At 47.4% G+C, this 144,179-nt stretch overlaps 1 protein-coding gene across 2 annotated transcripts; it reads right to left on the bottom strand.

Moving 5' to 3' along the window:
* Window positions 1–43,888: 43,888 nt before the first annotated feature.
* Window positions 43,889–95,145, bottom strand: SNX19 (sorting nexin 19). 2 transcript variants are annotated; one of them, XM_005303910.5, is made up of 11 exons: window positions 92,780–95,145; window positions 91,409–91,547; window positions 90,022–90,122; window positions 89,348–89,467; window positions 86,443–86,573; window positions 82,540–82,636; window positions 81,538–81,688; window positions 77,439–77,568; window positions 50,153–50,337; window positions 48,762–48,849; window positions 43,889–47,695 (listed from the first exon to the last, which is right to left on the bottom strand). In XM_005303910.5, the coding sequence occupies exons 1-11, from the start codon at window positions 94,430–94,432 to the stop codon at window positions 47,560–47,562; spliced, it is 2,931 nt and encodes a 976-aa protein (XP_005303967.2). In that variant the 5' UTR covers window positions 94,433–95,145; the 3' UTR covers window positions 43,889–47,559. The 2 variants fall into 2 exon arrangements, with proteins under 2 accessions (XP_005303967.2, XP_065426510.1); XM_065570438.1 differs by having other exon boundaries at window positions 82,507–82,636; window positions 92,780–95,137.
* Between the last annotated feature and the right edge of the window lie 49,034 nt (window positions 95,146–144,179).

Genomic DNA, 144,179 nt, shown 5'->3' on the forward strand with positions numbered 1-144,179 from the left:
ACACATAAAAATGTACAGTAGATGCTCAGATGCCATGCTTCTGCTATGAGAACTAGAATAGACTAGAACCCTGTATTGATGAACTATATGGTTCTATAGTAACAGTACATCCCAGTGCTAACAGCATGGTGCACACACAGCATATCCAGTGTGAAGCCCTTGAAATCTTGCCCCAAAACTTAAAACCCCCCACCAAACACAGAAACAAGACAGAGCTAAATGTTGCAGTCAGTTTTATTGGCAGATATGAAGCAATGGGCTATCAACAACCATGCTTGCTTTTAAACACTTTTGGATCACATAAAGAACTTACTTCATGCCCAGTCACATCTAACCCCCCCCCCCCATCTAAGGCCAAATGGCAGACTCAGCCATTCCCCCTCCAAGCCCTCCTGAAAGGTCAGCCATGGTGCAATGCCAATAAAGGGCAAGTTCCATAACACCTGAGCTGAAAGATTTTTGCCACAACCCTGTCATCTTCCCCTGGATTTATGGCTGTTATTGGTGACTGCTTGCCAGCTCCAGGTGGGGCAGTCTAAGGGAACAGAGTCAGGTGGGAAGAACCATTATTCATCATAAAACCATTCGAGTATGTCATGAACAGAGCTCTGATTTCACCCCTGCCCCGCCGAACAGCTGGGCTTCCCCGGGCATCTCCAGGATGGATGGATGGAGAGTCTGTGCTGAGTTTCACAATTCCCTTGGCAGGCATGGCCAGCCCCACATGACTTCATCTCTGTTAATGTTATTTTTCTAGAGTCAGGAATAACATGGACTTTCCATATCTTGTGGTTTTCTGGAGGGTGTGAGAAAATTCCCCTGCTATGACTTACTTACGTATCTGCAAAACCAAGCCAGCAGTGAAGACATTGAGCAATTCTGGAGAAAGAAGACCTGCTCTGGGGATGTGACATATTGAGATTCATCAGTGTGATGCAACCAAAGGAGCACCAAACCAGCAGAAGGCATTCCTGGAACTCACTAGGTTGACCAGAGCAACACACACACACACACATCAGCCAAGTCTCATTTTTGTAGAGGACATACACTCAGAGTGAGTGTAAACATGGGGCAGAGGCACCATTAATTGTCCATATCTTCCCCCCCCCCAAGAGTTATTTGCACCCCAGATGGCACCTATAGCAATTGTTGAAGAAATGGGATCAGCCAGAATATGCAGATTTCAAGGGAAGAGGAGGAAAATACCAGCGAATGCTAGAGTGTATTCCAGCCAGGGATTAGCATGCACAGCACCTGCTGACTGCACTTTACTTTTAGCTCACCTAGATGAACTATAAAAGTTTGGGAAAGGGCCCCGATGTTACCATGGCCCGGGTTTAAGTGTGTAATAAGGGTGGTGAGTGAAGCTCAGTTTGAGGGTTAGGAGGCATCTAAAGAATCAGATTTTTCTCTGAGCCACCTGAAACTAGCAAATCTGGCAAGAATAGTGTTTTGGGTGGCATTTCAGCTCTTTGAGTATCATTCCCTGAAAGGCAGAATTGGCAGGGGACAAGGAGGGTGGAAGGATGGTGTTATGGTTAAGGCACTAGCCTAGAGCTCAAAATAGCTAGGTTTGATTCTCAGCTTTGCCATAGAGTCCTGTTACACCTCCATGACCTACCTCCTCTGGCTTCAGGCTAGCTGCTGACTCAGTTTCTCCTTCCTCAGCCTGGCTCTCCCAGGCTGGTTTGATTGCTGCAGTGCCTAGGCCCTCTAGCTAAGTCCAAAACAAAACCATCCACCCCAGTCTCCTGAGGGTCTGTCTTCTTTTCTCAGCTCCTTTGAGTCTCTATCAAACAACAGCTCCCAGGGATGCCTCCCTTTACGATACCACAGGCTTCTGTCTTCTTATCTCCACCCCAGAAGGCCTAGTTTAGCCACATGACCTGACTGCCATGTGATTTTGCTAATATTCTCCACCTGGGGAGGCAAGTTAAGTATGCCACCGGCACCAGTAAAGCTGGACCCACCTGCTCTTCATGGGCCAGTCAGACTGTGACAGTGATCTTGGGCAAGTCATTTAATCTTCCTGTGTCTCAGTTTTCCATCTGTAAAACTGAGATAATGATCCTTCTTTTGCCTGTCTGGTCTACTTCAACTGTAACTTCTTTAGCACAGAGTTCATCTCTTGCTGTGCATTTGTAGAGCACCTAACAGACATGCCAAACCCGTGAAAAAAACGCAGAAATTGGGCTTGGTTTTGGCTTAATTGGCTTGTGAGTTGCTTGTTGGCTAGTTTTTGGCTTGTAGTTTATTGCTTTTTTGGCTTGTAGCTTATTGCTTCTTTTTTTTGATTGGCTCCCGGCAAGCAGGGACAAGGGGGGACAAGCAGGGGTAAGGGACAAGCAGGGGCAAGGGGCGGGGAAAAGTCATGGGTGCACAGTGGGCCCACCACAGTTCCAGACTGCACGCCGGGGGAATCTAGTCATATAGAGCATTGGGGTTCTTAGGGATTGGCTTGATTTTTGGCTTAATGTGAAAGTCGGGGTACTTATTTACCACATGAAAGTTGGCAATTGTGGCACCTAGTACAATGCAGTCCTCTAGGTGACACTGTAAAATAAGTAATAAAAAAATGATTTAATGTTTTCAAATCTCCAGGGTTTAATTAACAGAGTGTTAGCTCATGAAATGAGTGTGGGTTTGGGATTGTTTGAAATTTTGGGCAAAGGTTTAGTTCTTATCTCATTGAAACATTTTCATCCATTGTTGCTTAGTAGCAGTACCTATTGGAAGGCCGTAGGCTCTAAGCTTGCCAGCTCTGCCTGTTACAACTCAGGCAGCTTCAGCTAACTCCAACAAAATTAAGTATGAAATTGTTTTCCCCTTCGAGGCCACATAACTCCAAAATAAACACAGCAGCTGAGCCGCGTTTCTTAGATTGTTACTGCCCCATTTCCTTTCCTGCTCTGACATCAGCCACTCTCTCATCACCACCTCTCAGCATCCCTGTTCAGAGAAGTCAGGGCTGTGCATTCACCAGCCATAATCTCATGGAACTATCTCTTGCGAAGGAAGGGGAGCCAGCAGGTTCTAGGCACCAGTAGTCCTCAGACACAGGCGATGGCAGTCAGCAGTATGGGTGGGCTGCCCCTAACCTCACTGCCTTTGGAAAGAGCAGGGAGGTGGCATAGACCATGTTATTCTTGGTCCGCTTTGCAGGATCCCAGAATGCCTGTCTTAATGGAGAAGAAGGATGGTCTCACGGTGAAGCACAGGAGTTGTGGGTTCCATTTGTGACTCTGCCGCTGAGTTGCAATATGTGAGCTAACTTTTCAGTGTCCATCTGTAAAATGGGGACGTTAACTCTCTGCTCCACGGGCAGCTATTGTGGCTTAATTCGTTCATGCTCTTTGGTGGAAGGTGCTATGGCATGCAAAATAGTGTAAATTAGAACTGGAATAACAGCACTGAGGCCAAAGGTCCTGGGAGTATACAAGGGACAGGCAGCTCAAATCAGTTGTCATGCAAACACCAGTGAAAAGAGACTGTGAGCAGTATTTTAGTTAGGGACAGAGGTGACCAAGTCAGATTCTTTGCCCAAAATTCAAATCCAGTTGTGAAAGACTCATTTTTCCCCTTTAGACTTTTTAAAATTTGCTTCATACCAGGAGCAAATTTTTAAAAAAAACATAAGAGAAACTGGATTTCATATTTCCTGCCCACTCAGAAGCAGGAAGTCCTGGGAAACTCCCTGGAGAAAGAGCTCTGTTCTCATGTCACCTTACTTTATAATTTGCAAAATCATAAGCTTCAGACCATCCTGGGATACATCTGAGCTTCTTCGCCAAACTCCACCAAATATTTGGAGGTTCGCCCATTGCAATGCAGTGATCCTGCTTCACATTTGGTTCGAGACCTAATGTGCTAATGCCACTCAAATGGACCTAAGCGGAGCTGATTGGAAAACTGCAAATCAAAACTGCAAGAATTCGCAATAAAATCCAAAAAATATTGTTTCCTTTTCTTCAATTGAAATTTCGTTTTTGTCCAAATGTTGCTAAAAGTTAAACATGTGCTTAACTGCCTCCCTGATTAAACGATAAAAGTGCTCAAAACCCAGTGCTATATATTGTCCCAGGTGTATTTAGCTAACCAGAAGGCTTGCAAACCTCAGTGTATGGATTGTTAGTGACCCTGACCTGCAGTTTGGTTTTGGCTTCAGGTTTCATTCAGCCTATCATGGACTCACTCTTGATTTTGGATGTAAAGGTATGTTGACACTGCTGTTGGAGGTGTGATTAGAGCACAGGTAGACATATCCTTGCTAGTTTTGAGCTAATCCCTAGTTTGTGGCCTAGAATCCTGAGTACACATTCAACTGGCTTCACTGGTATTGTTACTCAAGATAGATAATAGCTAGCTTGGGTATGTCTAGACATGCTGCAGTCACACCTCTGATTGCAAATGTAGACAGTCCCTTAGTTACACAACAGTTTGCAAATCTCTAATTCTGATATTTCCAGACCCACATGGTTTGAACAGACACTGTGGATAAGAACCCCGAAATCTGAGTGCTTCTCAGAATCAAAGTTGATCTCCGAATCTGTTAGGGTAGGCTCATCCCTATCCTTAAACAACTCCTACCCTGCCTTTCTCACCAAGGGGTCCAGAAGATTGCCTTTGGTTTCATGGCTCACTTGACAAACGGTTTGTTCTAAGCCCCATTGAAATCAGTGGAAAGCCTCCAGTGGACTTTGGATCAGGCCCAAAAGCAGCAGCCACCTACAGGAACAAGTGTATGAAAAATGGGACAGGGGGCGGAGAGACCTGATTTAAGATTATACAAGGGGAAATTGCAAAAAAATTACCTAAACCTTTAGGAACATATCTATATTTTGATTTCATGTAATATTACTTCCTGGTTTCCAGCACATATTCCCTGGGCGTCCCCTATCAAATATCAGGCAGTATTAAATCACTGATCCCTGATCCCTGCAGCTCTCAGAAAAACATCTGTACTAATTTGTTGGTTTTCCTTCACATAAGGGCCAGATGAACTCCTCCAGGGCTCGGCTGAGTGAGATCGCTGACAGATGCAGAATAGAAGTGCAAGGATTTTTCCTTTATTAAAAATAAGGTTCCATTCTCCAAGTCCTTAGTTTGTAATTTGCCGTGGTGGTGAAATGACACATGGCAACCTTGATCCAACACTGTTGTGGATACAGAAACAGTATCCTTATCTAATGCTACTTCACCAACGTTTACTGACAACGTTTTCCAGATTGGAATGGGACAGAATGGCTGGGAGGTTTGGTGATGGGATACCACGTTTTTTGCCTGGGGGTCACTGAGTTGAAGCAATAGTCCAGTGGTCCCCAACCTTTTTCGTCTGGCAGGCGCCAGACGACGAGCCACGGAGGACTGTGGCAGCGGACGAGCATCTGCCAAAATGCCGCCAACAAGCGGCAACATCAATAGGCGTCGCTGCCGAAATGCCGCGGACAAGCAGCGTCATTGATGACGATGGATGACGCTGCTTGTCGGCAGCATTTCAGCAGATGCTCATCCGCCGGCCAGTACATGGGCGCAGTTAGATGTCCCGGCGGGCGCCATGGCACCCATGGGCACCGCGTTGGGGACCCCTGCAATAGTCTATAGTGGTTGAAGTTCATGGATGTGTGAGGACTGACTACATGGTCCCATAAGTGATAGGAATGGGTGTCAATCCCTTTCCTTCTGGGTCCACCTTGCCAAAGTACTCGCAAAATGTTGCTTCTAGTGTCATGGTCAAATTCACTCCTGGTGTAATGAGCTCCACTAGGGTCAATGGACTGAGTTTGTCCAGTCTTTGCAGAGAAACTAAGGACAACATGTATCATAGGTATGGAACTCCTTTAGTGTTTGTACATATGACTTTTGCCTGTGGTGATACTTAGGGTGGCAATGGCACGAAGTAAGCTCACACTGTCATTTCTTCTGGAACTGAGAAGAAAGGTACCCTTTATTACCAGTTCTTGTTGGCGCTGTTGTGCTAGGGACATTATTGACTATGAACTGGACCGAGGCTTCATGTTCACATGAGCTACTGAACAGCTTTTTAATTGGTAACAACTTGTTCAGCTAATAACTTAGGCCAGATTCAAGCCAATGGCTGTGGGATAAAATGCAACATCATCTATTCCCAATTCCCCGAGCCATGCAGCCCTCTCAGGTACTAAATATACATTACATTAAAAAAAAAAAAACTATGTCAAAAGAAAGTTAATTAGGTTGCAAAGTCAAGCATTCAAAAATTAGGAAGTGCCATATTTACAGTTGCCCAGGCAACCTTAATTCTGCTTCCCCCCCCCCCCCCCCCCCGTGTGTCCAAACTGAATGAGGGAGGGACTCTATGGAAAAAAACAATATGTGATCACGATTAATGACATACGCACAAGGGGGAAGAATGAAGATTCCCTAGAAAACCATAAATGTGACATTTCCTTATATATGAACATTTGATTTTGCAACCTAAGCAACATTTTTAAACATATATTTTTTTAAATGTAACTTCAACTTCCTAGATTTCTTTCTTTTTTTTTTTTAAAGGAAAAAGATAAAAACATTCGGTTAATACATATAGCTGTAACTTTCAGCTTTCATTGAAAACAAAAGGCAAAGTTTTAGCTCTTATGACTGTAGAGTAAACCTTTGAAACCTGAATCAAGTGTAACCAATGCAGTCATGTCTGCAGAGAGCCTGGAACAACAGCTCTGAGAGTTCTGAATGCCCCACTCACCTCAATGAGGTGTTAACACCGGTGCTTAGTAATTATAATTTAGATGTCAACATTTAACTATTTCACTTCTTATTTAAGCCTGGAAGAAAGGAGAGGGATGACCATAATACGAAGATCCACACAATCCCACCCTTCTGTATGGGTGGGGCTTATTTTTGGGCGGACATTTGAAAAGCATCATTTCCTCCTCCTCAATTTGACCCCTAATACCATGCTGTGGTACAAAGACTCAGTGGGAGAAGCACCCACACATCACAGCAGTCCCCTAAGATTTCCTCTGAAAACTCTCTTCCAATCACTGACTTGTTCAGCTTGTGATAGCTACATACCTACAAAGCCGAGTTTTCTCTGTCTTGGCAAAGGGGGGTAGGTGCTTTCAGCAGAGATGAATAATCCCCCAACCAACTCACTAGAAGCAATGATCAATTTTCATTGGAAAAAAACCCCTCCTGAGTTGAGTAAACTTGCAGAGGAAGGTGCCTTCCGCACACAAACAGCTCTTTAAACATCTGACGTACCCTGAAAACATTAAAAACAGAGAGATTTTTAAAAAATGTTTGGCTATTGAAAGATGGTGATGGCTGCTAAGGCAGACCATTAAAAACAACCCCACAAAACCTTTCCCCAGCCTGTAACATCTGAGGACTGTTGGCTGATGTCATCTTGAGTTTACCATAGCAACATGAGTTCTGACGGTGTTCTTCTTATGTCACCTCGGCGCTGAGCCCCTTGCAGCCTGCAGCAGGACTGGGCGCTGCTTGTGCACGCACCTATGTAAACAGCCTCCTGCATGTGCATAAACTTCCTTCTGTTTGCTCAGATTACTGCTGATGAGGAATTGGGTGAGCGGCAAAGAAAACATGTTAGATGCCTTGAAAGTATTCATGAGTATTATGGGCTCAGTCATCTCATGAACTAATGGGTGGCATCTTCCCAGTTGCAATTAGTGCTTATCAGGGCTAAGCTTCGTCACCTAAAGCTGTAGCAGTGCTCCTTTTAGAGCACTGGTATTTGCCATATCAGGTTAGGATACCTCTACATGGTGCAAAAAATAAAATAAAAAACCAAACCACAACAACAACAAAAAAGCCACGGCAGTGAGATTCAAAGCTCAGATAGGATTCATACTATGGGGCTAAAAACAGCAGTGCAGACATTCCCACTCGGGCTGGAGCTAGGGCTCTGAAATCTGGTGAGAGGGTTGGGTCTCAGAACCCAAGCAGGAACATCAGCTGAGCCGGACTCTGAGACTCACTGTCATGGGCTTTTTTTTTTTTTTTTTTGCAATGTAGATGTACCCTTAGACCACTGCTAGCCTGTTTTTTTGACAGTGGCCAATACCACATGTTTGAATCCATATAAGGGACAATTAGGGGAAAAACCTGCCCAAGGAGATTCCAATCTGTCCAAATTACTTAGATGCCTCCCCATTACTAAAGTATCTGAGAACCTCACAATGCGCAAAGTAGGAAAATGCTATTATTCATGGGGCCTGGAGAGACTTGCTTGATGTCACAGAGGAAGTTCATGGCAGAACAGGTCTCTTTAGTCCCAATCTAGTGACCTATTCATGGACCATCCATCTCACCCTCAGACTGAACTGGTTTATGCCGTCAAGCAGGGGTCTCTTTCCCTGACGAATTTTTTTTGTCTTATCTGTTGTAACTGTGGATTTTCTCGTTATCCATAGATATGCCTATTCTATACTAATGCTCCTATTTTAGGTCTTCACCCTGCAAAGATTTACACATGAATTTAACTTCCAGCATGTGCAAAGTCCCATTTACAGCTGTGTGAACAACAAATTTTCCAGTTCACTGGCAATTCAAAAAAACTGGGGGGAAAAATTCATTTGGGGCTGAACCAAAAATGAACATTTTTCAACATTTGGGGGCCAACTGAAAAGTTAAAATAAAATAAAAATAAAAATTACATCAGGTCAAACAAAACATATTTTGAAGCAAAACAAAATATACTGAAAGTCATTTTGAAGTGAAAGAAATCAAAATGTTTCCTTTAGAAAATGTCAAAATGAAACATTTAGGGGCATGGAGTTTTGGTGGGTTTTCTTAGGGGTTTTTTTTTGGCTGAAACAATTCGGCAAAATTGACTTGAATTTGCAAAACATTTTTCATGTCACCAACTCTGCATTTTTTGCACACAAAAAAAAGTTTCTTTCAAAAATATTATCTAGAGTTAGTCCCACTGAACTCACTATAAAACTCAGTGGCACTACTCATATACTTAACATTAAGCATGTGTGTAAGTCTTTGAGGGATTGGGGCTTTAGATAGATTTTCACATGACTTAAGTGGAAGTTAAAGTGTGCACAGGCCTTGTATTGACTCTCTGCACAGGGGTCAATATCACCCAATGGGCACAACTGTCCAAATTGCATGTGAAAATAATGTGGGAACAGGATACCTAATAGTGCTAATTTTGTTGGTTGAACTTAGACACTGCCCTTTGACACTCTTCCCCATGATGACACAAATAATAACAGTGTAGAAAAGTACCAGAAAAACAGATTACCTGGAACACTGAGGTTGCATTCCAACCTGTGGCATTGGTCGAGCCAGTGGCATGCAGTATCTGTTTTCAATAAACTCAACTTTTATAGTTGGTTAATGAGCTGAATCCTGAGCAATAAAACGTGTCATAAAATGAAAACAGAAGAGTCTTGCAGTGTGTGTGTCATTCTTTGGTCAAGGACAGCTGGGAGGAACAATTTGGGGGCCAAGGGTGTGAAATTTATTTGAAAAATCAATGTTTTAAGTATAATGGGTATTTTCTCAGTCTCATGCTGGGGAGGGCAGCCATCTTGAAAAGTGACTTCATTTAGAAAACTGGCCCAAATCCCAGCAGCTGCATGTGCAAAATGGGAAATTGTAAGAGAGAAAACTAGTTGCTAGTCTGCTCCAGTTCTGGTTAAATCATCCTAAATAGGACTTTCTTTAGAGCTAACAAAAGGGAATTTAGTGTTAGGTCGATGCCTGAGAGATATAGCACAAGCAGTGAAAGTCATTGGGGTTGATGGTGCTAGGTTATGTTTTCACTGCTAAAAGAGGTATGGTTCAATATCGAGATACAGGTCTGTCGCATCTTACGCGCATTGCTCGATTTTAGCTTTACGCGGTCAGCAAAAACAAAAATAAAGAGAAAAATAACAATTTTAATACTGTACCTGTAGTGCGGGCGATTCTGCCTGCCATTGAACTCAATGTAATTTTGACTATACGCGGTTTTCACTTTATGCGCTGACTGCGGAACGTAACCCCACCGTAAGATGAGACAGACCTGTAACCATCACGAGTTAGCTATCTCAGTGTAAAAACCTAGTGGAGACAAGGCACCAGTAGCTTTTACTTCAATGTAGCTAATCAAAGTCATAACTATATCTCCACCTGGGGTCTATCTTCACTAGTTACATCAAATTTTGTAGACATTCAGATCTAAATGCCTGAACTCAAATCCCTCCTGCTTTTGACAGAGCCTTCCTATGTGACCTTGAGCAACTCAGCTAGAATATGTCTACACAGCAACAAAAGACCCGTGGCAGCGAGTCTTAGGCCTGGTCTACACTGGAGGTGGGGAGGGGGTGGAATTGACCTAAGACACGCAACTTCAGCTACGAGAATAGCATAGCTGAAGTCAATGTATCTTAGTTCGACTTACTTCGCGTCCTCATGATGCGGGGTCGATTGCCGCGGCTCCCCCATCAACTTTGCTTCTGCCTCTCGCCGAGCTGGAGTTCAGCAGTCGACGGGAGAGCGATCAGGGATCGATTTATTGCATCTACACTACTCGCAATAAATCGATCCCCAAAAGATCGATCGCTACCTGCTGATCCAGCAGGTAGTGTAGACATACCCTTAGAGTCCAGAAGCCCAGGCTCTGAAATCCGGCAAGGTCTGAGGGCCTTGGAGCCCAAGTTCCAGCCTGAGCCCAAACATCTGCACTACTATTTTTAGTCCCACACTGCCATGGTTTTTTGTTTTGGGGTGGGTTGTTTTTTTTTTTTTTTTTTTTTTTGCCATGCCAGACATAACCTTAGTCTTTCAGTTCCCCATCTGTAAAATGGGGAGAATGGCATTTTCTTACCTCACACTGGTGTTGTGAGAATAAATACATTAATAATTGTGAGGTTTTCAATAGGGGCCATATAGGTACCTGAAATAAATATGACCCAAATCTCAATAGAACTAGTAGCTGTTCACGTGAAATTTCAGCCTAAGATGGTAGAAGTTTGTGCTGATGGAGAGTTTATGTCATCTTGCCAGTTTGCCACCATTTGGAGCTGAACTTTCATAGAACAGCTCTTAAATTCCAGGACTGTGTCATCTGAAGCTAAACGCTCACCCACAAACATGCAGCTGGGACTGGCTAGGAGGAATTCTTCCTCTAACTTTCTTTTCATTTAAAATTAGCTGGTCTGTCAGTCACCTCAGAGAAATGGTTCTCCAGGGGTTAAGGTGCTAGCCTGAGATTTGGGAGACCTGGGCTCAAGTCCCTGTGCTGTCACAGATATCCTGTGTTGATACCAGAGAAAGTCCATTTTGAAATCCCCAGACTCCATTTTGTATCCCTAGCTTCCATTTTGAATAAGCAAGAGTCACTCCACCATTAAATGGAAGCTGCAAGCCACATACCACTAAATATAGAATTGGCGGGAAAACTAAATTGGCGGGAAAAAGGTGTCAAACAATAATGATTCAGCAGAGCATAACACTGAGGTAAATAACGGTCACAAGTCTAAAAAATAAAACTGGCAGTTGGCAAAAAGAAGATAAACAAGCAGGATGATTTTGTCATGTGACTAAAAATAGAACTGAAAAACGGTAAAAAGGTCAGTGTGTCGGTTGAGGGGACAGAGCTGAGGAAACGGGAGAGGAAAGAAGATTCCGAGAGAGCGTGCAGGAGAGTCAGTGCTGCGAAGTCACCAGAGCAAGTCTGTCAGACAAAGTTATAGCTATAGTATAGTATAGTGCTAGTGTGTATAGGCGAGTGGGGGTTAATAAAGATGAGTGTGTGTGTTGTGTTGAGTGTGAGAGGAATTTATATATAAGACCTAAAGAACATCTAAGACTGGCCATCTGAAGTGAGGCGCATCACTTCAAACTGTAAGGCAATACGGTTTGAGGTGCTCTTTAACTTCTTATAACAGATTTGTGTTTTAGATTGTTGTTGTTTGCACCAATAAAAGGGTGCCTTGTTTTGGAAAGAACACTGCTTGTGTCAGTCATTTATCGGAAGGCTGTATCCATGTCCTCCAGGTATTTCTTTAGCCACCCTGGAGACCCACACCCTAGGAGCACAGATTGGTTATAACAGGTTGGCACCATCTAAGTACTTTAGATAGATAGGCCATGCTAAGGACCTAAGATAGATAGAGTTTGGCACAACTAGAGCATGACTCTAAATCAAGATTTAGGCACGGCGCATGAGGGTGCGTGTAAACAGCAAGGGGAGGATTTCCTGCATATATGACTCAAACAGCTGTTAGCTCTAGGCAGCTGCTCCCCTCCAGAGCACATTGACTGATGGAGCCTCTCACTGAGATGTCAGCTTTTGCTAGTGTTTTAGGAAAGATAAGTCACTAATGACCACAGTTGAAATGGGTTTTGGCAGGAAGATAACACCAAGGTCCTTTATAAAAAGTTGCTCTTTATCTGTCGGAGTAGCAGAGCCAGTTGTTAATTTTTGTTTTCATCCTATACTTTGTCTCATGGGTAGGTTTGGGGAACTATTTTCCAAGCATGAATAGATCCTGCAGCTTCAGGGGCTGACACATGTTGGACTGCCAGCTGGAGGCACTTATGCATTGACGGCCATCAACTCACATGCAAAACCCCATCTTTCCCATCATGCTGGTGCGCCTCAAGTCCTGACTTAGAGGGACCCCTTTGGTCTCCATGACCTCTCTGCCCATACTGTCGACTTGCAAGCAGTCAGTACGATGTACTTTGAGATATGGCCAGACTGAGATCCTGGACTCATTTCACACAAGCTACCAAATTATAACTACCATGAGTGATCACCGTGGCAGGATTTGAACTGGTTGACCTGGAAGTGAAGGAATTTATTGCCTGCTCCATCGCTACATCAGAAAGTGCGTATTGGCTAGATTATAGGCTGTGGTGGGATGGGCCAAATGACAGGCTATCAAAGTTAGAAGCAAAAGCCCTGTGTTCTGTTCCTGGGTCTGTGGTGTGACCTCAGGCAAGTAATTCACTTCTGTTTGCCATCTCATCTTGCCTACATAGACTGTAAACCTCTTCAGTGCAGGGATTGTCTCTTATTATGAGTTTTTACAGGGCCTAGCACAACAGGGGAACAATTTTGTGCTACTGTCATACAAAAAACAATCCTGCAAAAAGGTAGCACCCTGAGTGGTCTGCCTCTGTGAGTGATTTGAGACTGATTAGATTGATAAAGGTGTCATAATGAAGACAGTGTAATGTAGCATGATTGGAGCAGGGAAATCTCTTCCAGCGATTTGCTGTGTGATCTTGGATAAGTCACTACATTCTGTGCCTCAGTTTCTCCATCTGTAAAAAGGGGATGGAGATACTATCCTAGCAGAGTGGTGAGAAATAACTAGTGTTATAAAGTGCATTGAGAGACGCGGTTGACAGGTGCTGTATAAATGCGAAGTATATTACATTATTATATCATTCCCCCAGCTTTTTTGCCAAAATATGCCTTGGACAGAAAAGATCCAGACACCAAATGGGCTATTAAGTGGGGATGTTTAACAGTAGTTCAGCTACGTAGAGACATTAAATAATAAATAATGATAAAAATAAAGTAACAATACTTAGCATTTAAATGATGCTGTGCATCTTCAAAGCACTTTATAAACATTAATTACACTGAAAAAAAAATCAACAACAGCTGCACATAGGACAGAATCATGATTCATTTAGAAATAATATAAGAGGAAAACACAAAAGATATAGACAGGATTACAAGAATATTCATCCTGGCTCATACCATCTAATGTAATATCCTGTCTCCTACCATGGTCAGATACTTGAGAAGAAGAATAAATAACAATACGTAGTATTTATACAGTGCTTTTCCTCCATGGATCTCAAAGCACGTTGCAAATCTGAGCATCATGTCCCCCAGTTTACAGATGGGGAAACTGAGGCACAGACAGGTGAAGTGACTTGCCTGTGGTCACACAGCAAGTTAATTGCAGAGTCAAGAACCAAGATTCTGAGTCCAGTGTTCTAACTTTAAGGTTCATAATGCTTAAGAATTGTTATTTTAGCTGGTACAAATGCAGATAATATTCTTATTACTCATATTATTGTTTAGTATTTCTAGTGCAGTGCTGTCTTTGAGCCTCAGTGTTAGGTGCTGCATGAACACACATCTATTAATCCTTTTCGAACCCTCCTATCATATCTGCCTTGGTAATACCTTATAGCAATGAGTTCCCTAAATAATCATGTGGCATGTAAGAAAAGGTATTTCCTTTTTTCAGTTTTAAACGTGCTGCCTTTTAATTTCACTGGACATCCTGCTTGTCTTGTGGAGAGGAAGGCTAGGTAGCAGCACCCCTCTGACCTTCTCTACACTTTTTGTTACATTATAGATCTATTTCATTTCCCTTCAGAGCAACACGAACCATATGTGGTCCAGGTGTGATAACAAGTGACAAACAAGCCTCCCGCCTCGGCTAAACAGAGAACATGTCCAGGAACATCCCAGGGAAAAGGTATTGTTTCCACAATCTGAATATTGACTGACTTCTCATCACTGTAGCTTGTTCCTGGACTTATTCTTGATGGAACGTGACATCTACCTGGGCAGCCGTCTGGAAAGATGTGAGTGGGAGCTGGCATCTGTGATAGCTATTAAAGTATACATGGTTGGTTGGTTGGAGAACGGTGAAGCATTTGTTCAAACCACACTGCTTAAGGCTGCCATATCCTGGCATTTGCAGCTAACCCAGTGTGAGGTTTGCCCAAGTTCTCTCTGGCTCCCAGTGGCTGCCCAGTGGGGAGGAGGAGGAGAGACCTCTCAGATGAAAACAAAGAGATGCACAATTCAACCAGCAATATCTCCCCCCACCTCACCCCATTGTATTTCTCTTCTTATGGACAAGGACTTTTTACTTCCCCCTCATTGAGCCTTCAGAACAATGAAGTCTGTTCTCCAACCAAAACAATGAGCGTGTCTTGGCACAGTTTTGTAATCATCGCCCGGGAACGCTATAAACCGGGGGTGCAGTAGATAGGACTGACATGCATCAGTACAGCTGTGGGGAGACGGGCCTGCGAAAGCAGGCAGTGCTGCAGGTCAGGACTGAGGTGTGTTGGCAAGAACTGTATAGGTGGGCAGTGTAAGGTTCCCTCACTCTACACTCCCCATTGCAAACAGTCCTCACATGCTTTTCCATGGCAAGGTCAACACTCTGCTTTATTTACAAAATGCTCGACAAGTGTTTGTTCCTGTGACAGGTTACTCTAGTCGCCACTGGACAGCGCCGCCTCCTGGTGGTTCTGGGGATTTCTCAGTCAGGCTGATGCTCCTTTGTGTAGTTACACCCCATCATTTTCTCCTCTGCCACCACTCTCTCGCTCTCAGGAGTCACAGCTGTCCTCTTTGTGACTCAGCCCTCTGGCCAGGTCATTATTGTGATTTCCCCTTCTGGGCAGGGAATGTGTCAAGGTTCCTGCTCTCCAGCCCTCTCAGGCAGTCTACTGCTTCACTGCCTAATAATACCACTCCTGCAGTGGCTAGCAGGGGAACCCGGGCCCATCTGCTCCGGGTTCCAGCACAGGGACCCTCTAGATAGCAGCTAAGGTCCATGACCTGCACCTTGCTGCCTTTCTCTCACCTGTTTTCATACATCCTGGTCTTCCCCACTCCTTTGGGTTTGTCAGTCTCTTCATGGAGGACCGATTCAGCCCTAGGCTGGTCACATTCTGGCTATGGCTACACTACAGTTTAAGTTGACATAAGTTATGTCACTCAGGGGTGTGACTTAGCCACCCCCTGAGCGACATAACTTATGCCGACTTTAGTGTCGGTGTGGTCAGCGTTGTCGGTGGGAGAGCTTCTCTCGCAGATGTAGCTACCGCTGCTCATGGGGACTGGAGTAATTAAGCTGACAGAAGAGATCAGTTTAGAGCGGTGCAGCTGTAAACTCTCTAGTGTAGCAGGTACATTTGAAAATCTGTGTGTGAGGCCTATGTGTGGAACAGCAAGGACTTGCTACAAGTCAACAGTGGCCTCCATTGACAGAGCTGGGGTGGGAGGCGGCTAATGCTGGAATATGAAAGAGTTTCCAGGTCAGGTGTGAGATCTAGTCACAGAAGTCTAGCACCGCAGTAATGGGGAAATTGCTGCTCCAGTCTGAGGTGCGTTGGCACAGCAGTGTGGGAGGTGAGTGCTGCAATGAGAGGGGGGAGCTTTTCCGTGCATCATCAAAACTCGGGTGGGGGCGCGGGAAGCTCTCAAAGCACCTGCTCACACTAGGCCTGGCTCTAGTCAGCACTGTCAGTCTCACACTTAAAAAAAAATAAATAAACTTTATTCCATCCAAGTCTCTCTCACTCTCTCTTCCCCCCCGCCCCTCCTCTGAGCTCATACATGGCTCAGGCTCCCGGACAGCTGCTGGTTGCCAAGTCCCCCCGGCTCCCTCCGCGCCGAAGCACGGAGCAACACGATGGGGATGATAACTGGGCCAGCTGTTAGAAATCATTTCAGGACCGAAAACAATTAAAGTGATGCAGAGGTATAAATAACAGAAAGCCCTTTGCTCCTTTTCCTTGCCTGTCCATTGCGGTTTCCCCATTACAACAGTCCTCCAATTGCCACGCGAACATTGGCAAAAATTGCAGATCAGTAAAAGGAATTTTTGTAAATGGCTCGGGATGGAGACATGGAATTTTTTTTTTTACCCTAGGCTATTTTGAATGTAACTCAGGTTAACAGCAATGACCTTGATCCTGCATGGGATCCCATGGCTTCAGTGATCTCTCTCTGAAGTCCAGGGTACTCTGTGATGGTGAAGGGGGTGCTTGTGAGGGTCCCATTTCAGGATTGCAACGTGGGGTCATGATGGGAGGTTTCTGTGTTTCATTGCAAATGCATGAAAGTGATCCAATTCAGTAAATAACCTGTGAAATTTTGCAAGCTTTTGACTCAAAAGGAGAATCATTTCTAGGTGAAAAAATGCTCATTTTGGACTCAAAAAGTTACTCCCCCCGGCAGCAAAATCCACAAATCCTTAATCTGTAAGCACACCGTTTCATTCAGACAAGGGTACATTTGCACATAGGGTGACCAGATGTCCCAATTTTATAGGGACAGTCCTGATTTTTGGGTCTCTTTTATATAGGCTCCTATTACCCCCCACCCTGTCCCGATTTTTCACACTTGCTGTCTGGTCACCCTATTTGCACACCACACACGACAGTGAATTCTCTGGGTTTCCATGCAAAGCAGGCAGTTTTGCAATAGTCAGGGCTGGCTCTAGGCACCAGCGTTCTCAAGGGGCTGCACTCCAATTTTTATTTATTTATTTTTTGCTTCAGTGGCACTCCGCTTTTTTTTTTTTTTTTTTTTTTGGCTTGGGGTGGCAAAAAACCTGGAGCCGGCCCTGGCAATAGTTTCTTGCGGAACCAAATCTCTCGGGTGCCAAATGGCCCTAAACAAACTCACAAATATTTTAAAGAACGTTCACAAAAAATGTTTTCCCTCCCTTTTTTGCACAGCCCCAGCAGAGACAAAAGGCTGCTGCCAGCTGAAGGTTACTTCTTGACTTATGTGAAATGAGTTGCTGAGTTCTCGGGTCACTTTCCCTGTGGACAAGTTTCTAAGCACACAAACCTCAACTGCATCTGCTACTAACTAGTTATTTGCAACAGAGGGTCCTGTGGCACCTTTAAGATTAACAGAAGTATTGGGAGCATAAGCTTTCGTGGGTAAGAACCTCACTTCTTCAGATGCCACGAACACGGCTACCCCTCTGATACTTGACACCATGCAAGCCACTGCATTTAGCCATATAATAATAAAAAAAAAATAAAAAAATAAAAAAAAGATTAAAAAAACCACGGCTACCCCTCTGATACTTAAGTAGTTATTTAGTCTTGTTACCTTGTTGACTGTCTCTGCAGAAGGGACAAGGGTTGCATGGACCTTGTAGACTGATCTCCACTCACCCCAGCCCTACAAGTGATCCGGTCAGGCATACAGAGTGCAAGTACTGTACATCCTGTACTGGTAAAATTCTGTGGATGAACAGAGGTCTTAATTCTCCAGGGCTGTCAGTTCTGACACCTTTCACCAGAGTTAATTTGACACCAAAATATAAAAAGAAAAAAAAAGAAGTTGATAGTGACTTTTAGACTCTGAGGCACAGGAAAAATATTATTCGGTCAAAGTCAAATGTTAGATTCCCTTTATTTTGAACTCCAATAGCATTGCCTGTCTCAGAGTGCTTCACTAGCTATTTGCAAAGTCTCCCAACTACCTCTCTGCACACACATACACACTCAATGCAGCAGTGTCAGAGACAGGAATAGAACAACAACAACAACAAAACCAACCCTCTTATACTCAGCCCCTTGCTCTAGCCTTATGTTGCAGCCAGTTGGCATGCTAGTGCCAGGCACAGCAAAAGATGGGGGGAAAAATCATGGTAATCAACCACTATCTTTTGAGATTCATGGGCAAATCTGATGGAGGAGGGATAGAATTTCCCCCTTTTCTGTTCTATGCATTGTGATAGGACACAGCAGCCTTCCTTACATTGGTTTCCCTGGGCAGCAGGGATGGTGCCTCTCGCCCCATGTACCAGGCATTCTAGACAGCACCCATGTAGTAATGTTCAGTTCTTTAACCTTCTCCCCCTCCCATCTACAATACGAGCAGCACAATGGCAGTAATTACAGGTGAATCAAAGTCTGAACCATTTATCTAACTCTTTCCCTGACCCTTGGGTCTTTGGGTAAGATGAGACCTGCCTCTGACCCGATCCTTGGTTTCTGTTTTGCAAAACAAAATATCCTAAGAAAGGCTTTGCAAAGCCCACCCCATCCCCACTTGGTTCAGTTGCAGCCTGGATCCCACTGTGCATTGGCAGATGACACGTATCCCCTCAGTCTCCCGTATCCCCTCAAAGCAGCCGTTTGGGGAACCCTGGATCTGGAGAAAGGAATGTTTACACCCTTCCCACTTCTGTGCATTTCAGCCATTGGGATTTGACTCTCAGGGCTCCATTCTCCTCTTGCCCTGCTGTAAATCAGGAGGAATGCCACAGAGGTCAGCAGTTATATCGGTTTAGAAGAAGTGACATAAGTGAGAGGAGACTCAGACCCTTGGTTTGGAGCAGAATACAAGTCCCAGGGGGAGGGCAAAGGCCTGTCCATGTGTATCGTGTTAGGAGTAGGTCCTGAAGGTGCCATAAAAGCTGATGAAAATGGTGTGGGAAGCAGAGGATGGCAGCAGAGCTCGGCAGGGTAAGAAGTTAATTTCTTCTCAGCATATCACCTTTCGGCTGTCTCACACTGTTAGTGCTGGGCCCTCCCATTCTCACAGCCCCTCCATCAGCAGCAGGCTGCCTGAGGCAGAGCTGGGCCTGCAGCTGATTTCAATTTAAACTCATCATTGGGGGGTAGTATTATTGTTCCATTTGCTCGTGCACTCTCTCTCTCTTTATTTCTTTCAATTTTCTTCCTGGCGGTGGTTTCTTGCAAGGCCGGTTTCCTTGGAAACCCTACTCCGCTCCCCCACCCTAAAGTCATGCTGAAAGATCTCAATAGAAACAAACTGGGGGTGTCTAAGGGTGAGTGGGGTGTCCCATCAGGGGTGACAAGTGACATTGTGCCCAACCCCCATTGAACTGCACACCCTGAGCCCGCAGGCCCCTTCCCCACTGCTGAACTGCAGGTCCAGTCCCCACAGACCCATCCTCCACTGGTCTCACAGTCTCCTCAGTCTCTGCTTCTTGACTAGTTTCTCTTTCTTCTCTTCCCTTTGAGAGGTAGCTCAGCTTCTTCCCATGCTGGAAGAGAGAAATGCTTTCCTAAGGCTACCAGTGGCCCATGTCAAGGAGCATGAGGTTTAGTCATTATTGTATTTATTAAACGTAACCAGGAGCCCTCAGTGTGCTTCACCATCTGTGCGCTTTCTTCCTTTGCAACAGAACATCTCGTGTAACAATATTTATGTCAGCCGGCACCAGTGAGGCATAGAAATGAAACCAAATAAAAGCAAATTGATATTAAAACCATCCCACACTACTATACATTTGAACAACCCATAAGTACAGAACAGACGCCTCACCTGGTTGGATCAGACCAGTAGTCCATCCAGTCCAGTATCTTCTCATCAGTTCAGTGACTGTCTCATCTCGTGAAAACATACATCCTGTGACAAGTCTACTGCCCTGCCCCTCTTCCTGGGCTCGCTAGCTGTCCCAATAAAGTGCAGAAAGGCCTCCAGTTATGCAGCACCCATGGCTTTATTTACACACAGTTCTCCCATCACCACTGTTGAGCTATATTCAAGGCATGCAGGGTTAGTTCCCTCTTTTCCTGCAGTCAGCCTGCAGCTAGGAGACTGACCTTTCCCTGGCTGGCTTTTCGGCTGGCTCCCAGCCCTTATGACTGCTGGCTTGTCAGGCCCGCAGGTGAAGCCAATCCACAGGCCAGGCATCAGGTCTATTTCACCAGCCCCAACCTATTTCTCTTGATTGGAGCTGGCTGAGCAGGGGTAATTAGGTGCTTTTGCACCTGCACCCTGCTACACACCTCCCCCTTTAAGCTGGTGCCAGGCCTGGTCTCCCTCGGCCCCGCTTCCCTTGGCCAGGGGCTTTGCTCTGGGATTGGACCCCTGCCCAGCGGGGTAATCCCTAGGCTCTGTCTTGGGGGGTGTCAGCATGCCCCATCCACAAAAGGTGCAGTGGGTAGGGGGTGGGGCACCCCACAGGTCTACATTCACCCAGCGGTCTTCACACCAGTCGCACAGTTTGGCTGGTCGCCCCGGACGCTTCCCTTCACTCTGTCTGTACCCTCTTCTCCGCCTCACTCTGCGGGATCCCCTCCCCTGATGGGTCCTGTCTGGGAAGCTCCGTGCCCTCCATGGTCACTCCCGCAGGAACCCTATCTTGGCTATATTGTCTAGGAGTCTCAGCTTCTTTCCCTGGAGGCTGTGGGAGCTCCGCCCTCCCGGGGTCCATCTTTGTACGGGCCTCGTCCCCTTCCTCCAGGACCCTCTCTCTCCTGTTTTGGGGGTCTCCTCCTCTAGCCCCCTCTCCTCTTTGAGGAAGGGTTCCTATCCACCCCCAGGACCACGGGGTAGGCCAACCCCTCTATTACCCCCACCCGCTTCCAAGCAAACCTTCCCTGCGCCTCCAGGGGTACCTGGGCCACGGGACAATACTCTCTATCCCCGTGGATGCATTAGTATCCTTTCCACAGGGATAAGCCAATGTGGTTTCACTAAGCGCCGCTGTATGAGGGAGCGAGCGGAGGCCGTATCCACTAGACACCTCTGGGGCCTTTTTCTAATGATCTGTGAATGTTCTAATAAGCCATATAAATATCCAGACCTTTTTCTGAGTCTTATTAAACTCTTGGCCTCAATGATACTTTGTGGCATTGAGGTCTACAGTGTAATTATGTATATATTAAAAAGAAACCCGATTGGTTCGTGGATAATTTACAGGTGGAAAAAGAGGTTAAATTCAAAACTCACCCAGAGCTATTTGAGATTCTTAGATAAAAAGTGCTAGGAAAGGCAAAGCATATTTATTATGATCTGACTCAACCTTTCTTCCGTCATTTATTTTGTCCTCTGTCGTACACAACTTGTTGTTTTTTCGGGAAGAGAGGGAGGGAGGCTTAAGAGGAGAGGCAGGATGGTCGAGCGCTTAAGGCACTAGCCGATGGCTTAGGAGACCCTGATTCAAATTCCTGCTCTGACACAGATTTCTTGGGTGACATTGGGCAAGTCTCTTAGGCCCAGATACTCAGATGGATTTAGGCTCCAATTGAAATCAATGGGAGTTAGGAGCCTAAAGGTTCTGGGCCTTAGTCTCTGTGTGTCTCATAACAGCACTTCTCATAACATTTCTGTGAGCAAGGGGATACTTTAAAAGTAGTGCTCAGATACTACAGTAATTAGTGCTCTATAAGTAACATAGAGAAATTGCTTAGGCCCCGGCAAGCTGTCTCCTGGTCCATAAGTGGCCTTGCTGTGTGATCAGAAGGATGCAATAATGTAGAGTGACCCAAACAGCCCTCTATTAATCGAGGCTTCCTCCTTGGTAACTATATTTTCCTATTCTTTCATTCCTTTGTCTTTTCTCCATCTCTACAGTGTATGTGAGAGACTCGGCGCAGGTGTCAAGGCTGGTATAGTACAGCACGCCCCAGCGGACTCTGATTACTGGACAATATAAGGCAGAAGGAAATGGGTGCTGCTCCAGGCTGATGGGGAAGTACAGCTGTGGTGGCTCATTTGATTCAGAAGAATCCTGTCAACACATCTCAGAGTCTGGGTGAATGCATGGGCCCAGCTTGTCTGTGATGGGAAGGAATGCTGAAGGGAGGAAGAGCTGTGCTTTGTCATATAGCCCCTTTGGATCTCCTCAGAAGAGGCTGGTTGTGTCCATGGGGTGACGGAGAGGTGAGCAAGGGAGCAAAAGCCCTTTCCGTCACAAGGTTCTGCACACAGGGGGTCAGATTCAGTGCTGTGCCTTTGGGAGGTGCAGCAGAGCATGAGTGGCCCAGGTGGGGAGCTTTCAGCCCTCTTTGTGCCTCCTAGATTCAGGACTGCTGTGCTCTAATTTATGGCAGCTTACCCAGGGCAGCTCCTCATTCCAGAATCTCCATAGTGCATGCCCCAGGCCCAGCTCCACCTAGCCCCCTGCACCAGGACCTGAAATGGGGGCAGTGTAGGGCTGTTTGCAGCGACTGCTACTTCTGCACTGGGAGAATTCTCCCCCCACCTCTTGTGACATCTTTACAGCTCTGGTACACTGCCAGACTGGCATGTAGGGGCCCAGGAGGGGGAGATTTTTGCATCCTACACCATGAATTTTGCTTTTAGTTTCAGGTTGGAATGAACCCTGAAAATTCAAAGGAGAAGTGTTGAGTTTGGCCAAGTGTTCTCTCAAACCCAGCTCCTTGATACCTAAATTTGCTGCCTTCATGCTAGTCGACATAAGAAGTGCTATCCCTCAAAGATTCTGGTACCTCTGAGCCCATATTGCATCTTATGACCTATTCCAGTGGCTGAAGTCCAAGCAACTTCCTTTTCCGCATATACTCTTTTCCTCTTCTCATCCCCAGAACAGTAAAGTCAGGGGGAAATCGTCCGAGCAGGGCTCCGAGTGTCTTTTGGTTATGTCCTGATGCCTTGAGGCTGACCCTCGTATTGGGACAATCAAAACAACCTTTATTTTTATCTTAAATCAGAGAATCTCATAAAGGTTTAGAACTGACTAAACAAGGATTCTTACTTTCACTCACTCCTATACACCTGGAAACACCAGTAGACACACTTAGAAACATACAGTATACACCTCACAATAGATGCACACAAACTGACAAACACCTACAAATTCAAATACACCACTCACACCCACACTCACGAACACCCATACACACACCCACACAGACAAATCCTCACCCACCCACACACACACCCTTCTGTGGAAATTATCCATCTTCCCTTTGTATTTGGCTTGGCTGAACAGCATGCTCTCTGTGACTCAGCCAATAGATATCTGGACTAAGATAAACACCAGACAGTTGCTGGGAGCCAGAGATATTTTTGTGATTTATAGCTGTGTGGGGCTATGCAACAGAGACCCTACGACCCCCACCCTCAATCCCCCTAGAACAGGCTGTTTCTTTTCAGATGTCTACTTCTTGGGCAAAGACTGGGGGCAAGAAGAGGAGATTCTTTCTAAAAGCCACAGGTGTGACACACGAGTGGAAGAACCAAGCTGCTCAAATCCCTTTCTGCTGAGGGAAAATATGGTGCCTGGCAGCTTCTTGGAGTGCTTATTTTACAACGTTAGGGCCAAGAATGTTAAAATGAGATGACTTTATCTCAAGGTATTTTGGGCCCCCGAAGAAGCAGGAAATATCAGAAATCATACAATAAAGCGTGTTCTCATGGGATTTACAGCTCAACAGGTTTGGATAGTTCAGATAAGGTTCTCATAGGCTTTTGAACTACAGGGTGCTGACCAAACGACTGACCCCTTTGAAGCTCACCTTTAACTATATTTCAGTCTACTGACTTAAGTCCCCGCTGTACTGTATTTTCAGTACTATGGTGTTAGGTATATTACTTAGGAACCATCAGAGATCAGACCCCCATTGTGTTCCACACTGTACAGACACATAGTAAGAGAATATCCCTGTCCCAAAGAGCCTGTTGTCTAAATAGAGAAGCCAGAGAAAGGAAGTATTGTTATTCCCATGGGGATCAGAAGCACAGAGGATGCTATGATTTCATCATGTCAAAGGGGCCTAAGGAAATTAGGGCAAGATTTGTAAAGGTATTTAAGTGCCTAACTGCAATTGAAATCAATGAGTGTTAAGTGCCTAAAAATCTTTTCATACCTGGTCCTTACGAGATCTGGGGTTGACTCCTGAGTCTGACACAGACCTAGGATAAGTTATTTAGGGTGGGATTTTCAAGAAGCCCATGAGAGTTAAGCACCCAACTCCCACTGAAATTCCCTGAGTCCCCATTCAGAACCTTAACCCAGAATATTTTTCCTCTCAGTAATTTTCCTTCTGGAAAATCAGGATATGAGAGACTGGCAGAGCTGTGGATTTTCTAAATCCTTCTTAGATTCCTGCAGTCAGATCTATACACATCTATACACAGCTATCCACCCATAGCTTTGGGTCTAAAGCTGTTTTGACCAAGGAGTGGGGAAAAATAGGAAGTCGCTCACAGTACTATCATAAAAACTAAGTCTTAAGGATTAGTTAATAATCTGTGGCCTGAGAAAACAAACACAGCAACTTCGAAAGGAACTACTTCAAATAAACTTGTGTTGCTGTTGTTGTCGTTAAATTCTGCCAGCTGCAAGTCTGTTTTCCACCGGCCGCAGTGTGAACTTTAGAGGGACCACAGAACAGATTCCAAAGCTTCATTATTGGGGGGGGGGGGAGGGGAGATCTTTGAAAACCAGATGTGGCTCTAAGATTTTGTGACTTGGACCCATCTTTGTGAAAGACTCAATCAATCATATATGGCTGAACATTCTATGCCTCTGTGTGTTATACAGGAGGTCAAATTATGCTGTTGGATTGATCTCTTCTGGCCTTGAGATCGACGAACCTACAAAACTCTGGATAGCCGGCAGTCATATCTTTACGCAAATACCAGGCAAGCGTGTTTAAGGGAGTGGGTGCTGTGCTGGCAGAGATATGCAGCATGGCACATTCCTTCAGTCTCCTTGCTCCCCCTTTCCATCCCTGAAATGTGAAAGGTTAAATGCCAGAGCCTGACGAGCCGTGTTCTGCCACAGCACTAAAGCTGTGTAGGAGCACAGTTCACCCCCACACACGCCGAAGGCTCTGAGCAGGTCACACTTTCAGGCCTAACTTCAGCCCATCAAGGGCTGAACTCTGATAATGAAATGATTGAGGCAGAGGGGAGCTCCCTCTGACAGCTAAACTGATGTCTGTAATTAGAAACTGGTCCACACGGCTGCCAATGAGCCTACAGCACAACATAGGCCCCATTGTGGCATGGCATGAGAGGCCAAGGGCTGGAGTTCACGTAAGGGAAAATGACATGCTTAGGAACACAAAGGCTCACAATATGCAGCGGCAAAGGCCTCAGGAATATATAGGGGCTATATACAATATCTATAACTGATTGGGAGCTCTTTGCCAGTCTGATGGCTTCTTCATGGCCAGGAGGCACAGCATCTCACATGTTCCATTACAGTAATGATGATATCTGAGCTACTGGGGAGGGGGATATGTACAGAGTAAATATACACATGTGCCTGTGTCTGAGAGGATGTATACTCTGTGTGTGTATGTATACAATGTGTGTAGGTAGATGGGCATATGAAAGAGAAGGAGGAGAGTGTTTGCAGGTATGTATGTGACTGTGTACTCTGTGTGTGTGTGTGTGCGTGTGTGTAAGAGTGTGTATGATCTTAGTCTGTGTGTATATATGGAAGATGTGAAGACTTTCCTTTTCTTTTGGAGTCTGCTTTCTCTCCCTGTGTCTCAGAGGGTTAATCTCTGATCTCTGGCAATTTCAAGGGGGCCTGAGAGGTGTTAGGTACTCAGGTCTTACTGGAAATCAGTAGGAATTGGGTGTCTAACTCATTTAGGATCCTTTTAAAAAATCCCATATTTAAATCTTTGCTCTCTTGTCCTGTCCATCCCCTACTCTCCCTCATTTGGCGCATCCTATTTTCCTCTTATCTGATCTTTTTCTCTCTCTCCTGTTTCTAAACACAACCCATGTCTTTGATCATTTCAACCTCTCCTTTCCAAATGGCTCTTTCCAGCCTCTTGTTCCTGGACAATATCTGCTCTTCTCTTCTGGGTGTCATTGTGCCACATCTCCAGATCCACATAGATCTTAGCTTGTGATTGTAAAAAGCAAAGCGATTGAGAGGCAAGTAAAAAAGTTATTGGGCCAAAATCATTTCTGGCATAACTACACTAAAGACATTTATTAGCACTGGGCCCCATTCTTCTCCTCTTATACTGGTATAAATCAGGAGTGACTTCACTTAGGAGAATGGTTTAGAACTGACTTGTGAAAGGGGAGAAGAATCTGACTTGTAGAGCCTTGCACCGGGCAAAAAAGGAGTTACCCCATTGCAGTCAACAGAATTATACTGATATAAGACTGGTGAGGTATGGGGTAGAAGAATCAAACCCATTGTGGCTATTAGCAGTCATAACCTTAATCAAATAACACTTGGGGATACATATAGAAATCTTTTCCAGTGCAGCCTCCCAAGCCAAATAAAGGAGTAAATGGGACTTCTATCAACAATCTTTTCTTTAAAAAAGTCATGTGTACTGGGTTGTAAAAAAACCCTTACTTCTTGGGAAACAGTCAAGACCCATGAGCAGGTACCACTGACGATCAAATCATTGTCCCACCCAGACAACCATTCTGTCTCCTGCAGTGGTTAAAGGATGCATTAAAGGAAAGTGAATCCTCATATGTCAACAAATTGACTCAGTGCTGATGAACCCTCTTGATGCTGGGCATGGCATAGCTGGTTCTGCTCCTCTAGCACCCGCTGCCAATAGTTGCTCAGGCCCTGAAGTGGTCTGCCTCTTCTTGTATCTCAGGTCTCTGGCCAGGTGGTGTTTTAGTGCCACCCCCTCTGCGGTAACACAAAGTCCAACAAATAACGCACTGGAATCTTTCTATCACCCTGAAATCCAATCCCCCAGGTTGTGACCAAAGGGCATGCTATCATAGTCCTTAATCATGATGACTACATCAACAAGGAGAATTGACAACTCTGATACCACCTACTATAAAGAACTCAGAGAAGACCCCATACCACCGCACAGGAATTTAAGGATATCATCAAATCCTTCCCCAAACAACTCAAAGAAAAACTCTTCCACCTCATCTCCCATGTACCCACCCGGGGACCTTCTACATGCTTCCCAGGATTCACAAATAAGGGGAGCCAGGCAGATATATCATTTCTGGCCATGGTACTCTTACTGAAAGAATATCAGGACTCATAGAAACCAACCTTAAGTCACTCACCACACAAAGCACAACTTCCTCCAAGACATTACTGACTCCCTCCAGAAACTTTGCAACATTAACAACCTCCCCCAGAATATCATCCTTACCATCATGGATGTTACCTTCCTATATACCAACATCCTTTGCCACGATGGCATCACTGCCTGACTCAGATACATATAAGATAAAGCATAACATTTGGAAGTCCATCCAAAACACATTGCCAAACTCATCCATTTCACCCTCACCCATGACAACCTCATATTTAACAACAAAACACTTTGTCCAAACCATGGGAACAGCCCCCAATATGCCAGCCTCTTCATGGGCAACCTTGAGTAAGAATTTCTGGAAAAATAGAGCACAAAACCAACTATGTATTTGAGATACATTGATGGTATTTTCATCCTCTGGACAGAAGATCTAAACTCCCTCATAAATTTCCATCACAACTTCAGCACCCACTACCCACCCATCTCTTTAGAATATTCTCACCCCAACATCAATTTCCTGGACACCACAATTAACTTAAACAACGGAACCCTGCAAATGATTATATACAAGAAACCCATGAATCACCACACTTACCTCCAGAGATCTAGCAACCACCCCAGACACACCAAAAAAATCTGTTATCTATAGCCAAGCATTTAGATATAATGGAATTTGCTCCAAAAAGGAAGTCCAGGATACATACCTAAATATACTTAAAACCGACTTCACAAAAAAGGACAGTCCACCAAAGAACTAGATCACATCATGGAACGGGCCACTCAAATACCCCGGGAGAACTGCTTCAATACAGAAAAAACAAACAAAAAAGAACCCCCCCCCCAAAAAAAACAAACGCCAACTGGCCACAGACCCCTAGCTGACATCTACCACCCCACACTGGAACCCAGACAGGATAACATCAAACAATTACAGCCCATATTTGATGAGGACCATATCCTGAAAGAAATCTTTCCCAATAACCCTTTTGTGACCCTCAAACAACCCCCTAACTCAGGGATCGGCAACCTTTCGCACACGGCCCATCAGGGAAATCCGCTGGCAGGCCGGGATGGTTTGTTTACCTGCAGTGTCCGCAGGTTCAGCTGATCTCAGCTCCCACTGCCCGCGGTTCCAGGCCAATGGGGGCTGCCAGCACATCCCTCGGCCCACGCCACTTCCCGCAGCCCCCATTGGCCTGGAACGGCAAACCGCAGCCAGTGGGAGCTGTGATTGGCTGAATCTGTGAATGCTGCAGGTAAACAAACCGTCCCGGCCCGCCAGCAGATTTCCTTGACGGGCTGTGTGTCAAAGGTTGCCAATCCTTTGTGGTGGTGGAATCTCCTTCCTTGGAGGTTTTTAAGGCCCGGCTTGACAAAGCCCTGGCTGGGATGATTTAGTTGGGAATTGGTCCTGCTTTGAGCAGGAGGTTGGACTAGATGACCTCCTGAGGTCCCTTCCAACCCTGATATTCTATGATTCTATGAATCCTTGCCCTAACTTCTTCAAGATCATCATTAGAAGCAAGCTCCCCACAGACCAGGACACACCAACTCAAAGTGGCACTAGACTCTGCCAGAGCAACAGATTAAAAATATGCAGACATATCTCCACTGCTATGATGATCAATACCCCCTACAACACACCTTTCAAGATTCATGAATACCTACACATTCTTATCACAGCATGTGGTGTGCCTCATCCAGTTCTCCACATCTAGTCTGTCAATACTTGTCCTCAAAGGAAACCTGTACAACACCTTAAAAAGGCAAGCCTGGGAACTTAAATTCATAACTCTGCTAGGTACCAGAAACCTTAGACTTAAGAGGGACACTGCTTTTAGGGCTCATTACAACTATTTTTAACACATCACACTGCCTGCTACCCGTAATTGCCTATTTCAAACCCTTTATGCCTACCAGTCTAACCCACAATTGCCCACTTCTTTTCAAGGGACCACCTGCAACATGAGTTACCTCTTCTGCTTAACAATCTGTCCCAACATGCATTTAGCTCAGATCTCTGCTTCCATTTCCAGACCTGAAGAAGAGCTCTGTGTAGCTAGAAAGCATCCATGTTAGTCCAGTTAGAGATATTATCTCACCTACCTTGTATTTCTCATATCCTGGGACCAACACAGCTACAACAACACTGCAAACAACAAACAACAGTCCAACGTCTTTACAAAAGGTCTTAGCCACAAATCTGGGCCTGGTGGTCTCATCCCCTTTTCTCAGGACTGTCATACATTCTTCTCCCCTACTCAGAGGCTCAGGCCACCTTCCCCAGTGGCTAATGGGGGAGCCAGGGCCTCCCACTACTCTGGGTTCCAGTCCAGGGACTCTATAGCCAGCAGCCAAAGCTGATCCATCAGACTTCTTGCTGTTGCCTCCCTGTACTTATTTTTACAACAGCCTGTCAGCAGGCCTCTCCCACGGCCTCCCTAGATTCACCTTTCTTTTAGGACAAGGACTCACAGGGCTCTCCGCTGGAATCCCACAATAAATCTTAAACCAAAAGTATAAACTTAACCCAACTTTTGCCCTCCTCGGGCTTGACCTTTCATGCCTCTTAAGTTTTCCTCACCCTGTTCCTCTGTTAAACACCTCCCAGGACTCTCATCCTTGAAGCCCAGTTTCTGCTCTTTTACCAGGGCTCATCACTGCAGCTTGCTCTACCTCAATGACGGCTCTGTGTCTCTCCTGGCCTTCTGCCAGACTTCTCCACTCAGTATAGGATGCCAGGGCCAACTGTCCATCCAGTCTTTCCACTCTCTAATACCAGAGTTTCTCCCTGCAGTCCCCTCCTGCTCCAGGCTTCTTGCCTTTTATGGCAACCACTCATCTCCTTTCCCAGCTGGGACTCATCTTTAATTGGGGCTGGCCCACCCTCCAGGGGTACCCATCTGAGTTAATTGTGAGGCCCACATTCATCTTTTTAAAGCCAGGATGGGTATATACCCCATCACACCATAGTGCAACTGGCCGACCATGCTATGCTGTAGAGGAAGGAGGAGGATTCTTTCTTGATTTGCTGCCATGGCCACCTGATTCCCTGAATCATGAGAGCTAAGAGGACCCAACTTCTCCCAGAGCAACAGGGATCTAGAGTTATCCATTTCATTCTGTGTGATTGGAAGTATGGAAAAAAACCAACCCTATGGGACTGTTTTTTCCACCGTTCATGTAAAACTACATTGAAAAGAAGAGAAAAGAAATAGACCCCGGGTAATAGAGGTGCACGTAAATAATCGCTGGCCTAATCCACTTTGACAATGAAAGAAATTCAACCAGAACGTTTTCAAGTCTGCAACTCAACCTGTAATTTAAGCATGAGGAAGTAATGTCAAAAAGGACGCAGGTTCCCATAAAAGCCTCTCCATTTTCAGACCCGGGGTCCCCAAGCCAAAAACCCAGAGCAAGCTTCCAGCCATAACATCTGAGAGAACAAGCCTCACAGAGGGACTCACTAACTTCTGGTGGAGAGACAACGGATCAGGAAAATATTCAGAATGAAGGAGGCCGTCAAACCAAAATGAAAAATCTCACCCAGGGGGAATGCACACATTTAATTGGTGAAATCTAATAGCATGTGGAACTGCCTCCCATGGGGATTGGTGGAAGCCCTATCATTGGAGTAATTTAAAACCAGACTGGATAACGCCCTGAAGAAGTCATTGCACCAGAATCTGTTCTCAGCTGTCCCAGTGCAATCCTATTGAAGTCAATGTGCAACAGAAGAATTTTGCTCACTGTAGGGACGGGTAGCCTGGAGCAGAGCAAGATGGATTAATATGTGTTTTCAGTCTCTAATTTGAGCAGCATAGTTGATTCTCATCCACCAAAGATAAACAATGTGTGAGGTCTGGTGCTGAGATCTGAAGTGTGCATCTTGTCCCCAACAGCCTCATTAGACAAGCCAGGGGAACAACCAGTGATCTGCTAACGTTGCCAAAAGCAAGAGGTGACTAGCAGAACCCATGTTTGCACTCCTACCAAAATCAACCCGCATTGCCTGTGAGATGGTGGGCACTGCCTGCTGTGTGCATGTGGGTGAGTGTGCTTGCAGTGCCTGACACAGCTTTAGTGCCCTGGTTGGCAACAATGATTAAATAGGGAAGATAAGCACCAGGCACCAATTCCAGAGGGTTGCACATTGGGGTAAATCCGGACGAAATCTGGCCTCAGGTTTGCAACATTGTAAGTACAGCATCACCTCTGCCAGCCACCATATATGCGCATGCCTAGATGCAGAGGAAAAAAGGAGCAGTCCAAAGATACTTGCTCTTCATGTGAGAGTGGACAACTCCCCCTACATTTGACCCAGATGTAACCCCTCTGCAGCATCCCAGGATCTAGTGGCATCTCACCAATACCCAGTGTCCACAGTGTTTTTCTGGAGTGATGTGTAGCGAACGTACTGGTAAAGTGCAATAACAGGGCTACAGTGGAAAGAGACGGATAGCTGCTCAGCGCTTGATACCTTCATGCCCCTGCTATACAATGCCAGCAGCAAAGACAGCTGTCATCTCTTCAATCAACATTTTATAGTTGTTGCCACATCAATCTTATATCAAATTTTGTAGGTAAAGTGCTTTCAGCCAGATAGATAATATTCCCACGGCCTCAAGACACACTCCCACCAAGCCCCAAGTCAGAGACCATCCTAGCAACAACGTTCTGTGGTACAGAAGAAGGCTCACACGTGAAGGAAACAGCCCATCATGTTAAGGCTACATAAAGAACCACATCAATACTGCAACTCATCAGTCACTGGAGTGTCCATCAACCTCCAACTCGGTGTGCTGCTTCCCCAGAATGTTCCTGTGTTCACCTTGGTGTTCTAGGTCTACTTAAGAAATCTGGCTAGGGACAGTATGAGACATAATGCAGCAGAGGCCAGGATGTGTCCAGTTTGCACCTTGGCCCAGTCCCTATTCTCCCCTGCACAGCTGGCTTGCTTTGCTTTTGCACAAAGGGTAGATGGAGAGATGAGCAGCCAGGAATGAATGTGGAGTTGTGTTTACTCTACCCCTGCTTTACAGCTGCAATGGTTGTATAAACAGGCACCAGATTGGGCCTTTAGGAATATCAAGGGCAGCTCAGTGTCTTACAGGGCGAATCCAGGCTGTAAAGCCAGCATCTTATTACAGGAGATGTTATACTTTGAACTCAAAGGGCAAAACTCCCTCTTTATGGTGGCCCAGGTCTCCTGCAGGGTGCCCTATGTGTGGAAATAAAACTGTGCCCAGGACGAGGCCAAAACCAGATCTGCAATCCGGAGGGCAGGGAGAATTGCTAATCGTTAGAACGATTACAGCTCCATGGCTCCCAGAGCTGTATTATATCTGCATCCGACTTCCTGACCTCTCATCCTGACTCAAGCCACATCTCCTCTCCCCAGCTCGTGACTCTTACCTAGAGCTGTGTCAGACTTCACAGCTTCAGATCTCAGGCCCTGTTACTCTCATCTCTGACTCTTCCACCTCCCAACCGAGCCCTGCTGTGTCTAAAGATATCGTTGCGACCTGTAGCCTGTAACATTTGCAGCCTGCACCCTCTGCCTGTGCTGACTGCAATGACAACTTTGACAATGCTAGGCAATGAGAAGCATTGAGGAGACCGTGGTGAGAGAGTGGGCGAGAAACTCTTCGGATCGAAACTTAGCTAGTACAGTATTCCAGTCTTCACAACTTACGTTCTGGCCAGGACTGATGTTGATTGCACTCAATCTTTCTTTGGCATCAATGAAAGTCTCCATACAAGTGGCATCCTGGGCCAGAAAGGTAACCAATATCACATGGTATTAAATAGCCACCGAGTATAACACTAATTCATTTTTTATTTCACTGGGGATTTTGTGTTCGTTCCCACGCTTTTGGTGCTGCAGAAGACATTGGAGTGCAGGCCTGATGAGCACACACACTGCAGCTGTCACTTCTGCATCCCTTATCATTAGGACCATTCATTCTGGCTCCTGGCCTTCGCAATGGCTAAGACAACAGCACCATCTAGTGCTTTCAGTGGCGGCCTGTTGAAGCCATAAAGAAAAGTCCGAAGGCTCCCTCTTATGGATAACCAGAGGGGGAGAACAGGTGTGAGGAAAGCGGTGTTCAGAATAGTGACATCTCCAACTCCAATGCGAGATACAAGATTCTGTAGCCCAGTGATGTAGCAAGTGCATCACTGCAGATCACAGCAAGGTCTAGTCCAGCTCTGGCATGGCCAATATGGAATGTGCAGCAGGGTCTGTGGGTCTGTCTCATTTCAGGAACTGTGGAGTCATTGACATTTACTTTGTCTCCCCACCTAACCAGGCAGATATCTCTGCCCCCCCCCCCGACTGTAATTGCTGGATGAAAACATCACTCTTTGTTGCAAGAGTTTAAAGGTATTTTCACTCCATATGTGCAGGTAGCATCTAAATGCTCTTATGGGCAAAGTGCCACACCATTTTTAAAAGCTTTCCCCTGAAGTGATCCTTTGCCATGTCACTGGGGCCACTGTAGAAATGGTAAGGTCAGTTCAGGAATATATTTACTACAAACTTCCTCACACAGCTGTGGTGTTCCAGACCTAGGACCCCACAGAAGCTCTGCCGATGCATTCCTGAATTGCAGAGCAGCAGTATTGTCCAGTGGTTAGTGCACTCGCCTAGGACCTGTAGAACTGGGTTCAAGTCTTTTCTCTGGCACAGATTTCCTGTGTGACCTTGAGCAATTCATTTAATCTCTCTGTGCCTCACTTCCCACTGGTAAAATGAGGACAATAGCACTGCCCTACCTCACTGGGGTGTTGTCAGGATAAATACATGAAAGATTGTGAGGTGCTCAGATACTATGGTGATGGGGGCCATGTATGTAGCTTAGATAGAGGGCACCCCTGCTATCCCAGTTCTGTGTTCCCACTTTGCCAATGCACCTCAATCCCAATCTACAACAGATCCTGCTATTCCAGTTCCATTCTTATCCTGCTCTAAGATCTGCCAGTGCAATTCATCCTGGTGTGCACAAATGTCCACTGCACCATACTGGCACTGCCAAAGACAGTTCACAAGTGACCTATACCAGTTTACACATTATAGGTATAAAGTGCACTTAACAGTGACCCTCACCACTCCCAAGCCTATCCATGTTTCTGCATTTTCATATTTATTGAGTATGTTGTTAAATTAGAACATTCTTCATATGGACAAGTCTGCCAGCTCTAAGCCCGTCCATGGCCAAACCCTCTTAGCACTGCATCACCTTCCAGTGCTTATGCCACAGCCCAAAGTCATGCCATGCGCTAAGCAGGACTGAATATCAGCTTTCATCTTAGCTCTTTTCACGTGCAACCAGAGCTAGAGAGCTGTTATAAAGGCAAAGACATTATCTAGATTTTATTTCAATCCTTGCCGTCCAATAAAGACAATGGCAGAACACCTACTCCCTCGTTCTAGGGGTAGACTAGAAATCCTTCCACAAGGGAGCTGAGCTGGGTTCTACCCCATTGCATTCCATCAGGTATTCTCAGACCATGGCAGGGAAGTACTGTTTTCAGTACTACTACTCTCTATCCATCCATCGCTGTTTTCAGTTCTCAACCACTGAGTTGCAAATTCCATTCCAAAACTCCTACTATCGGTCAATATCAACATTCTCAGGTCACTGTGGGGCTGATATAGGTATTTTACTGAGTGTTCTAGCAAGGATCTCACCACACTTAGCTTGTGCAAGTTAGCATTGCTAGTTAAATCCGTCTTTTCACTTACCTCACCACCAAGTTGAGCTTTCCAGGGAATATCACTTCTGATGTCTTGCCAGCCTTGTTGTCACTGTCTGTGAGATAATGTCTCTTCATTCTGGGTCTGTGACATAATAACATTCAACCTTGTTTTGCCGGTGCCCACATTCCAACTTCAGGACAGAAATGACCAGAGAGAAATGTGAGAGGTTCGTGACATTCAATCATCGAGCCCTTCGTGGAAAGGAATGTGATCAGAAAGAGACACCCTTGATGTTTATTTTAAAGTCCCTGATGTGTGATGTACTTTAATACACCCTTGTCTGTTGCAGCTTTCCGGCTTCAGGTGAACCTTGCAGATGGGGCACCAGTAAGTTATTTTTGTTGGTGGAATGTATCATGTTGTGTACAGCCCATAAAAGGATCACAAAGCTTCATGCCTATATATAATCTGCACACAATTTCCCACAAGATAGGATAGTCACCTGATGGTGAGGCTTTGAATCTTCCAGACACAGGTAGTGGGAGGAAGAGACCAAAAGCATTGCCAAAGGTCATTGTAAGAGTTGGTGTCCTTGGAGAGAATGTCCATTCTGTGCACCATTGTGGCTGCATTAAAGATGCACACAAATCAGAGATGGAGATCTTTTCCTGAAATAGGCAATGGTGTATATTTGTGGGTGGAGTTAGTTGCAAGAGATGTACTCATGATAAGAAAGTTTATTAGAGCTCATTTGCAAGAATAAAAAAACCCGTTGCTTGAATGGTCTGGGGCATGTGGAAGATTTGGTCCAAGATCAGACTCATTGGATAAAGCAGAAAGGCCATCTTAAGAGGATATTATCTTTTGGTGTAGAGATGAGCTGGGGAGTTTGGGATGCTTTCACTTGCCAGTCAGACAATGGGAAGCATTGCTCAACTTAGTGTTCAGCATTTGCTGCATGGTAGGCAAAAACTGTCTGTATTATTCAATTGTTCCAAAATCCCCTTCTCTAAATGAGGAATGTTCTCTTTCAAGGCCACATCAACAGAGCCAAAGTAGTGTGAGTTGGTTCAGACACAGCACATGGTGTTTCCATTTCTTCTTGGTGGCCTTGTGTGTGTGCGCGCTTGCACACATGTTCATGGAGGGAGGACTCTACCAACTTTTATTGGCCCCATAAGACAAAAATGCTGGCTCTAAAGATTCAGAGACTCTCTAAAGACTGAGAAGCACACTCTGTTAGCGCAAAGAAATTCTTTAAATAAAGCTTAACTCGTTGTATGAGATACAGCATATAGGCATCTGGGTTGGAGGGGGAAAACCGCTTCTCTAATGGCCATATGCTTGTGAGAATAGATGGCAGATCTACAGTACAATAGCATCAGTAGTGACACTGGCTAGAGGAAAATTACAAGAACTATTGATCTCCATGCTTCATGGCAATAATTGGGCACCAGGTGGGATCAGGGAGAAATTCACACTCAATGTTTTATCGTTTTCTCTGAGGCTTTGTGGCCATTATGAGAGACAGCATACTACACAGGCTGGGCCATTAACCTGACCCTATATATAGCCTTTCATTTATTATTATTTGTGTTGTGGTAGCAGCCAAAGTCTCCCTGCGGGATCAGGTGGGGATTAGGTTCAAGTTCAGGTTCAAGATCAGATCCCCATTGCTTTAAGAACTACACATATCGGCGGGCACACAGTCTAATTTGAGATACGTGAGTGTAACAAAAAACTGGAGGGAAGGCGCTATTTTTAATTCTGTACAATTAATTATTGATATCAACAGCAGCATTCCCATAAGATGTGCAACCCCGCCCATCGTTGTCTGGCTGATTTTTTATTTAATTTATTTTTTGCTAAGTGCAATGGCAGAGGATTAACAGATCCAAAATGCGTAACAGCCTGAAGTAGAAGTGCTTCACAACCACATACAGCACCGGACGCTCACCTGGGGTGGAATGCTGCTAGTGAACAAACATAAATAGCGGGCCCAGCAGATTAGGACAAGAAGTGAAGAAGTGTTATTTATCTAATTGAAAAGGAAATGCAGGCTGGAGAGAAGGAAATTAGTCAAGTCAGAAATTGGCATCTGCTCTTTCAAAAAGTACCAGGGGACATTTAATAGCCAATTGGTCAGTACTTTACATCTCATCTGAAGGACAGCACCTTCAGCAGCAAGGCTGGCTCAGAAGCCCAGTGACTGATCCATGCCCCTTCCTGCAGCACCTACAGTGGCTGCCATCAACAATATGACATGTGATATCTGAGACACCCTAGTGATTCCAGACCAGGCAGCAACTGCAACACTTTGATTCTGTGGTGGGGTAATACTTAGGGCTTGCCTAGACTTGAAAGTTAATTTGGATTAAGGCAGGATGTGAATTTAAAGCGTGAATTTAATTCCAAGTGTGGACGAGCCCTTAGAAAATGTTGGTGCTATGGTGGCAACGACTACTGCTGCCCCGAATGAATATTGACCCAGCCCCCGCCACCTCTTTAGCTCTGTGGGATCTGCTGGTATAGTAGGTAAAGGTGTGGGGGAAATTCCTATGGCTTTGTGTGTGTGTGAGTGAGTGATTCCCAGTAATCAATTACAGCTATTAAATATCAACTACTTCCCATGAAGCTGACATTTCTAATCCCCTCATTGCCTTCTCTTTTCACACACCAGTGACTGAGGCTTTTCCCCACTGGGAGAGGCTTTTTCCAATTTCTCCAGCCTTATTGCTCCCTCCCACTTCAAGTTTAGAATTAGAGACACAATAAAGGACCCTTTAACAGGAGGGGGAGCGTCGGGTAGGGGAAAAAAGCAGGTCCCTTGTTTGAGCCCAGGATTCATCTGCCTCTCCCCGTGGAGATAAAGAGGCCCTTTCACCCCAGCAACCAGAAGGTTCAAGCTGGATATGTGCTTACTAGATAGGCTGTAGCTGGGAGCTGCCAGCCTGGGGCCTGCTTGTGGTGACATTTTTACCTCAGATTAGACAGTACGTCTCCAAATGCATTAGAGCCGAGGCCTAACTGGTTGCTGGGGAGACAGAACCTTCATCAGGTTGCAAGTTTGAAGGAGAGCTGCTGTATCTACGAAACCAGGCCTCAGTTGGCTTCAATGGCTGCTTTTCTTCAGATTAAAGTTAATAACAACCTCCCCCTACCTTCTATGCTGGCAGTAGACTCACAGCGGAGCCCAGACCTGACGGAGGTGGGAGCCTAATGCTTCTAATATCCCTACTGGAGAGCGAGCTCGCTCCTCACCCGCTTTTGTTCTCCACTTTTGCTGAGTGATTTTCATTACAAATATCCTCTTATAGTGTGTGTGTGGGGAGAGGCGAGGAGGGGTGAATGGGCCACACAAAGAGAAGGAAAAGGCCACTCGTTATAGAACCGATAATTACAGGGGCTCTGACTTGCCTTGCAAAGAGCTGAAGGGATTCCTACGAATTGGACATGGCAGTGTTTCACATGCACAGCCCCTCCGAGGGTCAGCGCTTGTTTTTATTTCATTACCGGAGGCTGGGATGCAAGAGCATGTTGGCCCCCAAAACACTGAGCTCCCAAGTGGTTTGGGGGATTTTTTTTTATTTTAACAAAAGCTTGACTAACTTTGATCCCTCCCTCTCCCAACAGCCTCTGTGCTCTCTGCTTCCATGATGGAAGGGCTAAAATACAACAAGACAGGGTATTATTCCTGTAGCCAAGATGGAAGCAGTAAGCATCTGAAAACTCAACAGAGTTCTTGTTCTCTTGCTGGAGGCATTTCCAGCCCATTCTAGAAAACCCAAGAGGTTCCAATAATTGCCAAATGGATGCTGAATCAAACCTCCGTAGCTTGTAAGATCTGCCCAACCCAGCGTATCATCTGCTAAAGCAAATGCGCTGTTCATTATAAGAAGTTTCCACCCGCCCTGCTACCATAACAATTATAATGAATACATAGCTGTATCTGAATTTAATGCCTTGGGCCAAACTTTGAGTGGAAATAGAATGTCACCTCTTAGCTACACCCAGTTGTGTATGCATTGCATGAGTTTCTTCAATCCATCAATTTTAGTACTTACATTGCCCCATTACCATTATAACTGAACACCTCACAATCTTTAATATACTTTACACCACGACTCCCATTTTAGAGATGGAGACACCGAGGCACCGAGGCTGACTGATTTGTCCAACAGCACACAGGAAGTGTGGGAGAGCAGCAGAATATGGACAATTATCTTTGAGAACTCATGGAGGACGGGTGAGGTCCCAGAGGACTGAGAAGGGCAAACACAGTGCCTGTGATGTTGGCAGACCAGGTGCCAGTTGATGAGGTCCTCATGCCTCAATGGAACACTGACAAATACACAGCTGGAATCAGTCTGGCTCCCCTGTGCATTAGTATAGTCAAATAAGTATTTGAATTATAATGTGTTTAGTGTTTAGACTGTATTGAATGCTTGTGAGTTGCTGCCTGCATTAATCTCACTTATAGCCTCTGTATCGTGCATTGTAAGGTAATATTTAAGCATTTATATTGTAAGCTTCTGTGACATTTTAAATCACCAGACAGAAGAGAGCGATTAACTAGTGTAAAGTGCTGATCTCCAACAGAAGGTGTTACATCCTGGCCAATGGGGAAGACCCATCAACACCAGACAGACTATTGTGGAACATTAAAAAGGACAAAATACTTTGTTGTTTAGCTATCCCCTCCCCCCCCCCATGAAGACAATGGCATAGAGCGTACACTTCTAGAGAGAAAAGAAGACTGGGGTGGAGGAGGAGCTGATATCTGTCATTAAATATGTTATAAAGAGGATGATGATCAATTGTTCTCCAGAAGGTAGGACAAGATGGACAAGGACTTAATCTGCAGCAAGGGAGATGTAGTTTAGATATTATAAAAATCTTTATAACTCTAAGGATAGTTAGGCACTAGAATAGTTTTCCCAGGGAGGTTGTGGAATCCACATCACTGGAGGTTTTTAAGAGCAGGTTAAACAAACACCTGTCAGCAATAGTCTTGGGTTTACTTGATCCTGCCTCTCTCCAGGGGGCTGGATTGATGATATCTCAAGGTCTCTTCCAGCGCTACATTTCTGATTCATTGACAGAGTAGGAAGTTGAACCTGTCTCTTCAGTGCTAGGCTAATACTTTAACCACTGGACCAGCCTTCATGACTACTGTCCCATTCTCCACTTCATTCTTGGGTATACTAGGTAAGGAAGCAAGTCCCCTACTTTTAGTAATTTCATCCCATTGCCCTTGGCTACACACTCTAGATCAGCAAGCACGCTATGCAAACACAGGGTCATCTACAGAAAAGTTCACATGTGAGCCAGTATATCTAGTGGTTAGAGCCCGGAGACCTGGGTATTAATCCTGGTTCGGCCACTGGTGAATTGTGTGGCCTTGGGCCACTTTGCTTATTTGTATTGCCATATCACCGGCGGTAAAAGTGGGACACAAATATTTACCCACCTCTGTAGAATGCGTCGAGAGCCAGATTAAAAGTGTAAGCAATGTGTATGCTAATAGTACTTACAGACCCCAAACAGGATCAGAACCTGTTGTGCTCGATCCAGTCCCTCCCTGGAAGTGCTCAGAATCTAAACAGAACCCGGCATATTTCCAGGGTCTTTGTATTCATTGTTCTGTGACCCACCATATAGCTGTAAAGGTTGGATCAGGATCATGGTTTGAGTGTCTTTTGTTCCCCCATCTACCACCTATACATTCAGGTTCAGGGTTTTGGGTTGGTTCTCGGTAAAGAGACAGCCATTTACCAAGTTTGCTCCAGCTCTGGGTTCAGTTTCCAAACACACCAGAGGCTGGCTCCCAGGGTTTTGCTTTGGATCAATCTAATTCCCATCACTTTTCTCCTTCCCCTTTTTACTTGTTAATTTCCATCTGGGTCTTAATTTTCCTCACCCTGAGACCTGCACAGATTGGCCTCTGCCTACGTGTGATCACACATTATAGTCCTTTCCTCTTCAGGGAAAGGTCAGCCATGGCGTTTTAGTGTTCCGAGAAGAAAGGCAGGAGCAGAAAGACAGAGAGTGCTCACAAGGTTCTGGCTGTGAGCCTCTCTGAGAAAATGTCAGGTTGGGGAGGCTATAATAGCTTTAATCTGCAGTACAAGGGGATTAAAAAGCCCATTCTCACAGGAGCAGAAAGAAAAGAAAGGAGCAGAAGCGGAAGAGGAGGGGGAGGTAAGGGGCAGGTTAAAAACCCAGAAATAAAGAGCATCAGGATTTAAGGAGCTCTGTCCCCTGGCATAATAAATGTGAAGTGGCCTGCACGGAAAAGGGGCCTTAGCAAATGGCTTTGCTTTTGGTTTTCACACTAAGCACACGCACTTCAGCTGTCTTCAATCAAGACAGCCTGTTTTGTTTGGCTCTGTTGATTTCCAACGGCAAAGGAGTGGGAGGGGGAAACAGATCGTTAATGAGTTTCTGCCAGACTCAGCACTCGAGAGAATTGGTGGGTATTATTTTTAAAGATTGATTTATGGTCTTTGATCCTCACCACTTTTGTCCCTCCTCGGGAATGACAGTCAAATGCGCCCCACACTTGAGGACATTAGGGGAAGAAAGGGGTCTGGGAACAGGAAGGGAATGTGCTGCATTCTGGGAGGATTCGGTCAAGGGATGCTTGAGCAGCCTTTTGAGCGGCTCGACGAGGTGAAGCGAGTGGAATGAAAAGGTTGAAGGAAGGAAGAAGACTTTAACTACATTTGAAAAAAACAGTTCCTTGATGAAGATGTAAAGGCCTGAGACGCAGGGCAGCACGGACCACAAAGACTGTAAGGAAGCTGCATCTAAAAGGGAGCATGGGTGCTCAGAGCTGGCCACAAAACTTACCTTATTATTTGCACTCCAGTTTACTGACCTGTATTCCTACGAGGGAGACCCCTTTGTGCTAGGGGCTGGATGCTCATAGTAAGGGACAGTCCTTGCTGCCAAAGGCACACAATCTACTCCTGATCTTATTGTAGGCACTGTCAGTCGTCCCATTAAAGGCACGGGGACTATTCACACTGCATCAAGTGAAGCATGCACTTAAGTCTTCAAAGGGGAAATGGAGGCACAGCAAGGTGAAGTGACAGCACACAGCAGGTCAGAGGTGGAAAGAGACTCCCCGTGTATTGCCCCATCCACTAGACAACACTACCTCTCAGCAAGCAGCTTTCCTATGCCCTTCCGCCGATTGTAGAAGCAGCAGTGAGTTAATACAAGATAGTATAAATCAGATTCTGTTTAAAGAGCTAATCACAGTGCACAGTTATGGCCGACATTTGTTTTCTGCCCGGCTTTGAATGAGACAACTTCCTTATCTATAGCCTGCTGCCATCCCCATCCCTAGAGCTATGATCTCATCAACTTTCCTTAGTTAAGCAGGGTTGATAATTGCGGGAGACTCCTAAAGAAACTCCAGGGGGCTGCAGAAAGTGATGTAGACAGTTCGGTAGGCAGAGGTTTCTGTATGATCCAATACCGCAGAATGGTGTAAGTAGGTGCTGGAGGTGGTAGAGAGGCTGGAGAAGTTGTACTGAAATGTAACAGTATGGGCAAAGTTCAGACATGAACTAACATATCCAGCTGAGATTGGAAGATGGGGTGGCATTAAGGTAAGAAGAATATAATTACCTGAGTTGGATTTTGTCCAGGATAACAGTATTATTAAATAAGATAAATAAATAAATACACTATTAAATCTTTCCTGGCCAGAAGTGGTAAAGGCCTGGGTTTCACATCTCACCCCACAGATGGCAAATCAATACCCGCACCCACGAGCACCATCAGTCCAGTACTCAGGCGGAGGGAAAGACCTCCTAATAAGTCATCATCATCATCCCCATGTCTTGCAGCCCTAGGTGATGACTGCAGTGCTCTGACACTATCCCAGCACAAAGTGGTGCAGCTGCTGGTTATTCACCCTAGCAGGCAGGTACATCACTTGTCTATTCCAGCAAGGCCATGCCTGCACATCTGGTGCAGTGAGAAACCTCGCCCCACTGTGCATGGTCCTTCGGGTGCGTTAGATTAACATTCAGCCAGGGATATAGCTCCAAGCAGGTTCTGTGGAGTGTAGCCCCCAGTTGGATCTGGTATTAATTATCCAGTGTTCTGCAGAGAGATAAGTACTTAATCCTCGAGCTGTTGACACTGGAAATGGACCAATCTACCCTGGGGTGGATATTATGGAAGGGAACTTGGCTCCAGCAGCTCTCCCTGCCACATGTGCTGTGCAAATGTTCTCTTACTCATAGGTAATGGGATTTCATAGAGCATATGGGATCTTTCTGTGGCAAAGCTAATCTGCAATAATATATGACCCAAGCGCTTAGTTGTATACAATTTCTCCCCTTTTTTCAACCAAATATTTTAATTCTTAGTTGGAATTTTTCTTTTCTAGCGCTCTCCTCCTTTTTGCTTTTAATTATCAATCACCATCACATAAAGGCATGTGAGCTGGTGAAAACGGCAGCATTCTTCTCTCTAGTCAAACTGGCCAATGTTTGCACAGCAAAAGCTGGTGGTTCTTTACAATTCCAAACTTCTGCTCTCTCTTCTATGCAAGAATTTGCCTCCTACATTCTGGGACACGCTATTAACCCACTCCCCCATCTCTCCTCAGCCTTTGCTTGTCATCCTCTCTGCTTTATTCTCTTCTTTCTTCATAGTGTGTGGTTTATAGGGATATTTCCCAATAAATACACATTTTAAATCCACAAGCAGGTATGCATTTTTAGGTAGGGTAGTATTATATACAGATTACAATAAGCACAGGTCACATGGTACAATATTTGTCTACATTGATATATACAGGTTCTTGGGACAGTACTGATATACACAAGTATGCGTTGCAATATTATCATACACTAGTAAGTCCACATATAGTTGGTGGTCAGTTTCTGTACCCAGGTGAAGACATGGGGATTTGGTGCAGAATTACGATTCTTGGTTAAGTATGCCGCTGTTATTTTTGCTGTATATAAATGAGAGGTTGTTACCTTCCTAGGTATAATAGTTATTTATATTATGGTACAGTCTAGAAGCCCCAACGAAGATTAGGGCCCTGTTGTGCTAGGTACTGTACATACACATAGTGAGAGACAGTCCCTGCCCCAAAGGCAAATGGTAGGTGTGGAAAGAGGCTCGGAGATCCGCGGACAAAGGGGTAGCATGGCGCAAGCACAAAGCATTACAACTGCAACTCATTGACATGTGTCTCCCACCAAAGTTCCCCGTCTCTGGCAGGGATGTCCTTAACAGTCTGCAAGAGGAACTCACCCCATATGCCCCATATGGTGAATGGTAACAGATATAGCAACAGATTTTTGGGGAGGGATAGCTCAGTGGCTTGAGCATAGGCCTCCTAAACCCCAGGGTTGTGAGTTCAATCCTTGAGGGGGCCATTTAGGGATCTGGGGAGTGGTCCTGCTTTGAGCAGGGGTTGGACAAGATAAGGTCCCTTCCAACCCTGATATTCTATATATTCATGAAAAGCTGCCCTCAAGTGAGTTCAAGACAGGATATTCAAACCCTCTTGACAGGAGAGAACCCTAGGCTCACTCTCTCTACTGCCCAATCCTATATTCCATGGCTTTAAGAATTGCAAATTTCCTCCCCTCTGACACTGCAGGATCTGATTTATAGGTGAGGGACTTTCCCACCAACCAGTCTTTTTATTTTGTCCTCTCTGGTTTACATTGGGTACGACCTGAGACATCCAAAACTTGAGGTTATGGCCATGCAGCAGACCAAAAAAAACCCCAAACAAACAAACAGGGAAGCCCCTAGCCAGACCTGCAACAGGGCTCAATAATGTTATATCAGATTGTGGCTGATGGCCTCTTCTCTTAGGGCCTCTTCTAGACTCCTTTAGGTCAAGGCAGGTCAGGATATGCTGTAAAGCAAAATTATGGGACAGAGGAGCAAAATAGCAAGCCAAGCAGTGAGGAGGAAGAAGTGAAATGGGATGCTGAAGGGCAATCTGTGGCCTAAGAATAACAAAGAGAAATTGGAGATGGAAAAACCTGTTGGGTCCCACCTTCTATTCCACACTTTCTGCCATCGTGGGATGGATTGTCCCCTATGTTATGTTCTCCAATTCTTTACCCAAATTCAGTCTTAAATGACTCAAACAAGGACTTTCTTCCTTTCCACTTGCGAGGCTATTCCTTCCCCTAAGAGATCATGGCATTGTTAGGAAGTTTTCGCTCATAGGCAGCCTAACATTTCCTTTTGCTCAATTTCATCTGAGTCCTCCTTAGCTTTTGGGCTCCCTCAGACCATCCTAAATGACCCCCCTCCCTTAGTGTCTCCCTATGGAAAGAGCAGGGTCTGTGTCTTCAAGGCTACCTGCACTAGTGCTACTCCCCCCTCCGGCTAAATGTCCTCTACAGTGAAAATGATGCACACCCAAATCCAGCACAATGATTGGGGACTAGTGGGCTCGTGTGATAGGCTAATGCTCTTCCCTTTCAGTTTGTGGGTAATTGAGTATAACCCTTGTAAGGGAGGACAAGCACATTGGGATGTAGTGTAGAATGGAAATGATCGCCATGACTTTGCAGGCCTCTCTCATGCCAGCTCTCCCCCATTATCTATTTTAAACTGTCGAGAATCACAGGAGGCAGGGTCCTCTTAGATGAAAAAGTTCAATGCCAGCCAGACTGTGGCTTGGGACCTGGTGAAATGTGGCCCATGTGCTGGAGAAAATGCAAATATTTTTGTTGATGCTCATGCACCCTGTTGACCTGCTTTAACATTAATTCAACAGCGGGGCACCATTAGCCCATGATGCCACTTGAAGCCTTTGGTATGCTGTAGAGATTGTGACCCAGGGGTATCGTACAGTGATGGGCAATAGATATAGAATACCACCATGTGCTGCTTCTACAACATACCTGGTCTCTAAAGCACTGTGCAAACAACAGGTCAACCCTAACAACACCCCTCCCGATTTTACAGCTAGGGAAACTGAGGCACAACAAGATTAAAGTGACATGCTCATGGTCACACAGCAAGCCAGGGCAGAGCTGGGGATGGAACCCTGGAGTCCGGACACCCACTGCCTGCTTTAACCATCCTCCCACTTAGCTACCAATGAGAGCTGTATGATAAACTCCTTTGAGCACCAGTGAGGTGATGGACCTCCAAGAACTTGCTGCAAGAGGCAGTCTATGGTTATAGAAACTATTTTATTGCCCATGTGCCTCATATAAGTCAGTTCCTTTCCTCCACAGAGTAGCCCAGCCACGAATCAATGGTAGAGATCCTCTGGTGAAGCTGAGATCAGGGACAGTCTCACATTCCAAACAGCACCCGGCCTTCATGCTAAAGAAGCTGCTGCTCGACTGTGGTGCGGTGCCTACATCATAACCCCGGGACCCTTAACAATCCCCACTTACAAGACAACATGGGGTGGGAGAGCCATTGCCCCATAATCTTCAATTTTCCCTGCACAGGCAGATGACTTGGGGATGGATGTGGTGCCCTCCAGTTCTGTTTCACCCCAGATCCCTCTCCTCAGCCTGGACAATGAGGGATCTTGAAACAAGATGATCTTGGAGTTGCGATGGTGTGAGGCACCTTCCCCTGCCCCTAAGGCAAGGCAGGAGCTTTCCGCTAGTTACCCATCACTCCGGAGTTCCGACACATTTGGATGGACAGCACCAAAGGCAGGAACTCCCCCTGGGGATGTCTTCTTGTCTCCATCTCATCTTTCCGGGAAGGAACAAGGGTGGGATGAGGATTTCTCCACGCACAGACATCCGCCCTGAACGGGAGAAGGTCAGGCAGGAATCTCAGCACTGTCAGCCTTCGTTCAATGAGGAGCTAAGTGGTGAATTCATTTACTAGGGATAAGAGCTAATCCTTCTTCTCTTTGCCTTATATGGCATGCGAGTCGATGGGAGTTCAGATGATGGGACGTCCTGGGGTCATGTCTCTGCACATCAGTGCCAGGGCCCGAAGGCCTCGAACCAACCCTGATGTGCCACCGACCATTCTGGGTCAGGACTACTCAGATTCAAGAGACATGCAGGGCATGAAATTACATCCAAGTAGGATTTGTGCCTGGCCTGGCCTCACTTAGCAGCCTGCTTGCCCCAAGAGAGATCAGGTGCTTTCCCGCCGTGAGCTCCTTGCTCTCCATCACGTGAGCTATGGAATGGACACTAATGTTACACACAAACATCTCCATCTGCTCACATTGGGCATAGTCAGTCACCCCGCCAACAAGGAGAAGCCTGAAAGAAGCCTCATGTTGGACCGGCTGGGGTAGTTAATTAAGAAACTTCCAGCCCTGTCCAGCAAACACTGAACGCCAGTCCCCTGATGCCTATGAATTCTTTTCTCTGCTGCTCATTCTTCTTTGCTGCTGGCAACAGCAGCCCTGGTTAATGTGGGGAAATGCTTGCTGTCTCGAGGCTGTTAGAGACAGATGAAGTTACAGTTGTTGTTTTGGGATCATCACTGGGGTTATCAAGTATCAAAAACTCCAGCAGAACGTCCGAGAGGCGGTAAACCAAGTGCCTGAAAGAGACAGAGGAGAAAACATAGGCTTGTCAATGCAAAGAGACAGAAGTCTGACATGTCTGCTAATGGTGGGAAGTCTGCACTCACTCAAGCAGGGTATGCACCTGTGTATAAGGCAGCCATTAGAGGCGAAATTCACTGCCGAGCCCCAGGCTGGGGTGCGGGAGGGGCGGGAAATCCCACGCACTAGAAGAGGAGGAGGAAATGCTTCAATGGGTGGGTGATTTTTTTCCCCGAACATTGGTTGCCTGATGCTGCTGAGAAGTTTGGAAGGTTAGAATCAGTCCCAGGAAGAAGGATTACTACGCAGAATGCTCAGAGATGCATAATATATTTTTACATAATGGTGGTCAGTGGCGTGCCATCTGTGTATGCAACACATCCACTGCATGCCCACAAAAGCCCTGAATATGACTTCATGACCGGCTCTGCCCATGGGGACGATTTTGATTCTGATCGAGCTATAAAGTATAAAGAGCAGTGTAGCTGTGGCAACATAGCCAGCGGTAGCAGACGTATTCTGAGCCATCCAGAGCGCAAACCTGACAGAAACTGGTGGGTATGTACCCGGCACAGTTCAGCCGTGCCTCCGCTACTATGACCCGTGCTACTGCGGCCACACGATTGTTTATATTCACGTTAGCTTGATGAGAGCTAGTGTAAGCATGTGTACACAAGCAGAGGAAAATCACACCTGTAGTGTAGACACAGCCAAACTTAAAGCCATTCCAAACAATGGGACAACCCCGGATTGGATCTGCCTTCATCTCCTGCCGCACTATTTGTATCAATGAAATCAGCAGATCGGCTGAGATAATTCATAGCATGTTTAGGTTGATATTTTCTAATCGTCACCTCATGTCAAAGCCTCAGGAGATGAATTTTTGCAGTGAGCCCCCTTGGTCTGAAAGAGTCTACTCATTCCACTGAGATTTTTCATCATTGGAAACTTTCTAACCAGTGGGGTTTTTCAAGGGAGTCCACCGTGCAATGCACTACTTGGTTATTGCATAGCAATGACCGTGGCTTATGGAGACTAAGAAGGCCCTGTTGTCAAGGCTACCTGTTTATGATGGGTTGCCGTAGTGACTCAAGGACCAGGTTCCAGCTCAGTCGACATCTGCTTGTCCCAAGGATTTCCAGAATTAAGTCTGTTAACATCAGAGAGACACTTTGTCTTTAAAAACCCACGTCTACATTACAATACAGGGCACATTGCACTTGTTCAGGAACTCAGTGGATGTTAAAGGGCTCTTCTATCTGATTAGATGTCCCAAAAAGTAATGCTCCCCTTCCCCCCACTTGGAGAAATACCAGGAAAACACACATCTTAAAGCCCAATCTTAATACCAGACATAACGTACAGCTCTAGAACCAAATGTAGAAGAGAGCTTCCGGACCAAAGAGACAACCTCCGGCTAATTATAATAAACAGCAGATGGAAAAGAATCTTAACATGCTTTACAAATTATCCACAGATGGATTACTTCACCCACTTCTGAAATGCAGCCACCTCTGGGGTGGACCACACAGCAGCTGTTTTAAAACAGAGGGAAATGTAAATGAACACCATCTGGCGAGCATATCAGGGCTAATGATGGTAGTCATGTGGAAAAGCGCCCCAATTTTTTTTAAATGATAGCAGAAAGAATTCTGTTTTATACCTCCTCTGAAAGATAGTACCTTCAGCGGAACAGCACCTTCTTGCTGTGCTGGGGCGCTGGCTCCCTAGTGAGTGGCTCTGAAGGAAAAGCATCACCTACTGAGTGGCCAGTGCTAAAGGCGGGAGATGAGGCGGCCTGTATTTAGAAGTCACCAAATGGCAGGCCCTCTCTCCCTCAGAGCCCTGGACTTTGCTGAGACAACTGTGTGAATTATCTCAAGTAACTCTGGGGCAGCACGGTGGCTGTTCGCTTGGAAGTAGTGGGAGCCTTATTGATGGGTCATTTAACTCCTGAGGTGATGTAAATTTGCCAGGTCTTGGATCTTGCAGCGGCTGAAAATGGGGTCAAAACTGCACAGAGTTTAGAGAGCGAGAATTGCTATTTTCCAAAGTGTTTCACACTAAACACACCAAAGGGGGGCAAAGAAGGGATGGCTTCAAGTCCATGCCTCCGATATTACGTGTGGGTAAACACAAGCAGGCTCTCTCATGCTCTGAAACCAGATCTCTAGAGGTGACAATGCAATGTGTTCACTTGTGGGGCTCCCCAGCTTTCTGCCTTGCCCTGTTCTCAGGGGTGGCCAATGAGCCTATGACAAACTCCCGTTCGTTTGCAGTGCTCGCAGCCCATGGTGCTCAGCACCTGAGGCACATTAAGCACTGGTTCCAGGTGTCACTATCGCACCTGCGCGGTGGAATGGATTTCAGAGCCTGATCCCTAAAGAGCCAAGGCCCGTTAGCCAGATACCACAGCTAGAGGCCGTTGGGTGTTTATCGCATGGCAAACTCACCAGGAAGGAGTCCCATCAGGCTCTGCAAGGCCTGCTGTGCCGTCGCCTCCTTCTGCTCCTGCGTCCTGAAAGGTTTAGGCACCGCTGGTAAGACTCCCCCGGGCCATATGGATTCCTGCAGCAATCGGAGGTACTGGACCCAGCGCTGAGTGCAGGTCAGGTTAGTCACCTGCACTTCCAGCCATCTGCAGGCAGACAGGGGGAGAGAGAGAGAGAAAGGTGAAAGACGGCTACAGTGGAAATTAGCTCGTGAGCCTCCCACTGATCTGGGTCTCCTGGAGAAGGGCTGATGGGCTTTATAAAATGCTACCCCCTTCACAGCAATGGCCCACAGGGTATTGCAGCCACTTCACAGCCATTAATTAGCTGCTCCTCCTCACTCACCTGTGAGGCAGGTAGAGATGGATACCCCCATTCTACAGATGGGAAAACGCAGGCACAGAGCCCAAGGGCCAGATTAGGGACGCTCTTGCTTCTACTGCGGAGGAGTTACTCACATGATGTCAATAGAGCCACTCATGGAACTGGCCCCCGATGGGACCCTGGCCTGTGCTGTACAGGTCAGACTAGCCCTTGAAGCCTGTGGATTGCTCTCGCTCTTAACGAATGGCTTGAGGGCAGATTACGGCACAGATGAGAGTAGAGCCCAGGGCTCCTTGCTCCACGTCTGGTGCCTTATCGCCAAGAGCATCTTTAACGCTTTTGGTTTCAGAATCAACCCAGCTCAGAGACCCCCCCCTCAGCCAAAGCCAAAAACAGGCATTCTTGATGCTTCACTGTAAAGAGAAGACAGTTCCCTGGGGATTTGGAAGCCCCCAAGCAGCAGCATCCCCTAAGCTGTGGTAGCAGAGGGGAGTATGTTGTATTACCAGTTTTCCTCCCCTCCCTGATCCCATTGCCAGCACAGCCTGGCGAGGGAATCTGGTCTGGTGTTGAGTGCCTTCCTCGTCCCACTGCTAGTAGAGAAAGTCAACGCAGGACCCCATGTGGTGCTTTGCCATTGCTTGTGCCAAAAGCCAGCCCCCATTTCGGTTGGGGGAGAGTTAGTAAAGGCTAAGTGGAGATGCTTGGGAATAGAAGGGGCTGGAGGACTCTAAGGAGACAACTGAAGGTCTTTAGTAATGCTAGTTCTTAAGACCAAAGCTATAACTTCCTAGGGCAGGGAGGTGAAACTGTCCTTGTGTTTTGTACTCCTCTCCTTTGCTGGCTTTCCCTCCCCTCCTCTTCAGTTCTGCTCCTCTCCATCACTGGAGGGCAGTGAAATCATTGCAACTTGCATCCAAAAATCTATATCGTACATCTATTAAAAGGAAAGTTATGTACCCTCCAAAAAAACTTCGCACTGGACCTCCTGCTGGGACAGGACTGTGCCCTTTATATGGTAACAACCTGCAAATCCTGAGGCTACAGCCACGGGAATGTCATTCCGGATAGGAGCCGGGAGGCATGTGCAGCCAGTGCAGGAAAGGTTCATTGACACCACCCATGCTAGCCAGAAAATGTTACTAAATCAAGTTTGGATCCCCAGACTCCAAGACATTACAGCATTCTCCCAAGTACCAGAAAAATGCCTCTGCAGTCAGTCAGCCATCAGCTTCGGAGCTCTCCCTGCCCGCAAAAATCAGCCATGCAGGGTGGAACCCTTTAGGCCTCCTGGGGAAGCATGATCTTAACCCTGATGCTGCTCATGTCAATGCTATGACTCCCACTGACTTCAGCAGAACTAGGACGCAGCTCCAAGGCACTGAAAAGACCAGTGCAATACTGCCGGCTGTGGGAAACTTGCAGCCCCTCTCTCCTCAGTCTGTGCCAGCAGAGGGCTCTACAGGAAACAGTGGAGTGTTGACTATGGGGAAAGCTTGCAATTTCTCCAGGCCTTCAGTTTCCTACCTCCTATGGTTCTAGAGTCTGGGATTCAGCCCGAGCCTGGAAGTCTACACAGCAATGAAACAGCCCGGCAGCCCAAGCCTTGCAAGCCCGAGTTGGCTGGCTTGGGAAGCTGTGGATGTCTAGTTGCGGTGTAGACGTACCCACAGAGTCCCAGCAGATAGCAGCCCATGAGCAGCGTCGGGAGACCTGTCCCATTTGGCAGTCTGTGCTGGTGTTCGTAATTCCATCATCACTATGCTCCAGTGGCTTGTAGTACATCCAAGAGCCGGGCCCTGCCAAGACAAACTTTATTTAACCTGCGCTCTGCCAGACTGTCTGCATTCTTCTCAGCCTGGACATGCTGGCCAAGGGCTTCTTTCCCGGCTTCCAAACGCAAGTGGACAGAACAAGAGCGGCACTAAGAATAGAAACACCCGAAGGTAACTGAGGGAGAAAACTCTGGGTAGTACCAATGGTTGTCAAGGGGCAGGGCTACAGTGATATCATTCCTCATGTGCCCCTGCCTTATGCCCTAAGAAATACATCTCTCTACCAACCGGCTTCCAGGCACCCATGCACACACGTATACATATGTGCATGTGCGCGCCAGTTAATAACTACGAATAAAAGTAAAGAAGACAAGAAAATAAAACCAGTCATGGTTCCACAGAGCTGTAAGGTCTTTGTAATCCCACTCAAAACAGCCCTGTTCCTGGCACTCCTCTCGGGCAGCTGGATGGTTATCCCAGAGACTTGGGGCAGCTGGGGAAAAGATACCATCAGCAGTGCTTCTGTGCGTATTGCCACAGTACCCCGTGATTTCAACCGGGATCAGAGCCTTCTTATGCTATCCGAGCATGCCCTTGGGATCAATAGGCTAGTTTTTGCCAGCCTGAGAGAGCAAGGTAACAAGAGCATCGTCTAGGGCAACAGCACCATTTGAAAGTGCGTTGGCTTAAACCCAACTTTGCCCCCAGTATCAGCACACTTTAACATCTTTAAAAACTTGCTAGCCATGCTTAGTTGGTAATGGTACACTGTAAGGTCAACCACAACCAACACACACGGTTTTCAAGGCGTGGAACTGCGCCTACTTTAGGGGCAATGCCATGCTTAAAATCAAGTTAATTAATAGATTTCCAGTGTCTGAGAGGGTCGCAGAACTTCGGGGATGTCGGGTTAAAGCTCAGGATTCAGGCCAAGGATCTTTCCGGGGATGTTAGATCAAATTTTTCATTGGATTAATCTCCACTACATTCAATAACCTTTATGTGCTTGCTTCCTACAAAGAGCAAACATGTTTCCTGGCTGGAACATCATCGAAAGGGAAATTTTAAAGCAAATGTTGCAGAAAGTTAATTTTGAATGTGGGATCGTCAGTATCAGCAGCATAAGCCTGACTCTGAAGACTTACTCTCATCCAGTTAGGGGACAGGATGTACAAATGGTTACAGGCCATAGATCTTGTGATTATAAAGCCCAGGATGGGGAGGGGGTTATTTTGTACACACTTTGATTTTCTCTTTTCAGTCTAGCTCCGTGCTTCCCAAATTGGGGACTGGGTGCAGGAACAGAGGAGAGGGCTGATCCAGATTCGCTCCCCGTGTGCTGCTGCTGCAGTGGGCAAAGCAGCAGATAGCTCTTCAAAAGGTGCCCAAGTTTCCACCCTGCTCCTAAGGCAGCCCCTAATGCAGCCAGTTTCAGGAGCAGCTCATATGGGTAGGGATGCAGCCTGCTGTCCCAGTTGTGCTCAGCGGCAAAAGCACACATGTCTTGGCTACTTTTGATCCTCAGTTGTTCCAAACAATCTGTCGGCTCTGGTGGGCTGGGGACCAGAAAGATGGGGAAGCCCCACAGAGAGAGAACTGAAAAGAATCAACATTAGAAAGCGAGATGAGAAAAAGAAAGAAAGGAGACACACAAGTCGAGGAGAAAAAGAAAATGAAGGGACAATTGTGGCACAGCCAATGGGGGCTCCCTTATACCATCCCATTCAAGGGTGGATCTACCAAAAAAAGGCTGGGAAGGTAGGAATTGCTAGACAAAATTGGACATGGGTTCCATCTAACCCAGTGCATTCCTTCCCTGAGAGTGGCTGTCATGGGATAAGAGGGAAGGTGCTCTCATGGATCAGTAACTGGTTAAAAGATAGGAAACAAAGGGAAGGAATAAATGGTCAGTTTTTAGACTGCAGAGAGGTAAATAGTGGTATCCCCCAGGGGTCTGTACTGGGACCAGTCCTGTTCAACATATTCATAAATGATCTGGAAAAAGGGGTAAACAGGGAGGTGGCAAAATTTGCAGATGATACAAAACTACTCAAGATAGTTAAGTCCCAAGCAGACTGCAAAGAGCTATAAAAGGATCTCACAAAACTAGGTGACTGATCGACAAAATGGCAGATGAAATTCAATGTTGATAAATACAAAGTAATGCACGTTGGAAAACATAATCCCAATTATACATATAAAATGATGGGGTCTAAATTAGCTGTTACCAGTCAAGAAAGAGATCTTGGAGTCCTTGTGGATAGTTCTCTGAAAACATCCACTCAATTTGCAGTGGCAGTCAAAAAAGCTAACAGAATGTTGGGAATCATTAGGAAAGGGATAGATAATAAGACAGAAAATATCATATTGCCTCTATATAAATCCATGGTACGCTCACATCTTGAACACTGTGTGCAGATCTGGTTGCCTCATCTCAAAAAAGATATATTGGAATTGGAAAAGGTACAGAAAAGGGCAACAAAAATGATTAGTGGGATGGAACAGCTTCCGTATGAAGAGAGATTAATAATACAGACTTTTTACCTTGGAAAAGACATGACTAAGAGGGTATATGATAGAGGTCTATAAAATCATGACTAGTGTGGAGAAAGTAAATAAGGAAGTGTTATTTACTCCTTCTCATAATATAAGAACTAGGGGTCACCAAATGATATTAAACAAAAGGAAGTATTTCTTCACACAATGCACAGTCAACCTGTGGAACTCATTGCCAGAGGATATTGTGAAGGCCAAGAGTATAACATGGTTTAAAAAAGAACTAGATAAGTTCATGGAGGATAGGTCTATTAATGGCTATTAGCCAAGATAGGCAGGGATGGTGTCCCTAGCCTCTGTTTGCCAGAAGCTGGGAATGGGCGACAGGCGATGGATCGCTTGATGATTATCTGTTCTGTTCATTCTCTCTGAGGCACCTGGCATTGGCCACTGTCGGAAGACAGGATACTGGGCTAGATGGACCTTTGGTCTGACCCAGTATGGCCGTTCTTATGGGCAGATGGGAGCAATATTTTAGATCATTAAAGGATCATGAGCAAAAATGCCTCTGCTTTAGCCATTTTATTTGCTGCATGAGGCAGATTGGATCAATTAATGGAAAACCCCAGATGACTCAAACCCAAACTGCTGTGGCAAGCTGACATTACCATCAAGCAGACCTATTGCGCTAAAATCCAGTCCTCAGAGATACACCAAGGCCACACACTAATTAAGGGTTAATATTTCTCATGCATGAACTTAAATGTGTAAAGCTGCCAATCTGGCACCTTTCACCAGCGCTAAATTCACAAGTAATTTTTTTGTGCTATTAAAGCACTAATATTTTGAGGTAGACACCCAGACGAGACACACACAGAGGAAATCAGGTAGAAATAAACCCGCTGACAAACACAAATAGAGCTGGCTTTATTTTGGATGGCTGATAAGTTGCTATTTCCAGTCTGGTATTTTACACAGAAATAGGGCCCCAAAAGAAATTAAAACAAACCCATCACTGAACCATCTCCTTGTGTTGCAGAGGAGACCTGAAATAGACAGCAAGTGACCTCTGAGCATCAGACACCAAAAAGCTCTGAAAATGCCCAGTGTCAAGAGACAGAATGCAGAGGCAATGGGTCGTGGCCTCTTGTCTGGAGGCACATAACTTGCCCATGCTGTAAGGATCCTCTGTTTGAAATAGCTTCCGCTGGAGGAATGAAGTGGCTGCTAAAAAAGAGCTGGTTTAATACCAGGGCTTAGGATGGAACTCCAAGGTCAACTGAAGGGGCCCCATCAAGACAGGATAAACATGAAAGCCCCATAGGTGGGGAACATGGGCTTGGGGATGAGCATATACAGTGGCCCTATTCCCAAGCAAAAGGCAATGGGTGCTGCTGAGATGGGAAGGTCTTGTGGTGAAGGCACCGCCCTGGGAGTCAGCAGACGGGGGTAAGTAGCTGTGTGTGGACTGAAATCTTGTTTGACTCTTGAATGCAAGATGGGCTGCCGTGCCTCGGAGGGAGCGTGACTGACCACCCGCTGGATTCCTTGCAGATGGAAAAGGCTGAGTACGGTGAATCAGACAAGCTTCCCTGCAGGCTCAAAGGGGAGTCACCCAGGCTTTGTCTACACACAGGAGTTGTGCCAGTTTAACTTAAACCTGTTTTTAAAACAATTTAGCTAACGCACTGCAAACCCTTGTGTGGACACACTTATTTTAATTTACAAGTGGCTTAAACCTGTTCCTAATGGAGGTAAACTAAACTGAAGTAAGCCTGGTTTAAACCGAAATACAAGTGCCCGTGCCGTTTTTTGCACCAAGTTAGCTAAATCAGTTCAATATCCCTTAAGGTAAACCATTGAAGCCCCTCACCTAGACAAGCCCTGAGGCCACAATCTCCAGCAGGATTCAAACCCATGTTTGCAAAAGGTGAAAGGAGAGTGTATTAATCCCAGAGCAGCATCTTGCCCCCTCCTCCCACGATCAGTGACTGAATAGCTGCTCAGGAACAGAGACTTTAATTCCTTGAGACCAATTAATGCACCTCCCAGGCAACAGGAAGGTAAAAAGCAAGGCACACAAGACCAAGGGCCATTACACAAAGTAAAACTATTTCCCCATGCTTATTTCCCTCCCCCTACAGTTCCTCATATCTCCTTGTCAATTGCTGGAAATGGGCCATTTTCATTACCACTACAAACAGTTCTTTTTCTCTCCTGCTGATAATAGCTCACCTTAACTGATCACTCTCCTTATAGTGTGTATGGTAACACTATGTTACCATACCATGTTCTCTGTGTATATATATCTATCTATCTTCCTACTGTATTTTGCACTACATGCATCTGATTAAGTGGGCTGTAGCCCACAAAAGCTTATGCTCAAATAAATTTGTTAGTCTCTAAGGTGCCACAAGTACTTCTGTTCTTAAGACCAAGGTAGTACAATATGCCAAAGAGAATGGTGACACATGGAGACGCACGAGGAGAGATGCAAATATATCCATGCCGCCTGGCAAAAGGTTCTGAGAATTCTGTAGGAACAAAAACAGCTCATCTGCAGGGCCAGGATGGAATCCCTGTCCCATGTACAGCATCACTGCAAGAGCCCTTAGGTGTTCAACATTAACACTCTACAACAGCTTGAGACAGGAAGTGAGGGAATACTACCTCCATCTGAAACTCCAGAGGGAAATGAGAGTGCATTGTTACTCCAAACTCAGCATGACAAATCTATTGCCAGGGTTATTTTGACTAGGCAAAAAATTAATTCTTTGCATTGGTCTTCACAGTTGAGGATGTGAGGGAGATTCCCAAACCTGAGCCATTTTTTTAGGTGACAAATCTGAGGAACTGTCCCATATTGAGGTGTCATTAGAGGAGGTTTTGGAACAAACTGATAAACTAAACAGTAATAAGTCACCAGGACCAGATGGTATTCACCCAAGAGTTCTGAAGGAACTAAAATGGGAAACTGCAGGACTACTAACTGTAGTCTGTAACCTATCATTTAAATCAGCTTCTGTACCAAATGACTGGAGGACAGCTAATGTGATGCCAATTTTTAAAAAGGGCTCCAGAGGTGACCCCAGCAATTACAGACCAGTAAGCCTGACTTCAGTACCTGGCAAACTGGTTGAAACTATAGTAAAGAACGAAATTGTCAGACACATGGATGAACATAATTTGTTGGGGACTAGTCAACATGGTTTTTGTAAAGGGAAATCATACCCCACCAATCTACGAGAATTCTTTGAGGGGGTCAACAAGCATGTGCACAAGGGGGATCCAGTGGATATAGTGTATTTAGATTTCAGAAAGCTTTTGACATGGTCCCTCACCAAAGGCTCTTAAGCAAAGTAAGCAGTCATGGGATAAGAGGGAAGGTTCTCTCATGGATTGGTAACTGGTTAAAAGATAGGAAACAAAGGGTAGGAATAAATGGTCAGTTTTCAGAAAGGAGAGAAGTAAATAGTGGTGTCCCCCAGGGGTCTGTATTGGGCCCAGTCCATTTAACATATTCATAAATAATCTGGGAAAAGAGGTAAACAGGGAGGTGGCAAAATTTGCAGATGATACAAAACTACTCAAGATAGTTAAGTCCCAGGAAGACTGCGAAGAGCTACAAAAGGATCTCTCAAAACCGGGTGACTGGACAACAAAATGGCAGATGAAATTCAATGTTGATAAATGCAAAGTAATGCACATTGGAAAACATAATCTCAACCACACCTATAAAATTATGGGATCTAAATTAGCTGTTACCACTCAAGAAAGAGATCTTGGAGTCATTGTGGAAAGTTCTCTGAAAACAACCACTCAATGTGCAGTGGTAGTCAAAAAAGAAAACAGAATGTTGGGAATAATTAAGAAAGGGATAAATAATAAAACAGAAAATATCACATTACTGCTATATAAATCCATGGTACGCCCACATCTTGGATACTGCGTGCAGATGTGGTCGCCCCATCTCAAAAAAGATATATTGGAATTGGAAAAGGTTCAGAAAAGGGCAACAAAGATAATTAGGGGTATGGAATGGCTGCCATATGAGGAGAGATTAATAAGACTGGGACTTTTCAGCTTGGAAAAGAGACGACCAAGGGGGATATGACAGAGGTCTATAAAATCATGACTGGTGTGGAGTAAGTAAATAAGGACGTTTTATTTATTCCTTCTCATAACACAAGAACTAGGGGCCACCAAATGAAATTAATAGGCAGCAGGTTTAAAACAAACAAAAGGACGTATTTTTTCACACAATGCACAGTCAACCTGTGGAACTCCTTGCCAGAGGATGTTGTGCAGGCCAAGACTATAACAGGATCAAAAAAGAACTAGATAAGTTCATGGAAGATAGGTCCATCAATGGCTATTAGCCAGGATGGGCAGGGATGGTGGCTCTAGCCTCTGTTTGCCAGAAGCTGGGAATGGGCAACAGGGGATGGATCACTTGATGATTACCTGTTCTGTTCATTTCCTCTGGGGTTTATGGCATTGGCCACTGTCAGAAGACAGTATACTGGGCTGGATGGACCTTTGATCTGACCCAGTATGGCTGTTCTTATGGTCTTAGACCTCTCTGTCTTATGTTTTATCTAGCATCCTCTCTTCCTTTGTAGCACTAAGTATGTAGATTCCCTTTTTAAAAATATACACACTCCTCCTCAGTAAGAGAGAGGCGCCTGGACAATTCTATTCTATTTCTTACACCAGTGCACTACCACTGGGTCTCAGTACCTACAACAGTATTCTTCATCTATATGCTCCAGGTTATTTAAATCCAGGTGCACGCCATGACAGCGAGGGACATATGAGCTTGATTGATCACATCTGTGCCTCATGGGTACCCTAACAGCCCTCACTAACCCCCCAAAATCCTGCCTGAGCTTGCCCTAGCTCAAAGAAAAGCCTCAGAAGGCCTCTTTGGAGAAGAGACTTCCTTTGTTGACCCAATTTCCTAGTCAGGAGGGGACACCTGTGTCTACGTACTTCACCATAGTATATGTGAGCATCTCCCAACCATTAAGACATTTACCCTGACACTTCACCCAAGGCCACAGAAGGCAGCTGTATTGAACTTGTCCATCTAGATAAGCAACTTATGATAGTATTATTGTTCTTTGTATTACCATAGCCCCTAGGATCTGAGCATCTCACAATCTTTAACCTGTTAATCCTAACATCAGCCCAGTGAGGCTGGACAGGGCTGTTACTCCCATTTCACAGGTGGGGAACTGAGACACAGACATGAGAGATTAAGTGACTTGCCCAAGGTCATGCAGGAAGCCTGTGGAGGACAGAAAATTGATGCCAGGTCTCCCAAGTACTAGGCTAGTGCCATAAACACTGGACAATCCTTCCTCTCTCAAAGTCTATCTCCCAAATGCCAGTCCAGTGCCTTAAACCACAAGCCCATCCTTAACTCAAGGTATCCAAACGGAACAATGGCCCAAAACATAAGCACAAAGCTGCAGAACGTTGTAGCATTCATGACTTTGCAGAATTTTTGTAATGAGAATTTTTGGTGTGTGTGTGTTTGGGTGGAGTGGGGGGAGGGGTAATCCTGCCTTGCTGCTCTCTGGGGTGCACCTGATATGCAGCCTGGGGGATTCATTCCTCCAGGGCCTGGATCCTTCCCCAGGAATAAGTTCACTCACAATAAAAATGATTTTTTTAAAAACGACTAAAGTCACCAAAGCCGCAACTGAATCACTCCCAAAGCCACTGGGGGCGGGAGTGGGGGAAAGAAATGAGGATGCATAGCCAAGGAAACAATTGCTTCAGGAACAGTTAGAGGAATGGAAAATAAAGAAGGAAGATATTCCACACACACCCCTCCCGCCAGCCTCCACTTTCAGCACCTGCCGATGCTGCAATCACCAGAATTTATGTGTTTGCTTCTCCCTCATGCTGTCAAATGAAACGCACGGAGCTCAGAGCTGGAAAACTTGGATCCGACGCCTGCAGAGCAAACCAGCCTTCGTCCAGTTTGCTGAATTGTTTGCAGAGGACAGACAGAAAAAAAAGAGCCCTCCATAAATCAAAGAACATGAAGCACCCTGAGCCCTTTTAAAGAGCTGGCCAAGAATAGAGGAAAAGAAGTAAACCATCTCCTTGAATTACTGGAAACGTTCGTCTCTCGCTGCCCCGTAAAAAGTTTACAGTGGTTTAAACTGCGAACAATGTGTTCCATACCCCCAGCCCGAGGACAATATGATGAAGTGTTTGTTCAGCAGCGCAGCAGCCTCCATCCTTCAGAGCTCAGCGCTTTCCTGTTGAACAGACTGTCTTGCCAATTTCACACCTGCTAAGCCCACAGCGCACACGCCGCTCTCCCTCGTGCCGTGGTGCAAACCTGGAGCAGCTCCGCTGAAGGCGGCAGCGGAGAGCTATGCCCAGAGTGAATCGAGCCTTGTGAGTTTATCCAAATACAGCAGTGTCTTTTACACCAGGTGAGTCAGAATGGTAACGCTTTACACACACTGGTGTAAACCACTCTACACGTTGCAGGGCAATGGGGCATCAGGCCTTTTCTTTCCCCCCTCTGACCCCATCAGGAGCAGCCTTTGATCACAGGTTTGAGTCATTGGGGGCAGTGTGTGTATGAGGGGGCAATACTGCCCCGCTGCTCTCTGGGGTGCACCCGATATGCAGCCAGAAGGATTCATTCCTCTAGGGCTCTCAATCTTTCCCCAGGAATAAAAGCACCAAAGCTGCAACTGAATCACTCCCCAAGCCACGGGAGGCGGGAGAAGGGGAAAGAAACCCGAGGATAAAAAAAAAAAATAATAATGGCCCAGGCCCTTCATTTTTAATGACGTCAGACAGTTCCCCTGCTTTCGATAAGGTCTTCATCAAGTGTTTATTGAGCCAATGAAGCTCTTAACAGCGCCCCAGGGAGAGGCTGGTCTCTGTGAGCCATGGATTGCTTCATTAGCCCAGTTCAGAAATAATCTACAGAAAAGCACTGTTAACCCTTCGCAAGCCAGTGAAGAAAAAAAGAAATGAAATACTCTTTTCCACAAGAGAGAAGCATTGTTCCCCCAAAACCCTTTTCTTCTCTATCTTCCCAAATGATAGCTGATCTCCCACCCCATGCAGAAGAGAGAAATCAGCCCTTACTAAGGTGCTGACTCTTGAAGCGTCAAACCAAGGACAAAGGATATGGTTAAAACAATCCAGTAACTACTATCAAAGCACAGAGTTTGCTTGTTTCTAGCGGCTGAATTTGGAAGAACAGTTTCTGAAGGAAAAGTTGTTTGAGGCAGAGACACAAAGAGTGGATCCAAAATTCCTCGGTTTTGGGAAGGACTGAATTATGTCAATATCCAATGTGATTTCTGTGTTTGTCTCTCTCTCTCTCTCTCTCTCTCTCACACACACACACACACGTTGTCATACAGAGCTCATCCTGGGAAACAGAAATATGTACCTGGGCCAAATTGAGAGGGAAGATGGTGTAAGGTAGACTCCCTTACACACAGATTCCACCACAAGCCCCCAGTCTGCACAAAAGTCTAAGATCGTGTAATTTACAAGCCATACCAATGTGGCTGTGCCTGTGTTTCCGCCCCTGTGCAGATGCACTGTACCAGTGTGGCTGACCCCAGTTTCAAGCCAGTGCAAGCCCCATATTACATTGGCGCAGCACATCTGCACGGGTATAAGCAATCTAGACTCCTTCCAGCCTTTCTCAGACTCCTCTCTGAATTCAGAATCCTGGACTCATTGGGTTAATGTGCAAAAACAAGAGACTTGAGGCCCAGAACCCGGCCTCCATCCAGTCAGACGCAGGCACTTCTGCACCATTCATGGACAGCAAGTGATTTGACACAAGAGAGGGTTCAGTGATGGAGTTCCGCATCCAAATTCCTTGGAGTTTGGGCAGGAGGGAAAGGTTGGCGGGTTCTCAGTTTAGCTCTTTGTGGAGAGGTGGCCACATCACAATGAAAACTCCAGCATCCTGACGATCAGATGGCCTCTGGGCTGTTATTGCAGAGCCCCTCCCAGAGGTTAAAGTCAATTGGAAATGAAGCTTGGCACCAGATAGGGTGTAAGGTTCACATGTTGGGACCGCTGCACGGCTTAGTTGCTTTCTCTCCATGTTTTGTGGGACAGGAAGGAAGTGAAACAGTCACATTTCCCATTCAGAGCTATTCAAGACCAGCACAAAACCTCTCCCTGCCTCCTCGAATTCAATTTGACGGGATCTCAACACACTTTATGGAGCGAGAGACAAAACTAGGAGACAGGCCTCTGCGGAGCTGTCGTCTGGAGTCCTCCTCAGCACTCTCCCCTCCACGCCACACCGTCCTTCCACAAACAGGCTGCAGTAGCATCGATTGCTTACGTGGGCATGGATAAATGCCTCTAGCTCCTACCCGCTGCTGAACGGCCAGCGGGAGTAACCAAGTCAGATTGTCACACCAGTCAACTGGGCCCTATTTGCATCCCTCCCGGCTGGGGAAGGATGGCGAGGGAGCTGTTTTCATGCTAAGTAGAATCATAGAATATCAGGGTTGGAAGGGACCTCAGGAGGTCATCTAGTCCAACCCCCTGCTCAAAGCAGGACCAATCCCCAGCTAAATCAAAAGAGTTATCACTGCTGAACTAGAGGTGAGAGCCTGGAAGTGATAAGCAGCCATTGACTGGGAGCTAGCGTCCTGTTGGGTCCTCCCAAAGCAATTACAGAGCCAGCACTGTCTTAGGGAGATGGTTGCTCTCAGAACAGGGAGGAGCCAATTGAATCTATTCAGGGCACCCAGCGCTGTGGCATCCTGGGCCACGCACACGAGTTAGGAAGAGCAACATGGGCACAAGTAGTTGTGCAGCTTTTGAAGCAGGGAAGTTCTTGCTTCTTTGGTGGGGAAAGAGTGGCCAGTCGTGCTGCAGGTGTCCTCATTGTGAAAAGAATTGTGCAGTCGCTTGCGTTACATCCTAAAGGCAGCAAGACTCAGGTTCATCCCAGTCTCTGGTGGTGGGAAGAGATGCCATAGCCAGCAGCCTGCTACTGGCACTGCTCAATGCCTCAGTCCCACCCGTTCCAACCTCGATCCAGGTTTCCCAGTGGCTTTGCTTTGCAGGAATGGCACCAGTCTGAATCAAGGCTTTCACCTGATTAGTTTTCATGGGTTTCAGCCACTAGCAATCAGCAGCCTTCACCTTGCGGGGGTGAGAATTACAGCTTGTTTTCTGACTCATGACAGTGTCTTGTCCCAGGCTGCAGAACAGAAGCAGGAAGAGAACCCAAGAGCCCGTGTTCCCAGTCTCCTCACCAGAAGGGAGGCAATTATAATAGAGGCAATGCCTTCCCCTAGGAGCTCTTGTGTGTGGTGCAAGGGAAGGGGGAAAAAATCACTCGCCCACCATCACACAGGCCTCTCCGCGGTGGGACACGGAAGCTATTCTGTGCCAGCAGAGCAAACATCATTGGTTTTTAGGTCAGACAGTGACAAACGTCTCCAGTCGCTTCAACAGGGGGAGGAATGTTACTTACCCATCTAGCAATCTGGGCAGGACACAAGCCAGGACAAAACCCTCTAAAAATGCCACAGGGTCTGAAATGGTCATAACAGGGAAGCACCTTGGTTTTGTGTCTCATCTGAGGAGGGCAGGCAGGGATCCTTGGGGAGGCCTACACTGCAGTCTCCGCAGCTGGATATTTGCTTCCACTGTCTTTCCCTGTGTTCCAGATGGCTCTGGCAGACAAGCTGCTGAATCACCTGCCTTAGGCCATCTGTTCCCAGCCTTCAAGGAACTACAAAGTGCAGGTGCTCCAAGAATTTAGGCCCATCCAAAAAGCCTGGCAGTGTGAGCAAGCCAGTTTGCGCCGGGTGTTTGAGAGGATCAAGCAGTGCTGTGCATCTGTGGTCCTGTATAAAGTCAAGGGGAGCAAGGAGGCTGCCAAGTGATTTGTTTTCACCAGCTGTGCTGGCAGAAAGAGCTAGCGAGAGAGACTGAAAAACAAAACAAACCCCCAAAGTTATGAGCTCCTTGAATCACACTCATATTTTCAGAGGTGCCCAGGATGGCTAGACTGATATCAACCCATTCCAGCCCCAGTTCCCAAAGCCAAGGGGGCAGGGAGAAGATAGAGCAGCCCCTGTCAGCACACCAAGTCGAGAGAGCCCAAGCGGCTGTCCAAGGGACAGCCAGTCCCTAATCACCGCGGGAGATCATCACAGCTGCATGTCGTGTTCCCCACCAAACGAGGGGAGGACGATCAGCAAAGAGGCTTTGATATCAGAATAAGCGATGGGGTCCTTTCGATTGCAGCGGCTTGAAGTTTAATGGCTCTAGTTCTGCGGGCCACCTCACAGCTCTGGCCACTGGCCTCAACTCTTACCAGTGGCACCCTTTGCTGGTCCAGTCCTGAACCCACTCACAGCTCTGCTGATGCACCTTACTCCTGACCTGCAGCATTCTCCCCTGGGACAAGTTGGGGCTGGGATTTTCATTTCCAGCGGCATGCAGCAATCCTTTCCGGCCCTAATGGTTTGAGAGATCTCACACCTTATATCCACCTATGTCCCTAAGCCAGAAGAGCTATTATAATACTGTACTCGGGACATTATGCAGCCATAGTGATGTCCGAGCTCTCAGTGGGTCATGTAAAAGGAGGCAGCATTTCTAGTGGTTAGAGCAGGACACTGGGAAAGTCCCAAGGTTTTGGCACAAGACCACAGGCTGATCCCAAGTTGGCTCAAAACGAGTCTGGGGTCTGACTGAGAAGCTCAGACATGGCACAGTGAAGCTGGATGGCGCTTTGACTTAGACGGACTGAGGCTGGGTCCTATCCCAGATGCAGGGAGATGGGTGTGGACAGTCACTGAGCCAACCCAGAACAGCCTGACTTGCTCACAAAAAGCCCTCGCATGGCCTCCGGTGTCAGAAGGCTCAATCGCCAGCCCACACAGGAGAGGAGAAAGCCTCCCACTGAGCCCAGATACTGCAGCACTTCCTCTCCCAGGCTGTGGGTGCTGGACACAGCAGAGACAATCCAGCACTGCTCTCCTCTATCTAGATAGATTACTTACATTACCACCCCTCTCCATCACTACAGTATCTGAGTGCCTCTCCGTCTTTAATGTACCTACCCTCACAACCCCCCAGGGAGACAGCCCAGTGCTATTATCCCCATCCCCGTACAGCTGGGGAGCTGTGGCACAGAGAGGCTAAGTACCTTGCCCAAGGTCATGCAGGAAGTCTTGTCGGGAAGAGCAGGGAATTGAAGTCCCAGGTCAGTGCACTAACTACTGCCCCCTGTTGGTTGCCAAGATGAGAAGAGGGAATGGGATGAGGAAGAAGCTCAAAGGAGATGAGATGGAGGATACAGCCCTCTCCTATCCCACCTCCTTTGGGCAGTCTGTGAAACCCTCCCTTTATTTCAGGGTGCGACTGGCAGATATCTGTCACCCCAACAGCTCTGAGCAAGTTTCTCCCCTCCACCTGGTCCACACAGGGATGGTATCTGCACTAAGTCCTGTCTTCTGAGGGCTTGTCTTCCCTGCAGAGGTACTTGAGTCTCCCGTGCGAATAAAACCCCTTCCCTCCAGCACGCTGGTGCTTTTCACTCATGTTGGCTGGCCTGAGGAAGGAGACAGGGCACAGTTCGAGTTAGCACAACTCAGCAGCTGCTACGGCCGGTGTTCTGCGCAGCTCTATTTTGCAGCATGGCCGCTCACCCTCGTCAGCAGCCCATCCTGGCACAGGGTTGTTGTCCAGTAACACACACGGGCTGGTTTGCAGTGTCAATGGGCTCCCCTAACTGTGTAACCAGGTTGTCTTCCTCCCAGCTCCGTGAGTAGTGGGACAGCCCAGGACGCACTGCCCCCCTGGGGCACTCGCTGTGGCTCTTCCATGCACCCTTCAGGCTCTATCCCCTGCTGAGGCACTGTGGGATAGCCGTCCAGATTTTCCCAGAATGCACCAGTACAGAGGGAGGTGTGGACATGCACGCTTGACAGGCACCTGGTTATGATGGGAACAAAGCTGCTGTGTGGATACTACTCCCTGGTGCTTTGCCTGGCCTATTTTAGTGGTGCATCCTCTCCTCCCCTCCCACCAGGTTTACCCACTCTCGTGTGAACGGCTGCCTGGCCCCGTTCTCATTCGACCAGTACCGGGGTGCCGGCTTTCCCAATGCAGAGCCCCCGGGGGGAGGGCTAATTAAACCGGCCACCCAGCTGAGCTAAAAACCCAATCTGAGATGAGGCATGGAGGTGAAGCCTGATGGGGTAGACGGGCCAGGGAGGTGATGGCAATTTAATGGTTGTCTTGGCAACCAGGGGCCTCATTGTTCACGGTGACTTTACCTCAGTGGGGAGCGACCTCCATCGTGGTCAGCTCCAAGGCTGATCGGAGGGCCAGGAAGGGAATGGAACAGAGCCTGGGTGGGAATGGACAGCCCCAGGGCAAGGCCTCTGTGCAGGTTGGGGGGGAGGGGGGAATTCCTACTCCCCCCCCCGGCCACATATTCATCCCAGGCTGCAGGTATAATGAGCCCTCGGGCCATCGTTTGAAAGGAGAATAATAAAAGTTGGAATAACCTGGAACCAGGCAGGGTCCCAAGACACTGCAGCTACCACTGGCGGCCCAAAGGAACCCACCTCAGTTAGGAGGAAGAGCCATGTGAGGCAGGTAACGTGTGAGTGTGTGTTTGGGGGGGGTTGACATTAAAGTTGCCCTAAGAGACCCTTGCCTAGAAAAAACAGATATCCAATAGATTCAGGAGATGGGGAGTAGGGGGGGGGGCAGCAATGGAGCGCTAGAGCATAGGACGCTTTGTGACAGGGAGGGAGATTTCCCCAAAGCAAAATTATTTTAAGGGCATTGCTAGGAAGAAAAACAACGGAAGGACAAAAGCTTCATTCTTGGTTGCATCCACTGTGACAGCTTCAGGGCCATCTGCAGGGACAGAGCTCAGGACCACCTGCTCCAGAGCCGCATGCCTTCACCGTCTGACCTAAGGGAGCGTTTTCATGAGCAGCACTAAAGGTCGGGTTTTTAACCTCTCTGGGCCTCAAACCATTGGAAGGGGATGTGGCCATGTGCACATACAAGCCTTCTAGCCAGCAGAGGGCAGTGGTGACTCACAGGTGGGGCCTGGTTCCCTGCACTCACACCCCACTGAGATCAGCAAGAGGAAGGGCAGAATTTGGCCCAGGGTGCATAACACAAGAAAGATCTTGGACTCAAAGCACGAGTTTCTACAGCTTGAGCTAAAGAGCCAGGCTTTGTGTCTGGGTACCCCTATCGCGTCTCTGGATTGGTGAGGACACACTAGTGGGTGTCACTAGCACTAAGGAGCGAGGGGACTGGTCTAGGGTGGCCCAACGGGGTAAAATTAGGAGTGATAAGGGGAGACTCAACCAATGAACAGCAGGTGAGGTTTCTGGACATGGGGATGGAGGAAGACTCTGATTAGTTTCCCTGACAAGAAGCAAGATCAATCCCATTATTTGGGAGATTTAGCACTGGACAAAATGCTAGAGAATAGAGTATAAGGTATAATGTGGACCTGGCCAAAGAGAATGGCTAAGATGGCCGACAGCAATAGGCTGGATTCCCTCTCTAACTTCCATGGGTGAAATACGGAGATTTAAGGGTAGAACGGTGTTAGGTTAAACTTCTTCCAGCTCACAGGAGGGCAGAGATAGAGACACGACAGCATCATCAAAGCAGCGCTTCACCTGTTACCAGCCACACGCCCTCAGATTGTTCATCCACCCCCAAACAACCACAGGCCTCATCTTGGTGCTACATCCAAAAAGCCCAGGTATCTCTAGCAGATCTGTCACTCCAAAGATCAGGGATCCAGGTGTGCATGTGTCTCTCACTCCAGCTCTTTATTTAATTCTGCTCCTATCTTCCACACACAAACGTCTGACCCCACACACTGATTCAGCCCCCGCCCCTCTACCCATCCACATGGACAATTAAAGGCGAGGATGGTGACTTTAAATCACTGGTCACTTGTGATATCCCAGGCTACAGCAGAGACAGAAAGCAGCAGGCCAGTGAGACAAGAGCAAGACTAAATCTCTAGATAGGTCTTGTTTAATACCCATTGGGGCCAGTAGGCATCGTACGCCTGGGTCAAGAGACTGTTTTTCTAGGCGAATGTCGTGTGGCTCTTTTGAACCTGAAGCAGTGTAGTTCCCAGAATCCATTATATCAGTAGGGAACTGGCCCAAATTACAAAGAAGGTCTGCGGTGTTGGGATCTGGAGCCCCATTAGTGTGAATCTAACCACCCCTTTGCTCAGTGTGTCCACGCACCCCCGTTCTCTTCTTATTCCATCCATTCTCAGCTGTCACCTCTATGTACCCACCAAGCCTTGATCACCACAGGGCATGCTCCCTCAGCGCCATCCCAGCTTCAGCCCCTTTTAGTGACAAGAACCCCTCAGCTGCACAGCTGCCAGGTCCTTCCAAATTTTAACCGTCCAGAGAGAATCGCAAGTTGGCCGGCAGCTCCCCCTTGTGCCCACAGTGAGAAATGCAAAGCCAGTGACCCCTCTTCACCCTGCCAAGGCGAGAGAGGTGGCATCTAGAGAACAAACCTGAAGCCAAGAAACAAACCTATAACTGGGCAAACTCACTACTGGCTAGAAATTGTCACCCCCATCCAGGAAAATAAAAGGGATAAATATTGCGACAGGATTACAGCACACACGTGTGTGTGCACATGTCCTGGGGGTTTCTCTCTTGCACTTTTCAATAGCAAAAAAAAAAAAAAAAAGTTTTGTGCCAGTGCCCTCTATCTATCCATACAACAGGTACCACACAGGCAGCAGCAGAACAATCTTCCTCTATCCTTCACCAATGCCCCTTGGCTCCGACTACCTCCCGGGGTAAGAGGGGCCATTCAACTCTCTCACCCGTCTACTGAGATGGCTGAGATCTAGACTGAGACCCATCAAACTCGTTTCATAAAAGTTTATCCAAAAAGCCATCAGATGGCAACAGCTTTTTCTCACCATCAGCCTGGCCTGGACTCAAACGAGTGAACGGCTTTGTAGTTTTCTGAGCCACTCCACAATGGGTAAAAATCATAATGCCTCTCAATTCAAACGTGGTGGGCAAGATGTAGTCCCAGCGGACAGTGCACTAGACTGGGACTCAGGAGACCAAAGTTCTATTCCTTGCTTGGCCACTGATCATGGGCATCCCACTTACTCTCTCTGTGCCCATTTTCCCTCCTGCCCTTTGTCGGACTTCTGCACATAGACTAAGCTCCTTGGGGCAGTGGCAGCCTCGTTCGATGTTTCTGTTCAACATCTAGCACAGTGGGGCCTCAACTTCAGTTGGGGCCTCTTTATGCTGCTGGAATATAATTATAAAAGCTGCCTACCGCCCACCTGGGGGGTGGACACCCCTCACTCAAAATTCCAGGATCTGCAGGGAACTTTTCAGTCAAAGTACGTGAGGTTGCAATTTTGTGGCAGGTGAAATAACTAGAGGGCTGCACACTTCATTGCTTCTGTAGGCTCACACCAGGGGCTCCTTGTATTCCTCGATTCCACCCCTCCCCTACCCAATGCTGTGTATCACTCTCCCTTCTCCCTCTATTTCAGGGCCTCCCTGAGACACCTCCAGCTCCTCCCTCATGCCAGGGGCTTTGTGTGACCCCTCATTCCCCCCTTCCCCACAATGCCAGGGTCCCCCAACCCAGAACCCAGATTTCTCAGAGGCTCAGAGAAGCAGCCCTGGGATCTCAGTCTCCCTTAAAGATCTAGGATGGATCCATCCCCACAAGGACCCTGTTTCCCAATCCTCGCTCAGAGGCCAGCTGGAATTTTGGGAGAACCAGCAATGGATAGAATCCATACCAGAATAACCGAGCCCACGAAGCTGCCAATATCCAAAATGGTGGAAAGTTGGCAGGGGCAGCGATCTCATGAGATCCCTGCCACACGGAGCCTAAACATCACTGGGGCAGCTCGGAAGATTTCAGTGCTGGTGAACCCAGATCCTTGCCCTGGGTCAGCCTCTAGCTTGAACCTCGATTCCCAGTCTAAACCTCATGCAGACCTGAAGACCACCTGGCTGGTCCCACTCATCAACTATCTAGCGAGGCTAGCTCCTACCACAGCTCATTTTTCACTCGCTCTGCTCCTCCGCTATGGAGAAACAGGGGATGTTGATCCCCAGGGATGGCAAGGTGGTCCCTTTGCATCCAGAGCTCACTATAAAGGTGCCAAAGGAGGGGAACAAAGGCCAGGGGAGAGATCTAGAAGAACCATGCGAGCATATGACCAAGGGAGCCTCAGGACAGGAGATGCTAATCGGTCATCCAAGCCAGGGATGCTTTTCATTTATTTTAACTCCTGCTCCGTGCCCCCTATAAAGCCACGTGGAACCTGACACCATCAAAGCTGACTGCATATGCCCACTCTTCCCTTATATACACATGCGCTTCCGAGCCTCAGCACGGCAGCCCCGCTCGGGTTACCAAGTGCAGACAGCCAGGATGTGATGAGACACAATCTCTTTTATCTTTGGATTAACGGGTCGTATAAAATGCACGCCTCTCTTGTGATGTTCAGGAAGGGGTGGGGGACAACTTACTAGAACAGCTTATTGCAAAAAACGTGATAGAGATAGAAGGCAGTGGGGAATGTTCAGAGCTGGATCCAGAATTCTCCCCAAACTGGGGGTCTTTAGATCCAGAGTCTTAGAACATAAGAATGGCCAGACTGGGTCAGACCAATGGTCCATCTAGCCCAGCAACCCGTCTCCAACAGTGGCCAGTACCAGAGCTTCAGGTGGAGTGTGCAGAACAGGGCAATTACGGAACGATTGACCCGTCTTCCCCACCCAGCTTCTGGCAGTCAGAGGTTTAGGCTCGCCTTGAGAATGGAGTTGCATCCATCCAGATTTGGCTTCGTCTCTAGATTCCCCTCCTCACCCAGAGTCATCTACTTGGAAGGAGACATGCTCTGCAAGAGAAAGCGAGCACTTCTCTCGCTCAGGCTGAAAGGAGCAAACCCACCAGAGAGGGAAAAATCAGAGCAAAAAACCCCAGATGGTTAAAATGATCACGGCAGCAGGAGCATTTGTGGCCACCAGACTCCCTGTGGTATCATCAAGAGAGACCCCAGGAAGCTCACTGACCCGATACAAAGGGTTGCAGTGGTGTCTGGTGAGGAGCTGAGCAGGTTGACCAAGGAACTGGCCATGGGACACATGACACAGAACAGCCAGCGAGTACTGACTTATTGATCCAGTCATCAGGGCTTCCTCATACCTGTGCTATTGGCAATGGGACATAGCTCACGGGCCATCAGAATTCAGGCAGTCTTGGCTCCATTAGAACCTACCCTAGGTGGCCACCAGATTTCGGGATTCTCTAGCTTCATCAGCAGGGTTTCAGGGCATTGCTCTAGGGTTTCTGCTCCCTCCACCCGTAGCTCTTTTGCCATCGCAGTAACACACAGAGACAGTCTGCACACTACAGATACAGCGGTACAATCGGCACACATGAACTCTGCATGCTGGGAGCACATGGCACAGGCCTGCTGCACCAATCATGTCCACCCCAATAACCACGCTGCAGCCCTATTTGTCCTGGACCACAGGCTACAGCACCTTTTACTGGTCCTGCAGCACCCATGCTAGGAGCCCATTACTCCTGCATCCCAAACCCGCTGCTCTGATCACACACGCTTGTTGCACCCACGCCGGCAGCCCCTGCCACACCCACGCTGCGTGATCTCTTGCGCAGCCGCGCGCCACACTTCTTTCACGCGAGCGCCAGGCTCTTGTTGTGGCTAATCGCCACACGTTTTATACTTGGGCCACCTTCACCGCCACCGAGAATCTTTCAGCCTCCCCTGATCATCACAGCACTGCGGAGCCTGGGAAACACAAGAGGCGATGCCAGGAAACTCCACAGGCAGAGAGCACGGGCGTTTTTAGAGGCAAAGCAGAGACATTATCACAAAGAGGAATCAGAGGGAGGTGAGGAGAGTCAGGTTGGCGGTGACTGGAGCTCACTCCCAGTGGCTGTTCTGTAGGACATGACATGGTAGGTCTCCAACATTCATGGCCACTAGCCAGCGCCCTGGGGCAGATGTCCACAGCCCAGAATCTACCACTACTAGCACCGAGTGCCCCTCATTGAGGCCTAAGCATAAATGAACCAGGAAATCTATTTAAGTGGCTCATTTGCAGGAACCACCACTGCCTCAGCAAGGGGCTCGTGCCAGGTTAGGCCTTGATGGTGGCCAGCTCAGGCCAGGCCAAGCCAAGCTCCCACCTCGCCCTGGTCTTCAAAAGGTTCCACAAACACCTCCCCCCCACGCTTTGCCTGTTTGATTCATTTGTTTTAATCTTCTGACACCCAAAGGTGGCTCCATTCCTGGATGCCCCGTGGAGCTGACTCTTGAGCCTAGGGCACATGGATGGGCACTTGGTTCTGAGAGACCCGAAGCCAGGCTCCCCCATCTCTTCTCCCACTGGCTAAGATCCTAAGATGGAACCCTGAGAGCGCCCCGGATCTAGGCTGTCTTGCTGTGCCCATCACCGTGGCACCGGGGTGCCTGTCCCTTTGACACAGTAGCAACTGCTGCCAAAGGGGACAGCTTGAGGGCAGGATGCGGGGATGCAGCCACTGTGTGTTCGGCCTGTATTTATATCACTGCACTGACTCACCCACTCAAAAAGGGACTTGGACTGTCTAAATGCTTCTAGTTCCTGCAGCGATACCCCAGAAGCCAAGAATAGCCCCATCTCCGTTTGCAGACAGGCCCCTATGCAGACTCTGAATTCACTCTGACAGGGAGGACCACAGCCCTGTTTCCTCCCCTAGGGCTAGGAACATTTTTTGCTGACCCAAGGGAGGAAAGAGACAGTTTAATAAATGAGGGGCACAGATTTGGAGCGGGGCTGAGGGTTTGTTTTCAGACGCAAGTTGAGCGAGCAGAGAGGGCTGTACAAACTGGAATCTTTTCTTGGCTCGGGGTCGTCTCAACTCCCAGCTGCCCCCCACCCCCACCCCGCTTCTCCCTGCGGCTCCAAAAAAGGACCACTCCATGTTACACAATTGGATGTGCTCGGCACCGCTGCAGACATGCACGCCTGTGCTCCCTTTTACTTAACAATACCTTTTTCGGTCATCCAGCTTTTCTCCTCCAGCCTCCTGTTGCCATGAAACTGACAGTCTGGGGAGATTTATAGCCCCTGGCTCCAGCTGCAACTATTCCAGCCAGGGAGAGGAGGGAAAGAAGGGTGGGGGGGATATTTCGGTGAGGGGAAGGAGGGGACTCGTTACCAGTTAGCAGCGGCATCTGGCAGAGGACACTTGTAATTTCAGGTGTAAACTGAAGGATGCTATGGCAATTGGTGTCAGGGAACAGACCGAGAGAGAGAGAGGGAACCGGGGAGGAATGAGAAACCGCTGCAAGTCACCAAAGGATGGAAGAATGTGGGTGTAAAGAGGGGGGCAAAGGCATCCCTAGTGCAATTCCACTGATTTCAATACTATTGCACCAGGCAGGGGGATCTGCCCCATTGCATCTGGATCATTCAGCTGCACAGGAGGAATTCTAGTACTTGCTGGAGAGAAGCTGGAATGCCCATGTGGGTATTTGCATCAAGACACCAGGAACAGCATGTTCCTCGCCATACAAGAGCTGTAAGAGGAGTGTACAGCAGTGGGAGGCAGTTCTGAAGCAGCAGCGCCCGCCAACACCCTCTCAAGCGCTAAGACCCCAGTGGGGAATCTTGTGAAGCAGGAAAGGAACCCTCTGGGGACATCAGAAGCAGCACAACAGGCTGTACATCTGACTCTATATAAACCTTCATGCTTCAGGGCATAAACCAACTAATAGGGGTCAGGAAGGAAGATCTCCCCCCCCGCCCAATGGACAGGTTATTCCATAACTGCCTAGGAAAAGGTATTTGCACCTTCCTCTCGAGTAGCTCATACTGGCCGCTGTTGGAAACAGGATGCCAGACTAGATGGAGCATTAATTTGCTAATGCTATTCCTGTGCTTGGTCTACACTAGCAGAGAAAAGGGGCTGCCAAGGATCGAATAGTTCATGCCACAGAAACAGCATCTAACATCTTCTCCTCCCTCTTAGGGCTACCCAGCAGCAGTCGGCACCAGAGTCAGGGTGCCAGGGCTGCGGTTGTATTTAGGTTTGACCTGTTCAATCAAGTTAGGAGTACAAGAATGGCGAAATGCCTCCAACCCAAGTCTGTGTAATGCAAAGCTCCTGAATCGTCGTCATCAGGGACCCAACCCGGGTCTTAAACCCTGAGCTTCTACGGCCCGAGAGACAAGACCCACATTGGTTAGCCAAAGCGCTATATGTGGCCCAGCCACCACTAGAGGGGGACAGAGTGCCATACTGAGTGGTCGTGGCTAGCACCTGTTCTTATCACTCCTCTAACGAGGGTATGTCTACACTGCAATTGAGCGATGCAGCTCGTGTCTGCATACCCACACTAGCTTCACTCTAACGAACGTGGATAAAAATAGCAGTGAAGATGCAACCGCATGGACACCGATGCGAGTCAGCAATACCAGTACATACCCAGGTTTCTGGGAGGGCTTGTACAGCCCATGCCAGGGTCTGCGCCATCACGTCTTCACCACTATTTTGAGCTATGCTAGCTAGATGAGAGCTAATACAGGTATACCTGGGCAGATCACGCTACCGTCCGCAGGGGAGACGTACCCCGAGGCAAACACAGGTTGCTCTCAGCTCTGCAGCAGGTAGCAATGCCAAGAACACAGAGAAATGGAGATTCCCACCGTAGCCGCTCCGTCACAGTCAGAGCCACCAAGCAACTTGCCCTGCTCCCGCAGAAACACCAGCGCTGACCTCCCAGAGCAGAACATCCACGCGCCTTCTCTGACTCTACCCCAGCTCTCATCCCACACCGGAGCTGAATGACACTGAGAGGCCCAAACCCCATCCTATTGCTCGTGGTGCCCATTACGTCAACCAGAACAGCAAAGGAGAGAGAAGTCCAAGCAATTAATCTATAGCACCAGTATCCTGGTAACAGATCAGCTGACCTTGCAAAACAACCCCCCTCACCCCAGCCTTCTGGGTCGCATCAGACATAGATTGGAAGTATAGGCCCCTTCCAGTTTTGGATCTGATCCAGACACAAACTGCAGAGGGTAGGGGTTCAGCTCTGTGGGTTTTAATTCAAAAACCTCCTTCCTCACCCTACAATTCAAGGGTGCTTAGCACTGGACTGGAAGCTCTGCTTTAGTTCTATTTCCAGGGGAAACCAGCGCAGAACACTCTGATCTGGGCACTAAAACAGGTCCCTGGCACTAGGCAAAGGCCCATGGAGACATTAGGTTTGTCTGACCCCGAATCTCTAACACAGACTGCATGGAGGGGCTACACACCCAGCCTTCCTAACACAGTTCTGCTCGGGATCCCCAGTTTCGGCACGAGTCACAGAGCCAGTCAGGTGCTTAGCGTGTGAACACTTCTCTAGTAGAAAAGGAGTCGGCGCTGCAGGCTCCCTGGGTAACGGGGACGCAGCGTAGTAGGAGGTGATAACCTGCAGTGTCAGGACCTGGTGCCTCTGTGCTCACACACACAGGGATCAGGTTCCAACTCATTGCTCAGCTAGAAAAGCCGACTGTGGAGAAGCTGTAGCATTTCTCCCCTTTCCCCCCAAAGGAGCCAACTTTCTAGTGGCTGCTAGAAGCCCCAGCCTGAAAGGGCTTTGACAAACTCCCCTGACTCAGTCCTTGGGGAACATCTGTTGCACGAGAGGAAATGCTTCCAGGCTCTGATCTCTGGCTCTTTAGAAAAGTTTCGCAGTTTACCTCCAAAGACCAGATCCTCAGCTGGTGTAAATCAGTGCATTAACTGATTGACATCAGCTGAGGATTTGGCCCTAGGCATCCCTCCTGGGAAAGGGAGATGGTCCGAGAAGAGCCACTCCATGTAACCAAGCTAATAGCCAAGCAAATGACCCCCTTTTTCCCAGCTCACACAGCAGGAGCCATATTTTTAAGGACACACGGTTGCAGGACGTGCGGCAGGTCCAGCCAAGCTGCTACCACTGCACAAGAAAAGTGAGCCCTCGCTCAATGCATACGCCAGCCAAGGACGGGGCTCTGAGCCAGCCAGACTAGGGAAGGTTTGGCACATCCCGAACCAGCCACGCACACGTGGCATTGCAGGAGGGAGGTTTACAAACACACCCTGCTCAGGGACAGTGCGTGCATTCCTTTTTGGAACATCAGACAAGGCACAGCTGTGACCTGCCCCTTACTGAGAGGGAGCCCGTGTCAGTGGAGGCTGGGAGTCCTACTTCCCTGGGGTATTGGGAGACTAAATTCATTAATGCTTGGGGAGATTAGTAGCCACTATCCTCCACTAACGTAACTTCCCTCGTATTCCTACTGGGGTGGCTGTTGCTTTTACCAACCCAGATGGATCTATGACCCTTTGAGAGCACACACTGGACAGCCAGGAAGCAGCCTTCAGTGGACATGCTGCCCTTCCCCCCGGGGACAAAACCTCCCACTCCAAGAGCCGGGCACCTAGTGCTATGGATCAGTCCTTCCTGTCTCTAAAGGGAAACGACCCAGGGCTGCATGTGCCAACGGAGACCGGCTCAGCTCTCTCCTCCCTGGGGATGTGGAGTGCTGCAGAGATCTTACCTTTGAATCAGGGACCCAAAGAGCAGGTGCAGCACCTTCTGCATGTTCTCAGTGCAGAGCCAGCTCCAGCGATCCATCAGCAGCAGATGCAGCAGGTCCAGAGCCATGTCTGCCAGGGGCGTCTCAGAACCTGCCGGGAGGTAGGGGGGGCATGTGAGAAAGCTGGCTCGCACCCACGTCGCTTGCTGCATCAGAGTGAGACCACGGCTCTGCAGTCACAGCAGGAACACTGCACTCCTGAGGCACAGATTCCCTTCCTTACAGGACCCCAGTTACCAGCTCTCTAGACTCCGGCACATGCCGAATGCTGCTCCTTGCCTAGGGACATGCCACAACACCCCCACCCCCAGCCAGTTCCCCTGACATCTGCATTTAGTCCCAGCTCCAGCCCGGACACAAGAGCGCTCTCCTCTACAGCACCTGCCTTCCAAAACACCCCTCAGCCTCTCTCACCTCCAATCCAACCCCAAACAGCCCCCTTCTCCTTCCCGCATCCCCCATAATACAGAGTAGACCAGATCTCCAGCTGCTGTCACTCGCTGCCCCACCGACTGCACCCCCAGCTGCGGGTGTGAGGCCGGGGGTGTCGTTTACAATACATGGGTATAGCACCTGGCACAATCGGTGTGGTTTGTAGGAAAGGCCTGGTGACAAATAAAGCCACATCGTATGGTGCATATGGCCAATTCCTTAGTCACGCATTCCCATTCTGAGCGTGAGGAGGCGTTGGCTAAGTGGCTGGGCATCCCCAGTTCCTCCCCAGTGAGGAGAGTGGCAGAACACGAACGTATGATAGGATTAAGGCTCCCAGTCGGTGCCCTTATTGCCTGTCTCCATACAGCCCCTAAGCGGACATGGCACTTTACAAATGCAGAGGAGACACGGACCCTGCAAAGAGCTTGCAAGCAGAATAAGACAAAATCAAAGGGGAGACAAGACATGGGGCAGAGGTTTCCAGGGGAGGGAACCTGGGACGAGGAGAAGAGATTGCTTGGAGGGGTGGGTGCTGAAGGAGGGATTGGAAGGATCTCAGACTCGGAGACAGCCAATAGGACAAAAAAAGCATGAAGACGAGAATGGGGAAAGGAGGCAGAAGGAGAGGTATGGGGATCAGGAGAGGAAACGAGAACAAAGACGTAGGCGGGGGATACCACCGGGTGGGTACTGGTGGGGGTTACAGTAAGAGGGAGGAATCAATGGGGGGAGTTCAGGGATGGCAGCATGGTTGGAACAGGTGGGGAGGAAGCCAATTTCAGCAGCTAGAGTTTGGACTGATTGAGTGTGGAGAGAAGGTGGATGTAGCGGGAGGGTAGCTGGGCTTTTCCCAGGCATGCCCCTCACTGCTCCCAACCTGAGGTTTCCCGGTGGTTTGGCTTTCTGGTTAGCATTGCTGGGCTGCCATCTTGTGGCAGGCTCTGGTCCCAGCATCGACGGTATCCCAGCACAGAATGGAACGGTTCAAAACACCAACACATCAGCAGGGATGTGCCACTGTCAGACCTCGACGGGGTAACCGGGTCTGTTCCTCAGGGTCCTTGGACTCTCTAACCAAATTGTGCAAGCTTCAGATCTTAATTGCAGTTAGCCCGTCTAGAGAACTTTCGCACCCCTAGATCTCAGGGTACGCGACACAGGTGGGAGGCGTTACTTTCCCCATATTACGGGTGGCCAAACTGAAGCACAGGTTCCATGTGCTGACCTCCTGTTCCCCTCACTGTCCCAGTCACAGACCCTTCATCCTCTCCTGAAGCTGGAGCACCTTTCAGAGTCCTCCTGCTCGTGCTCAAGTTACTGCACAAAAGGAGAGCGGACAGCGGTTTTGCTTTCATTCCTCGCTGTCAGTGAGCTGACCCCTTGCTCCCATCAGACTGGACGCGAATTGTTTTCACATGACCGTCTAGTAAGATCGGCGGCTCACATTTGGCCGCCAGGTCCTTCTGGGAATCATTTCCTCTCATGCATTACATTCCTCTGGGGCTTGGATTTGCTCTAGAAGGGCCAAAGCTGGTTGTCACCACGCACAAAAACCAAGGCAGCGCTACAGGACAGATGATCATGAATTAACCTTGTTTACTCCCTTCATGTCCATTCCCCCAAGCCTAGGTCACTGGCTGGCCAACCTCACTGTGCCCCCCTCTTCTGACAGGTCACTTACTCAACAAATATGGACTCTGGTTGTCCTTGGCAAGCCATTTCACAGACATTCCCCTTCTCCTCCCAGACCATTCCGTCCCTTCGCTGCTTCCAGGTCTGGTGATGGCTCAGATAAGTCAGTATCATTTACGCAAGACTTCCACGAGAGTTCAGCTAAACACGACTCCTTCGCGTCTCACTTGTTCTGTACAGACCAGTGACCTCAGACCTGACAGCCCTGCGGCGCTATGTATTCACATTCATTAGAGGCAGGGCAGGCACCGCTACCTATACATAAGGATGCCCCACACTTCCTATTATGAGACCGTGTTTGCAGTTGATTATAACTTAACCAGCCTTTAACCATTTGGTCTGTAATCTTCCAGGCTGGGTGTCTGCCTCAAGACGAATTTTTTTTGGAAAGTTTCAGCTTAAACAGCTCAGCCGCATCCAAGAACAGACTAGGGAAAAATACATTGTTTTGCCCATGTTAAAAATATTCTTGCAACTGTTTTGTTGAGAAGCTCTAGTGTCCCCATGCTTGGAGCAGGGACTTGAAATTTGGCAGAGGTCACCCTAGTGTCACAGATGTGCCTTTTGCTGGTCCCATTAAAGCCATCCAAATTTGGCCAAGTTACAAACCTCTGAAAGACTGTGTATTATATCATATAAACGCAAGGGGACTGAATGACAGCTGCACAGGCAACCTTAATTCTGGCATTTCCTAACTTTTGAGTTCTTGACTTTGCAACTTTAATGTTTTTTTATGGAGGTTTTTTTTTAATGCAATACTGAAACTAAAATGTATTAAATGTCTCCCTCTCCCGCTTCTAGGAAATGCATCTCTATAGTAACGTTCAGCAGAGGAACTCCAAGCTCTCCATAAACATTTTTCACATCTCAACCTGTAGGGTACAGAAGTGTCATTCCCTCCCTGGTTGCCTGGAAAACAGGGAACAAGGGCCACACAGGTGGAATAACTTGCCCAGGGTCCATCAGGGAAAAACCAAGCAAACGGGAGTCCAGACTCATACTCCCAAAGTATTAGACAACCCTGTTCTCTGCAAACTGCCTTTGTTACTTTCTCTTGGATATGTTCTGTCATGCAGAGCAGCAGCAAGTATCTGCCCAGGTGGGAATTTTCAAGGGTGCGGCCTCATAAAGATCATTGTGGTGCTAATGTTGAGAGTCATTCAGATTTTTTATTGTAGACGGGGTGTAAAAGAGATATAGATATACGAACAAGTGAGCCATCGGCTCCTGCACCGTACCGCCAACAGGTTATTTTAGAGAAAGGCAAATGAGACAATGCTGGGCATGGTGGGGGGACAAAGCGTGAGACTGGATCACTCCCTTTCAGCATGTACAACTAAAAATATTACTGTGTGCAAGACTGTTCAGGCCCTTTTCATACCATGCAATGGCTTTTTCTCTCCAGCTCCTGGGTAGCAAATTCCCAAAGCCTGTTCTATGCTGGGTGGAGCAGTGTTTGTTTTCATTGGTTTGCAGATTGTTGGCCACTAGCTATTAATTATCACTGGTATCGCAGTGGTGCCTGGAGACCTCAACCTGGGAGTGGGGCCCCATTGTGATGGGTGCTGGACATGCTCAGAAACCCAAAGAGGTTACATCTAAGTAGCTTGGAGCGAGTGAGGAGTCTTGAGAGAGCCCTTGCTCGCTTGCCACAGGACAGCGTCAAAGAGATGACTGAGCCATGCACTCCGTACCCACATGGCTCTGATTCTTCCCTTTGCTTCCAACGACAATCCAGCACACAGCTGCTTCCCAGCATGGCGCCAGAGAGGTCTGGTTGTTTCAATCATTAATCAGAGTGCCAAAAGCATGACAGGCAAGGAGACCCCAAAGGCCTTATGAGGTAAGCAGACTGACGAAGATGGGGGAGGCATGTAACATAAAAGCCAAGTGATGGGGTGGGGTGGAGGGGCATTGGCAGGCAGGAGCTTACCAGGGTCATCCTTCTGGTGCACCGTCTGCTGCGGAATGTACGTGGGGCCTGACCCCTCAGTTTCCGGGGCCTCGCTGGACATCGCCTCCAGCAACTTCTCCTGCTTCTGAATGAAGGACTCCATCCCGGCCAGGGACAAGGCGTCAGAGACCTGAGGAAACAGCCATGTGTCAGGGCCACAGCACTGGGAAGCAGGTGGCTATAACTGGCAACCCATCCCATCCAACTACTCTGCATCATACGAACAGCTAACCACTGCCCTGAACCATAGCCTCTCCCGGCTTCCGCCCTGCGTAGCCCTGCTGAATCCAGTGGCTCCCATCAGGGCACACTGGCTTGTCCATTAGCACCGCAAGCATAAAAATTAGATCACAGGGAGTCACTGTTGCTGCCATTCATTTTCTATTTCAACCTGCAACACCAGTTCCTGCTTCTGGGCTCCAGAACCATGCCCCAGCTGTGCCAATGCATCTCATTCTTGTCTTGCAACACCCTTTGTTATTCCAGCCCTAGATGCCCAACTCACCTGCCTTCATCTCCAACAACCCTTCTACCCCAACCAGCTCTGCCCATTTATTATTTGGACTGCGGTAGTGCCCAGTGACCAGGGCCCTGTGTACTAGGCGCTGCACAAAGATACAACAAAGAGATGGTTCCTGCCACCAAGGCCTTTCCTCACCTGCAGCCCCCCTTTACTACTGCAGCCCTGGTCTCCCCAATAGGTCTGTGAATGCTCTTCCTGCTTGGCTGGTAAGAATCCTGCTAGGCACTGGGCCCCTCTTGAACTAACCATGCAACTAGCTTCATGTTGGCTCAGACTATCAAACTAGTTGCACTGGTGACTGTCTCCAGCAGCAGCAAGCAGTGAATACGCTACATGGGGTCCCCACTGCACCACATCCCTTGTACACCTAGATTTTTCCAGTTCGGCCATCAAACAGTCTCCCAAAGACCCATGGTCCTGGCCACCTGACCAGCATCCTCGGCAGGATGCGCACTCACAGTGCTGCCCTCCCTCAGGCCATACAGGATCCTCTCATGTGCTTCGGCCACGCTCAGCACGGGAGCAATTTTACTGGACGGGAACCTCAGCCTGGTCCTGGGGAAGAGAGACAGAGCGGAGTTTAATGCCTTGTCCTTAATCTGATGTGAGGAGTTGCTAAAGCGGCAGCTAAGAACACAGAAAGCCACCCTGCTGTGAAAGGAAACCAGCTCTGATCTATCCTTTAACCAGGGCCAGATAAAGGGGCAGGCGACTGCCTGGGGTGCCAAGCTTGGGAGGCACTGGGCTTGGGGTGTTGTTTTTGTTGTTAGTGACAAAAGGGAAAGTAGAACATTTGAAGTGACATGTTTCAAGCATTCCGTATGCAGATTCATTTTTCACTAGCCTCCTAGAACATTCTGGACCTTTGTAGGATCTCGTGGAACCTTCCAGGCTTTCTGAGAACTGTATTTTCCTCGAACCTTCTAGAATGTTGTCAGCCAGGCCCTCGCTGGTTAGGACGTCGCAAGTCAGTCAGTGAGGTATAAGAACAGAATGAAGTGAAGTAAGAGCCCAGCTGCGATATTGTGAACCTTGTTCACATGGCTGACAACATTCTGGGAAATGTCGTTCTCAGAAAGTCTGGAAGGTTCCACGAGATTCTACCAAGGTCCAGAACATTCTAGGAGGTTAGTGAAAAATGAATGAATTACAAATGCAATAAAAAAATAAGGTAACAAATGGGAGAGGGGGGGTGCCAAAGATGCTCCTCGCCTGGGGCGCCATTTGGTCTAGGGCCGGCCTTGCCTGTAACCCCCAGTGGCCCTAGGCAAACCACTCGGTAGGTATAATTTCCAAAGGTCCTAGGTAATTTTTGAATGTAAAGCAGCATCGGATACATACCGTGAATGGCTCTGTACGTGCCATGATAAGCCCTGTCAAAGAAGCGCTTGTATCATGCTATAAAAGGGGGGGTCCTGCAAAGGGAGTCTCCATAAGGGCTTACAGACCACGTGGGTACCCAGAATACACACTCCAGGTGTCTGCAACACAGTCATGGTCTAGTGGTTAGCAGCAGCAGCCAGGGCTCCTGGGTTCTATTCCCAGCAATTCCATTGACCTACATGCAACATTGGGCAACTCACTTCGCTTCTCTGTGCCTCTGTTTCCCCATGCCAAGGGTTTGGGCTGGGGGTGCCTTAGATATTGATGGAGGAGCTCAGCTTCTGAGGCTGGAATTTCTGACCCAGAACAGGGATATTTCAGGGTGAGCACAGCATGCAGGAGTCAGTGATAGCCATGGGCCCTGCAAGCACCATGCTGCCTCGCCCACCTCCTGAGGAGACTGCAGCCCTGGCTGGTGCTTTGGGCCCAGGGAAGCACTGACAGGATGTTGCACAACAGTGACAGTGCAGCTCTGGCTACCATATATATATACATACACACACACACATGATCTAGGGTTGACTTAAGCTTGCCTTTACATGGGGAGCATGGACTAGATAACCTGTTAAGGTCCATTGCAGCCTTATATTACTGTGGTTGTGGTTCTAGATACATAGAATATCAGGGTGGGAAGGAACCTCAGGAGGTCATCTAGCCCTACCCGCTGCTCAAAGCAGGACCAATCCCCAGACAGATTTTTGCCCCAGATCCCTAAATTACCCCCTCAATGATTGAACTCACAACCCTGGGTTTAGCAGACCAATGCTCAAACCACTGAGCTATCCTTCCCCACCATAGAGATGTATACGCCCACTTCTTATACACTGGTTACCATTTTTTCTAAATTCAGATTTAAAATAATAATAAAAAGAACTCAACATGCCAATTCAAAGCTCTGGGTGCCCTAATCAACCACCATGACTTGGATAACGGAGTGGAGATGATGCTTATAAAATGTGCGGATGACACCAAGCTGGGAGGGATTACAAGCATTTTGGAGGGCAGGATTAGAATTCAAAGTGACCTTGACAAATTGGAGAATTTCTCTGAATCCAACAAGATGAAATTCAATAAAGACTAGTGCAAAGTTTTACACTTAGGAAGGATGAAAAATCAAATGTAAAACTACAAAATGAGGCTATCAGGCTAGGCAATAGTAGTGCTGAAAAGGAATTAGGGGTTATGGTGGATCATGAACTGAATATAAGCCAACAAAGTGATGCAGTTGCCAAAAAAAAAAGAACAATATAATTTTGGGGTGTGTTGTATGTAAGACACTGGAGGTAATTGTCCCTTTCTACTTGGCACTCGTGAGGCTCCAGCAGGAGTACTGTGTCAACTTGTGGGCACCACAATTTAGGAAAGATGTGGACAAATTGGAAAGAGTCCAGAGAAGAGCAACACGAATGATAAAAGGTTTAGAAAACCTGGCCTATGAGGAAAGTTAAAAGAACTGAGCATGCTTTAGTCTTGAGGAAAGAAGACTGAGAGGGGACCCGATAACAGGCTTCCAATGTGTTAAGGGCTGTTATAAAGAGGATGGTGATCAATTGTTCTCTTAAGGCAAGACAAGAAGAATGGACTTAATCTGCAGCAAGGGAGATTTAGGTTAGATATTAGGAAAAACTGTCTAACAATAAGGGTAGTTAAGCTCTGGAATAGGCTTCCAAGGGAGGTTGTTGGTCTAGGGTTACTAGGGGCTGGACTTGATGACTTCTTGAGGTCCCTTCCAGCCCCAGATTTCTATGATTAACAATACAATAAGTAGAATGGAATTCCCGCCGTATATATCCATGTGCATAGCTCTTCTCTTATCCACACACACACACACACACACACACACACACAGGCCCTCCTATGCCGGTCAATATTTCTTTTTTAAATAGAGATTTCTGTTCAGTGAGCGGTAGTCACTTATACACAAGCATATACATTAACATAACACATGTTCATAAAACCTTTTGCTATCAAACGCCCTAAGTAGGATTGTGTAACCCAACTATTAAATGTGCAGACACAGAGAGGTCTGAAGGATCTGGAAGGGCTGTTTGCTTTTTGGATCAATTAAAAAGTCTGTTTATAGCTAAGGAATGTTCTTTCCAGCCAAGATTGCCCCAAATCTGACTAAAAAAGAAAAGAAAGAAAAAAACTGTTCAGAGCAGCTTTTTGAAGCAAAACATCCCCTTTCAGGAAAACACATATGTATACACATACATGCATTCCAACCAAGTTGACCAGCGGCTTCTGTTGACTTTAGCAACAGCAGATAGTAAACACTTATGTAGCAAAGTACATGCAGTATCCTCGGCTTATGCCACAGGATAAACACTCCAGCATTCACTGGCCATTCCACTGGCCACCGCAAAGAGCTTGTGGAACTTTTGGTAAGGGGAGTGGGGGTTAACCCCCAAGTCTGGACCAAATCAAAACTCAGGTATTGAAATTACATTCTTCCTCCCGCAAACTCCCTTGCAGTTTCAGCTGGATTTGGGATTGTGTCCTAAAGTATTGTGGATGGTTGCCACTATTGCTGTTTAAACATCAGCTGCGCTTCACCCCAGAGGAAGCCGCATTTCACTGGTACAGCTTGTGCATTGGTTTAAAGATTATAATGCAATCCTTCAATAACATAAGCATGTCCTCCAATGCATTGCACCTCCAACAGCACAAAATACAATGTTTCAGTGCAGATCCCATGGGAAGAGTGCCACCTATCATCAGCCAGCACCAATTCCTGGAATATCTGAGTGTTCCCCTTGGGGTCTCCTCTTCACATACTGACCCAAGTTGACCCTGCTTAATTTGTAAAATGTAATGGAGTCACAGCACAAGGTAGGACGGCTGCATATTACTCACCATTTCAAAGCACCCAACATCAAGCCTGGTATTTGGTGCTGCCTTGAAGCACTAATTATCCTATGTTCAGTCCACTGATACTGTCAACATGCTACGCATAACCTGAAAAAAAGAGTCCTTACTTATTAGCCTTCTTCCCATCCGTCTGGGATTTCCCATCCACCTCTGCCTCGCTGAGCTCTTCCGTTGGGCTCTGAGGTTCCGACCTGGGAAACGCCGTCTTCAAAGTGTCCACAATGGCATTGAGCACAATCTGCCAGGGGTGGGAAAAGCAAGGTGGTTAGCTCCTCGTGAAAGAGGAAGATACCATGTTCCAGAAAGAGGTGTCCTCTGGCTTCCAACTCAGCCGGTAACTGCCTATCGACCGCTACTAAGGAGGAAGAAGAATGTGGCACGGCCAGAACAACCTTCACTTTGGGATTAAAAGAGCTCAATGCTGCACCAAAAAATGTCATCCATGCTCCTTTAGGGTAAGGTCCTGCTGTCAGCAGAGTCAATGGGAGTTATTGGGGAAGCCAGTGGGACAAGGCATGGGCCCATAATGCCACTTAACAGATTTTTTTTAATATGGAGATATACCTATCTCATAGAACTAGAAAGGACCTTGAAAGGTCATCTGAGTCCAGTCCCCTGCCTTCACAACAGGACCAAGTACCATCCATGACAGATTTTCTTTTTTTTTTGGGCCCCAGATCCCTAAATGGCCCCCTCAAGGATTGAACTCACAACCCTAGGTTTAGCAGGTCAATGCTCAAATCACTGAGCTATCCCTAGCTATTAGGGGCAAAGGGGTAGCCAAGATGCCCAGAGAAACGGACAAGAACTGATGGGCAGCTCAAACCTCCACTTAGCTTCAGTCTCTCCTTCCCGTCTCTGCTCCCATGGCTGACAGGCGCTCCCCTTTAGACCAGGCCTACACTGCAATTGTGGGCGGGAGATCACAGCTTGTGGAGACAGACTCAGTGCTAAGGTTGATCTAGCTAGCTGGAATAACAATAGCAGTGAAGCCGTGGCAAGTACATACCCAGGTGCTGGGTGGGCTTGTACAGTCCGTGCTGCTGCTAGCAATCATTATTCGAGCTAGCTAAATCAAAGTTAGCTCAGGGATGCCTACATGCACTGCAGTCACACCTCTGACCGCAGGGTAGACATAACCTGAGAGTCACAGGGTCTCTCCAGGTAACATTTTAGATGGAGGCCTGTTAAACCGTCTGAACCGCACATATGCTTGTAAAGGACACTTCTTAAAGTGCCCCTACTGGAGCTGCCGGGGGTTCAGTGGAGTGGCAGGCGCTGAAAGTGATCCATCTGTAGATAGAGCCCTTGCTTGGGGTGTTCAGGGCATGGGAGCAGCTACTGCTCTGGCAAGATTCCATCTGGGAGAGGCACGTGCTAGGATTTTAATGCAACAGCAAAAGGAAGAGAGACTGATTTCACTTTGATTTTGTTTATGGGCACCAGGTGCACCACGAGAGGAAGTGTTGGCCAGCATGTCAAGTGTGTTTAAATTAGATTGCAATATCTTCAATGCAGGGACGCTGTCTGAACCATTTTCCCAAGGGCAGGACAGCCTGGATTGTGTGAACATCACAGGGGACAGAGTAAATTTGGAAAATTGAGACTTTGGATAAATCAAGGGAACTTTCAGTGTGACTGTTGTAGAGGGAGGAGGGGCAGGACCCTGTTTGGGGGAGGGATGGCTGTTGCGCTGGGCTGTGTATATTTCAGCACTCTGGAAACTGGAAGAACGAAGAAGGGAAAGCTATAAAAAGCATCACTCTCATTCATTCAGAGCCAAATACACTGCGCATCCAGGCATTCAGCTAAGCCTTAACCCAAGTGGTTTTAACAAGCAGTCGTGCACCCAGGTGCCCAAGCAGAAACCGATCTGTAAAGGACAGGTTTGAAAACTTTGTATTGCTCTCATTAAATAAATAAATAAATAAAAACTGCCCATTAACAATCAGGGATTGGCCAGCTGATGTAAATACAGTAACCCATAAAAAGAACAGGAGTACTTGTGGCACCTTAGAGACTAACAAATTTATTAGAGCATAAGCTTTCGTGGACTACAGCCCACTTCTTCGGATGCATATAGAATAAGTGGGCTGTAGTCCACGAAAGCTTATGCTCTAATAAATTCGTTAGTCTCTAAGGTGCCACAAGTACTCCTGTTCTTTTTGCAGATACAGACTAACACGGCTTCTACTCTGAAACAGTAACCCATGAGTACCAATCCCCAATTCTAACTACTAGACTATGCATCTTTATCTAATTATTAAAATATCTATGCAGCAAGGTTTCCTAGGAAAAACACAATGTGTAGGTTGTAGGTATCTTACACCCCTCCTATAACCTGAGATCAGATAACACATGTTACCACTCAGGAGATTTGTTCAGAGAGCTCACAATCCAGGAGATCTGGGGAAGAGTACCCAAAGGTGCACCAGGCACATAAGAGTTAGTATCTTTCCGAATCACCAACACTTGAGCTCATCAACTGAGCTGGGCACTTGCAAGATGGGGTGGGAAAAGTGATCATTGAATGAATGAACCATCCCTCTGTCTCCTCTTCTTTCCCCTTCTGTTACCTACAACGTCCTATGCTTTTGATGGGAAGGGTAGCAATTTGGGTCACAGACGCCATTTGCACAAAGCAAGCAAGGGTGGTCTTATGGTTAAAGCAGGGGACTGTGACTCCAGTGACCCAGACTCCATAGGCAAGTCATTCGATATTTCTGTGCCTTGGTTTCCCCCACTGTGACAGGGGGATTAAAATACTTCATTTCTCCACTTCTGCGGCCATGCAGATTGCAAGCTCTCTGGGGCAGGGACTGTCTCTAACCAGGGGTATGTACAGCACCTAGCACAGCGGGGTCCCAGAGCTCAGCTGGGGCCTCTAGATGCTAATAAATAACAACAGGCAGACAAAAGCCTAGGAGGAGAAAGTATTTTAATGCGTTAGGATGAGAGCGTTCACACAAATGGAGCTCAGCAGATGGCAGCTACACAGGGGCATGAAGGTACCTTGTCTATTCTGGAGACCACGAAGGGTTTCTTGACAAACGCGATCCTGGCGTCCGTGTTCAGGGCGAGGAACTCCTGCACCTGCTCACTATTGGCAATCTCGGGAATGCTGCACAGTTGCTGCAAAGGAAAACACAGGGTTGGGTCCTCAGAGACAGATGAGTCCTGGTAAAGCCTGTTGTCCATCTCTCCTGGTGATCAGTACCAGATTGTTTTTTATGCTCTAGTCTCCAGATGTTCCAAGAGACTGCATGACCACCACTCCCCAGGGAAAATTCTCCCACACTCCGACAGGGTATTTGTTGAGCTATCCACCCTGAATTTCTTCCCTCCTCCATAAAATGCAAGAGGGCAAAGTCATGCCTTGTATGGATGATTTGGAGTCAGTAGGGGGAAAAAGCAGACCAAGGCTTCTCTTGTTGCCTCCTCCCCCTCGAAAAAAAAAAGTTAGAGGCCATTTCTGAAAGTTTGACTTGCCCAAGGTCACATACACATGTGGCAAAGCCAGGATAAAAGTCCAGGAAGTGTGTTCCCAGTCCTCTGCTCTAACTAGTCCCTCACTACTCTGCTCTGTTCAGTCACACAGATGGATCCTGCCCAAACAGATCACAGTCATAAGGAAGAGAGAGGCGGCTGAGTCTGTTTAACGATAGGGACCTGAGAGAACATCTCACCTTCAAGAACGATTCCAGGAGACTTTTTCTGGCTTCCACCTTGTCACTGTCCATGTTTCCAAACGGAAGATCAGGAAAAAGTTTCTTTGGACCTTTGACATCTTCAAAATAAAACACATGCATAAGTAAAAATAAGACGCATCAGTAATGTTAATAAAGGGTTAAATCCCGACTCACGCTGAGGAGTAACTTACTACACCCATAGGCCAATGGCAGAGTAGATTAATGCTCTGCATGAACTAGGGTGAAAGGATCTGGCCTCAAATATATACAGAGCTTTCTTCCCAAGTCTTTTAAGACACAGGCCTCTGCAATGCCAAAGGACTGGAGGTGTTGGTTAAGAGATAATAGACAACCCGAGAGAATTTATTATCTGTAATAAGTTGTTATATTACAATGTTTCAGCATTATCCAAACAATGGACTTTCCAGTGGGCTGGAGATTTCAAAACCCCGACTTTTCATTCCAAAATCACAATGAAAATAATTCTCAAAACCAGAGGCTCCTATGGTATGGAAATTCTGTTGTCTGACCAGCTCTCCACTGCTTAGTCAAGGGCCCCCCATTACGTTAGAAAAGGGACATCCTAATCTGGGCTGCAGCAAGGGCTATGTTAAGACCTTAGGAGGAATCTAGCAGCCAGTCCTGCTCTGCACTTTGATGTGCACCCGTTACCAGACATGGACACTCCTCCCCGGCATCCTCTCTTCTAACTAGCTTGGCAGAGGAACGGGAATTGCTTGTCGTTGGAGTCCCCCAGCAGTTAACGCCTGCAGTGATTTGGATTAGGGAAGCCATGAGCTGCACTCGGTTGAGCCATATTTGGTGCTTGCGCTGCATGTTGGTCACCTCTACCACAGGGCTTGCTCCTGGAACCTACAGTGATGCTCCTTGAAGCACCCACCCATCAGCAATCAGGAAGGGGTGACCAGCTCCCGCCCACCACTCTGAGAGCCCCGTTCCCGTCCCGGGGGAGCTAGCCCAGTGTTGCTGGCTGACCCACACCCCTCTCTGCTGTTGTGGATCACAGTGCACAACAGGCAGGGATATCAGGAAGAGGATGGACTGGGCAGTGCTGCAGAGGCTCCTACAGCAGGGAGAATGGCTGATATGCATTGGGGGAGGTGGGGAGCAGGATCTCTCTCACTGTGGCCAGAAGGGGGCACTTGGGAACTCAGATGAAGTTCAGAGAGAGGCAGGGGGAATACTGAGGTCATCCTAGCCTCCTGTTAGCCCACCGTATGCTGGCCTATGGACGCTCACCGGGCCGTCTCAATGGGGCACCCATTATATTTAGCCAAGCAGTGCCATGCAGAGGTGGCAAGGAGGGGCAGGGAGGTGGGGAAGGCAGCTAGGGCTTTTACAGGGAACCAGCTTGAGTGCTGACTTTTAACGAATTTCCGCAGCTCGGGTTTCTCCTCCAGCCTGGTCTGCAGGTTCAGGAACTCGCGATAGCGCCGGTTCACCGTGTGGTAGGCCACTTGCTGGAGGCTGTTGGCGTTCTCACTCTCCAGCGCGGTCTCATACTGCGGAGGAAGAGGGCAGGCCATTAGTCAGTCGTTAACTTGTGGAGACCACAAGACACACCTTAGGGACAAAGATCCCTCCCTGGGCCAGGAGATGAGACCCAGGAATACCCACTCTCAATCTCTCGCTCTAACCACTGGGCCCACACTACCTCCCGGGGTGGATAAAAGTGGAGGGTTTTTTTTTTAAGTAATTTAAACGGGATTTGATTTTTGTTATTTACAATTCAAATACATTTTTTGTTTTCAAAAATAAACCGATTTAAAATGAAATCTGAATTTAATACAAAATATGTTAAGGCCTAAACTTATTATAATCTCTTAAAACATTTGAACAAACAATAAATATGCTGAATCCATGAGCCTCTATCAAAACCTTTGAGTTAAAGGCTGCTTTTCTATAAAAAGAAAGAATTGGGGGAAAACATCTACCTTGTGAGGTGAAGCTTAATAAATATGGCACAATAGTGGTAAATAAGCAATAGATCAGGGGTCGGCAACCTTTCAGAAGTGGTGTGCCGAGTCTTCATTTATTCACTCTAATTTAAGGTTTCACGTGCCAGTAATGCATTTTAACGTTTTTAGAAGATCTCTTTCTATAAGTCTATAATATATAACTAAACTATTGTTGTATGTAAAGTAAATAAGGTTTTTAAAATGTTTAAGAAGCTTCATTTAAAATTAAATTAAAATGCAGAGCCCCCCAGACCAATGACCAGTGAGAGTGCCACTGAAAATCAGCTCGCGTGCCACCTTCGGCATGCGTGCCATAGGTTGTCTGCAATAGATCATTCACCATTTTCTTCCATACTACAAAAAAAAAAATATGTACAATTAATAAAAGTCTGAAAATATTAAGCTATACAGTTGCTTAAATAAATATAGCTAGTTATAGTGTACCTTCCTAGGTACCAAATCTCATGTGAAGGCTTTCTTTAGTTGTAAATCAACATGATTTTTATGATCATCTCAGCCAAGGAGAATACATCTTTCTTTAGAGAAGAACTGAAGTACAAATGGAAAAGTTGATTGAAATTGAGGATTTCGAATCAAGGTTTTCCACTTGGTCATTGAAATCACAGATTTAAATCAACCTGCCCTGCTATGGCCAAAGCTCCCAGCGGAGGGGGCAATTAGCTTGGCCTAAAACACCTTGCTGATCCTCTCTTCCAGAGCATTGGCCTTCCTGCAATGCCCCCCCTCCAACAAGAACAGAGGAGTGACTGTATCACCTTGACCGTGTAAAGTGTGTAGGGATGGAACCCTGTCCCGCTGTGTTCCCGGGCAGTGATGGTTCCGGTTATCCGCAGGTTCTGGATGATGACTGGGCTGTCAGGGCTACTGAGCGGCTCAAAGCTGAAGGTATGGGAGGAGTAAAGTGGGAGAGGCGGCTGGCTGGGGTCCAGGGGACTCTTCGCTGGATTCTCCAGAAAGGACGGTCGCCTCAAGAAAGGCTTCTCTGGATCATCCAGCAGGGCGGTGACAGAGGCCAAGCTTTCTTCCCTCTCCACTGCGGAGTCGATTTGTATGTCAGGGCACCGGCCCAGCGCAGAGGGGAGGACGCTCGTTTCAGAGCTAGAGGCGGTGCTCTCCTCCAGATACCCATCCTTAGCAACCACACCGTCCTCTTGGTCCAGGCCGTTCGGCCCCTCCAGCACCCCAAAGGAATCCTGGAATGTGTCAGTGAGGAATTCCTCCGTGGACAACAGCACCACGGAATCAGAGTCCTTGCCGAGGTCAGACATAGGGGACTCCAGCTCTGAGTCCTCACACAGGAAGAGGGAGCCCAGAGTATCTGGCTGGGGGTAGTGCACGGGCGTGCTCCCGGCTTTCCTACCGTCAGCATCAGCACCAGGCTCTCCGCTCGTCACGTCCTTCCCCTCTTCCGCTTCCTGGGGGTTGCACTCCAGACTGTCCACCACATCGTAACTGGGGAGCTCTGAAGGCCTTGGAGATGGTGCCACAACTTTCAGTGGCAAAGAATTCGGCACTGTGGGCTGGCAGGGGGAGGCGGCCAATGGAGGCTCATCCCCCTTTCCCCTTCTCACCCCTTTGCTGCCCATCTTGGAGAAAATCCCAATTAGCAACAGGTTGATCCAGTCAGGATCAGACATCTTCTTGATCATAGGCAGAAGAACATTGCAGGTGACCAGCTCCACCACCACGAAGCGCCCGGTCCTAGTTTCCAGGTGAGGCTTGGGCACCAGCACCTGAAGCAACAGGTCCACAATGCTCCGGGCATAGTTCACTTCCATGGCTGGGCTCTGGACAGCTGGGTGTGGGGCAGAGAGCTCACTGTATGCTCGCCAGAGCTGGTCTGCCAGCTGAGCTGGTCCTGCCGGGCTCCTTGCAGCCTCCATGCTCTCCCTTGCTTTCATATAGCTTTGCAGGTGGCAACCACAAAGCAAGAGAATCTTATGGGTCAAGGCTTGCTTGTCCACCAGTGCCATCCTCCTTTTGAGCTCTAAGGCCAGGCCTGTCATGGCCTTCCTCACCTCGTCCTCAAAGCCCTGCTCGCTGCTGACCGTCCGGTACCACGAGGACACAAAGTCCCGGATGATCTTCTGGATCATGCGGTCAATCTCCTCGTCCAGCTGCCTCTCCGCCTCGGGGCTCTGCAGGCAACTCTCCAGCAGGACGAACCGTTCCAAGTGGAGCCGGCTGCGGGTGCCGATGACGGCCTGGGACCCCAGCCATCCCCCCAACACTGCCAGCAAGCCGGAGAGGAGGCAAAGCAGCCAGACGTTAACCAGCAAGTGGACGACTAATAACCAGGCTAACAGGGCCCCCAAAACCATCAACTTCCTGTTGCCTACCAGATCGCTCAGCCCGCTGCCTAGGCTAGCGCAGGACTCCTGCGTCTTTAGCATCCTCTGGTTTTCCATCGAAAGAACCAGGGAGCTTGGTGCTGGGCTTGCAAGTCTGAAAGCCTATTTCCCCAGCCCAGGCAGATCAGCACCTTGTAAACATCACATCCAACCAGCTGGGACACAGGAGAGGCAAACGCAAACTACTCTCTGCTGACTGCCAAACCCCAGCACCCAGACAGCCCCACCGAGCCACGGATTACAAGCCAGGAGGCGCTTTGCAAAGGCACCTTTGCCTCTCTCTTTGTCACAGCCCCAGGTAAGACCAAACCAGCCAGGCCAACCAGCCCCCTTTAAAACCACTGACTCCTGGAACGACATGAGTTGCTTTAAAAACTACAGCTGGGTGAAAAACTTCCTGCTTTTCAGATCACAGGGGCAGAGCGACCCTAGCCTCTCCTCCCCCCACATCTGCACCCCAACTTTCCCTATAAACCCCCTGCCAAGCCAGTGGGCTCTCAAATCCTGCTGCCACCCACAGGGCCTTAACCGGGTGCTCGCTGGAATACGTCACGGGTTTGTCTGAGTGCTGCATTGCCAGGCATTGCTGGCGCTTGGCTCCTTTGCTCTCTCCCAGCTCCGCTTGGCATCTGTGGCTGACTCAGCAGCTGCTCCCCCTGCCTGCTGCTGGCCCTTCTCCTGCCAGGAAATGGACCTGGGGCTGGTGGCTCAGGGCTGTTGTCTGAGAGCTGCCGGATCTGCCTCTGCCAAGGAGATGCCAGCGAAAGGGGAAAGGGAAAGGCCCAAAGCAGCACAGAGAGGCGTTTCTCAGTGCCATCTAGTGAAAGGGAAGCAGCAGCACAGAAAATACTGCGGCAGTTCAAAACATGGTCTCTGCTCATGCAGCCACTAGCACATCCTGGGGACTTGAGGTGGCTTTTACTAGCAAATAATAAGAACAGGAGTACTCGTGGCACCTTAGAGACTAACAAATTTATTAGAGCATAAGCTTTCGTGGACTACAGCCCACTTCTTCGGATGCATACAGAGTGGAATAAATATTGAGGAGATATGTATACACACATACAGAGAGCATAAACATATCTCCTCAATATTTATGCTCTAATAAATTTGTTAGTCTCTAAGGTGCCACAAGTACTCCTGTTCTTTTTGCGGATACAGACTAACACGGCTGCTACTCTGAAACCTAGCAAATAATAATCAACAGTGTAACATCTGGGGCAGCCAAAGGAAAGACACGAGCCCACGTGGTGTAAAAATCCCACAAACACTGAAGTAGCTAGAGCAGTATCTGCCCTCCCAGCTAGGGTGACCAGATGTCCTGATTTTATAGGGACAGTCCCGATTTTGGGGTCTTTTTCTTATATAGGCTCCTATTACCCCCCACCCCCGTCCTGATTTTGTCTCACTTGCTGTCTGGTCACCCTACTCCCAGTCAGCGCTGGCCACAAACCTCCCAAGCACCCCTTGTTTCAATTCCCATTCCCCTACCGGATCTCTCTCAAACCAAGCCCACCTGCAACCCAGAAACCCATTCCAGTGGTTTCAAGTTACAGCCTGAAGTGCATTAGTGAATTACACCTCACCTCCCTGCTGCCTGCTGGCAGATGGGGAAACTGAGGCACAGTGAAGTGACTTCCCATAAAGAGTCGGTAATAGAACGTAGGTGTTCCCTAGCCCTCAGTCCCTTATTCTAAACATGAGATTGCTCTCTTCCTGATTTTATACCATCATGGAAGAGGCTGGGTGCTCCTGAGAACTTGCATCCTGGATCAGCAAGGCAGGAACGAGATGTTAGAAATGCAGTGTTACAAAAGTATCCGGCTACAATTACCTAACCACGTAACTATCATGGCTGACTCAGGTAATTACAGTGAAACCTGACTGACATGGAGATGAGTGAATGGGATTTCCCAATCGGACATTCCCCAGGAAAGCTCATAACTGGAAGCAGATCTGGTCTCTGTAATCTGCTTGAATCAGAGCATCAGATCCAAACACCACTGAGCTTTGGGAAATTCAGATTTGGATCCAGGTGAGGTCCAAACTTTACAGCAGGGGTCGGCAACGTTCGGCACGCGGCTTGCCAGGGTAAGCACCCTAGCGGGCCGGGCCAGTTTATTTACCTGCTGACGCGGCAGGTTCGGCCGATCGCTGCCCCCACTCGCCGCGGTTCGCCGTCCCGGGCCAATGGGGGCGGCGGGAAGCGGCGCGGGCCAAGGGATGTGCCGACCCCTGCTTTACTGTGTGATCCCGACTCTAGTATTAAACAACCAAGCTTCATTAGCAGTTATCATTTTTAGGTATCACTTGTTAAGTGCTCAAAGACTGAGAAAATAGAAAAATAGACCATCTCTACCTTACAGCCCTTGCCTCTCACTTGATCCTGTGGTTAAAGATACTGGGCTGTGACTCAGGAGATCTACCTGTCTTAGGGCCTGACTTCACATGGAGTTATTCCTGATTTACTCCATGTGTGGAAACTCTTACTCCGGAATAAGAGTGCAGTGTTCCTGTTTAGCTTAATCCTCTCCACTTATTCTGGCATAAAAGATCCACACATGGAGTTAATCAGGAACAACTTGATGTGCATTTAGGTTCTTACATAGCCTTAGGTACTTATATTGCCCCCATTCCTGTAGCACAGAAAGACTAAGGCTCAGATCCTTGAAAGTATTTAGGTGCTTAATTCCCATTTCTATTGTACCTGGTATTTAGGAGCCTAAGTAACTTTGAGGCTCTGGGCTTAGGTGACTTGCCCAAGGTCACACCGAAAGTCTGTAGCAGAGCAGGGACTGAAACCAAGATCTCCTGAGTCTAGATTAGCACTCTAACCACTACCCCATACTTCCTCTGGGGTCAGTGCCTCCCTCTCCCACAGGCTCCCTGTGGGTGTGTCTACACTGCAGCTGGGAGCAAGCCTCCCAATATGGGATGGACACACTTGTGCTAGCAGGGCTCCAGATAGGAACAGCCACACTGCTGTTAGCTGCTTTGGACTCTCAAGCCTGAGGGGTTAGGCCTTTAATAAAGCAGGTCCTAGAGCAGGGTTGTAGCTTTCCCCAGCAAGTGTAAGGAGCGCTAGACGGCAGGGGTTCTCAACCTTTTTCCTTTCTGAGCCCCCACAACATGCTATAAAAATTCCACAGCCCACCTGTGCCACAAAAGCCGTTTTTCTGCATATAAAAGCCAAGGCCAGCATTAGGGGATAGCAAGCAGGGCAATTGCCAGGGGCCCCACTCTACAGGGGGCTCTATGAAGCTAAGTTGCTCAGGCTTCGGCTTCAGCCCCAGGCAGTGGGCTTGGGCTTTCTGCCCTGGGTCCCAGCAAGTCTAATGCTGGCCCTGTTTGGTGGACCTCCTGAAACCTGCTCGTGGCCCCCAGACCCCTGGTTGAGAACCACTGCTGTACAACATGTTCCCTGCAGTACACAGAGCCCCACAGCTCTGCACCCCCTACCCACTTGGGAGAGGAACAAGGGAGTCCTAGATACAAGTTGCCGTAGCAGGGCAAAAATCTTGATTCTCCCCTGCCTTGCACAGCTGTAAGCGATGAGCCAGGCTGCACAGCAGGCCTGGCGTGTTCATCAGAGGCCAGTTAGCTCAGGCATGGCTCTAGCATGCTGCAGACAGGCACCAGCACTACAGCTGGCCAGGGGGAAGCCTGACTGGATCCCTGGTCTGCTGGGGGTTTCTGGGCACGAGGAGAATGGTGGAGCTCCACAGCTGAGAGCAGAACGCAGGGCCTCAGGACAGCAGTGTAGAGTGTGAGCGATTAGCAAAGGTGCCTTGAGTGAGCTTAGTTAGTGTGAGGGTGAAGAGGGGGTGAGAGAGGGATCCTGACCATGTCATATCCTCATTTATTCAGTGCTCAGGATGGCTTGACCTCACTAGCAGACTAAAACCCACCCCTGTGCTGGCAGCTAGGCACAGATAGGCAGCCCGGGTGGTGCATGGAGCAGCGTGAAGTGCTTATGCTGTGCCAAGCTTGCAGCAGCCTGCCCAAGTGGGTTTCCTGAGTAACCCCAAGTAGAATGTGCTACGTGATATGATGTGGAACCCTGCTTGTCTTAGCCCCCACCTGTGCTTTCTGAGGGGGGCATCAGACTGAAAGCAAAGGTCAGAAAACATGACAGATCAAAAAGGCAACTGTATCCCCCAGAGGATGGCCAAATCCCCCGTTGGGCCCTGTGGTCTCTGAGAAGACATCTCCAGGGACAGCCACCTCCCACGGAGTGGGGGAAACCATGAGGGACTTTTGCTGCTCAGGGAAATGAAAGGACTTTCCATGGGATTTTTTTTTAAATTGGTTTCTTCAGAATAAATCTCTCCTGAGGTTCCCAGATCCCCACCTCAGAAGAGCCTGCTCTTTAAATGAGCTGCTGAGACTCTCACTCAAAGCAAGAACTTCCAGCAAGGTAGATGTGTCCGACGAGATTCATGGGGAGCGGAAGGAAACAAGGAGAGGTCATTCCCTCAGTGACAAGGTAATGCTGGCTTTTAAAGGGACACTGACGGAGGTAATGCTGGCTTTTAAAGGGACACTGACGGAGGTGAGCATTCCTGCGTGGTGCTCCATGCCATGGGTCCCACACAGCTCTGTCTAGATTCTGATTAGGTCGCACGGGAGGATCAGTCTGTGCAAGGTAGTGTAACATACTGTGATCCACAGAGCTGTTGCTCCTGACTAGTGGAGTTAGCGGAGGTCGGTGCTGGGCTCAGACCCTGCTTTGGTCTGTGACTGGGGGTCAAATTTGTCCTCACCTAGAGACTTCCAGTCATGCAGCCTGTTGCACTGAGGCTTAGAAACCAGAGTAGTGAGGGAGGCTTGGGGGTCAGGCTGCAGGCCCAACTAAAAGGATTAAATCTACTAACCCCACGTTATTTGCTCTGTGTCAAGTCTTCTTCTAAATGACAGCTGAGCAACACAAGGGCTGCTGATCACATGGCAGCGTGACAGGCAAGGCCATGGCAGTATTCTCTGTGGTCCTTTGTTTTACATGAATTGCAGTAGTGACATGCAAGCATTAAATGCTCTCTCCCCTAGGAGCACTATACAAAAGAGATCTTTGTATTACTAACCTTTCTTATGCTAAGCAGCCTCCGAGAAACTAGTGTGAGTAGACCTTGCCTCAACCTGGGGGCGACTCCAATTTCTGGTTATTCACCCCCTTGGGAGCAGTCACCTTTTGAGGATTGCTGGAGCACAGTGTGTTTTGTCCATATTTCCTCCCCAGCTCACCCTAAACCATGCCCTGCAGCGGGTGGTATGTGGAAGCCATGAGGTTCCGCACCCACTGAGGAGCTGCAGCAGGGAAGATGCTCAGGTTCCTTCCCTTTGGGCCATAGAGTAGGCCAGGGGATCTGACCCACTACTGTTTGTATGCTAGACAGAGCCCTAGGGCCAAAGTCTGATCTGAACTACACCGGTGTAAAGCTGGTGTAACTCCATTGACAAACGGCGTTACTCCAGAGTTAAATGGTTGTGTGAGAGAGAGATCTGGCTTGTCGCTCTGTAACATGATCATTTTGCAAGGCTGCAAAACGATCTCTTAATATGGTTGTCAGGCCTAAAGAGCCTATCCGAACTGAATAGAAACTGACCGTGAAGCCAGAGCGGTGACTGTGAAGCAGGGGGTGACATGGGGAGGAAAACTAAACCCAGTGAGCAGCAGAATTTCAGGTTACAAGGTGTGGTTGGGGACCCCCCCTGCCCTTTACCATTAACTTTAAATATGCAAAAACCTGTATTGGTGCAAAATTTGAGCTGTGGATTTAAACTCCCTGAAGTCAGAGAGCCAGATCCCCAGCTGGTGTAAATCCGCATGGCTCCGGGAATAGAGCCAGGCTGATTTGCATTAGCTGAGGATCTGAACTGCAGCGTGCTTGTAGCAATCCAGATATCACACTTAGATAAGAAGGTAATGTTTTTTTCACTCTCAACATATGCTGTACTTGAGGTCACTGCTTCTCTTGCGAAGTGAGTTGGAAAAGGCCAGCGAGGGGGCGTGGTACAGGGCAGGGTGGGAGAAAGGGATCTAGTGTCCCAAACTTCAATCTCTCTTACAGCTTTAGGAATAAAAGAGCTCCACAGACCTGTGTCTGTTAGCTCTATCTGGGCCAGACATGCTGAAGATTCTCTCCTCTTGCCAGAAAGTGTTAATGCTACTCATGTTAGGGGTGTGAAATGAAGTAGCCCCTTGCCTGGTAGCATTGGCCCTTACTGAGAAACAAGCCCCGTTGCTCTCATTCTGACCAGTCACTGCAACTTGCAGGAGACCAGTGCAGCTGAGGGGAAAACAAAAGGTAAGAAACACAGGTGGGTGTAAGTTTGTGTGTAGGTGTGATGGCTGCCACCCAGGCTAGCAAACCCGGGTTTGAACCGAGGACCTCTAGAGCTAAAAGCATGAGTAGCTGCAGCTGGAACTCAAGTGCCAACTTTCCGTAGGCTGGGACTGTAAAAGATTCATGTTCTGTGCAAAGGGGGCACGGGGGGATCTGTCCACTCGACAGTGGATTACAGATGCACGTATATTTCTATTTGCGCAGGTGTAGACTGTGATTGTGTAAGCCTATTTGTATTTGTGTGTGTGTGTTTCTAGATATGCATATCTGTGTCTTTGCTGAGGAATTAGCATCTGGGAGAAGACTTATTAAAATTTGCATTTAGTTCTTTTTGAACGTAGGTGCGAAGTCCCCTGGGTAATCACTAAAGCTGGTTGGAAAACGTTTGGGGGTTTTCTTCCCTCTTCTGTGCAAAATTTTGATTCTTCATCAAAAAACAAAATGTTCCACTTTTACTCAAAGTTTTTGGTATTAAACTGAAATGGGGGGTTTTGTGGGGGGGAAAGGGGAGGTTTGACAAAAAAGTAAAAATTTTCCATAGAAAATAGACCCTTCCTTAAACTTTTTGTCTATAAAAAAATCCACCTTTCTATGAAACTTCAGGAGTGAACTTTTGACCAGTCCTAATAGCCCCAGACAGAGATGCAGCCCCACAAACTAGCAAAATATCCTGGTAAGATTTGGCATTTAGAATTCTACGACAATCACCACATAGAGAGCACCTTTTATTTGGATAGATCCCAAGGGATTTTCAGAACATGGACCTGATACTTCTTGCGTTTATGCTGATGTAAATCCAGAGTAACCTCACAAAGGTAACCTTGGGAGTGCAGTGACAAGCCCATTGGTCCTGATACTAATTTCACACCAGTTCTACATCCATATAACCCCAATGACTTCAGCAGGTCACTCCTGATTCTCACTAGTGTAAGTGAGAACGGAGTTGGGACCATAGCTTGTTAAGTATGGAAACACCTGCCTGCAGCTGTAGCTAGGGTACATCATGTGGTTGACACTGCTTGACATGCTTATAGAGTGTGTCTATTAGGACATGAAGTGAAAGTCCTGAGTAGAACAGGGTGAATAACTGTTTTTTCCATTCGGGCAACAGACTGAACAATTGGGGGGAGAGGGGAGAAACCAAAATTGGTTTGGATTGACCCAAAACAAAACTTTTTTTACATTTTTCCAAATTAAGACGTCAACAATACTTTGTTTTGGGTGGTTTTGTTTTGAAGGTTTTAAAATATATATATTTTAAAAATAAAATCTAGTTGAAATTCTGAAATAAAACACCTTTCTGAAATGAAAAGTCAAAGCTTTGGTTTGGAAATGCCGAAATGAACTACTTCAACACTTTGGAAATATTTATTATTCAATGAAAAAAACTGGCCAAAATTGATGTGAATTCTCAAATTGTTTTGGGTGACCCCAAATCTGTCTCTTTTTTTCAATGAAAGAATTATTTTTTCCATGAAATATTTTACTCGGCTACAGTCCCGGTTCTGCTCCCGGTTTACACGGTAACTGTACTGCAGCAGACAGTGCTACATCATTGTAAGGGTGAGGACAATCAGGCCTGAAATCTGTTTTTATTGGCACAAAATGGTGATCGAGTTCTATCCCAGAACTGGCTGCTTTTCAGAGGTAGATGCCTGAATCCTGTCTATAAGGACAAACAGATTGTACTCACTTACAATAAAGCAAACCAGAGTTAACTTCATTAATTCTAGCAGTGTTTAGTGCTAGATTCTGGGCTTGGTTACACCACTATAAACCTGAAATAATGTTAGTGGGGGTTACTGTGCTGGTCAAATAACATCATAAAAAGTTGTTGAATAACTTATCTAAAAACTGACTATGAAATTCGTCAGTTCAATTTTTCAGTGAATGGTTTTATAGCCAGCTCTTCTGCCGATTTACCGTGATCCAGGCAAGGCGGTCTCATGTGACAGCTTCCTCTTTGTAACTATTCTAATGGTGATAATTTGGGACCTCAGGGGTTAAGTGCCTCCAGAACAGGCAATCATACATAAGCTAAATCTCAGATCTTTAAAAGAGACAGAGGCGTGGTCCCTGCAGTGGTCTGATTGGCTAGCCAGCAGTCAGAGGAAGGATGCCTTTGTGACAGGGACTCGGGAGATGCACGTTCAATTCCTCGCTTTGCCAGAGACTTCATGTGTGACCTTGGCCAAGTTGGGGCTGGGCTCTTTCAAGCACTCAGCAGCCAGGGTTGGAGCCAGTTCAGCTCCCATTTTGGTGTCTAAAAGAAGTGACCAGTCCTCAACAATTCCCACTGCTCTTCTGAAAGCCTGGGAGTCGTTGTGTTTGAAGCAATTTTGCAAATCTGTCCCTCAATCTCTCCATGTCTCAGTTTCCCCACATATAAAATGGGGAAGATAATCCTTAAGGACCTCACACAGGGGTGTTGTCAGGACAAATTCTTTATGGTGTGAGACTGGGGCCATAACAGTCCCTGAATAGGCAGGTACTTTGTGAACATACCTGAGAACATCTCTTCTTCCCCCACCCCACCCCCCCAAAAATCCAGTGAAATAACTCCAAAGCACTGAACCATTAATGGGAGTGAGTCTTGATGTGGCCACCTGTCCTCTAAGAACAAGAATTACAGGCTGCAGCTGTCTCTAATCTGAATTTTTTCCTTCTGGGGTAGAAATCCTGTCATTAGTCTTAATTTCTCCTGATGTCTCATCCTGTAAAGGGATTTAAATGCAAGACTACTGCTGCCACTAAAGCCTCCGACTTAAGGTGGAAAGATGATGAAGCTTTGGAGCCCAATGCTGATCTAGCTTTTACCCATGTCGATTGGGAGTAACTCCCCAGAATCCAATGGAGTTGTCTGGGGTGGAAGGATGATGTGAGTGAGAGAAGAATCTGAGGTTGTTTACAGAGAAACTACAGTGATTAGAGTAATGATAATGGATAGAGCTGAGGGGGAACAAGGGGACTACGGCGCTGGAGTTATCCATCTCGCAGAGAGATTCTGACTGCGTCAGAAACTGCTCAAGTGGATTAGCATCCCACCAGAGACTTGAGATGGATTGACTGTCTGAGCCATAAACCCCTCCGGATCCATTATTATTATTTTGTTTTAAAAAAATAAATCTTGCAGAGACTGGAGTTCCTGCAAGTTTTACATTGAATGAGCAGCCATTTCTTATGTTAAGTTATTTCAGTTGACGAATGAAGAGCTGTTGAAGTAAATGACAGGAGAGCTGGAAATACATTTTGATCTTGACACCAGACCTGACAAATGACTTCATGCCCATGCGGAGAATGGAATTTTTATCGCTAGATAGGCAGAGGGTGTGCAGGGGGAAGAGGGTGGCGTGTTTTATCAGACTGTAACTCTTCAGTATTCTATAACAAAGTGGTGTAAAAGAGCCATTGTTCCTACATTGCAATTGTTGGCCTGGAAAGCAGGCCAATTAAAAGGGATTAATTTATAACCAGTACAAAACATGAATCTGACAGTTGTATAAATGCAGGCTGTTTGGAAGAGCGTAAAGCGTGTTAGGAGCAAAGCATCATGTTGATCTGAGCAGGAGGGACTGTGTGTATGAACTAGCTACTTACTGCTATTTAGATCCTGGGCACTTCCAAATTAGGGCTGATTTGATTTCTAAAGCTGGCTTATAAATTGAGATGACAGGCCCCTTCCTGAAGCCCTTGGATCACCGACACGCAATTTTTTTCCTCAGCAGGAACTATGCTTTTTATTTTCCTTTTGAAATGAGGCAATAAGTTTGGGTATGAATGAAAACAGAAGCTCCTTGATGTAACATTGTAGGGACCACTGAAAACAGCTAGTGGGAATCCAAAGCCAAGATGCATCAACTCAGCAGAAGATGAAAAGCAACCTGATGAGTCCTCCTGGCTTGCTCGATGGTGACGTGGATCAGACAATCCGCCTCCGTCGGGGGAATTGCCAGGGTTCTTAAGTGCTTACACCCGTCTTAGCACTACTTTGTTTGGAGGGCTGTGGGGTTTTCTTTGCAAAGGGTTGTCATCTCTGCAAAGGTTTGGGGAAATACTTTGGGAGGTACAGTGGTCTGGAAGCTTTGTGGTGGTAGAATGTAGGTACTGAACTGACTCTTGCGTGCTATCTGCAGGAACTCCCACGCCTGAGCAGTAAAACTTTGCCTCATCACCCCTCATTTTGTCAATGGCTTGTATGCCACAGTCTTTCCTGTCAGAGAGGAAGGATGATCTAATGGTTAGGGCACTAACCTGGGATACCAGATACCTGGCTTCAATTCCCTGCTCTGCCATAGACTCCCTGTGTGACCTTTGGCAAGTCACTTAGTCTCGCTGTGCCTCACTTCCCCATCTGTAAAACGGGACGAATGCCTACCTCACGGGGGCCTGGTGGGAATAAATACATGGACGGTTTTGAGGTGCTCAGATACTATAGTAATGGGGCCATGTTAGTATCATAGGTCAGCTCCTTTCCAAGTGGGAACGATGGGAGATGTTCGGCTGCCGGTACTCCCAGGATTCCCCAGTGCTTTCCCTTGGGCTCGGTGGCTCCAGAACAGGGATGTTGGCACTGCTGAGGCAGGATGATCGTGTGGCTAAGGCACTGAGCTGGGTTCAAGTCCCTGCATTGCCACAGGTTCCCTTGGGCAACTCACTGCGGGACAGATTTGTAAAGGCATTTAAGCACCTAAAGATGCTGATATGAGAATCCCACTGGGCACCCAAGCACCTAACTCCCACAGATCTCAGGAGATGTTAGGTGCCCAGGTAAATCCAGTTAGGCTCCTCTGTGCAGACTAAGGAGCCTAAATATCTTAAAGATCTGGCCCTTAGTCTCTCTGGGCCTCACTTCCCTCTCTATTAAAGGGAGGAAGGGGTTACAGTACCAATTTTCTCCTGGCCTTTTCCTGGGCTGTTTTAGATGGTAAACTCATCAGTGCAGGGGCTGTCTCTGGCTGTACAGCACCGAGCGCAGTGTGGCCCTCGCCCAGCTGGAGCCTCTAGGGGCCACAATAACACTATTAATAAGAAGTGAGCTAGTTGCCAGGGTGGTGGCGATCAGCCCAGGCCCCACCTGAACCATGTGGTGAGTAAATAGTGTTGTAGCACTGCCAATGAGGGGTCCCTGTGCATGGATTTGAGGCTTTCTTGTTCCACTCTGGTCAGCATCATGTTTTTTAATAAATAGACACTTGGGCACTTTAATATCCACCTCATCCAGAGCTGTGGCTTCTTCCTGCCTGGGGTGGGCATCAGGCTCTGTAGATCAGGGTTGTGCTTGTCTGGACCAATGTTAGCACAATGCATGGCCATCCAGGGGAGTTAAAGTCTTAGGCTCGTAGCCTATGAGGGCTTGGACCTGCATGGTGTTGAGGGCCTTCAATTCCCAAGGGTTCCAATGGCCATTGTTGCCCAGCCCCTCCCAGGACTGGGTCTCTACTACCCAGTGGAAGGGGTCAGGAAGGTCACAGGTTATGCTTGTATCCACTGGGGAGGCTTTGCCTTGCTACACTAGCGCCTCCTGTTGATTCCATCAGGACAGGGGCTGAAGCTAACTGAAGAGCTCTGCTGTATCCCTGGCAAGCAGTTCAGGAGTCCTAGGGGGTCTCTGGTAATGCAAACTGGGCAGTTGCTATAGGCATTGCAGCAGGAAGAACAGCATGGCTCCCTGCCAGGCCAGAGTGGGATTTAAAGAGTGAAACTGGAGACCAGCTCTCTTCATTAAAATCCACGTGGACAGCTCCTCACCGAGTCACCTCAAGGTGTGAACCAGGTGAAAACCAAGGTGAGGCCAGTGCTCCCTGTCTCCTCGGTTCCTGTGCAGCCAGACAGATACAGTCGTTCTGATTTACCACGCCACTACATTCCGGTGCATCATCCTGGTATAACCCACTGTAGCATGGGAGCTCTCCTTGGTGCTGATATAGTTCTTTACCAGGTTTGCAAGGAGGCACCAATGCAGCCAAGCATTTGCACCCGCTTAACTTTAAGCACATGTCCAGTCCCACTGGAGACAGTGGCTCTTAAACACGTGCTGATAGCGAAATATATGGCTGAAGAGGAATGGAATTACACGTGCCTACAGTTAAGTATATGCTTAACTTCTTTCTTTAGACCCCCATTCAGTCAATTTCTTATCAGTCATAACCCTCCGTATTGATGCAGTAAGTTTCCTTTGGGCATTCCTAGTGCTTTACAGGTATTTGTCGATGAAGACTCACAAAACTTCAGCAAGCATTACCCCCATTTTACAAATGTGTAAACTGACCCACTCCAAAGTCCAGGGGCTTGTCCAAAATCACAAAGCAGAACCCAGGAATCCCAGTTTATATTCTCTTACTCCAAGCTCTGATCCACATTTGTCTAGTTAGGCATGCTGTTAATTGTTCCCTAAAGGAGTACCATGTCTAGCTGGAAGAAAAGATCCTAGGTAAATTTTTGCGCAATGGTTTATTAACGCATTCCTAGCACATAAATCGAGCACAGTGGAATTGAGAGAGAACTTTCCTTCCTTTGGCAAAACTTACCTCTAAATGATTTAACAAGTTTTTTAAGAAACCCAGCCATTTTGCACTGAATTTGTTAGGACTACATCAGCTAAATCCTGTGCAATATGACATTCATTCTTTTATTATAACTAGTGTATTAATCTTGGAATGAAGCAATTTGTTTTGCTTCCCTGCTTTTATGGTGCTTAAATGCAGGTATCTTTTCCCTCCCCCCAAATCAATAACTAAAATGATGAATAATAAAAACCACTGCAGAGAATGGTTCATAGAGATCTGAAGGATGTAAGTTCGCCAGCAATGACTGTTTGTTATCCATTAACTCTGTGAACTAAGAAGAATTATGCAGATTTTAATTGCTGTATCAACATTAGAACGTCTTGCTGATAGACCTTTCTGATTGGATCCACAGGCTATCATACTGCTAATCCCATTTACAGAGGAGCTGATTATATTAGAGTGCATTGCAGATCTGGAGATACAAAGTTAAGGACTGATATTTTTATTATTTTAAGATGGGATTTTCAAAAGCACTCTCGCAGTTCCTTAACTCTTCTCCTATTGAAGTCGGTGAGATTTTTACCATTGACTTCAGTGGGACTCATTAGACCAACTCTGAGCACTTTAGAAAGCCCAGTCCACAATTTTTTATGCACGAGTGGAATTCATCCCTTTGCAGGGGGGCGGCACAGTGCTTTTTGCATCACAAAACCCTCAAGAAATAATCAGGACATAAGTATCTTTGTGCTGGTTCTGTGCATTGGGATGAATTTCATGCCATGATCACACAACTGATTGTGAGCCTAATTTGTGTGAGCAATCACTGCAGTTGTGGGCATAGCTTTGGTAACTGTTCAGGCAAATGCTGAATGATGTTCATTTGTGCATGTTATATAGTTTGCAGGCATAATTGTGGTAATTACACTCAATGTTCAGCGGCAGTCAAAAAGCTAACAATGTTGGGAATCATTAAGAAAGGGATAGATAATAAGACAGAAAATATCATATTGCCACTATATAAATCCATGGTACACCCACACCTTGAATATTGTGCGCAGCTATGGTTGCCCCATATCAAAAAAGATATAGTGGAATTGGAAAAAGTACAGAAAAGGGCAACAAAAATGATTGGGGTATGGAACAGCTTCCATATGAGGCGAGATTAATAAGACTGGGATGTTGCAGCTTGGAAAAGAGATGACTAATGGGGGATATGACATAAAATCATGACTGATGTGAAGCAAGGAAATAAGGAAGTGTTGTTTACTCCTGATAACAGAAGAACTAGGCATCACCAAATGAAATTAATAGGCAACAGGTTTAAAACAAACAAAAGGAAATATTTCTTCTCACAACACACAGTCAACCTGTGGAACTCCTTGCCAGAGGATATTGTGACGGCCAATACTACAACAGGGTTCAAAATAGAACTAGATAAATTCATAGAGGATAGGTCCATCAATGGCTATTAGACAGGATGGGCAGGGATGGTGTCCCTAGCCTCTGTTTATCAGAAGCAGGGAATGGGTGACAGGGGATGGATCACGTGATGATTACCTGTTCTGTTCATTCCCTCTGGGACACCTGGCATTGGTCATTGTCAGAAGACAGGCTACTGGGCTAGATGGACCTTTGGTCTGATCCAATATGGCCGTTGTTCTTATGTTAATTTCACATGAAAATTAGGTGCGCACCCACTTTAAAAAAATCAGACTTTTAAAGTACCTTGTTGTCTGAAATCAGTGGTGGGAAAGGCAACAGTAATAATACCCAGCTCTTATATAGAGCTTTTCAACGGTCGATGTGAAAGTACTTTGCAAAGGAGGTCAGTGTCATTATCACCATTTTACACATGGGGAAACTGAGGTACAGAGGAGTGATGTGCCTTGCCCAAGGTCCCCACCAGGCCAGTGACTGATCCAGAAGTAGAGCCCAGTCCTATTCATAGGCTGTCTGGAGCATTCTCAGGAAGGCTCACCAGGTGGGGGATAAGCTTCTCCTAAGGCCTGTTGTTTTCCCTAATGGCCCATTACCCTGAATAGGCCCTTCCCAACCAGCTGCCTAGGCTGGAACCCTTTGGCCTAGTGGGTATCACCCAGGTGTAACCACATTTGAAATACAGATACATAGTCAATATTCATAACTTCATATACAAAAATGATCCATGCTCACAACTAGGATAAGCATATTCAGCAAATCATAACTTTTTCAATTACACCTTACATGACCCATCTAATACAAAATGCATCATAATTATGCCATAATCACATTCTAATAATAAGACTATGAAAAATATGGGGTGCAGTGTCACAGTCCTTTATGGGGAAGATGTTCTCAGTCCAGATTCTGGGGCCAGGTGTCCCTGTCGCAAAACCTACCACAGTGGCTGACACTTACTCGTTCTCTTAACAGGGAGGTTGAGGGCTAAATGGGCCGTGGAGACTGAAGGCTTATGCCATGGGTCATACTCGCAAGAGGGAAGCCTGCATATGCTCTGTGATTTGAAGGAGGGATTCACTCTCCAGAGAGACTGATCTGTCAGGAAGAAATATGCAGAGAATTGCTTAACATCTCCCCCTCCTTGGAGGACAGAAATGAGGGAAGGGGCCAGAATTGCTCCCTTTGCAATCTCTGGACTTCAATACTGTTGTCTGTTACTGCAGCTCTTGGTTCCTCTAACCCAGCTAGCAACTCATTAGCAAATAAATTTGTTCTTTTCAGGGTAATGCTGAGAGCTAATATGATGTGCAGATAGCAAAGGCCTGAACGTACTAGAATCGGAATAGCTGCAGTGATGAACATGTCATGAAAAAATCCAAAGCACTAATTGAAGGTGGTTTCAATTAATGTTCTCTTTGTTTGCAGATGGTCTGAAAAGGGGCTGTTGTCCCCTGAGGATCTGTGTTACTGTGAAACAAGTAGATGAAAATGAACTGTTTAAAAGCCCTCTAATTTAAAGTTGATTCATCATCTTTATTAAAATCTTCATCGTGGGGAAGACGACAAAGTAATGGAATTAAGAATTCCCCTCTTCTATCACCAGCCTGCATCCAGTCCAAGATGGTAGAGGCTGGAAGGTGACCTCTAAGGATTCTTCGGTGGCCTATATGGAATTAGTTCGTGATCTCAGCCCGGTTTTTGGTGCACAGGTGTCTATTTCATCAACCAGATGAAACTTTGTTGGCATTCTTGACAGAGAGGCCAAGGAGTGACTGCTCCATGGAAAAGGGAAAGATGGTCCCTCCAGGGCAGAGCAGAAGAGAGGAAAGCTTGCAACGCCACTGACCTTGCTCTGCCTGTTTTGTGACCAGAGTTTTTTCACTCCACAGCTATCAAACTGGAAATTCACCAGCAAAAATATCCATGCAAGTATCTTCAAAACCAGGTCTGAGATGTGTAGAATTTCTGTAGGGTTTCACCATCTTCCTTTGTGACAACATGCCATGTTCTGTGCTGGAGAACCAAAGTCATTGGTTTGCTTTGTGGGGGCAGGGGTGGGACATGTGTACTCTGATCTTCTCCAGCTCTGTCAGAGCCTCAAAGCGGTTTCCGTGTAACACTTGGGTGTGAATGCTCTCAAGGGATCTCAGCAAGGTTTGTAGGCATGAATCTGAAAAACCAAGGGAAGCTGCATTCTTCTTGTTCTTCCAAAGCAGACTAGACCACAATCTCACTTTCCCTGGTCCTCTCCATTCCTCACGTGCTCAAGAAGTGCATGTTGATAGACAGCCAACCTATTGATAGACAGCCAACCCTCTAAGCCAGTTTATCTTCGGCGCTGGCAGTGTGGGCCAGTAGATGGGCTATAGCCTTGGGGATGAAAAGACCTGAGTTTTGTTCTCAATGTGGCCACTAACCTATTTTGGGAAAGTCACCCCTCCCACTGTTTGTCTGGCCTGACTATTTAGCTTGTCAGGGCTTTGGGGCCCAGGCTGTCGTTTATACTGTGTATGTACAGTGCCTAGCGTAATGGGGCCATAATTGTGGAGCGGCGCCTCTAGGTATGAATGTAATATAAGTGTCTGAGATAAGCAGTGGAAGAAGTTCTGAACGCAGCTTTCAAAAATCACAATCTATAGCTGGCTGATGGGCTGAAACTATTATTTAAGAGTTAAGACATACATGGCACTACGAAGTCAAGCACTAATCTATGCTCCTGTGTCCAAAGATGATTTCACTGTTTTAAAGCATTATTTATGTTGAGTGCTTAGACCTGTTCTGCAATGGTGATAGTGTGGTGATAATGGGAATTTATGGCTTGCTTTGACAAGAGACCATAAACAAACCAGCTAGATATTTTTGCTGTGGCTACAGGCTTAATTTGTAACATAAAGCACTTAATAATGGTTATTAATGTACCCTCCGTGGTTGGTATAAATACACAGCTGGAAATCACATCTGTTCTCAGACTTGCAGCAAACTCTTGCAAGTCGAATGAAGCACAAGCACTGTGGGGAACTGATAGCTACAAAAGGAAATGACATCCGTTGGCTAGAGGAAGTACTTGCAGACCAGCTGCGTTTGTCTTTTAAGCCCTGTAGTTTTGACATAGGTGCTTGCAAATGAGCAAATCTACTCCGGCCCGTGTTGTTAGCATGACAAAGATAAAAACAATATGAGGATATTTCACTTGCATGTTCAGAAGTAATAATTAGACTTGCCTCAACTCAGAAAATGCAGTGTTGCAAAGCAAAGTCATGCAGGGATTGGAGTCCAAGGGGGAACCTTTTGGATTTTATTGTCCTTCTCAAAGTAAATGTTAGGTGAGATTGGAACACATTACCCGAGAGACAAAGGACATCAGACTCTATTGAATTCTTATGGTCTGAATCCTAGGAATGATAGAAGTCTTAGTCACCGGAGGATCAGGCTGAGCTTTTCAAAGGAGCCCAGGGGATTTGCACACCCATCTCCCGTTTAAAATTAATAGAAGGTATGGCCAAGATGTTCACAAGTGACTGGTGATTTTTGAGTGATTTTATTTTTCGATTCCTAATCTGCATGGGCAGGTGCACATCCCTTTATGAAAATCAGGCCCTTTTAATGTGTCTCAGGTTAGGCCTAAAAAATGGAGAGATCCAAAATCACTAGTCATTTTTGAAATTCTTTGCCACAATGTGTCTAAATCCCCCAGGTAGATTTGGAAATCCCAAACTCTGTGTGTGTGTTAATAGATGGCTATGGAACAAATGAAGGTGTGATCTGTGTAAAGGATGTGCTTGGAATGGTGATATTACTCGTGTGGCAAGACTACAGATGAATTACCAGGTCAATCCAAGGAAATGCCAATAGACTCTTTATACGATCACATCCTGCACTCAGCAGAGGCCACATACTTTACAGAAAAGACAAAGTTTTATAAATGTTGTTTGAGAGTTTGAAAAAGTTTTCGTGGGCCTACTTTCCTCTCCTGACCCTGCAAAGCCATTAGTCTGCCAGCTCCATATTCCCGTGAGTCTTGCCTGCATCATCTTAATAAAAACCAATAGAATATTGGCAGCCCAACAATCCTGATTAGCATTGGAATGCAAGGTAATCACTTCACTTTGGGCCCAATCCTGCAAGGTGCTGAGCTTCCCCTATGTTCAAACAGGAGTTAGTTCAGGGAAGTCTGTGGCCTGTGTTATGCAGGAGGTCAGACTAGATGATCACAATAATCCCTTCTGGCCTTATGCGGTATTAAATTGTCAGCTGCCACCAGGAAGCCGGATGCGCCTCAGTGAGCGTTTGTTGCTACAGCACGTTAGGGATGGAGGATATAGTTAGAAATTCTCAGGCCAACTCTCTTTGGTGAGTCCCCCAAAGCCACAGGGGGGAAGGAGGGGAAGGGGACATCCCGTTCTGACATCAGCCGGAGGCAGAATTTCTGGGCATTTTAATGGCCTGGTGTATGTCTTCATTGCTGCCCCTGTAGTGAATGGAAGTGAAAGGAACAGTGGTCTAGTGGTTAACGGAGTAGTCGAGGATTTCAGAGACCTGAGTTCAAAGACTTGCTCTACCACAGGCTTCCTGTGTGACCTTGGGGTTGTCACTTAGTTTAGTTGTGCCTCAGCTCCCCGTCTGTAAAATGGGAATAACAGGACTTCACAGGGTTGTTTGTTGTGAGGATCAATACATTAAAGATTGTGAGATGCTCAGGTATGATGGTAATGGGGACCATATAAGTACCTAAGAAAGAATTAGAATTGCTTAACTGTGTGTCATAGGCCCAGTACTGCTAATAACTAAGGCTTATTCTCCTTTAGCCCAAATGGCAGGGTTATGTGCCGTTGAATTCAATCCCGTTGCTCTTGTGAAGTCCTGAGCGACCATGGGGTGGAGCAGATGCACACCCATGGGGGCCTAGGCTCTTCTGGCAGCTAACACTTTAGGGCTAACAGGATGACACCTCTCTAAAGAGCTGGCAATGCTCATCTCGTTTGCAGGCTGGGCCAGGCATTGAAATCCCAGTCCTGAGCAGCCGCAGTGGGACTTGCAGGGTTGGTCTGTGACGAGTGCTATCCCAGAAGTAAATGTAACCCTGGGCTCTTCTCTAGGACTTTTCGGCAATACACCTCAAAGCGCTTGCCAAAGGAGGGTGGGGATCTGTGACGCAGACACGCCCAGGCAGGTGTCCGACCGTCTGCTCAGCGTTTCACAAAGGGGGTTGCCTGGGGTCTCTTCCAAAAGTGACGAACCGGCTGATTGCCACGGCTATTGCAGGCTGTTTGAATGGGAAGTAATGTTAAAGCGATGCAATGTGTAGGGTATTGGGCTTCGGAACTGCTGAAGTGTGAAGCTTGTCATCAGCGGTGACACAGGGCTCAGGGTTAACTCAATCAGTGCTGAGAACCAGGTGCATCCTTGGAGCTAGCCCTAAGTTTACTACAGGGGTTGGCACCTTTCAGAAGTGGTGTGCCGAGTCTTCATTTATTCACTCTGATTTAAGGTTTCGCGTGCCAGTCATACATTTTAATGTTTTTGGAAGGTCTCTTTCTATAAGTCTATAATATAGAACTAAACTATTGTTGTGTGTAAAGTAAATAAGGTTTTTAAAATGTTTAAGAAGCTTCCTTTAAAATTAAATTAAAATGCAGAGCCCCCTGGACTGGTGGCCAGGACCCGGGCAGTGTGAGTGCCACTGAAAATCAGCTCGCGTGCCGCCTTCGGCACACGTGCCATAGGTTGCCTACCCCTGGTTTACTATCTGGGCCAGGGAGAGGCTTGAGGATTTGCAAAGACAAGAGTCAAAGAAAAGTATCGGATTAGGGGACCACATGGGGTAAGAGGCAATAGTCTGTGATGTACTAGAGACAAAGAGAGAGCACAAATGGTTATCCGTTACAGAACAGAGACTCTGCCAGAGTGGGTGTCTCATAAAAGGTGGATCCCAGCTTTCTGAAATGGACAAGGGCTGACCATTAGGTGAGAGCTACCTTACTAGACAGGAACGTTACCTGTTAATAACTGTAGGCTGTGGAGCGTGTTCGATGTTTTTCTTTTACTTGTAACCTTATGTTTCCAATCTCTTGTGCTTGCTTTTATTTGAACCTCTAGCTCAAGCTCTGCTAAATAAACCCCAGTTGGTTTTACTATAGACACATCTAAGAGCTTTATGCTAAGCAGTGAACTGGGGTACCCTGCTTCCACGGAGGCAGCAGATTAGTGTACATCGTGAGTGCCCAGAAGGTAAGGGACTGGGTGCTCGCATGTAGCTAAGGGGTGTGTGGAAATTGCTAGCCAGCATTGGGAAAGAGTGGGGCTCGTGGAGTCTGGAGCGGGGTGTTTGTGCTGCCAGCAGCCAGGGAAGATTTCCCCTGGTGGACACAGACAAGGCTCACTCACACTATAAACAGGTGGTAGTGATTCAGCCCGCACACCTCCAGCACCTCGAATAGCGTCGCAGCGTCATTAACCCAAGGTCACAGAGCAGATCGGTGGCAGAGCTGGGGCTAAAACCCCTGTATCCTGACTCCCCGCACAGTGCTGTATCATGCTGTTTGCTATAGGCCTTGTTATACTTGGGATTGTACTGGGGACACTTCACGTTGATGGTCTGCGGGTTAAGACACTGGACTAGAGATCTAGGTTCATTTCCTAGCTCTGCCACTAACGCCCACATGTGACCTTGGCCAAGTCACTTAATCTCCCTATGCCTCAACTCTCAGATGGGGATAATAGTCTGTCTTGTCTGTTTAGATTGTACATTCTTTAGGGAAGTGACTATCTCTTGCCATGTACAACACCCAGCAAAAAAGGGCCCTGATCTGGGCTAAGGCCTTTTGGCTAGAAATAAAAATAAAAATCATTTGACTGGGTACCTTCTTTCACGTGGCAGTAGTGGGATGGCCTTAGAGGCTCTGATCCTGCAACATGCTGAGCACCTCCTGGGTAAACTTAGTTCTGCTGAGTTTGCTTACTATGCCAGTGTGGTCTAGTGGCTAGGATACTGGCTACTAGCCTGGGAATCAGGGTTTTATTCCTGGCCGTGACCTTGGACAAGTCATGGCCCTTTCCCGTGCCTCAGTTTACCCACCAGTAAAATGGCGACGATGATCCTTTGTAAAGCACTTTAAGATCTATGGCTAAAAGGCACTGTACGAGAACGAGATATTATTCACTTCACTTTTGTTGAAACTAGATAACACTTTGCGGCATCATGAGCCCATTTTTGCAAGCATAATATTTTGCATAATTGTTCTGTGGAAAGAGCGAATGTATTATTTAGAGTTACGTAGCCAAGCGTTAATTTATGCCCGTTCCTCGGAGAATGACTGTGCTGAATGAAAGTGTTATTTATGATGCATGCTCAGATCCATTGTGTGCCATTGATAGTGCTGCGATAATGGGCATATATAGCTAGCTCTGACAAGAAGCTATAAAACAAATCGCTGGATATTTCACCATTGCTCGATAGGCTTAATTGTTAATGTGGGCTCTAATGGTAATAGTTACCGAGGTGGTCAGGGAGTCACTGGATACTAGAACTGGTCGAAAAATGTGGATAGTCTTCTGTCAGCAAATGCTGTTTTGTCAAAGCTGAAAGTGAAGTGGTGTGTTGGTTTGGACAACATTTTCAACGGTCAAAAGTTGAAATGATTCGCAATTGAAAGTGGATTCTTTTGTTTCAGCTTCCTCTATTACAGTCTGTGTTGCTGATGTTTGTTTATTTATAGATTTATTTTTGTGTGTTATCCTAGCACCTTGAGTCATGATTTTAGGGTTACTGCACCTGTATTTCCCCCTCCATGATCCCTCAAGGGCACCCACTTAAAGGTTTCTGGCTCCCAGCCATCCCTTCTCCTAGATGTCTCATTTCCCCCTAACCGGGTTTTAAGGCTGCAATATCCCCACCTGAAGGCCAGTGTCTGTGCTTTGCTTTCACTCCCAGGGTTAAGACCGGTGTATTGCCAGCAGTTACAAGTTACCTCTTTCTAGGCATGCTCCTTTATTCTTAAGGCAAAAACCCTAGAGAGAAAACAAAAAACAATAAAAGTCCCGATGCATGTGCTAAAAGCTTACCAGAGGTCACCCCTCAGTCTTACGGGACTCTGATAAGCCAAACTCTGTCCAATCTTTCTGCAAGGGCTGCAGCTCTTGGACAGAAGGTCCAGTCCATTTGCTGGAACAGAAAGAAGGCCCTGAGTCCGTTTAAGCATAGCCACTTTAAGCCAAAAGCCTTTTCTTTGTTTTCGTAGTCTCTGGAAACTGTTTGAACTAGTATATCTGAACCTTCCCAGGGGGTGGTACATCTCCGGAGGTGTTTAAAACCTGAGCGATTCACCTTACTCCCCCCTCACTGTTTCTAGCTCCTGGAGGAGTTGGAATAACTCTTCCCCCATGGTGTAGAACACAATCATTCATACAATCCCTGGCCCGCAGCGATACATAAACTTAATACACGAATGTTCCCCCAAAGGTACTGCATGCAGTTGCAATATCTGTCACATCTTGTTTGCACTAATATGTTTTCACAATGTTAGGTTATGCTTCAGTCCCTTGCTGCTGATGTTTTTTTGTATTGTGATAGCATGTAGGAGCCCCTCTCCCGGATCAGGACCCCATTGTACTAGCTGCGGTACAAACAGAATAAAATGACGGTCCATATTGTATTACATTTATAGATATTTAGCATTTTATAAGCATTCTATTTAACAGTTTACATTATAGTATAGCGTTTAGCATCATTGAAACAAAACGTTTTGATTCACTACGGTCTTTTTGTAATTTCTATATCGTGAACAATTTTGACTTTTTGTCCTGATTCAGGGAGAAAACGGATGTTGAACGGTTGGCATTTCCCAGAGGTTGGATATTCCATTTTCTAACTATCTCTGCTGAATACCCATGAGCATTAAAGCATTAAGTAGTGCTGTGCCTGCTTATATGCACTTTATATGTGATAAGGCTGATGTCAAAACATATCTTACAAGGCTTTTTATTCTGTGTTTGTACAGTACAAATGACTGGGGTTCCTAGGCTCTACTGCACTAGAAATAGATAAGAAGAAGAAGGTGCTGAACCATAGAATAACCCAATGGAAATATATTGGTGCAAACGAAGTGTAGCCCCTTCTGAACTTAACGGACAGCTGGTCTGATTAAGACCGTGAGGAGTCACACATGCTAGGGCTATGGGTGCTATGTAAGGATTCGGAACGGTGTGGCCTGACACAATATAGCACAATTTACAGTCAGGAATGATATAGGATCCTATGTACAGCATTGCACTAATAGCCAGGAACACTATGGACACTGTCACATTCTTCTGTCTTCCTCTGAATCTGGCTACTGCCAGATTTAATGGTGTGTTCTGGTTTTAGCAGCGCCTGCTTTCCACAAGATGCCTTGCGTTTCAGTGGTTCTTCCAATCTTCACATCTGTCATTTAGCAAGGAGCAGCAAGAGCCCAGATGCTCAGAAGAAAGAGCTGGCCGTGCCCATGGCAAAGTTCAGCAGCGGAGGATATAAAGAAATACGTGGTGCTGCCCATGCATGTGACGGCAGACGCCCAGTGCCTCTATCACCAATGCATAGTTTATGCCATAGCTTTAGGTGATCATGTTTCGGGCTGGCGAGACAGCCCTCTTCTTTCCCGGACGTGCTGCCAGCTACATGCTGCAGGAGAACCTGACTTGGCGATTCTCTCCTGCGGCTGGAGAAAAGCATGCGTTTGAATTGGACACTCAGATGCTGCGGATGTCAATGAGCTGGGGGCTCAGCTCCGGCTCCCATGGGAAGAGGGAGGACAGGGATGCTGCCAGGCAGCAAAATGGAATGAGAGACCCAGGCCTTCAGGGATGGATTTGGCTCCACCCTTCCGGGTGGATGGTGCCTCTAGGCACAGCCAGGGACAAGGGGCCGTGTGTAAATTGAACTCTCCCAGGAGCAGCTAAGATGTGTGATGACTCAGGGAGGAAGAGCACAGCTGCTTCCTTGTTCTGTGGGGACAAGAGGGGAGGGCATAACTTAATGCAGCAGTTGAAAGGGGGCAGCTTCCTTCACACCTGAACAGCCACTTAGGCCAATGAATGGAACAAGGGCTAGGGCGCAGCTACTCTCTTCCCCACCCCACCTCCCTGCCAGGCACCCGACAAGTTAGTGTTTGGAGAGCCGCTGCAGTGTTCAGGATCAGACCTGGACCTAAGAGCTGCCATCATTATACAAATTGAATCTATTTCCCCATGTTAAGTGTCCTCACACCTTTTTGTCAACTGTCTGAAAGGAGCCATCTTGATTATCACTACAAAACTTTTTTTTTTCTCCTGCTGATAATAGCGCATCTTAATGAATTAGCCTCTTAGAGTTGGTATGGCAACTCCCACCTTTTCATGTTCTTTGTATGTGTATATATCTTCCTACTATATGTTCCATTTTATGCATCCGATGAAGTGGGCTGTAGCCCACGAAAGATTATGCTCAAATAAATTTGTTAGTCTCGGGTGCCACAAGTACTCCTGTTCTTTTTGCGGATATGGACTAACACGGCTGCTACTCCGAAGGCTCTTAGTCAACTTTCATCTCAGTCACCAGCAGTTTTAAAATTGTTCCAAATGCGAAGGCACAAATAAATTCCAGGAACGGCTGAAGTGGCTCCAGGAAACGGAGAGATTCTCCAGAGAATAAGAAGGTGGGAGGCCAGCCCTCTAGGAAAAGAATATTACATGGAATGGCCCAGATTGCCCAGCCTGGTAGAGCTGTGCCTGGCACATGTCTAGAAGGTGAAGGCACAGCAAAAGTGGGATTAGGTCTCCTTACATGTTCTGTACCAAGCATAGTTCAGCCAGACCCAAGGATTGAGGTCTTTCTGTGCAAATCTATCCATTACACAGGACGATATTCCAGATGGCTTGAGGGAAAGATGGTCCAGTGGTTAGGGTTGTAGCTAGGGACCAGGCTTCACTTCTCTACTCTGCCACAGACTTCCTCTGTGACCTTGGGCAAGTCACTTAACTGTAAAATGAGGATAATAAAATGGGAATGGCACTTGCCTGCTTCACAGGGGTGTTGTGAGGACAATACATTAAAGATGGTGAGACACTAAGATACTACAGTAATGGGGAGCAAATGAGTAACCTATGTAGATGGAAGAAGAACTTGTTCCACCTGATTTCCCCTTCCAGTTTCCCCATGGAGCTCCAAGCACAGCCCTGGTGGAGTGAACTCCTGGGAGGAGGAGACAGGTTTGCACTGATTCCCCATGACCAGAGTTCCTCTCCACTGTATCTCCAAGGCATTTTTTCAATCAGCCAGGTTGGCCCATCCTACTGTTACCCTCACAGTGGAACATCAGCATCACAGCTTTCGCTTTGGCAGCTTGGAGAATGGATGGTAGATGTGGCACCTGAGCAGTAGAAACCAACTGTGGTGTGTGCCAAGCCAGTCACACTTCCAGACAGTTTGAGGGACCCGCTGGCAGCAGCAAGCCAGAGTGAGATGGAGAGTTTCCAAACTCCTCCCGCATGTTACTGCTAACAAAGTGCAAGGCTCCTCCCACAATGGCTAGTCTTGGGGTTAAATTACAGGACTGACGCTTCCAGGATCCAACAGTGGCTGGGTGACCTTGAACATGTCACTTGACCTCTCTGGTTTCATTGTCAATGAGCAAGACTAGATGATCAGGTGATAAAAAGCCAAGCCCATTCTGTGCTAACACTGCCACTGTTTCTATTGCCAGCAGAGCTGCCCCAATGGTAGAGCACCAGTGGGAGAATTTTGGAACTCCGCATAGACGAGATTTCTGTTTCTCAGTTTCCCCCCTCTACAAACCCAGCCTAATGCGTCCGACCCTCACAGAGATATTGGAGGGTGAAGGAAGAGCTGATGAAATGCAAGAATTATGGCTGGATTTTTCTTTGCCAGTGGACTTTAAATTCACAGATGCTCATGTCATCTATCAATTAAGATAAAGAGGCAAGAAAATATGATGGCTGCACACATTTATTTTTGATTAAAAATGGAATCTGGATGTAAAGCAGAGAGGCCTCGTGATCTAGAGTGGTTCTCAACCAGGGGTAGGTGTACCCCTGGGGATACTCAGCGGTCTTCCAGGGCATATGTCCACTCATCTAGATATTTACCTAGTTTTACAGCAGGCTACATAAAAAGCACTAGCGAAGTCAGTACAAACTAAAATTTCATACAGACAATGAATTGTTTATACTGCTCTATATATCATACACTGAAATGCAAGTACAATATTTATATTCCAATTGATTTATTTTATAGTTAGATGGTAAAAATGAGAAAGGAAGCAATTTTTCAGTAATAGTGCGCTGGGACACTTTTTTTTGTATTTTTATGTCTGATTTTGTAAGCAAGTCGTTTTTAAATGAGGTGAAACTTGGGTACGCAAGACAAATCAGGCTCCTGAAAGGGGTACAGTCATCTGGAAAGGTTGAGAGCCATTGATCTAATGGAGCCAGGATGAACTAGGAACTACCAAATTCCACTCCCAGTTTTGCCACTGATTGACTGTGCAGCTTTGGTCAAGTCATTTAAGCACAACTGCATGGAGGATGGAAATTCCATTTAATTAAATATTTCAAAATTTGATGTTCATAATCAGAAAACCCCTCCCTCCACTTTGATTTTTTTTCTGCAGGAAAATAAAAACAATATATAGTTTTGGCTCTATCAATGTTTTATTTTTATTTTGTCTAAATAAAACATTTTGATCCCAAACTATTTTTTTTTTTTTTTGGAATTGCTTTTTGCAGATGATTTCCTTTTGTTTCCATTTCAACTTTTTTTTTTAATGATTCTGTGTTCTGTTATATGTTATCACTCATAATACAAAATGTAAACCATTTCAAAGTGAAAAGTCATTTCAAAATGAAGAAAAAATCCATACATTTCATTCTGGAAATGTCAAAACATTTCAACATTATCAGAACTATTTCCTCCCAGTTTTTCCCTTACGTGAAATTTTGATGAAATCATTGCAGTTTTGCAAAGCATTCTGATTTGGATGGATCTACATTCTCCAGTGGAAAATGGTGCCATCAAAGTTTTTCGGATCAGCTTTATCTTTCTGGGCCAGATTATCCCTTCACTTACTTGGCACATTTCATTGCATAGGGGCATCGTGGAAGCTCTTGGAAAGGTATCAGAACAGTCTGTGCTGTTTCAAAGCCTGGTTATCACTGGGCTACATAATCTGAAGGCACCCTTGTGACTTCTAACCCAACGCGAAGCAACTTGATCCCATTCCAGACCTGTCCTGAGTATTCTAAAGCCTTTGAAAAGAACCCCAGTAATTTGAACCCAGCTGCAGCTTAAATCTGATTCCAGTTTGATTCCCCTGGTGACTGAGTCAGGGAACTGACAGATATTGAAGGGGAAGCATGGGCCAGATCAAATGAGAAATGGCAAACAAGGGGTGAGCTGGGAATGCAGAGGCAGGCGAGATGCACTCAGAAAATGGAAAGAATAAAGGTTTTACTGCAAACGATAAAAGCAAATATGAAACTATCACAGTGAACATAAAACTAACAATTTACCAATAGCCTCTTGGCAGTAAATCACTTTTTACCTGAATCTGAATATGAGCCACATTGATATAAGGGTCTATGCAGCTTCACCTTGGCTGAGGAGCAGAGATAAAGGGACGTGTTCAAACTAGCAAGGACAAAATCAGAGACAGCTGGGTGACAAAGTGTGTTAATGACTTTCCTGTGCATTGTAAGCTTGAAGCGTGGCAGTAAAGGCTGGTGATTTCAGTTGGGTCTACAAAAATGGAGGGCCAGATTCTGATACCTACTCACTGGAGAGGCAGTATGGTCCAGTGTGTGGAGCACTGGACTGGAACTCAGGAGATCTGGCTTCTATTCCCAGCTCTGCCATTGATTTGCTGGGTGACCTTGGTCTCTCTCTTGCCCATTTAGACTGTAAGCTATTTGGGGTAGGAATTGTCACTTGCTATGTGTATGTACAGCACCTAGCACAAAGTGGCCCTGATCTTGGTTACAGCTTCCAGATGCTATCATAATTCAACTAATAATTGTGGATAGGTACTTCACATCACAAATAGCCCACTGAAGAGGCTGCTAAGTGCCCGCAGGAGTATCAAAATCTGGCCCTCTACCATCTGTACTACAGCCAGTCAAAATACTTCACTGAAGCATTTTTTGATAAGGAATGGCTCTTAGACCAAAATATAAAAGAGAGACTAAAGATCCAAAAATATTTCAGTAAAAATATTCAGTTTGGGTAAATATTTTTGGTTTCTCAGATTGTGAAAACTAATTTTTTTTTAAGTAAAAAACTGAACATTTTCACTAAATGGTTTTTTACAAAACCATAGTTTCTCACAATTTTTCATCTAAAATTCTGATTTTTATTTTTTTTTTTAGTGAAAAGTTAAAAAGAAATTTTTTTAATTAAATTTCCCATGAAAAATTAGTGGCATTTTTCAGCAGCTTTCAACAGTACCCCAGACAATGCCCCCCAGGCATCAACAAATGCCCAAGAGATTAACCTCTCTCAGGATATGTCGACACTGCAAAGAAAAAAACAGTTGCAGTGAGACTCAAAGCCTCAGTGAATTGACTTGGACTCGCAGGGCTTGGGCTGTGGGGCTGAAAATGCAGTGTAGATGCTTGGGCTCGGGCTGGAGCAAGGCTCTAACCCCTGGTGAGGGGAGAGGGTCTCAGAGCGTGGGGCTCCAGCTCAAACGTCTGCATTGCTATTTTTAGTTCTGCAGCTTGAGTCAGGGATGCTGGAACAAAGAGCCATGGAACCAAACTGTAAATCCTGCGTATGATGGAAACTACTTCATACCAGGGGGTTTGGCAGCACCTCCAGCATCCCTAGTTTCAGCACCGATGGCTTGAGCCCCATGAGCCTGAATCAATTGACCTGGGCTCTGGGACTAAGTGCCACGGGTTTTTCTTTGCAGTGTAAACAGATCCTCAGTGTCTCCATTTTGTCATCTGTGAAATTGGTGCACGGAAGCGTAATTAAAGCTGTTTGCAGGGTGCTTTGCCATCCTTAGATGAAAGCTGCAGTATTGCAACGTATTATTTTAGGCCACCCCTTACTCGCAACAGAGAGCATTTACTCCCATAAGTAGTCCAGGGAAGTCAGTGTAAAGGGTTCACCCCGACCCTTTGGGATCATTCTAATTTAGAACCTCCGACCCCAATCCAGCAAACATTTAAGCACAGGCAGAACTTCAAAGGGGCTACTCACGTGAGTAAAGTTACACAGGTGTTTGAAGGATTGGGGCCATGGTCATCAGAGATCAAAGAGACTTCTTGGGAATCCTCAATTCTATCCCCTAATTGACTCAAGCTGTACATTTGTTAACAGTCTCTTCCAGAGCTTTTCATTATGATTTTTCATTTCCTACGTCACCTTTAAAAAGATCCTCCCTAAACTTCTATCATTTAGGGTTTTTTCAAAAACCCTAATCTTTTGTAATTACGATTGTAAAGAAAACCAATCCTCCCCTCCAAAAAACTTTTAAAAATATAAAGGAAAATCTCAAAAGGTCAAACTGGTCTCGTCCTTATACGAGTTGAAATAAATTGCTTATTTCTAGTGTATTCATAGGATGGGGAAGACCATCTGTGGGTAGAAATGATTGTTGTAGAGTTTCCAGGTCATTAATTACATTAGATTCTTCCACTTGTTACTGTGAGTCATTTTCATAAAGAAGCCAAGATAATGGGGAAAGATAATGTAATGAAGTCAGAACACAAAGAACGGAGAACAAAAGGGTAAGCATTTAAAATGCTGTTTGTTTCTATCTCTGCATGGGCCAGATCCCCAGTTGGAATAGCCCCACTGAAATCAATGGAACTACACCAATTTACATCAGCTGAGGAGCTGCCGGAGAGAGATTTAGGTTCATGGGAGGGGTGCTGGTCTCATTCTTTTTGTTGTTCTCCCAAGTATTAAAGTTTAATAGACTCTGCAGGGCTGATTCTGCTTCTCTGTCACACTGGCGTAAAACAGGGCTAACTCTATTAGAGTCAGTGAAGTGACACGGGTTTAAATCAGATCAGAGTCCGGCCCACGGTGCCGTATTTACTGCTCAAAAACCACCTGCTCCAGGAGATAAAGCAGCTGCTATCTGTCTAGCTTTCAATGTGACATTCAGCCAGTTATATTCCTGGGGCCCTCATCACTTTAGATGTTGTTGATTTTTCTTAAATGTCAAAAGAGTTTTTAAACTTCATTTGAATTCTCCTACCAAGCCTCCCCTTACAGCTCTGTCACCTCTTCCCCTCCTTTCCAATGAGATCTGTCTGCCATTCTGTTGACACTCACTAGTCTATTAAAAAGAGGGAGTGAACCATCCCTCTGTTTTATGTTTTATTTACAAGGGAGCTTTTGTCTTTGTGATTTCCCTTCCTGAAGAGCAGCGCTCCTGTTCTGGATGGCTCAGTTCAGGTTTGGCGAGGGACTTGCCTTACCACTTGTCACTTTACTGCGGTGATGGCCACAGTTTTCAAAAGGGACCAGTGAGGAGATGAATCCTGATTTTTTTTTTCCAGATGCTTGAATTGAGGTGCCTTACAAGGATCTGATTGTTAAAAAAGTGCTGAGGATGTCTGTGTGTGGGCCTGAATGCACACATGGGAGAATAGGTATGATCCAGTGGATAGACAGCTGGGCTGGGAATTAGGAGACATGCGCTGTATTCCTGGCTCTGCCACTGACCTTCTGTGTGACCTTGGGCAAGTCACTTATCCCCTATGTGCCTCTGTTTCCCTTCTTAGTCTTATCTATTTACATTGTAAGCTCTTTGGGGCAGGGGCTGCCTCCCACTAAACATATGTACAGCGCCTAGCACAGTGGGGCCCTGATGTTGGTTGGGGTGTCTACCTGCTACTGTAATACAAATAATGCATCTCTCTCTAGTTAAATAATATAAACATTTAAAGCAAATCCTCGCCTCCCTTCTGCAGGTGCTGCTCTGAGTCCTGTACTAATTCTCTCTTTGCTGCTCCCCAGCACCTGGTGGAGCTACTTGCGCTGGGCTCTGGGGAGAAGGTTTCCTTCCTAATGCTAGTGAATAGTTCTGAAGAGACTGGAGGATAAGGGCAGTGTGGGAAGCAGGGGTACAAGCCTCCCCTAATGACCTGTGAATATGCCTCAAATTCAGCCTGCAGGGACCAATTGGCGACTGGAGGATTCTGTTTCCATGGCCTGTCCAGAACTACTTCTGTCTCTGAGACTTCCATGCACTGAATCAGTTGAGGGGACGAATAAATCACCAACTGGAGTCAGAAGGAACTTCTCTCAGGGAGAACACCTCATAGGCCAAAATTTGTGTGCAAGAACTATATGGCAGCGATGTTTGTAGGGACCAAGTACAGTGCAAGACCAACTCCATGGCAGTGCCACTGAGTCCCCTGGGCAGAGGAGACACTGGTAGAAATCCTCCAATAGTACAAGGTCTGGCAGTGCTGAGAGGCTGTGGGATGCACAGGTGACCTGACCTGCTGTATGTTCTGAAAGGTGTTAGCATTCAAGATGGTGCAAGGAGCTCTGGGTTTGTTCTTGATGGCCTCATTTCAACTCAAGACTTAAAATAATTATTATTTCATAAGGGAAACTTCCTCCCCTTCTAATCCCTCCAGCCCTCTCCTTACAATCAACATGAAACTAATTTAACTATGGGAACTCTCTTCATTTCCAGTCTGCGCCCTGCTCCATTTCCCATATTGGTGACTCCATGGTGTGGAACAGAAGGCGGGGTTTGTCTTCAAAATGGCACTCCCTAGAGCGATCACTAATGATGCACTGAAAAAGGGCAGAGTCAGACAAGTAGAAGCAGTCTGAACTCCATCTCCACCCATTGTCCCGTTCTCTTTGTAGGAATTCATGCTGCCAAAGCTAAGGGGATTAAATGATTTCCTTCTCTTTGGGAATTAAGGTCATTGCAGCAAAGTCAGTTCTAGAGGCAGGTGAACAGGTCAGTCCTGTTGCTGCACCATTCTGCTTTTTTCTTCCCCTCCGCTCTGATTGGCAGCTGTGCTTGGCCACTGGGTGGAGGTCAGGGGAGGAACATGTTTTCTGCCCTGGTGGATACAATGGCTAGGGCTACTCCTGCATTCCAGACAGGTATGTAAATACAGTACCCGCTCTACAGTCCCTCAGGGCTGCAAGCTGAATCCATTCTATGTTTTTCTCCCAGGGATGGTAACTAACGTCCATTCCAGGTAGGCCTAGTGATCCCAAAGGCTCCACGCAAAGTTCATTCTAGGAGGCATGGAGATAAAGTCCAGGTTTTTCTCTCCCAAGGGTCTGTATGTGGAGTTCCTTTCAGATAGGCACAGAAAACCCATGCAGGTTCCTGGCATATGAACAGACAGAGGAACACTACTCTTGTGTCAGGGAGAGGGAATTTCACTAGTAACCACTGGGCAGGTTCCCTGCATGCTAGTGCTTGTAGCCCTCTCCCCTATGGTGAGCTCAGATATTGAGGTGATGGGCTCAGTATAAGAACAGATGTCTGTCTCTTCTGAGGGAAACCAAAGGGTTTGCTTAACTTGAACATGAAGGACTTCAAAGGAGTGATGCCCATTTCAGTTCACATGGGTTTGCAGGCCTGGAAATTCAAAAGAGTTTGGATTGAAAAGAACCCAAGTTTCCCACAGCCTCCTTGCAAATCCATAGGTTTCTGTGTTTAGAGAAGATTGGCCAGAACGTTGGCCTCCCTGCTTGGACGGGATTGGCCTGAGTTTTGTTTTCTGTACTTGAAAGCCTCGGGATTGGCGAGACTCAAGCACTCCAGAGCTTTGCAGCAAATGGGAATGTACTGTGTCTAATCCCATGTGGAAAGTCTTCACTTTCAAAACTTCACAGTATAATTACAACCTGCCTAGTGCATTGGTTACGATGAGCAGTGACGATATAAGCACCCCGTTATTTGTCCTCCTCGGCTCCAGCTGTTAAAACAATTCCTTCTTCACAGACCTGCCAGTTCCTTGGCTCTAGTGAGCCCTCATCTTCCCCCCCGCTCCAAATCCTGTGAATTTGAGTTCTGCATCGGAATCTCCATGAAAGCTGCCTGTTTCCTGCATGAGTCCCATAAAATTGGGAAGATAATATTTTCAGAGCTGCTGGTACCCTGATTGCATGTTTGTTTAAAATGACAGTTTATGTTGTGTCTCTTTCATTAGGGACGCTCAATGATCTTGACGTTATTAACTAAAGACGGCACTCTCTGCAGAGAAACATTATTCTGCTGAGACACTCAAAAGAACACTTGAAGGAGTGAATGGGAGGGGAGCCGCGGGGAAGAGTCAGAAAAGATTTTTAACTAGATTGGAAACTCAGCAGAGAGTTTCATTTTGTGTTTAAATCCTTGGCCAGCAAACAGGAGAACACAACAGTGGAAATCCCCAAACTCAAAACATGGAGCCAGGCCTGGAGCGCTAGACCCAGGTGTCGGAACTCAAAGACAGCCACTGGAATGCAAAGTTGGTCTGGATGGGGGAATGGCAAATTGCAGAGATGAGTCAGAAGCAAAATCCCAGATCTGAACATCCCTGGCCGTTGGAAGGAAGGGAGCTCAGAGGCAGAACCCGGAGCTGAAATCCGTAAATAGCCCTTATCTCTAGGATGGCCTGAATGCAAGCCCGGATCCAACTCAGGGAAGAAGCGTGGTCTTGCAGCTAAGGTTCAAATCTGGAACTCAAGCTGTGCCATAGACTCTTGGTAATCAGTTCTCCTCCCTTTTACGCTATGGAACGCTCCTGATTTACACCTGGAGGGGCAGATCCTCCGCTGGTGTGAATTGTCATAGTTCCATTGAAATGAATGTTGTGGATGTTCCCCAGAGTGTGGACTGGCTGCAGGTCACTTTGCATCCCTTGGCCTCAGTTTCCCCATCTGTGAAATGGGAATTATACTTTGTGTATTTGAGGCGCTCTGAGAGTGTGCGGAGGATCACCATGGAAGAGGCTATAAATGAGTAATAACCCTGGCACAAACACTTCTTTAAAGCCAGCTTAGAGTCTAGAATTATGTTTTGGGCCATCCTCTAGGAATTGGCCAGTGGAAGGGTGTGGCAGAAAGGCGGTCTTTCTTCTGTTCTCTCCAGTATTAAACCAATTGCAAACCCAGCCATGTGGAATTCACCAGTCTCACTTCACCTCCAAACTTTGGGGCCGGTTGGGAATCTAAACCAGAATGCAGATTTCCCAGCTGGCTGGCTCCCCTTTTTCGCCACCCAACCAGCCCTGGTTTGAACTATGCATCTCAGGCACATGTGTAAGGAAAACGCTTAGAGGGGATCCTGAAACCAGAGTGGTGGGGAGGGCAGGATTAGGGAAAGGGGAGATGGAGGCTTAGGGGAATGGGAAGGGAGAGAGATGGGAACCCATCCTGGCTCTGGAGATGAGAAATCTGCTACTTTCTCTGGTTATTCTGCTCCTCTTTGGTGCTTGCTTTTCAATTAGCAATAATTAGACAGGGAGCCGATGCCGGGCTTTCTGACTTGCTCCTCAGAACATGCCCAAGGACTGTACTCAAACGTGGCACAGTGAGGGGTCACGGACAAATCTTGTTTCAGTCGCATTATGCTTTCCAATGTCAGTAATATCTTCTGAAGCAGGCCCTGTCTCCCTCAAATTGCTCCATTAGTGCTCTCCATTTAATTCCAGGTCACTGTTGTCCCAGCTTCCCGAGGCCACGCTGCACCAGGGGGATGTTATTACTTAATTAAGGCTCTGATCCCTGTGCCCTGTGGCTGCATCCAAGGCAGTCATTAAATGAAACTTCCCCGACATCTGTGTGAAATCCCCCTCCAGCTTCGCTGGCAAGGTGTGTGTGTGGGATGGGGGAGGGAGTGGGCGTGCTTTTCCCAGGAAGATAAGGAAGTCCATAGGGTTGCCTTCTCCCAGTGCAGCAAGGAGAAGGAAATCAGTGCAGGTCCCTCGAGGTCCCTTCCAGTCCTAGAATCTATGAATTTATGAAAACATGCAGCTTGCTGCTGGAGGTGGGGCGATGAATCTCTTTCAGTGTTTGCCTGCTCCAGACTCTCTCAGATTCTCTGTTTTTACTGGTTTCCATTTGCAGATTTTGCAAGAATAATAATAATAAATAAATAAATAACCAACCCCGCAGCATCTCATGGGGATGGAACGGCAGCAAAGTTCACACAAACTTTACGCTCTGCAATTTTGCATGGCCCTGGTTAGGCTGCTTCCCCCAGCCTGGTGATACTGACTCATTCCTGGTCAACAGGCCATCCCGAAGGAGGACTATAGTGAGAGAGAATGACAGAGCCGGAGATGCTGAGAGAGCGAGACAGAGAGACACAAGTGGGCAGAGGAGAGCCATGGAGAATAGTGAGGGAGAGCAGGAAGGAAGGAGGAAAGTTAGGGTTGCTACTTCTGAGGTACAAAATAGTGGGACATCTGCTTGCCCCCCAGACCCTACCACATACACCCCACCAGGTACAAATCTTCCCCCAGGACACTGGGAGAAGGCACCAGCCCCGTGGGCTCCCAGGGCTGCTACAGCCACCAACCTTACCAAGCCAGGACATGGCACTGGCCGCATCCACCCAGCTCCCACCTGGCAGTGACCTCCGCAGCTAGGATCTGCACAGTGGTGCCCCTGTGACCTGTTCCCTGTGCCCCACAGTCCCGCCCACTGCAGACATTAGCGGCTGGGGGGCCAGCATGAACATGACTGACAAAACCCAGGACTTTTGATGTCCCGGGAAGACTTACAGATATCCTTAATAATGGGACAATGCTGGGAAAATGGGGAGAGATGGCAACTCTAAGGAGGAGAGAGTAAGAGGCTGAGGGAGCAAGTGCCCCTGGGCTCTGAGTCCCAGCTGAGATGCCCAAATACTACATAAGAAGCCTGGTCTTTCTGGATTCCTCACCAGGAGTGGGAGCACGGGATCCATGCCAGGAAGCCTGTTCCTGCTAGCTGTTCAGGGCCCTAGACAACGCAGGCTCCGTGTGGCTTCTCCACCTATAACTTGGCCTGTGGCTGGAGAGTGTGGTGTGCAGCTGTGAGGCCCCTGGAATAACCTGGCTTTGTGCAGCGATGCGAGTAGCATAGACTTAAGGCTATCCAAGCATCCGTGCAGGCCAAAGCACTCTGGGTTGGCTAGGAGAAGCATCTGTATCTGAGTCTTTTGAGATTGGCTTGCCTGCTGCTGATTCCCTGCCTGGGTCTGGATTTGCCACTACACTCTCTTGGGGATTGTCGCTGGCTGGATCTCTTCTGCTATCTCTAAACTACCCTGGCTGAGCCCTGCACAAATCGCTGGATTGTCCATGTGGGTTGTAAGAGCAGAAGGACTTTAAATGACTCTCTGGCACAGCCTCACCAGTCCAGTCTCATGCCACCAGTATTTAGCAGATGTTTTATTTTTATTCTGTCGTATAAAGGGAAAACGGGTCCCTAAGTTCTGGCACTCCTGGACGTGTTCCAAAGCTACGTGGCCAATCAGGTGGCATGAATAGCACCCTGCTAGATGGCTGTCTGGACGCGGGGTTCAAAGTACATTGCAAACTGATAGCTATTATAGATTCTGGGGCAGGGCGGGGACGAAGAATCATAGCAGTTCACCCCCTGGTGCATTTGCTTTATGACTGTCTTTAATGAATGACACAATCACCTACTATTTTTCCCCATGGGACCCCTGCTTCATTCAATGCAAGTACCATGGTTGGCCTGGCTTTAGCCCAATCTTCTTCTGATCAGCTTCGTTCACATCCAGAGTACAAACAGGACTTAATGAAACGCAAGGCAGCCAAGACTGTGTTAGTCCAGTTGCTGGAGAGCCAGAGAGGGCCCTTGTGGGTCCTCCGTCCATGCCCAGCAGCCTCGAGAAAGAATCCCATTGATATTCGTCACAACCAAGTCCTTTCTCTTCTTCACCAGGAGAGACGCTACAGCCATGCCGGCACCATGGGGCCCCCCATCCATAAGGAAAAGCGATTAGTTGGCTCTGTCTGCGGTGGAGGAATGGAGTGTAAATGCCTTTCTCTGTGTGTGCCTGTCGATTACAAAGCAGAAGAATGGTGAGAGAAAATGAAAATGGAAAGGAACTGACAGCCCATGGAGAGGTATTTCAGCTCCGACACAAAACATTCGATGGTAATTATAGAATAACCTTCATTTAAATGCAAATAAGCCTGTAATTAAGATAAGGGCTTTGTCATTTGCCAGATTTCCCTCCTCCCCCCCCCATCCCTTTGGCAACTATGGGTTCTGAGCCATTCCCCACTTCATTGATGAGCTGACGCTGCCTTCGAGGATTGTGGGGCCAAGGAAAGAAGTGTGTTTGCGGGGTCGGCAATGTAGGAAATTGGTGCTTTGCACTTTCTGCTATCCCCAGGCGGAAAAGAAAGGTGAGCATTAGAGAGGGGGGCTCAGTGACCTCTCTAATGGGACTGTGGACTCAGCAGCTGATCCACACAGGACCAAGAGATGTGTATGTTGTGCGGGCTGGGTCCCAATCCTGCACCACTTTGGATACAGGCTGCAGATTGATCTTTCACCAGCCAACGGAGGGGACCTGTCAGCCATTGTCCCAAACCACTCTGAGCTTTGGAAGGCTTGAAATCTGGATCTGAGCTGTGCAGATCGGGGCTGGATCTAGTTCTGATGCGACAGGTGCCTTCTCCTATGCTGGACAGCGCTGGATTCTATCGTAGATGCTCACCACTAAGTAGAGCAGTGGTTCTCAGCCTGCGGCCCATGGGCTGCTTGTGGCCCAATCAGCAGACAGCTGTGGCCCATGTGACATCCTCAGAGCCAGACAGGTAGTATTGGATGTGGCCCGCAATGGTAAATATGTTGAGAACCACTGAAGTAGAGAGAGGCCAGAGACAATCCTCCACAGACAAACCCTCCAGGGTCAGATAGGGTTCCAAACGTCACTGTTGGCTGCTAAGCCCAGATCCTCAAAGTATTTAGGTGCCTCGCTCAAGTGGGCCCTTGTTCCCATAATGGGCCAGACCAAATCCCAGCATACAGATCCCTTGGGAGTTGATTGATCTAGGTTTGACAATTTGCAACTGGGGCCCATTTCTGGTCCTGAGGTGAAGAATGAGCAGCCTTATTTATTGGTCACTTCCAGTGAGGCCGGAGAACAAGCTGGGGAGTTCAGAAGAGCCTTTGGCCTTGTCTTTCAGCTCCTTAGGCTCCTTAGGCTTTGTCTTCACTACGAGCAAACAGATGTGTCCTTCCTCGCGCTAGCTAACACGGGGCAGCTACCATGGGGGGAGGGAGGAAAGCCCTAGTGAAGAAAATCAGCTTGTTGTTTTCCTATGTCTTAGCAGGTTGAGGTAAAGTCTATGGGGGAGCCTAGGGTGGACCTCGCCCTGCTAGTGTAACCCCATGCTTGATAGCGCAGCAATTGATTTTTTCTCCAGCCAGAGAGAAGTAGTAGGGAGGAGACTTGGAGCTTAGCTAGATACTCTGCCCATGTGCAGAAAGCTAGAGGTCTGCTCGGGCCTAATTGTAAAGCCTGATGTGAACCCGACTCCACTACAGACAATCCGAACCCACCACTTGTAGTGTGTCCTGTCAGGTTTGGGTTGGGTTGAAAGCCGCCTCTTCCCAGTGCACAGAGCTCGTGCCCCTGGGATTAGCTACCTGCCGCTGGCCGTACCTAGGGCTCAGCCAGTTCTCATGGCCTGGGCGCTGGGAGCCCCCGTGCGCTCAGCCCTGCTCCCTAGTGCTTTCTCCAAGTCATCCACTCTGCCCCCTCCTTGTGCCACAGCTGCTCTACTCCCGGGCCCCTTCCCTGCTAGAACCAGCCACTCAGCGTACAGAGAAGCGGCATGCCCCTGCAGCATCAGTGGACCCGTCCATGGCCAGCTCCATCTGCACAGGGGAGAGCGGGCAGCATGGGGCAAATTACACCTGACCTGAACCCAACACTTGCAGTTAGTTGGGTCTTGTTGGGTTTGGGTTAGCTTGCAAAGGTCTGCAGAGAACAGGGCAGGGTAACTTTGAAAGACCCACAAGCTTCCAGAACAGGGGGTGCCCATTACCTGATCTGCTTTGAGGCCCTATGGGAAGTTTTCACTGTGGGCAACTCACCTGGCAGGAGATACATTTGTTACGCTCTGAGAACTCAGCTGAACCGAGCGCTAGCAGGGGAAAGGTTCTAATCACAGGAGCTAAAGACAGGCAGCCCCGGGGACTCGGCAGCTGAGAGCTGGGTCCCGATCCCTGTACCACTTTGGATACAGGCTGCACATTTTTGTTTCACTATCAACCGAGAGGACGGTGCGCTGTTAAACCACAGGCTGGACTGCTGCTAGCTGTGGGGATCCCCAGCCTGTTTGTTTGCTGACGGGGTTCTGGGGTGTGTGAAAGGACTGAGACGCTGCTTCAAGCACTGAGAAGTCCAGGTGACACACCCTAGGTACTAGGGTCTGGCCATAAAGACTGAGCAGTCACCTCTGAGAGAAGATCAGAGGGGACGTGTTTAGATGTGTGTGCTGAAGCATAGAAAATGTGATGCTGAAACCTTCTATTTGAATGTTTGTAACAGAAACAAAAGGGAAAATCTGCACGAGGAACACCAGAGATTGACTGGTTTTGCTGCATTTGTTGAAAAGTTATTCATAGCATTCCAAACGCTGTTTACAATATTTTATACTATTTACAGTGTGTTTTGGGGGCACGATGTGTTTGTTTTACTGAGGCAGTGTATGGCGTCTCTCTTTGAAATTGACGGGGGGCTCTTAACATCTATTTGTCAGGGGTTTACATACAATAGTCCTGAGGTTTAACTCTGTGTAGTGTTTTCTGGACTCTGGCTTTCGCAAGGGGTTAAGCTGAAGTGCAGGAGGAAGGGGAGCGGATTGTTATACAGAATGTTGCCTGAGCATCCCCTGCCCCCATTACCCGCTCTCATGTTAAAACTACAAGCTGTCTTGTCGTCACTCACTTCTCACCCCAAGTTAGCTAACCCGTGTGGAGAAGACTGAGCAGATGCCCTTTTCGCCTGGTGAAGACAAGGCCGAAGGGCGCCCAGCACCCAACTCCCATTGATTTCCAGTAGGAGCTGAATGCCTGGTTCCCTCATGCTCCTTTGAAAAAATCCCATCCCTCATATCCTGACAACCTCCCGACATGCCCTCCTGGGAGGTGCATGGGTATTATCCTCGGCTGAGGCAAAGTGACTTGCTCAGGGTCAGACAGCGAATCAGCAGCAGGGCTGGAGATGGAGCCCAGCGTCCTGGCCCTCAGGCCTGGACTTTAACCTATGGACAATATTTCCTCTCAAAGGTGCTGCTCCGCCATAGGGGAGATCCTGCCATGCATGCACCGCGACATGAGACACCACATGCTGAGCTGCTCAACTGGAGGGGTTTGCGAGCTCCCCAGCAGCATGTTGCACCGGTTGGGCCGAGACTGACGGCAGGCGCGTTCAGGGCACCAGGAACACCCAGGGAAGTTCAGGGCACGGGAAGCAGCTCGGACAACGTTCCCATGAGCCTCAGACTCCTGATGGGGCGAGGACAGCAGTGGGTTCCTGTCAGCGGAACAGGGGTCTTGTGCCCTGGGGTAAAGGGTGGAGCTGGTTCATCGAAGCTGGTTCCAAGGGGTGGGTGGGAGCCAGGTCTGGCTCACCTCCCCAGATGGAGGCAATGAGTGCCGGGGTGAGGGGAGATAAAGGGCAGCTGTGATCAGTTCGGGGCGAGTCTCCAGGGAGACCGGATCTGGAGCCAGTGCCCTGTTAAAAGGGCGTGGGTGCCGACTGATAGACTCCCAGGGCTGGAACCCATAGTGGAGGCTGGGGGTGGGTTCCTGGCTAGCCTTAGGGTGGTTGTGAGGAAGGAACTGATTGGAGCCTAGGAGAGCTGGAAGTTGGACCTAACAGACCGGCTAAAGGCTGCTGTGACCCAGGACAGGCCCATGGGGGAAGGGCTGGAACCAACGAGGGTCCAGGCTGGAAGACTGTTGGTGTTTTCCTTTGGATTCTTGAAGAGGTGGATTTCTTTGACTTGGCTGGAGGGCTGAGTCACCACAGTAACCTGACAGCGCTGGAGTTGAGGACCCTTCTGAGAGCGGGGACACTGAGGCAGCAGATGGGTCTGAAGCCAGACAGGGTGGGTCCCTGGTACAAAGCAGCTATAACATTTTGGTCCAAAAGGCACCCAGGCACTCAGCTAGATTAAGGCAAAAACCAAAAGTCAAGTCTCCTTGAGAGAGACGCACCGCGGGTGGGCCCAGCTATGGGACTGGCCTGTAAACCACAAAGTGGGGGGTTGGTCTTGAGGTTATGGCAGTGGGCTGTGATTCAAGAGAACAGGATTCAACTTTTGCTTGGCCACAGCTTCCCTGTCACTTATATTACAGCAGTGTCTAGAGGGCTCCACGGAGATCAGGGCCGCCTAGTGCTAGGTGCTGTATGTACAGAGAGCGAGACACAGCCCCTCTTCTTAGCAGACAACCCAGACTAAGGCTGGGAGGGGAAGTGTTGGCCCCGGGGGTGCTGAGCGAGCTGAGAGTGGATTTTGCCCTTGGGCAAGTCCCTTCATCTCTCTATGCCTTGGTTCCCCACTGTAAAACAGGGGTAGCAATACCGCCTACCTCCCACTCTCCATCTGTCTTGTCCATTCAGATCGGGGGCACTCTGACTAAGTGGAGATAGCACAGTAGGGCCCTGTCCTCACATGGGCCTTGTAGGGATCATACAGTGATAATAAGAACATCTCCAAGTGTCAGGACTAGTTTTCCCCTGCCTCCTTCCTATCACTGATAAACATCCTCCCAGCAGGGAGCCCTCAGTACTGTAAATACACAAACTATATTTTTGCTCTGGACCCAGACTAACAGCTTCAGCTGACAGTGGTGGGCAAATGACAACAGATGTCTTTTACCTCCCCGCACACAGGTTTTGTAGTGTATCTTCATGTAATAATCTGTGGGGAGCCTATGTACATTTCCTGGGTTGGCAGTGTGTTTGCCTATCAGGTCTCCCCGTGGTTATCATCCTGTTTCCTTCCAACAGGCGCAGGGAATGAAGTGGGAGCGTGATGCTGTGCTGCCGAAGAACAGCCCTTGCTGAATGGTTAGTCTGCAACCTTTGCTTAAACTGTCTCCATCTGTATTAAATGTTATCTCTTTGCCTGGCTAAAGACGTGGGAGTCAGGGGAGCAGAGATGCCTTCGATTGTGTTTATCTTGCGCTTTGAAAGGGCGTTTGAGGGATTAACTCGGAAGCTTGGGGGAACTTTAATGTTCTGATAAGTGGCTTAATGCTGCATCTCCACCCGCCCCAGCCTCACGTCCGTAATGGAGCATTTTCTGGGCCTGAATGGCCCAATGAGCAGTAGGTAAGTTTAATGTTGGAGCTAGAGGAATTCAGCCAAACATTTCCTGCTATCTGAAATGCTGAAGCTAACTCGCTGTAGTTGAATTGGTGCCCTTTCCTGTACTTCTAGCAAGCCAGGTCACTTTAAGGAAGGCTCATAGAAACAGCCAAATTCAATTGCATCAAAATAATGGTTGACATTTTTCAAAGTCAATTGGGGGATTTAAACCCCCTGTTCCCACTGAAATTAATGGGAGCTGTGTGGTTAAATATCCCAAGGGGAGCATTGAAAATCTCGGCCAATCGCGCTGAGCATTGCAGCCTTAATGCTTTTGTATAGTGCTCTCAAGCCAGAAGAAATCCAGGCGCTTTGCAGGAGTGGATGTTGTTATCCCCCCATTGCCAATGGGGAAACAGGCATAGAGGTGAAGTGACTTGCCCAAGCTTCTGCAGTTGAGTCAGTGGCAGAGCTGGAAATGGAACCCAGGAGTCCTGGCTCCCAATCCAGTGCCCTATTTGCTGGACAGTGAACTTTGAACAGAATGGTCATGGAGGAAACTTGCCTTTTATTCCCATCCAATCAAAGAGCAGATCTGATGCCATGTGATCAACGCATCCGATCGAAACAGCTCTATTAGTGAAGCTTTGCAACTCACTAGCTATGGACCAACAATTACTTGTAAAAATTCAGCACATAAATAGTCAAGACATCTGTAAATTGCTCATGGGCTCTAGCTTGTGAGCTGAGGCCAAGTTGTACTATACCCCTGCGGCTTGATGACATGGTAACAGCACCTCTTCTTGTATATTTCTTCGAACCCGTGCGCCACAAAGAGGAGCCCTGTCAGCAGTGCAGACAGTAACCCCCATTGTGAGGGCATAGTGCAGATCTTGTAGACCTCCCCTAACGTGATCGGTCAGGGAATGTCTTCACTGGAGAATTAACTGGGGCTCTGATCTTGGTGGTACCCCAGCCGGCCTTCCCATTCCCGCGCCTCTCTGCCAAGGTTGGTGCTTTAAACCCATCCTAGCTGGCCTGGCGGGGGTTGTGGCTTAGACCGGGGGTGCTGCTTTCACACGGCTTGGAACCCTCCCTCGTGGCGGTGAGGATGCAGGCGCATCCACCGGACAGCTGCCAATCCTCCTTTACCTTCCCACAGTGCCCCACCGCCCGGGGTGCTCAGAAGGACAGATGAGTTCTCCCTTAACTCGCTAGGGACGAATCCTAGAGCAGCTCAGCTCACTGCAGTGTAAAGGATGGGACGTGCTCCAGGTGCCCTAGTGACATGCATGCGTGAGCACAGCATCAGCGAGCACCCTATAACTTGGCTGTGGCTTTGCAGTGGAAACATACCCCTAGTGCAGGAGTTGGCGTGCTAGTGAACCATAGGGTCTGTCCCAAGTCCAGCAACCTCAGCCAAGGAGCCCCTCTGGGCCTTATATTCCTTTGCTCCCAGGCCCCCTTTATATTGCTCTGGCAGCGTAAAGGGCCCTAGATGAAATGAGAATAGGGCCCTTTATGTTCATTACAGCCAAATCTCATCTCTTCTGCTGCCCGCCAGTGAAGACATCATGCTGATCATGGCAGAGAAGTCCCTGCAGAGAGGTGGGCCAAGAGTGAGTTCGGAGGACCTGGGTCCTCCCTCTGCCTTGGCCCAGAGAAACCACTCTCCCTTTGTTCCAGTGCAGGAGGAAAGCTGTGCGCCAGCCTGTGCCTCTGGCATCCTTCCATCCTCTTTCTTCCCAGCCTCAGCAGCTCCTCCCCGGCTGCCCTGGTGGGAATAGAGATGCCGCCATCTGGATCCGCAGCCTCGGAGCCTAGAGCAGGGGATATTCCTACGGAACCAGCTTCCCCAAGCCCATCTGCATTGCAGATTCCCGTGGAAATGATGCCTGGCGTTTTCATGTATTCCCTTTCTTCTTCCTCTTCTCTGGAGGCTTCAGCCGGTGGCTGGAGAAGCAGGAGGCAAGCACCGGTCTGCGGAAACACAGGAAGCCCTAAATAGCCTGAGTTGGCAGCAGTAGGGCTTCCATTTTAAATGGCACCAGGGGTTGAAGTGGGGCCCTCCAGAGTTGGGAATGTGAGTCCCGATGGCTTGAGCTGAAGAGCCAGGCACCACAGTAGGGGCTGTAACCCTCGGACCCTTGGTGGACTGGGCACAGGGCGTGGGAAGGAAGGATGCATAACATCCACTGACCAATGGGCTACACCTGGAAGAGGCTTGAGGAGGCTGGGCTGTACTCAGGTACGTCCCACAGTCAGATCCTCCATGTGGGGCGACGGTGGGGGCTGAGGACCTCGCTGCTGCCAGGCAGTGAAGTGTCTCTCATGTAGAGAAGAGGATGGACTCAGTGAGAAGGAATATAAAGGGGATTCTCCAGTGAGGCGGCTGGACCTCTAGGGAGGTGGTGGAGTCTCCTTCCTTGGAGGTTTTTAAGGCCCGACTTGACAAAGCCCTGGCTGGGATGATTTAGTTGGGAATTGGTCCTGCTTTGAGCAGGGGGTTGGACTAGATGACCTCTTGAGGTCCCTTCCAACCCTGATATTCTATGATTCTATGACACCGTCTGCGAATCTCTCGGGCTTGTCGGCCCCCAGACTTGCTGGCAGCCTGTGCTGCCTAGTGGCCCTTGAGAGTCTCCCAAAGTCTGGGCCTAGGCCAAGCAGGCCGGGAAGGGACCGTAGGCAAAAAGGTGGTAACAGGTGGAACAGAAGTTGTGAGTCTGGAGAAACCCTAAACCCACTCGCCCTGCAGGAAGTTTTGAGAGCAGTGACCAAACCAAACCAAGGAGTCTCTCCCTGCTCATCAGAAGAGGGAGTAGGTGTGTGAAGATGCTCCATTGAACAGCAAGATGCACAGGCAAGCCCTGAGGCCGCCTTGGAAACGGATTTTTTTTTTAAAGGGGGGAGCAATTTCCCCGGGGAAACATTCTTGCGTCTACAATGTGTCTAACTCTGCTGTTTAATATTTGATACTGGCCTATAAATTATGCATTTAAATATATAACCAAGTGGTTAGAGCCCTGAAGGGAGGTGACTGCACAGTGGAGCGGCTATCACACTGATTTGGGATAAACGCCCTAGGTTATAAAATGGGATACATAAGCACCAAGAGAATCCACGGGGGTGGTGGTGGTGGTGGGGGGGGGGGATTAGACATGCCTGTGATTCTGCTCACTAACCACACGATGGCAGCCTTTTCCCACGCAAACCTAGGCAGCTGTACATCCCTCTGCCAGGTACTGTACTGTAAGGATTTCAGCTGCTAGTTTTGAGTGGTGGGGAGAACCTAAAGACCTCAGCTGGAGTTCTCAGAGGTGCTGAAAATGCTGCTCCCACTGCTTCTTCTTGAGCTGTGGTTGCTCAGCAGTGAAAATCAGGCCCAAGGCGTTTGAAGAGGGCAGCCTAAAATCATTGGCGCTTTGGGGGAAATGCTGCCCTTTATGCCTAAGGGGAGATGGCAAAACCCCAGTGCAAGTATTTCTCCAAAACCTTGGGGAGTAGTACCCAAGCTGCACCATTCCTCTCTCATTTACACATCCCCAGGATAGGCGTTGAAGTGGCTCCGATTTTGTGCCATTTCTTCAAAATGCCTATGGAAGGCAGGGGGTCTGAGAGTCATTTGGGTCACTGGTGTTTCCGAAAACAGAGGCCATTCAGATCTGGGTTCAACTTCATCCCCGCTCCCATAATTCAGCAACTCCAGTTTGGAGTAATCTCTGTGCTCGAGGCTCTGCTTTCCAAATGCTCCAATGAGGTACTTACAAAGCGGCACTCGCACGGCCGTCTGGCGGTGGGTTTGCTTGTGCCTGAGCAGTGCTGTTCTTAAGCGCGTTCATAGCGAACAGACAAGTGAATAAGACAGTAGAGTGGGAGCCAGGGGCACTGAGTTCTGCTCTGAACTCTGCCACTCATTCACCCTGGGGCCTTGGGCAAGTCGCTTAGGCCAATGGAGTTTGGGTACCCAACTGAAGCTATACTGGGCCTGATCCTCAGCAATGCTGAGCACCTGCAGCCCCCCTGGGCTTCAGTTGGAGTTGTGGGGGTGAAAATAATTATAGCCGGGGGAGTACTGAGCATGTCTGGCAATCTGGCCCTCGGCATCCCCAGTGAAACCCCTACAGACTGACACATCTGAAACATGGACACTTCTAAAACCATGGTGACTGCCTGCCTATAGTTCCTCAGCCGTACAACGAGCTAAGAATGGTCTCCCCCTTTCGCAAAGTGATTTGAGGAGCTGCCTGTGAAAATCACTAGATGATCCCATAGCGCAGGGATCGGCAACCTTTCAGAAGTAGCGTGCCGAGTCTTCAATTATTCACTCTGATTTAAGGTTTCGCGTGCCAGTAACACATTTTAACGTTTTTAGAAGGTCTCTTTCTATAAGTCCATAATATATAACTAAACTATTGTTGTGTGTAAAGTAAATAAGGTTTTTAAAATGCTTAAGAAGCTTCATTTAAAATTAAATTAAAATGCAGAACCCCCCAGAGCGGTGGCCAGGACCCGGGCAGCGTGAGTGCCGCTGAAATTCAGCTTGCGTGCCACCTTTGGCACAAGTGCCATAGGTTGCCTACCCCTGCCATAGCCTGATCCTCAATGAGCCAGTGGAGCAGATGCTTCCAGGGGAGGGGTCGCCAGCTGCACGAAGGGTGTTTTCACCATCATTAGTTGTCTAATGGCATGCCCATGCTGAGCAGAGGTAAGTGAGTGGGTGATTTATTGATTACTGTGGCCATTGGAAAGCTATGTTTTCCCCTTTCCTAACAACTGAAAGTCAGATTTGTTCACCCCCACCCCCAATTGCTTTGAAAGTTTGTAATTTCCATTGCATTAAATTTGTACTGAAGTTCAAAACACAGCCCTGAAAAGAACCACCCACACAGCCAACAGGGACAAACTATATGCAGGCACAATCTGATTGTACCACATGGCAGAATATAGGCAAAGCAGCCTCACCTGGGAAAGCCAGTCAGCAGAGCTGCAGAAACCCCCACCCATGCAAGGGCAAAGGCAGGATGCAGTGATGACAGACCTGCACCTAGCATGCTCCTTTCCTCGGGTCAGCATTGTCTCTGCGAATGATCTGAGAGAGGGTGCAAATGGCTTCTAGCCACCTGTGGCTATAGACGATTCTGGTCCTTCAGAGGATCTAGATGCAGATCAGTGGATTGGATCAAGGGCCATTACATATTATAGGGGCCGGATTGCAATTGATGTGCTGTTTAATGGACATGCACCCCTTTTAGAGAGTATCAGGGGGTAGCCGTGTTAGTCTGTACCCACAAAAACGAGGAGTCCGGTGGCATCTTAAAGACTAACAGATTTATTCCTTTTAGAGAGTATGTGTGCTATAGGATGGGGAAATGCAATTACATCACCCCCCCTCCCCCATATATACACATGGAGATCCATGTCTCTGTATGCCCAGAGCTACCACATCAGCTCCATAAACAAGCCCTGCTGATCAACACGTGAGTGGATCTAACCTCTTCTGTCCAGCAGATAGCAGTCCTGTACCACTCCAAGCAGTGCATCCCTTCCCTGCACCGTCCACAGTGTAAAGAACCCATGTGCTACAAACAGGCCCAATTACTGTATCAATTGTACACACTGGGAGTGGAGAATAGAACCCTTATGAATCAGCTGCACAAACTGGCTTCTCTTGGAGGAACTTAAAGGTGATTTCTAATGAGTCACTTAGTACGTCCCATAAAATCCTCTGTGTCCTGGGTAGGGGGGAAATCAGGCACTCAATCATAAAATCAGTGCAAGGTACCAGGGGTTTGAACCCGCAGCCAGGCACAGGGCTGTAATAATGCGCAGCCACATGATACATCAGCTACACTTAAAATGGAAGCAGGGGGGAAAGAATTTGCAACCTCTGCGCAGAATGCTCCCAAGCCCGTCCAGGTGGAGAAATTAGGGAGCCCCTCCCCTTCCTCCAACAGCAGAGGGGATCTAAGTGAATGCACCCCGATGAAATCAAAGTCATTCTCTCCAGTCTCTCTCATTCCTGCCATCTCAGAGGTAAAAATACACACACATCAGAATGTTAAAGCCGTGGCTGAAATGAATGGCCACTGCATGCAGTTCTGATTTTGTCCAGCAGAAGGCAACACACCTTGTAAGGCTGCAAGGCAACTGAGTCCAATGAACTCCCTGTTAACTGAGAAACAGAGCAATCGCAGGGTTCGTCTCCTTCCTGAAGCATCCAGTGTTTGAAAGGATCATGTGACTGAGCAGGTGAGGGATGCACTTAAGGGGACGGCATTTGTTGAATAGAAATAAGAGAAAAACACATGAAAAATAAGGGACAACACGCAATTTTGAGGAGCATTTTAGGGAAACACTGTTTCCCTTGGCATATCATGTATTTTTCTTTCAAGTGTATGTTTCTACTGCTTTTAAGTATTCAGTGCAATTATCATAAGCTTCAAGTTGTTGCTTAAAATGGTACTTACCAGTGTTAATGCATTTCCACGCATCTTTGTTTCTCTGAAATCAATTCATAAAACTCTTTACACGTACAACTGAAATTAGCTTTAATTTGGAGCTCAGCCTTAATAGAATCAATATTTAGCAGGCCACTGTAATCTGTCCAAGTCTGTGGATATAAGGAAAACGTTCCTTTTGCTGCGTTGGAGGTAGGAGTGGACATAAGAAATCCCACAAGTTTTTAAGAAATTGGGAGGAAGAAGAGCTGGCTACTGCGTTTGAAAACCTGACCCCTTCACACAGTGCTCATTGAACCGTCTTTGAAATCAGACATCCCAGTGTCCCTATGTGCAAGCATTTGCTGCTTACTTAGCCATTAAGGAACCTTTCCCTTTCCAGTAGTTTTCTAAATTCTCCCAAACATTTCCCTACCTGCGTTACAAGTGCAAAACAGGCCTGGGGGTGGAGAAACTTCTATGTAATATCAGGTGTTCAAACAAGAAGCCACATCCATGAATTTCATTTCAGGTGCGACAATTTGGTGCAGTCCTAGGACCACACAAACAGAGAAATTGTTTTTAAAGGTTTGGGGTTAGTTTTTGTGAAAAGATTTGGTTCTTGCCACTGAATTCTATACTGCAGACACGGTTTAATCAACAGCTGCATTGCTTAGAGCTGCTCTGCAAAGATTTGATTCAGCCTTCTCTTGCTCATTCAACAAATCAAGGAAATAAGGGATATCCTGTGAAATAAGGGATGGGTGACCACCCTA

This window comes from Chrysemys picta, chromosome 16, assembly GCF_011386835.1.
Source record: "Chrysemys picta bellii isolate R12L10 chromosome 16, ASM1138683v2, whole genome shotgun sequence".
Taxonomy (NCBI): domain Eukaryota; kingdom Metazoa; phylum Chordata; order Testudines; family Emydidae; genus Chrysemys; species Chrysemys picta.

Bases quoted from the DNA above. Each gene is read 5' to 3' on its own strand.
- SNX19 (XM_065570438.1), bottom strand. From the start codon at position 94,432: ATGGAAAACCAGAGGATGCTAAAGACGCAGGAGTCCTGCGCTAGCCTA. The intron at 82,637-86,442 runs GTAAGGACTCTT...TCTCTTCCCCAG, and splicing joins GATGGGAAGAAGGCTAATAA to GACCAGGCTGAGGTTCCCGT. The intron at 50,338-77,438 runs GTAAGATCTCTG...GTCTGCCTGCAG, and splicing joins TTTGGGTCCCTGATTCAAAG to ATGGCTGGAAGTGCAGGTGA.